Below are 142,174 nucleotides of genomic sequence, written 5' to 3' on the forward strand. Positions count from 1 at the left end.
TACCTGTTAAAAGTGCACCATATGCCATAAATTATTTAAGGGTGCCAAAATTAATTAAGCCTCACTGGTGTCAGTGGTGATATTTTCCATTTGTCCTAAGCGAATTAGTGCCATTTCTCTACCAACTTTGCTTAATAGAACTTAATATGTAGCTTTTATTTTATTTCAGTTAGTACTTATTACCAAAGTATCATTGTTCACTATTGTTCATCATATATCGCCAATTGTCAAGTATCATTGGCGTCAATAAAAGTTAGATCAATTTTTGCGCATTTTTCATATGGATTAGTACCATTTCTTCAAAGTATCAATAACGTCAATGATATTATGGCGATTTTTAGCGTTTTTCTTAAATAACCTAGTACCACCTGTCAATTTATTTTGCTTCATAGTACAAAGCCTAGTTTTTCTTTTCTGTTAGCACGTATTATCAAAATCAATTAAGCATCATGGACTTTTACGTTTCTCTTAAACAAAATTGTTTCATTTTACGTTAGTTTTTCATTTCAATTGGTACACATTTCCAAGGTTAATTCAGCTTCAATTGCGTTCAATAAAATATTGGAGCATTTTCACCGTTTCCTTGAAGGAATAAATAGCTTTTCTTACTTAATTTTGATATTTAGATCATAGCTATTTGTTTTAATTAAATTATCACATTATAACAAATTTAATCAATGATTATTGGCGTCAATAGTTGTTTGCAATTCTACTTTGCGTATCAGTACTATTTCTCCAATTTTTCTTCATAACATTTTATAACTTATTTTTTTGCCCCATTGAAGTTAATTTTAAATTATTTAGTTTCACTGATATATTTTTTAAAAGCAGGACTATAAGCAGAATATATATGTTATTTCAGAAAACGTTTGAAATACAAATTTGTTACATAATTGACCAATTCTATCGTAACAGTTTGTAAGACATAAAAAATGAAAAACAATTAAACATGAAATAAAGTGCAAAAAACTTCTTTTTAATGAGAAAAGCTAATAAATATCGCTAATAAAATCTTTAAAATATTAGAAAATAGAAAATTGCCTGCTGTCTCATTTTTATCAATGGTGACTTTTAAGCCTATGAAAAAATTTCATTTTTCGTTTGGCTAAGTCGAGCAAACTAATTAAAAATTTCGAATGAATCTTAGGATCGCAGCTGCAGTTCGAATATCGAGATAATAGGAAAAACAGAGTTCTATTAATTCTGAAATTCGATATAGTTCTAAGAGAAACTCACACGCAGATTAACTCTTCATTTTATTATTTTAGAAATACGTTTGGGACATTTTAAAGCTTTTTATAATATTATAGAATTTTTTTTTTGTTCTTTCCTTTTAAAGAGCAAAAAAAAAATGCTTTTTTTTAGAAATGCTCATCATAAATTTAATTTCGAAACTTATATTTTACAAATTGCGAAAATGAATTTTAAAATTACATATTTAAAAGAAAAGCTTTATTTCTTTTTTTTAATTAATAGATATGCATTGAAATATATTCGAAAGAAAATCCTTTTAGAGAAAACCCCCGACAAAACCTGTATTTCACTAACTCAATTGAAATAAGAAAAACTTTCATGAATTAAAACTTGTTAGAATGTTCTTTGCCGTAGAAAACCGTGACTCCCCCTAAATTTCTTACATTGAGAGCTTAACAATAATTTTAATGATAAAAATACGCACTAGGAACAAAAGTATTGTGAAATGTATTAAGTTCCTTTTTATTTCATCTTTTTAAATAACGCATTTTTTCTTCATTTTTTAATTTTTTATTTAAAAGTATTTATTTTCTGCAGTAGTTTACTAAGTAAACTTATTTTTATTTCATTTTATAACCGTCTCTGAACAGCCGACCAAATTTTTGAATCTCCGGTTCTATTGAGCAATGCTGTTTCCTTGAAATTTTGAACCCTGAAGAAGTTTGAGTTTTGATGTTTCATATTCTTAAAGTTAAAATTTCTCATTCTATAGACCTTTCCTGTAAAGAGATAAGGCTCCCTATTTCAATAAATGAATATATAAAAACTTTTTTTTTCTCGATTTCCATGCATATTTTTAGTAATTATTAATACATGTTGTTAGAACATTGATTTTATAAACTTTATTATTGGTCATTAACAGATTTCCCTAATATTTATTTCTTTAACAACAAATTACGAAATTATTCTTATAAGATTTTTACAACAATTTAATTTTCACACATAGTTGTGATTGAAAAATAATACAAATTCAAAAATAATCCTAATATTCGCAAATATATTTTAATGAAATAGTAGTTTAAATGTAGATTAACGAATAAAAAAAATTAAGTCAGTATTGATTAAAAAATAAGTTGAAACGATACTTATGAGGGAGCTAACACTACACTAACTAATGCCAACTGGTATAATTTGAGCATCGCAAATTAAAATGAAAAATTAAAATGCGCATGAATTAAATTACATTAAAACCATCGAGAATTTATGACTTAAAAATCATAAGAATATTACACACAAGTATTTTATTTAATTTTTAATTAGTCATTTATAATTTTAGCAAATCAGAATATAAGCTTATAGTTCGAAACTAGCACTAAATCGTTTAATACTATGAAACAAAAATGAGTTGAAAGGATATTAAAAATAATACCAGTTACACACTCTAAAAAAAAACTTTCCTTAAAAATCAGTACACAATGTTGATAAGAAATTTTTAATAATTAATAAATAATTAATCACTTCAAATTCAAAACATAACATAAATTTAATTAAATAACTTCAAACTAAAATTACTAACCAAATAAAGCTATAATTAAGAAAAATTTATGGGTTTTAAAACACCGTTTACATTAAGTGATAAATACAGAGTTCTTTCAATTATTTTTTGAAAAATTGTCTGAAATTAAATAATTTTTACATCAATCAAGAATAACTTTTTAAAATATTAGGAAAATAACTTGCAAATAAAAGGTATTTAGCAATTGAAAAATTAAGAAAGTCCTGCGGGGGTGATAAGGGATACTCCTCTGGCAACTCTCTCCAAGCTTCGTCTTCCTTCCTCACCCCAACTCCAATGAGGATTAGGACCACACGGAGGGGGGGGGACTTGGTTTTGGGCCGAGATAGCTGGAACATGCAAAATACATTTACACTTCTTGTTCTATCAGGGTGGTAAATTTAAACCTCACAGGTTTTTCTCAGAACTTGATATCCAGATCATGGAAATCTGTAAACTACATCCGCTTTTTCCCATTTTATTCCTATATTTGAATTCGCTTAATTATTAAGATAAGTGGGGAACGATAATTTTAAAAAAAAATTTCATAAAAGTACCATTTTTTCTTCAAATTTAAAAATAAACATTTAATTAAATTTGCCATAAATCTTACAATTATCAAAATTAGGCAAAAAATATTATTAAGTATTAATTATTGACTTAACAAATAGGTAAATAACACTAATTTGAAGCTCAAGAATGCTAACATAAATGGGGTAGAAGAAATAGAATCTTCCCCTTGTGTGTTTCTGACGAAAACAGCTTCTTATGTATTTATTGACATTTAAGCTAGCAACGTTAAAGCATTTGCTTTTCAAAAATATTGAAAACAATATTTAAGAACAAATAATGAAAATAAATCTTTGACTTTTTTAATATATAATTTTTAAAAAAAAAACATATTTTACCGGTATTTTTTATTTTTTAGCAATTACAATATTTCCAAAAAATTATCAGAATTTCTCTTTCTCCAAAATTAACAAATCAAGACCAATTTGAACTGATTCGTGTAAAAATCAGATGTAATAAGAATTATGTGAATCATGATTCGCTACTTTTTGGAGTCACCTATTTTATATTTTAAATTTTTGTTTAATTTTGTTCATTAAAATATATGTAATGGAACTTAATTCATTGATTTTAGGAATCGAATAGTTATCAGACTTTTAAAATAAATCTGAAAAGTTTTAAAAATTTAATACTAAAACAAGCAAAAAATTTGTTATCGAATGTTTATATAAAGCCAGAATAAAATCATCAACTCCAAAAGAAAGTGTTTAATTAATAGCGAGTTGATATTCAAGAAATTCTAATTAGATTTATATCGTGCTGAAGGAAATATACCATCTATACGAGTTAGACGAAATGAGCTTAAAACTTTGTTTTTATTTGTTTTTTTAATCAATTTACTTATTTATTTACTTGAACCTATACAAAGTGAGAATTTTTCTTTTTAAAAAATATTGATGAAAAAATTAAAGCTAAATAATCAAAACTACTTTTTACTACTTAAAAGCATTTTTTACAGTTTCCTTTAATTTCAGAAAAATAAAACTTAACAGAAAGTAATTCTGAAACATTTTTTTCAGCACTAAAATTAACAGAATTAAGATGTATGTAATTGTGTAAAATTAAACACTCGCAAAGTTAGTATTAACTTAGGTTTATGTTGTAAAATTTCTAATTCATTAGCTTTACATTCTTTCTATAGATAGATTTCTTCTTCATTATTTAATATTATTTTTAGAGGTCTCTAAACTTTATTTGACTAAGTGATTCAGGAAAGGTGGTAATATCCCACTAAAGGTGTGCAACTAATGACGTTTCCTTTTTCAATGAGTTTTCTAGGAACATGACTTTGAGCAATAATCCCCAGAATTTAAAGAGCAGAACAATGAAAGTTTGCTAAGCCTATCGAGTACTTAGGAATAAAAGACACACAATGTAGATTGACATTCATCATTTATAACTTTCTTGCAACTGATAACATAAAGGAACAAGAACGATATTAACAATAGGGGGTTTTCATAAATGAATTTAACTTTTAAAGTGAGCTTAGTTGTACAGGTTTGTAAGAAGGTTGCGTGTGGTGCATGTAGATCCTCCACACCTTCAACAACTGCTTTGAATATTCTATGAAAACCCATTTCAAAATATATTTCTTTTCCTCTTGTATTAAAATGTCTTTTGCGTCTTGAGTGCTTCGAAGGTGGGACAACAACAACTGAAAGCATGATTTTTTGTTGAAATTTTACAGTTGCATCTGATAAAATATACAAGAGATATGTCATTAACAGGTGTTACGATGTATGAATTTAACAGTTTCTGAATTCTAAATTGTTCAATAATCCATTGCGAAATTTTAACTCTGTAATGCGGGTGGCAAATTAGTATGTGGTTGGTATGAAGATCATTCATTATCCCTATTCTTGTTTCAAATATTATTTAAAAATTAAATTTAAAATATTTAGATGTTTTGTGAATTAAATATGGTATTTTCACGGATTTTATACTTCTGGGAAACTACTTAAGTTAAAATATACCTTTATTTAATTTAAAAGTCGAAGCAAAAAAAAAAAAAAAAAAAACGGGGGAGGGGAGTATTTTTACTCGAATGCGATTTTATGAAGAAGAAAAAAATGTATATTAATGAGTAAATAATGTTGAATAGGAATATTTATTATTCAGAAGAAACTGATCACACCGATGTAACGTAGTTGAATTTTTATTCCTTCTATAATTTACGAATTTTATGAAGTGACTTTAGAGTAATCACCACTCTCCTGTGAATCGTGAATAACGCGTAAGACCAATTGAATAAAAATCCAAAGTTGAAACCCATTCTTATTGATTCAACTTACTCTAATATATTTTAGGTATCTTCACTGACTCACACTCGGCGCTTTAATTACAAATTGCTATTTATTTATTTTAACTTTTTGAAATGGTTTGCTTTTCTCAACAATAAATTGTTTATATATAAATCCTTTTTTTTAAAAACTCTACATTTTTTTTCTTGGACAATTGTCTTTACAATTTTTCAGAAAAAAAGAAAGAAAAAAACATTTGTAGACCCATGTTTTTAAAGGTCTTAGTATCAAAGTGCAAAAAAACTTATGAACTTTTGCTACGATTGATTTAAATTCTTCTGTAAATTTAAATAATTGTTTTCTCATTCATTTAATATTTTTTAAGCACAACTTAAAAAATTTATTAGACTGAATGATAATAAGTGTGAAAGGCGGGAAATGCACGTTGTTTCCTTTTTAAATGGGTTGAGCAGACACGTGTTCTAATGATTCTTAGAATTCAGAAAACTCTTTTGATGAGGAACAATGAAAGCGTACACATTCTATCTAGGTACTGAAGAATAAATGACACACAATGCGGATTGATATTCATAATTTACTTCCTAAATTCCCTTCCTTTCAACTGATAAGGAACGCAACAACTGGAAGCCAGTGACCCGCTACTGTTGTGGGTGGTTATGATGAAAGAGTTTAACTTTTTGAGTGCAATTAGTTCTTCAAATTTGTGATATGCACACCTGTGGTGAATGTGGATTTGACATTTCTATTCTTGCTTTAATCTTGAATGATACGTGCTGTGAAAACAGAACAACTGAAAGTATTATTTACTTTACAAAGTTTATTTCAACATCTGATAACAAATTTGCCATTTTGAAGCAATGATTAATGAATTTGTGGGGAATTAATCTTAGACTATGTCAACCTTCATCTATCAAAAGGTACCTCGTGATGGATTCAAGTTAACATGTTTTAAATACTATTGATTTGGTATTTAATATTTGTAGTGGTAGTTACGCCACATTACTCCCCTTCCAGAATTGTATCTGGGATAGACGATGAACAGATATCGCTAGTTGATTAATGTTGTTTTATTTTATTTATTTGCTCATTATATATTTTTTTTTCAAGCATTTCGCTCGTTATTTTTTTCCCATCATTTTTTATAGCTTTTCACTATTAATATTTTATTTTCTACCATTTCGCTTATAATTATTTATTAACCGGGAGACATTATTTACTTCACCGGATTTCTTTTTTTTTTTTAAAGCAAATCAACTGTTTCATGTGGATTCATCCGTCAATGTTGACAATTTCTTATCACGTCCGTAGGTCACCAATGTGGGGAATTAATCTTAGACTATGTCAACCTTCATCTATCAAAAGGTACCTCGTGATGGATTCAAGTTAACATGTTTTAAATACTATTGATTTGGTATTTAATATTTGTAGTGGTAGTTACGCCACAAATTTAACAGATGCAGTTTTCTTAATTGTTCATTCCTATTGCTAACTTTAACTCTGAAATCGAGGTGGTATGCTTAAATGCGGGTAGTACATTTTAATCTTGTGCGATTCCTAACCTTGCATTAAATATTATTTAAGAGCTCAAATAATTAGAGAGATTAATTTTACAGAAGATGTCAACTTCATGGATTGTAAATGTGTGTGTTGGTTTTTATTTAACTTTTTTTTTTTCTAGTTAGGAAATTTTTACAGAGTAATATTAGAGTAAACACCACTGCAAGACGCAATTTATGCGCGATAGCGGAAAAAATGTAAATCTGAGGCCCATTGTTATATAGTACATCTTCTACAACACCTTTTTAATAGTTTCAGTGATTCACACGTCATTTTTTTCTTATTGACGTGGAATTTTTTTTTCTGCATTTAATTGTTTACACGAAATGAAGGAAAAATTTCCTTTTATTGCTAAACCTGGGCGTTTATGGTAACATCATGCATACTAAATGCTTATATTTTTAATTTCAGAAGACATAGAATATTCAAAATATTTCGCATATAATATTTTTTAAATTTTTTCTTTATTATTATTGTTGTTTCAGCCTGCTTGTTACGGAAGCAATAATCTGCTTCAAATACGTTTCTTTTTAATTTCAAAAGCGACAGTTGCAGGCTAAATCCAAGAGGGAAAAAATTACCATTTTAAAGCTCACAACAGAAGTAATAAAATGTTACAGAAACACAATATTTAGCCTTCATCAGTAATTCCAGTTGTTCATCCAGATTGCAAATCAATTTTTCGACGTTTTTAACATGCTCAATTCTAAATCTTTTTTTCTTTTAAATTTTCATCGTAATTATTTTTTATGCTCTTTAAACATTAGAATAATCCTTTTAAATTCTGAAACTTAATATTACATAGAAAAGAAATCGGGTAAAATTTCAGCTCTGCTTTTTAATGACATTTTTGGTAGACAAATATATGAATAAATAAAAATAATAATTTTGATGATAAAAATCAACATAGGTATTTAAACCATTTATTTGGCAATTTCTACATTCATATGGTAATGGTTTGCTAGAAATTTTGGGTTTAAAAATTATAGTTCTTATTACCACACATTTAGAAAAAAATGCAAAGCAAAAAAGTAAATTTAACCGAGTAAATAGTTTTTATGCCATGCCATATGGTTATCATGATAAAATTACTGAATGTTTTCACCTTCACTAAATTTTCTCCAAAATCATTACTAAAGTTCTTCGGTAAAAATTACCGAGAAATTTCCTATGCATTTTTCCGAGAGTGTTCCCAGAGCATAGAATTTCACTATATTCTATTAGTTTTAAAAGTATATTTTTTCTCACTCTATTTTTTTTTTCGAAATAAACGATTATAAACTATTTATTTAAAGTTATTTCGTTGAAAAAAGTTAGAAGCTGGTGGAAAACGTGCAGCTATTTAAATTAAATTAAAAAGAAATATATTGTATTAAATTCGATAAATATAAAAGAATGCATTATAAAACTCGAATTTAAATGACTAATCCTACCTCTATCAGCTAAATCGCAACTCTTGGGTCTCAAAACTTTCTTATCAATTAAGGGAAGAAATATTTTTGAAGTAGTTATACTTTGTTTGATAAAAAAAAATTTAAAAAAGAAAAAAATATATATTATAACTAACAATGATAATTGGAAATTTTTTACACCTTTCCGCAAACCTGCTTAGTGTTAATCCCTCAAAAGTGCCATTAAAAAAATTAACATATTTTTTGAATAAAATATTTAATAATGTAATACTAAGCAGAAAAATCATTTTTTTTTTTTTTTTACTTTCTTTTATTTTGCCTAAAACTATTGATAAAGATGTCATTTTCGTAAAATCTAATCGAAAACTGGTAAAAGGGTTCAAAAACTGAAAGAGAGAATAAAAAAAACTGCTTTTGTTGAAATATGATTTGGTTTCTGAAAAACTGCCAAATGCTTGATGATATATTTTAAATTTCAAGATGCTGAATATTCTATTTATTTCGAAATGCTGACAAGTTGGCCACCAGAGGGAGCAGTTTGGGGGAGAATTTTGGGGAGGGGTTTCAGGAGTGAGTCCCACCAGAGGATATATTTTGTCGTGTTATATATATTTTTGTGTTGAAAGTGTTTTACTTGAGTAAATTTTTTACCTACCATGAACTCGCTAAGGATACACGTAAATGCGAAAATAGCTCCTAAGCATCAACAGGTAAATAACTTGTTTTCATTTAATTTTATTAGTGAGAGGTAATTTTTTGAGTAAATTAATATTTAAAACAATGATATGTTTTAAAAAAACATTTTTTTTACCTTGAAAAAACAAATATGAAAAAATTATCTATACTTACTATTTCTCCATATTTTTTTTAAAAAGAAATCTAAATTGTCATGATTACTTTATCGTATTTTTAGGAAATTATTTAAATTTGAAATATTTCCTGAATTTCTTTTAAATATAGATTTTTATTAATTAGTTTAATAGTTTTCTTGATTGTTTCAATAAATATTACTAATAGATAGTAAAGAAAGTCTCATATAACAAGACATTTTGAAACATTTGTTATTTGTTAAGCATTCTAAGAAATTTTGGTATTAATTTATTAAGACTAAAATTTTCTTTATAAAAATTTATTAATCTATTTGTTAAAGATTTCTCCTCTAAAATCGGGACTTTTGTTATTCTCAAAATAGATCTAATAATTAGTTTATTCCTTGCTTGTGTATTTAAACAAGTATTATAGCTAAAAAGGGAGAGTAAACAACATTTACAGACAAAAATCTCTATCATCTTTTTCTATCTCTTCTTTTAAAAACATTGTCTGTTTGAATATTAAGAAATTATTGGAATTCTTTCAAATGCAGAAATCTATTTTTTAACTAATTAGAAAATTCACAAATGTTTTAAAACTTTCAGAAAAAGTTCTTTTTCTATTTTTAATCATAAGCAGAAATATTTAAAACACACAACATTTTTTTTTTATTTCAGTCCATTTAATATGAACGATAAATCAACTCTTTTTTTAATGAATATTTAATAATGATGCTAACTTTCTCTGCTTTTTGGATCTTAAAAAATATTTTAATTTTAAGATTAATGTAAGATTGATTAAGCAATGTAAGATTAATTTTTTTTAGCGTTTCATTCGTTAAAGAAACAACCTATGCTATAGAGTTAGTACCACAAATGTTTTAAGGAGAATTTTAATTTTGGGCTGAAGCAAATTCTTATTTCTCTATATTTTGAAATTTTTTTTTGATATTTACAAATGAAAAAATTACTTTCACGAATAAAATTTTATATAAAAGAGTAGGCAAATATTGGATTGGTCAACACCCAATCTATAATTAAGGAAACATTCCAATATTAATTATATGGCGTTAAATTTGAAGGAAATTAACAAACGTAAAAATAATAACATAAGTTAATATTTACAAAAAATATACACGTGCAGATCGATATTCAAACATAATTTATTCATTTACAATCACTTTTTTTTATACATTGACAGAATGCAATAATTTTTATGCAAAATGTTGAAATTTAAATATATTATGCTTTTTATACATATCACAGCATTTATTAAAAAAATACGAAATATTCTCACAAAAATATGATGGATACTATGTTTCTGTTACTAAGAGAGGGCATTCAATACAAACTTATTTTTAATTTACAGAAATTTGAAATAAAAAAATATATTAGCATGTGCCTGAATGTTTACAGTTTAAAAATTTGGGATCATCTAAACATAATTTTCAATATTTTAATAAGATACGAAATTTCTTGATATACTCTGTCTCATCTGAATTAATATTTACAATAAAACTAAATAACTTTTTTACAAACATGATTTACTACGTGATAAAAAGATTAAAATTTTACTCAGTTTGGAAGAAATTACTTTCATTTTTTTACAAATTAGTAAATGGTGGTATTTGACAAAAAGCAATATTTTTATTACATATTCATTATTCGAAATTTTTCTGGTGCTATTATTTTAAGTACATCACATTTTCAGTTTATTGTAAAATACGCAAAAAAATTTAAAAGGATTACACGCAAATAAAAATTTGGAGCCTTTTCACAAAATAATAATTGTTTTTCAAAACACAGGTTCTTCATTCTCATAACTTGAAACTATATACATTCCTTGTTTGTAAGCTGTTCTTGAAACTAGTACTTTTGAAGTTTAAAAAAGCTGTTTATAACCTTCTAGGATTCCGGAAATTTCGGCATAATAAATATTTTAATTAGTAGGCTTTTCACTGGTTAAAACAATATTTTTTCCTAAGCTTCTTTCTTGATTAAAGGCATAGAAGTTGTTGGTGCTTTTTGCGCTAATGAAAAAATATTAAAAATAATGTAATTTATGGTTCTAAAATGTATAGGAATTGAAACAATTTTTCAGAAGAAACGAAATTTGAACCCTTGCATTTTTTAAACATAGAAAGAATAATCAAAGGAAATCATATTTTAATCACTCTTTTTAAAATACACTATGAAAAAAAAGAGAAATTTTCATTCGTATGTAGAAACATTTCACCATCTGAAACATTTTTTCGAAGCCAACTATTTATAAGGGGGGGGGGTATATTTTTTATCTTAAGGCACCTTTCAACCATAATGATCTTGAAAAGGAAAGTTTTAATATTTTATAATATTATTATATTTTTGTTGTTGTTAAAATGCGCCAAACACAAGTAGAATTTCTCCTCACGATAAATTTTGAATTGAATTTCATGCAGGGCGACCCTGCAAAAAATTTCAGAAGGTACTGTCAACTGTTAAAATATTTAATGAACAATATGATAATCACTTGGATAGATCAAAGAGTTCGTGTTGAGTCTAAGAGGGCGGAATATGGCTGCTGATAAACACACAAGAAGAATTCATGTGGATGTTATTAAAACTCCGCTTGTGAGAATTGTCTTTTTAACTAAGGTTCATTTGTTTCATAGAAGAAAATTAATCTCTAGCAATGAAACAAATTTAAAATTAAAGGAAAATTTTTAAAAAGATGTGAAAGACTAAAAGAGATAAAAGTCATGTATGTAAAATATATATGAAGAGCTGATCATTACATTGTTTTTTTTTCTTCTTCTCTTTCATTAATAAAAACGATATTCAGTTTTTGTAAACAAATATTAGTTCTAGTTTCTCATCTTTAAAAATAATGTTGCATGAATTTCAAGGCTTTCTAAGACTTGAATATCGTGACAGAGTTTCATGAGAGGTAAACACTAATATAAATTATAAACCTATGATTCAGAGAGTCATTTATTTTACAACTTAATAAATATTGGTGATCTTTTTTATAGGACGTTACTAATGATGGGACCACTTTAGGAATCAAACTAGAGATTTCCAGTTCTCAACAGGTAAGTTGTCTTCAACTTATAACACTTTTTTCCCCTTCTAAACAGATTAAAAAGCTCCTCATTACAAGTGCCATCCTTCAAGAAACACTTTATGTGATTTTACATAAATAATGAAAATTTGTTTAAGCTAAATTAATCGAACTTCTTCCTTTTTATTTTATTTTTTATATCCGAGATGGGTTTTTTTATTGTCTTTATATTATATATTTGGAGTCATTGATGAGAAGGAAGTCGAAATTTATTCAATGTTTTAAAAATCTGACGAATCGATAATGCACTAGAATGCGATATTTGAAACATCAAATCCTGTTTGATTGCCAGTGAATATTGATTGGAATGTGTTACACGAATCTCAGAAATTATTATGAAATTTCATCGGGCAATCAAACTGGTTTTAATTTGTTAAAACCTTATTCAGTGTCCAGAAATAAGGAGAAGATGAAGATCTTTCGAAATTTTCAAATATATTTCTTGGGGAATATGATGTTTAAAGAATTATTTATTAATTCTAACCCTTTTCTAGAGAAAAATCTTAAAATTGCTATTTAATTTTTTTTAAATTTTTTTCCTTTTTATTTCATTTTTAATTTTTTTTACTTTGAAAGTGAATTTACATGAGTATAAATGAGAGAATCAATATGAGTATAAATGAGTATATTTATTATTCAAAAGATGCATCTCCAGTAAACAAATTTGCAAGTATTATTCTCTCATAAAATTAAATATGATTGAAAATAAATGAAAAATAATTTTAATTTTAAATTTTTTCTTGAAAAATATATTTGCGAAGTCAAATTATATTATTTTATATGAATAGCATTTCAGTTCCTTTTTTGATAATGTTTTTAAAGAGAGATATTTTTTTTCTATTTATTTCATCAGTCAAGTTCAACATCTTCATTGAATGATTCATCTCCTGAAATCGATTGTGTAAGCATTTCACTCGTGAAATTTTAGATCATAGCGTTTTATTGTTACTAATAATTATTATTATTGTTGTTATTATTAGTTATTAATTATTATAAGTTGTTATTATTACTACTTATTATTATTATTACGAATTATTATTAATCTGGTTCCATTAAATATTATTTTTATTATTCTATTAAGCACTATTATATTTGTTTTTATTATTCCTACTATTATTATTATTACGAATTATTATTAATCTGGTTCTATTAAATATTATTTTTATTATTCTATTAAGCACTATTATATTTGTTTTTATTATTCCTACTCTTTCCTCATTATATATAATAGTGCAACACCTACAGTGTCCGTTTAGTTTTCATTTTTTGGTTTAGATAATAGTGTAGTCCTATCATAGTGCAGCACCTACAGTGTCCATTTAGTTTTCAATTTTTTGGTTTATAAACTATGTCATCCGTAAATGGTTACAAAACCATATAGTTCTGTACTCACGTTTTTTTAACCGTACCAAATGCGAACGGTTTGGAAATCTTACCCATAAACTATATGGTTATTCGGATAAACAGACTGCTACCGGTAATTTTACATTAATTTTGGAATGAAAATCTTACAACGTATATATTTAGAACTTTTGCATCTTTTTACTTTTCTTAGATTACGTAAATAGATTAGTATTTAATTAATTAACTTTTTTGTACTTTTTATGCAAATTAACTAAGAGATACGAAACAAGTTTGTTTATGTGGAATATTAACTTTTCTTTCAAAAATTACTCTTCTCCTTAACTACTCCTTAGTTTATATAAACTACATTTTTTATCGAATGCTATGAGAAAAGACTTTTTTTTTCATAAACTAATCCTTTAAAGATTTCTAATTAGTTGCCTTTTTTCAGAAATCCGAAGTGCTTAAGGATTCATCTCGGAACGTTTCGAAGATTCAGGAAGCTTACGTAAGTATCAACTATTTGAAATATAATTATGTTATTCGATATGGTTGTTGTTAATAAGAGATTAATCCAGTAAGGGAGGTGGGGATGGATGGTGCTTTCTACACTAGGGAGAGCTGCAGGCTCTTTACTGTCTATACTTTCGGGTAAATTTCCTGGTGTATTTTGAGAGTATTTGGCTCACAACATAATCATTGTGCTTTGAGACATTTTTGCGTAGTATTTCTTGCATACATAGTACTTGTTACCTAATTTATTATTTGTGTTTGCAGAGAGTACTAAGTCTTAAACTCGAATTGTCTCTTGCTGTGTAGCTTAACATTTGAAGAATTAATATTTGAGGAAAAGAATCGTTTTAAAACACTTATTACCTTGTCACCACTATACTAACTTTAAAAATGTCAACCTAAATGATAATTTGCAAAATGAGCTTAGTCTCGCATCTGGAACAATATGCTAACACAAATGTATGACAAATGTAAGAACAGGAAGTAATAAACAAGTTAAAAGAGACCAAATTAGGGCTGCCAAAAAAGAAAGCGAGTTCATTCTAAATCTAGCAACCATGGCATATTTTTTAGTAGTATATCCGTAAATAACTAATAAAAATTTTCATGTTAAACTCTCCAGAATTACTTAATATTTTTAATATCTTATGAAAAAGAGTTGATTTGTGTTCAGAAATCATCTAAATCATTTATTTTTATTGAAAACAAAACTATCTGTTTGAAATTATAGTTTCACAGAATAAGCTGTAGTAAGCAGCTGCTAACTTTCTAACCGGAAGTCAAGCAAGTCAAGAGCTGGAGATACTTGTTGTTTACTATATTACTATAACTATATTGAAAACATTAACCGTAGGTTGGATGAAACTTCTAGTGTTTTGAAAGATATATATATATATATATATATATATATATATATATATATATAGTTTTTGATAGATTTCTGAATATTCCATATGTTGCAGTAAACATGACATAGCCATATCCGTGTAAAACTTAAACTCTTTCTTCAAAATTAAACGTTAATTCAAAAGAATAAAATAAATTTTGAATCAGATGTTGAGGTTAAGAGACCAACGCCATCTTGAAATTGAGGCTAAATTTTTAATTTTTGTTTTCTTGGCATTCTTTTGTGCTTAACATAGTACTTATTATTCGACCTTTCAAAAACGGTGTAAAATGAAAGGATTGCTTTATTGGATTAGAAGAAATAGCGCTTTATAATTTTCAAAACTTTTATAGAACTTTCCACAAAACTTTAAAACAATAAAAATATAAAATTTGTGGTGTTTAGTCTGTAGCTTAAAACTATACATTTGTCGGTTTTTAGATTTTTAGAAAATTGATTTTTTTTCACAGTTTAAACAGATTAAAAGCGGTTTGTTGCAGCTGAAAAACTCTTTTAACTTAAATTGTTCAAAGCAAAGATATTTATAAAAAATTTAAAAATATATAAGTGTTTATTATTTAACAATTTTTCAACAATTGTTTTACTGAATTTTTGTTTAGAATTTTTCCTCTCCATCTCTACCTCTTTGACAGTTGAGTTCGATCGACAGTAAAGAGGCCTGTTAAGAATATATTTCGATTTTTAATAGGCTATAAAAAATATTTTATTTTCAATATAGTATTTTAAACAGTATGAGTTTCACAAACTAAATTCATTTACTTAAAATTTTATCCGTTAAATGACATATATTTATTATCTTGAATTAACAATAACATTGAGTAATTTACTTTATTTTTTATTTTTATGTGCTTATTTAGGAAATTAATCGCATGGAAGTGGATCTTTATAACAGTACAGAAAATTACGTAAGTATTATTTATTTTATATTCTGAAAGACTGACTATTCACTTTATTTTATTTCCTAATTAATTATTAATACGAATATTAACGCATATTTTACAGATTCTAACAGAAATTCAAAAGAAAATGAGGAAATCAGACAAGTATTATGTAAGTATTGTTTCAAAAAACTTTTTTCACGAAATTTTAATATTTAAAATATATTGTCTTGTTTGAAAGTTTTGTTATTATTGTATATATTCCTATTCGGAAAGTGAAATCAAGAACTCAAAGTTTCGAAAATTTCACAACTAGCTAGAGTTCTCAAATCTTTACTTGTCCAGTGACAATGAAAGTTTTAGTCTTCCCGGGCCACTGCAACAACACTGTAAGATATTCGAGATGAAACTATGGCTATAGTTTCAGCACTTTGGATACATCATCCGTAAAATTTTTCTATCACAAGATCCATTTATATCGTAAATTTTACTGTAATATTTATTTTATTACAGTTATTCAGCTATTTTACGATGATTATGGGTGTTAGTAATTACGGATTATCAGATTTTCTTCCATAACCTGTTTCCGCAAAAATGAATGTTACGGTAAAAAGCAGCTTTAATCCAATACATTTTACCGTAATTTGATCCTGAATTTCTTACAGGGAAAACATATCGGCATGATTATCACTAAATAAAATACATACATTAGAAAAAAAAACTTCTTTTAATATCCTGTTTCCGATCAATTGAATGAACTATCAATCAGAAACTTTTTTATTTTTGAAAGTTAGGAAACTGAATCTTCCTACTGTTTTAAAATTTTATCTGGCACAAATACAATTATTTCTTAGTTTTCTTAAAAAAGAAAAAAGAAAAAACATTTTTTTTTAAATTGCTATTTTATTTATTTTGTATTAATTGGTCTATATTTATAAAAATGTTTATCTTTTTATAGGAAGTTTTGAAAGACCCGCTTTATTCAGAGCTGTGCAGAATACGAAATGATCGAGAGGTATCTTTAGTCAATAAATTTTAAAAACAATGCTGCTATTTAGCAAAATTTAGTTATTTTTCTACTTTTCATTTAAAAATGAATAAAATTATATTATTTTACTTTTCCCTATTTTTGGCAATATTGTCATACTTGAGTCACTATTACTGAGGGGCAGAGCGTACGCCTTCAAATGAGGTGACGCGGGTTCGAATCCCATCGATGGCTGTCAATACCAATTCCGCATCCAGCTTGCACCGACCACAGTGCTGACATGAAATATCCTCAGTGTTAGACGGAATGGGTTAGAATTTCTTTGCCGTCAGGCTAACTGTGAAAGCTTCTCGTAGTCTTCGGAGTGGAACATTAGTAGTCGTAAACCTAAAAAGTGGGTCGGCTGTTTGACGGCGGTTATAAAATAAAATTAAATATTGTTATACTTAATGTCTTTCTCTGGAATTAGCATGTAAAAATTCTAATAGAAACGTAAATAATATTTTAACGCGATTTAAATCTTCTATTAAGTTCTAAATATTTCAAAACTTTTCGAATGGATAGTTATGTTTTAGTTTTAACATTCAAAGTTTCTAAATAGAATAAAATCATAAGGCATTTTAAATCCTTTATTAAACTCTATGTAATTCAATATTAATATATTTTTAGAATAATATTGAACTGAATTAATTTGAATCTTTTATTCAACTCTAAATACTTCAATATTTTTCGAATTGAGCGAGATATTTTATTTTTTGTATGAACATTTTTTTATTATTTTTTGTTTTGAAAGTGCCGATTATCATCTGATAAATATTTTTTCTTTATTTAGAAACTAGTAATGGAACAAGAAGCTCTTTTAAAGAAGTTAACGGATACTGAGATGCCCACCAAGTCGGTAAGTTTAAAATATATTGTTGACATAATTTTCTCTTATTTATTTAATTGAAATGAGCCCCAAGTGCGAAGGTTCAAACGTATTTCTAATGATTTTTTCAATTATTCCCAACACATATTTAATCAAAGATTTTTAGACTATGTGATATATTTAGATGAATATCTAATATTCACTAATAATATATAGTGAATATTAGATATATTCACTATATATTATAGAGATTAGAATTTCCTGCATCATACGTAATCTATTTACTCATGAAAATTTTTCTTTTTTTAGGAAGAAGTTGAGGAAGAGGGAGATTTTAGGAAAGAGATGAAGAATGCAGAAAAGTCTGAAAAATCGGCAAGTAGTAAAATTTATTTATTTCCAGTTAGCTTTGAATTCTATAATTACTTATTTCATATTTTTCTTCACGTAAGCTATCTCATGTAAATGTATTATTTATTTATTTATTTCAGAAATTTGTTAAAACACCGGAAGTTTTAGTTCTGAATGGTGAATCATATGCTGAACAGGCACTAAAATCGGTAAGTTAAAAAAAAAGTCCCTCATATTTTATAGTGTAAAGAGGCATAAGATTTTTGTATATTTTTATAGTTCGGTTTTATAAGAATTGTCAAAAGAATATAAGAATTGTCAATTTATAAGAATTTCATAAGAATTGTCAATCCCATTATCAATTTTATAAGAATTGTCAATTTTCAAACTAAATTTAACATGATAACATTATTGACAATGAATTGGTCAACAAGTATTTAAAAAATTGTACCTCATATTGAAAACTTGATAAGTTTAATATAAGTCTAAAAGAGTAAAACAAAATGCACCTTTAGAGCCTAAAACTTAAGTTCAACAAGCTGTCTATTTATTAAACAAGGATACATTTTATTTAACTCTTTGATAGGTTGATTTTCCATCGGACGAAGTGATTTTAGATTTTATGGATGTTGGCATGGAAATCGAGGTAACCAGCAATGAGAAGGTGAGCATCATTTCTCTCTCTTTTTAAGCATTTTTTAAAGATCCTTTGTGCTTAAGATGTCTTGCTCGGAATGTTTAATTTTAAATAATGAACTAAAAGCTATTTCAGAACAATTACTATTTAAATATTTTAGCGTTTATTTTTTATCTGATCAAGTTTTAAGTGAAACTGATTATGTTTAGAAAATACAATTTAGCAATTAAGATGTGTATTTCAAATAATAATAATAGAAAAGACTTATCCATTTTGTTTATACATGCAAGATGTTTCTTGATCTTTATTACATACTTTAAGAACACCTGTCACAGCGTTAAAAACGCATTGGAGTGACAAATTTAAAAAAAAATGTGTTTTAATACTGATGATAAAATGTTAATATGTATATAAAAAAATATAAATATGTTAATAATATGTATTAACTTTTCTTTTTTTTAGAAATTTGCTGAAAAACCGGAAGTATTTGAGCTGACCAGCCGACCAAATGCTGAACAGTCGACCAAATCGGTAAATTATAAAAATTATTTCATATTTTTTAATGTAAGTGCATGAGATGATTATATAATTTTTTATAGTTACGTTTTGGTTTTGTAAGAATTGTCAAAAGATATCTGTATAGAACTGAATTTAAAATGGTAACATTACTGTACATAAATTTTAAGTGAATCTGATTGTGTTTGGAAAGTACAATTCAGCAATTAAGACATGCATTTCAAATAATAATAATAGAAAAGACTTATCCATTTTGTTTTTACATGCAAGATAGTCCTTGGTCTTTATTACATACTTTAAGAACACCCGTCACAGCGTTAAAGACGCATTGAAGTCACAAATTTTTAAAAAAAAAAAAAGTTTTTAAATACTGATAATGAAATGTAAATATGAATATAAAAAAATATAAATATGTTAATAATGTGTATTAAATTTATTTATTTTTTTTAGAAATTTGCTGAAAAACCGGAAGTATTTGAGCTGACCAGCCAACCAAATGCTGAAGAGTCGACCAAATTGGTAAGTTCAAAAAATTATTTCATATTTTATGATGCAAGTGCATGAGATGATTATATAATTTTCTATAGTTATGTTTTGGTTTTATAAGAATTGTCAAAAGATAACTGAATAGAACTGAATTTAAAATTATAACATTACTGTTCATAAATTTAAAGTGAATCTGATTGTGTTTGGAAAGTACTATTCAGCAAGTAAGACATGCATTTCAAATAATAATGATAGAAAAGATTTATCCATTTTGTTTTTACATGCAAGATAGTCCTTGATCTTTACTACATACTTTAAGAACATCTGTCACAGCGTTAAAGACGCATTGAAGTCACAAATTAAAAAAAAAAGTGCTTTAATACTGATGATAAAATGTAAATATGTACATAAAATAATATAAATATGTTAATAATGTGTATTAATTTCTTTTTTTAGAAATTTGCTGAAAAACCGGAAGTATTTGAGCTGACCAGCCAACCAAATGCTGAAGAGTCGACTAAATCGGTAAGTTAAAAAAATTATTTCATATTTTTTAATGTAAGTGCATGAGATGATTATATAATTTTTTATAGTTACGTTTTGGTTTTGTAAGAATTGTCAAAAGATATCTGTATAGAACTGAATTTAAAATGGTAACATTACTGTACATAAATTTTAAGTGAATCTGATTGTGTTTGGAAAGTACAATTCAGCAAGTAAGACATGCATTTCAAATAATAATAATAGAAAAGACTTATCCATTTTGTTTTTACATGCAAGATAGTCCTTGGTCTTTATTACATACTGTAAGAACACCCGTCACAGCGTTAAAGACGCATTGCAGTCACAAATTTAAAAAAAAAAAAGTTTTTTAATACTGATGATGAAATGTAAATATGTATATAAAAAATATAAATATGTTAATAATGTGTATTAAATTTATTTATTTTTTTTTAGAAATTTGCTGAAAAACCGGAAGTATTTGAGCTGACCAGCCAACCAAATGCTGAAGAGTCGACCAAATTGGTAAGTTCAAAAAATTATTTCATATTTTATAATGCAAGTGCATGAGATGATTATATAATTTTCTATAGTTATGTTTTGGTTTTATAAGAATTGTCAAAAGATAACTGAATAGAACTGAATTTAAAATGATAACATTACTGTACATAAATTTAAAGTGAATCTGATTGTGTTTGGAAAGTACAATTCAGCAAGTAAGACATGCATTTCAAATAATAATGATAGAAAAGACTTATCCATTTTGTTTTTACATGCAAGATAGTCCTTGATCTTTACTACATACTTTAAGAACATCTGTCACAGCGTTAAAGACGCATTGAAGTCACAAATTAAAAAAAAAAGTGCTTTAATACTGATGATAAAATGTAAATATGTACATAAAATAATATAAATATGTTAATAATGTGTATTAACTTCTTTTTTTAGAAATTTGCTGAAAAACCGGAAGTATTTGAGCTGACCAGCCAACCAAATGCTGAAGAGTCGACTAAATCGGTAAGTTAAAAAAATTATTTCATATTTTTTAATGTAAGTGCATGAGATGATTATATAATTTTTTATAGTTAGGTTTTGGTTTTGTAAGAATTGTCAAAAGATAACTGTATAGAACTGAATTTAAAATGATAACATTACTGACAATGAATTGGTTTAGTAGATTAGCAAATATTTCTAGTTAATATTAAAAAATCAATGATTAATAAAAAAAATTTAATACTTGTTATTAGCTCAACAAGTATTAAATTTTTTTTTACCTCATATTGAAAAACATATATTTTTTACTGATTTAAGTGAGATATAGATAATTTCATGCAGCAGTTTTTCACCATTGTATATGTTTAAGTGTATATGAATATATGTGTGTGCATAGTAAATTCTAAATCAATGTTTTATTTTATTGATGCTATGGTAATTACCTGTACCCATCATTAAGAAACAGTTTATTTTTAAAAAAATCATTCTTACACAACAACTTACACTCGATTTTCTTGTTTTTAAAAAAATTGATACTGATTTCTATCAAGTAATAAATAATTTTGTTAAGATGCTCTAGCAAACTTAATAAAAATAGGAAACAAATGTTTCGTATTTTCTGCTGCAGAGGATATTTTTAACAGGTCTTGTATACCTTCGCATCGCTTATTTTAAATCGGCAATCGGTACATTTTTTTTCTTAGCTACTTTTTAGTCTATGTTTTGTTGTAATGTTCAAGTTTTAAAGCGCTATATGTAACTAGGGTTTATATGAATTTCTAGGAGGTTTAGGGCCCATTATCAGGATTAAAATTACATAATACAAACACATGCCCGGAAATGTCATCATGTGCAGCTAGGGGCGATTTCTCTAATATGCGATGTTTCCTCGTATGCTTCTGAACAGATAATAATAGGGGTTGCGCCTTTCGCCGCACACCATAACCGTTTTCGGGAATGGGCTTTTATTCAGTTTTTATCCTGATAGCACTCCCGGAAGTTTGCTGAACATTTATGTGACTCCATGTTAATTGCAACGTTTTCAATTTTGTACACGTCGACAAAAGTAGGCTAAAAATATCATTAAAAAGTATACGTTTAGAAGCAAATCTAATTTCAAATTAGGAAACCCCACACCAAAATTAGTCAAGATGAAGTATTTGCTTAAATGGTAAAAAAAAAAATTAGTTCCCTGGTGTAATTCATTTAAAACTTCTTTCTTGAAAATATATTAAAATATTTTGCACATAAAAATTTAAGTATTTTTAAAAAATAAATATAATACTTTTTTAAATAAATATCTATACTTTTGATCTTATTTTTTAAAAACCAGTTTCAATAATACCTTGAAGATATTTGGAAAAAAAATGTTTTTCATTTAAAATTACTTTTTCTTTGAAAAAAATCTTGTATAATTCTCACTTAACACTTGTTTTTCTTTCAGGTTAGTAAACGTCAACGTAAAAGAAAGCGGGCAGATGAAAAAGAAAACGTAAGACATTATTTTTTAATTATTCAGTTAATTATTTTATGAAATCAACACCGCATTCAATTGTTTCAGTTATTCATTTTATTTAGTTACATTAACTTTAATTTTAAAATAGTTTTGTCTCTACTTGGCAGTTCCTAGGATAAATTAAAGTTTTCAAACAATGAAGAGGATTGTTTATAAATTTTCTTAGTTTTATGAGAATGACCAGACATTTATTTGTATTTGTAAGTGTCTTTTCGTACTAAATTAGCACAACTCGTTCTCGAAATAAATAGGCCTTTAGTACGAAATAGATGATGCTTTCCTTCTAAAAACAACTTTAACAACTTTTTTCTCGAGTATTTTTATAAGAGAACTTGTAAATTTATTACTCAGTTTTTATTACAGAAGTATTTTTTATTCCCAAATTAATGGAGAAAGTAAAATCGAAAGGATAATTATGCATACAAAATATTTAGTTATGTATAAATTATTTTTTCATTGTCATTAAATAGAAACTCATCAGGAAGTTTTCCATAAAGAGAGGGAAAAAAATCAGCAACGATAAAAACAATTTTTAAAAAAATCATAATTTTTACATATTCTTTTCTTAATTTTTATTTTTTTTTTCTAGATTATCTGAATTTAGTTCAATTATACGTTTTGTTTACTATAAAGCATATAAGCACACAATCAACTACAAAAACAACACCAAACAACACCGCATTTCTCTGTCTTAATAGTTAGGAAAATAAAATTTTGGTCTAATACTATTACTAAATCAATATTTATTGTTAATTGATTATTACGTTGAGATCACCCTTTTGAACTATTATGATTACTTTTAACAAATAAAAATTCAATAATTGAAAAAAATTGAAAGTTTTTAATTTTCTTGTTTACAGAAAGGAAAAGAAGAAAAAAAGAGTATACCAATTGTTATTTTTATTTATTTATTTATTTATTTATTTTTTTTTTTTTGTATGATCAGATTAAGGAAAATAATTCTCTACCTTGAGTGATTCTGAAAATAAATAATGGAATTTTTTTTTTTTTTTAGGATTTTGCATCATATTTTATCTCTATTTCCGAGCGGACTAAATCTCACAAAAGAAGTTGCCGAAAATGAGTAAGTTGGTGTTATGTTTCATGTATTAATACTATTCTTTTTTTTTTTTTCTTTTTTCATATTTTTTGTAATCAAGACATTTCATGTCAAACTATGAGCCATATAAGTACTAATTTATAAATTATAAACAAAATAAATTTTAAGACACATTTTACGTAAGAGCATTCTGAAAAAATTACAAAAAGTTAATTTTGAGTAGAATATATTTGAATAAAAAAAAGCTATTTTAGAATAAAATATATTCAGAGATATCAATTGTGATGGCAGAATTGGCATTACATATTTATTTTCTATCTTTTAAAATATCTTTCATTATTTAAGCTTTTTTTTTTATTAATAGAAGAATTACATTTAAAAATAAATCAAAAACTTAATCTTTTTAAACGAACATAAAATATTTATTTCTTCTCTTATAGATCAATGTAACGGATACTTTTTATTTCATTACTAATCCAAAACAAAAATCTATTTATAACTTTTTATTCTAATTTCTAACCGCAAAAATGTTTCAGTTGCATGGTTGTAATAATTCACATAAATTTGTTGGCGACTCGTGATCGCCAAAGTGTTCTTTTAAACCCATGTGGATATGCTAGTTGGCTTTGTTTTTGGCTATGATATATTTTGATAAATCGCCAAATTTTGGATCTCCTACCCATACTTTCTCTGTCCGTTGAGAATAAATATATTCACTTTTAATTTCAAATTTGTGGAGGCTGGGAGCCCTTTGGGGGGCCTCCCAGTCTCAATTTTCTAACCGTCAAAAATGTTGTTCTGGCTTTATGATCTCAATAGAGAGTATTATTATTTCATCCCTTTAAGGGATTTCTTATTTAGGATGAAGATGTGGCCACTATCGAAATCTTAAATTATGACTAATAAAACCTAAATTTACATTCAACGATTTGTACATTATTTCCTGGAAACTTAATTGTTTTATTCATTCAATATTGACCCAAATGAACATTCATGTATTACACTATACGATTGGCGGATTCTGACGGAGCAACAAAAAATTCCCTCACATCTATCAATAAAAAAAAATATGGTAGTGACTCTTAAGTGGCAATACACCATTTTTAAAATAAAAATTTAAAAAGTTATGAAATATAAAATAAGAAGTAAGAATGCTGCAAAATATTTTCTCTTAAGTCTTAAATTTAGTCAAACAGGTGAATGGTTGGGTGCCAATTGTGCAAGCATATTCCTCTTGCGCCAAACGTGTTGCTAGCCAGCTCACACGTATATATTTCTGCGTAATTAAGTGCGTATAATGTCAAGTATGAAGACAGCAAAATTTTTTCATCAAAGTTTTAAATAAATTATTGTTTTGCTCCCTTATTCTAAGTACAGTTCGTAAAATTAGTAACAGGACACCCAGAAAACCTTTGTTCCAGTAATTGAATTTTCACGAAAAACAATATAAATGGATTAAAAGGCTCACATTGGTAACTCTATTTAAATTGGTGATTAAATTGGAGAAGATAATGAAATAAAGCATAAAAACGCACTTTATCTTAATAAATATGCTTCTTTTCTGTTGAAATCTTTGGGTTTTAGAACCTACAAAAATATATAAGGGGGGGGGGGAGTTCAGCAATTTGAAAATATATGGTCTTCTCACTAGTTTGGCTAGGAAACTGATTGTTAACTTATCTTTTTGCTTATTTCACCATCTCTCTAGAATTAGTAATATGATTTTCAAATATTTTCCACACGAACGTAAAATTTGTTTAACCAAAGACATTTGTACTGAAAAAATTACGTCAAAAACTTTTTGAACTCTTTTATGACAAAGTCGAAAATTTGAAAAAAGTTAGTCGAATGGTGCTTGAGAACTAAAACTTAAAGTACGACCTCTTAACGACCGTGTAATATTAATGTTAAGGGGTCCAAAAATTTGACCTGTCATCTAACCAAATTCCTGAAATCAAAATTGGGCGGAAAAAAGGAATTTTTTTCAAATGAATTACATTTTTGGGACTGATACTCTTAACTTTAAATATCGTAATGCTAGTGAATTACATATTAATACTCGAAAATCTGAATAACACATTAAAAGCTGTATAATTTTCTTCCTCTTTTTTATTTGTACTGTTCAAACCATGTTCTGTTTAAATCTTGTTTGATGCACGGCGATCTCAGTATCTTTTTCTGAGTTTTTTAACAAGGAAAAATTTCTTATCTGTCAGCGCGAATTTTTCGCTCAAGACAAAAATTACTATTTAATTACAAAAATTACTTTTATTAATTCGCATTAATTTTCGAAAATAATTTAAAGGACTTTTCGAAATAGTTTAATTTATGAGCATCTATTCCAATCTGGGAATGGCGTTCATACCAAAACAGTATCTCGATTTATGAGATGGTCCTCCAATTGAAAGTTAAAGGGTGGGAAAAGGTTTCTGTTCAGAAACTTTGTGCCAGATAAGTTTCTGAAATTCTTTTTTACAAAACTCATGTGTATAAAATATTGTTGATCACGCAATATTTAAATATTTTTCTACATTATTTATTGCGCAAATAAATTAAAACTTGTTCCTAAAACCTCCCTAATTGTTGAAATAAACCTCTCTAAATGTTGAGGTGACAAGTTGTATTTAATTTTCATTTCTAATTTTTTATTTTTTTATTTTCAGATTTTGATTGAGATCTTTTATGCGAGATCAGTAACTGTCTGATCGAGATCATACTTACATCATAGACAAAAAAGTGGAAAAAGAAGGATTAAGATAGAAAAAGAAATTTCGATCTTTGGATTCAGTAAAAACACTAATATGAAAATTATGTTTTTTAGAATTATGTTTTTTAATTTCGTGGACAAGATCTTTAGTGAACATGTCACTGAATTATACACTATGCAGTTTATTTGTAAATGATTATATGTTATTATTATAATTAAAAGGATTTCATTATTTCACTTTTAATATTTTTCATGCTCATCCTATTCAATGTTCAATTTAATCACAATTAGAGTGAGATGAAAACGACGAAAATTACATGTCAATTTGAAGGAGTTTTGAAATTAATTTTAATAAAATTTTTTGTATTTTATTGCTTGCCTTGCGTGTGTCATACTTTTTTTTTCTTTTTTGTCTCACTTAGATTCAGATTTTTGTTAAAAATCCTTATAAATTTTATTTGAAATACTAAAAAATTGGCAAACGTAACAAATCTACAACTCTCTAAAAATGGCGTGTTTAGATTTTCATTTAAGATACTCTGTATAATTATAGTTATCAATTTAAGAATACAACCATCACCTTAGCATTTCATACAAGCATCTCCCTAGAATTTTAAATCTTATAAAACTTATCTATGATCCAAACTTACTATAATAAAAGGGGGAAAATTAAAATTATCTTTTGCTTTAGTTGGGCTATTATTTTTATCTTTAATAATATTGTACTACTAAATTAGAATCTTGTTGATTCATTGTTGATAGAATTAAAATTTGATGCAAACTTTGATAGTAATTTGAACCATATTATTGTATTTCCAAAAATTGAATGCGATATTTTGGTTCCACAGAAACAATATCAAATAAATTTTATTATATATATATTAATATAATAAAATTTGTTTGATATATTTATATATATATATATTTGTATATATTTGTATATATATATATATATATATATATATATATATATATATATATATATATATATATATATATATATATATATATATATATATATATATATATATATATATATATATATATATATATATATATATATATATATATATATATATATGTGTGAGTGAGAAAGAGCGTTTTGTTAAGAATAATAAATTAAGAAAAAGTTTACAGACAAGAAATAACATGAAAAGATTATTTCAAGCTTTTTATGTCACATCTTCACTTCCGAAAAAATGTAATTACCAACTAAAATTTTAAGAAAAAAAATCATCTGTTTGCAAAACTTTCCTTATGCTAGAAGCACAATTAAAATGAGAAGAATAAAAATTACAATCTTAACATACAATCAATATATAAAAAATAATACGGCAACTCTATTGTTACGTGTGTTACTTTTACACGACATATTTCAGCTTTAACATTCATGATAGAAAAACGAAATCCATAAAAAAACGAGTGATATTATAATCATAAAAAAGTGCTATTTTATGGTTATAATAGTTATTTTTTGAATGGGGATTGTAATCTCAATCATTGATTTTTTTCCTTTTCCGAAATTTAAGAATCAATTAAATCAGTTAAATTAAATTCATTGCAAGCAAAAATTAATCAGCTCCACGAAAAAAAAACTTTCAGGTATCAGAATTTTAAAAAAATATTCATTGCCGTCAAAAATTCAAAAACCAAAGTATTTCTGCACTGTTAAGTTTTAAGTTAACTTTTTCTCTCTCAAAAAAATAAATAAATAAATAAAAAATTTTTTATATATATATTAGCAATTTTGTTAACTTTTTTATTAATTGCATACTTTACACAATTATGAAACTAGAAGAAATACGTTCTCTTAGCAGACTGAATAAAAAATCTCTCAGGAAAAGTAAGTAAAAGCTCTTCAGATATCCAGAAAATACTTTCATGAAAGTTTTTTTTTTTTTCTGTTTGAACTAAATACTAAGAAGAGAAAAATCTAATAAGTGAAAAAAATTATTACAATTAATTGTTTTTGTCTCTTTAATTGATAGTTTTAATTTGGAGAATATATTATCTCCTCAGTATGAAAAACCCCTCATATGAGGATTTTCTTCGTGAGAGGATATCGGGCTAATAGAAACAATTTTTCACGAACAGATATTTTTTTCCTCTTTTAAATATAATTATATGTTATAAATGTTAATTATGTAAGCTTACGAAGTTTTTAGAAAGTGAAGAAGAGCAATTCATGACCTAAAAAGCTATAAAAAGCTATAAAAAGAAAAAACGAAAAGAATAAAGGATAAAAAAAGAAGGAAAGAAAAAAGAAAAAAGAAGAGGCACAAAACGAGCGAGCTTATTGGTGTATTAAAGAAATATGTGCGTTAACAATCCTCTTAGTGTAGTTGTGTCAATACTATTACGAAACAATATCAACACTAACTAAAATTATCAATATAATTATATAGTAAACATAGAAAATAATTAATTGAATAACATTTCAATAAATAATGTAATTTATGAAATTAATTTCTTATAAATTTTTAGTAAATACTAAGACATTAAAATAAATTTTAATTCAAATAAATGACATGCAATTCGCTAAATCTATTAGAAATGTGCTTTAGTATAATTCATCATATAAATCAAAAATCGTCAAATAAATTCGTAATATATAAATTCGTGAAAAAAAGCGCTTTCGACAAATTACTAAAATAGAGATCTATCGACAAAGACTACTTACTTCTGCCTAGCTAAATAGCATGAGATTACCGTAGCTGATGCTCTCTGGTTATTTCAGTTTCCGTTTTTAAAAGCGCTATATGTTGAGCCACCTCAGCTAGATTTGGCATGTGACAATTTTAGAGGCAATCATTGTTCGATTCGCCGTGCAAGAGAATTAGTAACGTAAACAAAACAAAACAAACGTTGCCACCAGCGGAAAAGAAATACAGCCAAAATTTGGGAGCCACGGAAGAGAATTATACACTATTTGGAAGAAAGTGACGGGACACGACACTATAACGACATAAACGCAGATTTATTAAAATTAATGGAAGGTAGGACCTACTTTGGCGGCGATCACAGTTGCAACCCTTCTGGGCATGCTTTCCACTAAATTAGCCATAGTAGCTAGAGGAATTTCCTTCCAAATGTTTAACAGGAAGTTCTATTGCTCTTGCTTGCTTTTGGGGAGTGGGGTGCAGGCCCTCAACCGACGATCTAATTCGTCCCATGTCAAATTGGGTTAAGATCAGGGCTCTGGGCCGGTCACTCCATGTGTTTAACGTTGTTGTTCACATACCAATCAAGAGTCCTCCTTGCAACATGGGATCTTGCGTTGTCGTCTTGATACAAGCAATCATCCATACCGTACGTTGCCCACAATTTAGGAAGGACATGATTGTCGAAAATGTCACCGTATTCATCGGCATTCATCATACCATCAACCTTCACTAGTGGGCCAGCCCCATACCTAGAGAAACAGGCCCATACCATCAATCCTCCTCCACCAAACTTTGCAGTTGTCCCTTTACTTTCTTCCAGATAGTGTATATATTAGATAATTAGATAGTAAACATAGAAAATAATTAATTAAATAGCATTTCAATAAATAATGTAATTTATGAAATTAATTTCTTATAAATTTATAGTTATCATTAATTTATATAACAAATCATCATAAAATCTATGAAAATAAAATCATAAACCAGTCAAAAGAGATACTTTTAATCTCTTGATAAGAGAAGATTAAGCCTAGCAGATAATCCCTTCCTCCCTGATTAATCCTTTCTTAAATAGATTTGTTACATGAAACTTTATAAATGGTTTACTTCACTTTACGAATAATAGAACTTAATGCTTCAACTTTATGAATATCCTTAAAAAAATTTATAAGATACCTAAGTACCTATTCTCTTTTTTATTATTATATTAATTATTTTTGATTAGTGGTAGGTAACTACAAGAGAACCTGAAATTCAAGTTTTTTTGTGTTTTAGAACCAAACAATAGACTAATGAATAAACCCCACTTCGTTTAAATAATGATAATAATAATACTTTAAAAATATCTACTCTTGATAAAATATTTAGCTCTTCAAAACACCAAATTGATTTAATGAATATCAAAACATTTTAAGAATTTGACTAAGAACTGATAACGAAACTAATTGGTGTTCATGCACAAGATGAACAAAAGAAGCTCTCGTGTACTTTTAAATTTGCAATCAGTTCTGTGAAGGAGGATATTGGGGGGGGGGAGTTCAGTTCATACGCATACTTTCTACGGACATAAACTTATTTCAACGTAAAATAATTCTTAATTCAAAAATATTCTGTTTTTTCTTAAGTATTTCTATTCAATTTGATGAATTTTACCGGGAAGTTAACTTGTCAAATAAATTAATGAATAAAATTCGTAAAAAAAATAAAGAAATCAAGAAAAAAATAAAATTCAGAAAAAAATAAAAAAATTTGCATGAAATTAATTAGTTTATTCACCCTTCTCCGAACTATATTCAGTGGAGCATCGTTTATACGACGATCACTTATACGACGTTTACATTTATACGACGTTTTAGTGTGGTCCCAAATCATTCCTATTCATTTTAATGTAAAAATATATCGTTTATACGACTCACAGAATCGATTATACGTCGATTTTTAGATTTTGTTCTTTATTTAATTTTTTATTTTTTCTTGTGTATTTTAAAAAAGGGCGGAATTTGCCAACATGAATGATGCAGAAAAGGGTGTCAACAAGAATGCTTGGATGACGACCGTAATTTTTACTAGATGACTGAAAAAACTAGACAATGTTATGAAGAGGAAAAAACGAAAAATTGCTCTATTCATCGACCAATGTCCTGCGCACCCATCGATACTAAATATTTTGGAAAATGTAAAAGCTCTCTTTTTTCCTGCAAATTGCACAAGTGCGCTTCAGCCATTAGATTTGGCCGAGATTAGAAATTTAAAATTGCATCATAGAAAGCAGTAACTTCAACTCGCTATTCAAAGCATTGTAGAGAATAATAGCAAGAAAATATAATTAAAGGTAACATACATTCAAATGGCTCACTGCAATTTTTCTCCTTTGGTTATTTGTTTGTTTTGATTTGTCTGATTTAGAAATTTATGTAAATTAACACGTTAAACATTAAAATTAATTGAAAACAGAGTTAGTTTCAGTTTTAGAAGTAAAAATTGATTATACGACGTTATCGTTTATTCGACGTTTTTCGGTGGTCCCTTCGGCGTCGTATAAACGATGCTCCACACTTTGAAAAATAAATATAAATAAGAAATGACTAAAATACACGAAGATAAATAAATAAAAATAAATAAATAAATAAAAGAATTGAAATTTGGGGAAATGGATTTGTTAACGACTTCCTTCCCTCATGCATTTTCAGAACCCACTTTCAAGATTTTTTAAACTAAGCAATTGCATTATTATAAATTATTACTATAAATTCTTATTCTTATTGTAAATATTATTTAAAAAACAAAAGTAAAATATGTAAATGTTTTGAATGAAATATGGTATTTGCACAGTTTTTGTATTTCTAGGAAACTTTTTAAGTTCGAATACACTTTTAGTTCACTTAAAAGTTTTATTAACAAAATAAAGAAAAAAATATTTTTAGTGAAATGCAATTTCATGAAGAAAAAAAATGAATATTAATGAGTAAATAAAAGTAATGTAATGCACATCGGACGCTTTGTAATTGCTATTTATTTATTTTAACGTTTCGCAATGCTTTGCTTTTCTCACGTTAAATTGTTCATATATTAATGCTTTTTTTTCTCCGAAATTTAAAAATTTAATGCAGTGGCTTTAGAGTGATCACCACTCTCCTATGAATAGTATTAGCTAGCGAGTAATAACGATTTATTAAAAATCCAAAGTTAAAACTCGATTCTGTCTGATTGAACTTTTTCTAATATATTTTGAGTAGCTTTACTGACTCACACAGGACACTTTCATGACTAACTACTATTTATTTATTTTAACATGTTGTGCTTTGCTCAACGTTAAATTGTTCACTTTTGAATGCTTTATTTCTTTATTTTTCCTGTTTGCTTTGTTACGGAAGCAACAGCATGCATATTTATAATTTTAAAAGAGATAATATCAAATCTCGGAGAAAAATATTAATTACCAACTTGAAGCCCATAGTTATCAAATATTGGAGAAACTATAGTTAGCAGTTGCTAGTAATTTTAATCATAAATATGTTTTTTCTTATTCTCATTATTCAAATAAAAATTTGATTTCAAGACATTGATTTTAATAAGCTATAATTAAAAAAAAATTACTAAATTTTAATACTTTGATATATTTTCTTTTTTCACAATTCTTTTCATTCTCAAACTTTAACTTTTATCTTTAAAATAAAAATATAAACATTGAATAAAACTTATTAAAAAACAAATATGGAGAAATTGGACACCGACGGCAGTTAAAATATTAAAAAACATAAATAACACGTTTGAACAATCGAAGTTAAAATCTTTAAATTGAAATTAAAATCTTGATTAAAAAATCAACAGTTTTATTGATTTGCTCTGGTACTTATCCCTTTAAAAGGAACGTTAGAACCTCCTTTCACACTATATCTATTATAGCTTCACAATACTTATGCAGTTTAAATAGTTATCAAGTGTACTAACATAATTCATTGTATCTACATTTCTATATTTGGAACCTATTAAAAATGCACCAATTACCATCATGCTAGTTGTGCCAATTGCCAAAATTAATTAAGCCTCACTGGTGTCAATGGCGATATTTTGCATTTCTCCTCAGCGAATTAGTTCTATTTCTCTATTAATTTTGCTTTATAGAACTTAGTATTTTATTTTATATTTTATAACCGTCGTTGAACAGCCGACCCTCAAACTCATTGCTCAGCATTATCACTATAGAATTGGTCGATTACGGAACTAAATTTGTATTTTTAAAGTGCAGAAAACTTCTTTTAAATGAGAGAAGTTAATAAATATCACTAATAAAGTATTCAAAATATTAGAAAATAGAAAATCGTCTGCTATCTTATTTTCATCAATGGTGAGTTCTAAGCCTATGAAAAAATTAAATTTTTCGTTTAGCTAAACCGAGCAAACTAATGAAAAATTTCTAACGAATCTTAGGATCGCAATCCGAATGTCAAGGATGAACAGAGTTATCTTATTAATTCAGAAATTCGATATAGTTCTAAAAGAAACTCACACGCAAGATTAACTCTTCATTTTATTATTTTAGAAATACGTTTGGAACATTTTAGAGCTTTTTATAATTTTATAGCATTTTTTTTTTTTGTTTTGTTCTTTCATTTAAGGAACAAAAAAGTACTTTTTCAGAAATGCTTATCACAAATTTAATTTCGCAACTTATATTTTACAAAAAGCAAAAATTAATTTTAAAATTACATATTTGAAAGAAAAGCTTTATCTATTTATTTTTTAATTAATGGAAATGCACTGAAATATATTCGAAAAAAAACTCCTTTTAGAGAAAACCGCCGACAAAGTCTGTATTTTCACTAACACAATTGAAAAAAGGAAACACTTTTGTGAATTAAAACTTGTTAGAATTTTCTTGCCCTAGAAAATTGCGACTCCCCCTAAATTTCATATATTCAAAGCATAACAATAATTTTAATGATAAAAAGACGCATTAGGAACAAAAATATTGTGAAATGTATTAAGGTCCTTTACTCTAAGAAAAATTGGTCCAACTTTGAACTGAATCTAATTATTGAACCATAATACTGTTCAAATTTTCGACAGCCTTAATTGAATTATTAATTGTGATCACATTTTCATACAATTTTTAATAAATTTATAAATTTATTCTTCTTTTTTTCAACAAAAATGAACTTGAAATTTGGATATGTATTAAAAGATCTCAAATTATATAATATTCTAGGGAAATGTTTGTCTGCTTAAATCGATAGCGACTATTACAAAGAGCATCCTGAATGAAAATTCGAATTGCGTCATTTTCCTATTTCTTATAGTCCTAATGAAAATTATCAGGATTTTCAATTCGAATTGGAATGATTCACTTAATAATCTATATGATACAAAAGCAAAAATGTTTATTAGACTTATTTACAAAAATCTTTCAAATTTACATAATTATCGTCATTTGTCATTACATAATTATCGTCACTATAACTGTGAATCGATGAATATTTAATAGTATGATAATGAATAATTTCAACATTTACATCAATAAAACATGTATTTAAAGATATACACAATACATTTCATTCAAGACGATATATTCATTCAAGTTCTTATGATGTGAAAAAAATAACTGAATGCATTAATTTGGGGGTTTTTTCTTCTTTTTCTCCATTTTTATTTCTTTTTTTTTTCTTTTCATGTTGATATTCTATTTTCCATTTTTTATATCCAATCTCTCAAACAGGATTTTTCTCAAAATCTGAAAATAAATAAATTAACAAAATTAATAATTTAAAAAAATTGCATGCACCTTTAAATACTGTTTTGGTGTTATCTCAGTTAGGTTTATTTCACCACTAGCTTTATTAATTGTGACAGAAATCAGCTTAGAAAATATTTAAATAAACATTTTTATTTACTAAAGCTTATGAAAAAGAATTTTAAGGACACAATTTTGATACACAGTTTCAACTTTTTCAGATAAATACAGTACATTAATCAAAAACGCTCGAAAAGCTGTTTTTCGAAGTTGCATGAAATGAATGCTTTTTTTGTTACTCATGACCGTTTGATCAAGTTTAGCCTATTTTTAGCAAGCGCCCTCTATGTTCGTTATGAAAATGGCGCAATATGAAGAAAAGCCACAGTTTTGAGAAAATGAAAAGCGTTTGTGGTCTCATTTTTAAATATTTTGAAATTTACTCCAAAGCTGCATTTTCTGTGTTCATAAAAATTTCCAAAAAATAAGAATAAGGCATTTATTTTGATAATCTTCATCTAGGTGAAAAAAAATTTCGCCAAAAATTGATGATTTTTAAAAATGTATAAGAACTTTTAAATATTTTTTATTATTTGTCCGTTATAAAGCAGAGATAATTCTTTACAGCAAGATGGTATATACAGTTTAAAATTATAGATTTGCTTCAAGTGTAAGGCACTTAAACTGCGGTTTTTTTTTTTTTTTTTTTTTTTTTTTTTTTTTACTTTCCTTTTCACCTTCTCTGTATTACAGAATATCTTTAAATATATTTTATTCAAAAATACTTTTTTTTAAAATGAACGAGAACACTCTTACGTAAAATGTGTCATTGGTTATCTTCTTATAAAACTATAATAATCAAATAAATAATTCTTAAAAACTAAAGTGGTGAGGTATTGCCTGGTTAAAAACTTTTTTAGTTTCAAAAATATGTAAGAAAAAAAAATAAAACAAAACAGTCAACATGTTTCAATTAGCACCGACATATTGAAGTGAACATATTGAAAATGAGCACCGACATATTGAAGTGAACATATTGAAAATGAGCACCGACTATTCTTTTTTCCTCATGTCGACTATTTTTCTTCTTCCTTTTTATACATTTTTGGAGTGCATGAATTTTTTAATCAGGTAAATTTATATTTAATCAATCGATTCCAACAACCATTTAAAGCTAAACATGAAATGTTTTGATTGCGAATGTGTGAAAAACTTAAAAATAATTCAAGTAATAGTCAAAAAAAAAAAAAAACTTACTCATTTTCGACAGCTTCTTTTATTGTTCTTCGTCCGCTCAGAGATGGAAACGTAAAAACCATCTGAGCACTCCTAAAAAAAAATTTCCGACTATTATTTTTAGGCATTTTAATAAAGCTGATCATATAAAATGTACAACGAAAAACTTGAGGCAGATAGTTTTACTACTGCATTATGTGTTCAGTACACAAAATAAAAAATGAACCTCCCTAAATAACTTTTTATTTTAAATATCGGATTTTCGCGTTCTGGGACTCAATCTTAATGGTTCGAGGGAGTGACCTTGATTAAACTAATTAATAGGATGATTTAAGTTATAAAATCAGACACAAAAAGACACTTTCTTCTGAATTCACATGCCTTTTTAATTTTAAAAATATGACTTTTTCAAAATTTGATTTATCAGGAGCTATTCAACTGACTTCGTTAAAAAGAAAAAATTTACTTTTGCTATTTAAAATTGTGTTTTTTAAAATGATATAAAAAATTGCATACCTTACAATTTAAAAAAAATTTCGACTGTTTTTAAATAAAATAATAAAAAATAATCAATATTTATTAAAAGTTATATTTTGCTTTAGAAAAATATATTTTATAATTGTGTACAAACATTCTTCAATCCACTTAAAATGTTCTCGAGACATTCTGAAATATCCAAAAAAAAGTAAAATTAACATTAAGGGGTTCAAGCTTTGGAGCTCTCTCCTGTCCAGACTATTGAAACCGCATTTCCCAGATAGCTGCTATCCCTTTCCTTAATCTGTCGTCAAAAAAGCATGTTAATTCAGAGAGGGTATATTTCTGTATCTGAAATCATCTTTTGCTGATTTGTAATTTAAAATATTTAATTATCGACATATTTAAATTAATAATTATAAATTAATTATATTAACTAATTTATCACATTAATTAACTGAATATAGTTATGATTATAAATAATATTAAAATTAATAATACATAGTAAATTAATTAGAATATATATTTAAAATCAACCTACTTTCGAACCACTTTGAACAAATGTGTTTCTGTATCTGATTTCGTAACTTAAAATATCCTCTTAACTAACTAATTAGCATATATAAAGTTATTCCCTTAAACCATTAAGATTGAGTCCTAGAACGTGAAGATCCGATCATTGAATCGAAAGTTTTTTAGAGCAGTCCACTTGCTTATTTATTTATTTATTTATTAATTTTTATTAATTAAATAATTTATTTATTTTGCTCATTGCACATTAATCCATAAAAAAGAAAAGATTTTACCCTCAATAGTTTTTCTAATGATCAAATTTCATGATCGAATTTAAAAGCAATCTCCGAAATTCTACAAGGTGATCTCAAATGTGACAGTTGAATTAATGCTAAATATTAATTAAATAACGGAATCAAATATTAACACATGCTTTGAAAAAAAAAATTGAAGAAGGTGAATTTTTAAAACTCAAATCCTAATAATCAAATAAAGTGTCGATGAACGAGAAATTATTCTAATTTTTTTCCATATATTTCATACATAAATAAATTTTAAAAAAAAGAAAATATGAAGATGTCGTAGAAAAATTGATATTTAGTTTTACACGCTTAGAAGATTTTACCGTCTAATTAATATTTTCTTTTTCCTAAGAAAATTTTCTGGAATTGGTTTTCAGTTCAGTTTTTAAATAAAGAATGTTTAAGTAAATATTACTTACATAATAATCCTCTCTAAAAGTAAAAATAATTTAGTAATAAAAATAATGTATTGAAGTTGCGAGTTTCTTTGCTTTACCTGGTAAAAATATGCGAGATAAAAATTAATAAATGTAAAATTGTTTGCCTATGTAAACCTTATACGATTTGCTAGAAAAGGTCTATTTTACATCAATAGGCTTATTTTACAGAAAACGGGCCCATCAGAGACCGATTTAGTAAAAAAAAAAACAGTCTCAAATTTTTTTTTAAATTCACTGTTTGAAAATTGCACTACAGTTATAATAGTGCTAAAAAATTATAAATTATTTTTAATTAAAATTAGAGTAACTAAACAAAAATAATGCTGTAAAATTATTTTCATTATTTATTTTACACAGAAAAGAAAAATAATAACTTACATTTTCCTTATCATTTTTTCTTTTCCTTTTTCTTCGTGGCTTATGATCCTGAAAGAAACATTTAAACATCTTGATAAAATCATCTTAATTTGATCTTACATCTTGTGGGACAATTAAAAATAAAATTTTATTTCTTAACGAACCAAAAATATTCCAATTGTAAAATACAGTTTTTGTTTTAATTGTTTTATTTGATGAGTAAAGCAAGTTTCGGAAAAATGAAAAGCTTTTTCTTTTCTTATTATCTTTTATTTTGCAATGTATTTTAATATTCATCTGTAAAACTCTTTAATATTTACACATACAATACATTTGTAGAGTATATTACTCATTCAAAACATATAAAATCTTGCAAAAATAAAATTCTTTAAATAAAGTTTAAAAATGTAGTAATAAAATAAAAATAAAACACTGTCCTCTTTATCAAATAATGTTTAAAAGCATGAATTTAAAAAAAAAACACACAATTCGTATGATTTTTAAAGGATGATTTCTAAGATAAACTCTTTGTTCTCTTAATATGTATATATTTATTGGAAAATGTAATTTTAAATGTAAGAAAATAAAAGAATTAAAGGGAATTACGACTTACAGATTCAGTAACTTTCTTTGCTTTCGTCAATTTCAGTATTAAAGCTTCTTCCTCTTCTACTAGTTTCTAAAATCATAATTAATAATTTTCAAGAGGAAAAAATAAATATTTATGAGATCAAATGAATTCTTGTTCATGAAAACAAAATAAAATAACGATAAATATTTGAAACCTAAAGCTTACTAGCATAATTTTAAAATTAAAATTAAAAAAATCAAGTGAAAAATTATTTGAGTTTTAAAAAATACCCGAAATTGCTTGATTTTTAATTAAAACTTTTTGGGAAATTAAAGCTGTTTTATTATAAGATGGCATCTCAGACATTAAATATTAATTATTAAAAAAATAAAATTTATAATTTGATCAACTGAATGAAACCATTATTTTTTTTTTTTTAAGTTTTTAATATTGCGTATCAGTTTGTTGTTTTTATCTGCAACAAAAGCCTTGAAAAATAAAAGAATTCTCAATGATAACACATATTTCTAAGCAAGTTGATAAATAACATGAAAGTAATTTTCTGGTTAAACATGAAGTTTTTTCTAAACTCAATAAAAAACAAAAAAAAATTTTTTTTTTTTTGAATTTCATTAATAGTTGTAAATTTTATCATTGTATATTAAATTGTTTCTATAAAAACGCATGAAAATATTTGTTTGATTATGTATTCAAAAAAATTAACTCAGAATTTTAAAATATTCAAATATCGAATAAGAATTTAATTTTTAGAATTTTAGTCTACAAGTATGTGTGTTATGGTCTCTAAAAGTTGAAATAAGTGCATCATTTGACCTACTATTAATGGGAGCTATTAATGAGAGCGACATTGAGTATAATAATAATTTTCTTAAAAATAAAGGAAGAAAAATAGTGAAAATATAAAAATAATAGTTTAAATGTCTAAAGAAGGTAAAAAAATAATATTCGAATTAATATCAGCATTTCTTTTTAGGTAAATGCTTTCAAGATATTCACCTTCAGTTCCTCTTCGACATGGCTAGCCTTTTCAAATATATTATCTTCCGAAGCCTTCTGTAAAAGATAAAGATGAGCAATTACTAACATACAATACAGTGAATACAGTGAATGAAATGAAAGATGCATCTGAACTTTCACAGCTAAAAAATTATTTTTAATATTAATTTTAATAGTCAAACACGAAATTATTAATAGAAAACACGAAATACTTACACATTCTTTTTCGAGATTCGTAATATTTGTTTCTTTTTTCGAAATCATCTGCAAAAAAAAAGAAGAAAAATTATTAAAAATACGTAATTAATAATCATCAAAGAATATTTGTATTTAATAAGAAATTAAAAACCATTCTTACATAATTCTCAGAACTTCTGAATAGATCAGCCTTTATACAGTCTATTTCCTGAAAAAAAAAATTTAAAAGAATGAAAAAGAAGCTAATTTTTCAATTTAAACAGAAAATATAATAACATTTTATCAGGCAGGATTCAATTCGTAGTTTAATCTTTCCATAAAAAATATGCAGTTGAAGAACAAAATTTATATATAGGAAACACAAATATAAAATTTAAAAAAAAAAAAGATGAAAACGATTTTTATAAACAACTAAAAATTAACGTGTATATTTCTCCAAATTTTTACCAAGATTAATTTTTTCGCATGATTATTTTTCTTTCATACATTTAATTGTTTAATAAAATGGAGAGATTAAAACAGAAGGGTTCATTTTAAAAAATAATAATAATTCAAACATATTTTTATTGTTACAATATTCTAAGTCGTAGAATTATAGACAGGCTTGCATTCACTTGCATGCAAATTTGATGGTTAATATTAAAATATTAAATTTACAAATAAATTAAAATACCAAGAAAAGATGCCCTAATACCCTCTTTCACGCAGTAGGAGTGGCCAGCCATGGTTTTACAAGTTAAAATTCAAAAAAGAAAAAGAATTCAAGAATATTAATAAAGAAAGAAAAAACAGACATCATATAATAGGCTTATGACAATGCCTGCTTGACATTTACGTTATTTAACATTTTTATAACAAGTAAAATAAAAAATAAACTCTGGTAAATATTGTGTGCCTTTTTTGTCGTATCACGTGCATTAATAACTTTACTAACTGTTGTAAAAATATTTGTAACATATAACGTAATAAATTGTAAATGAAGAACATACTTCAGCAATAAAATTCTGAGAAAAGATGTGGCTTTTAGATATAACTTTTGATTCGAAATTTTTTTGGCATTGTTGTGCCAAATACATTATAAGTAACTATTTTTTACAACAATGAATGAAAATCGGAACTTACGTTGGTCACGTGAGCAGTCATTTACTTTTACATATCATAAATTTTGCGTCATTTATTTTCGCGTCTTGAAATATCTTTTCGTCACATGCACTTCAGAAAGTTTATTGTAAAATTAAATGATTCACAACAATAAATATATAACTTCTTATTCAGAAATTTAAAACATTTTTTTAGAAGATGCAGGTAACCTATTTTCCCTTAACAATAAATCAATAATCAATGTTTTGTTTTAAATTTCAATCATACTATACTTACATAAACTTCGTTTATCTTCAAAATTTCCTTATACTCATCAGTTTTCTGCTAATAAAAAAATGCTATTAGTTGTTATTGATTTTGCGAAGAAAAAAAAATTAAAAGCACTCGATTAAAAACATTATTGTATTAATATTTACAAGTATGTACGTTATAATAAAATAGACTTTAAGAATTAATGAAAAAAAAGTCTAAGGATCATCTACTTAATTACAATTTAATAAAATAATTAAAATTAATCATAATTTATTCATAATTTACTCATCAGTTTTCTGCTAATAAAAAAATGCAATTAGTTATTATTGATTTTGCAAAGAAAAAAAATTAAAGGCACTCGATTAAAAACATTATTGTATTAATATTTACAAGTATGTACGTTATAATAAAATAGACTTAAGAATTTATGAAAAAAAAAGTATAAGGAAATGAAATTCATCTTCTTAATTACAATTTAATAAAAAAATTATAATTTATTATAATTTATTCATAATTTACTCATCAATTTTCAGCTAATAAAAAAATGCAATTAGTTATTATTGATTTTGCAAAGAAAAAATATTAAAAGTATTGTATTTATATTTACTTATTGTATTAATTATTGTATTAATATTACATTATTGTATTAATATTTACAAGTATGTATGATATAATTAAAAAGACATTCAGAATTCATGGAAAAAAATCTAAGGAAGTAGAATTCATCTTCTTAATTAGAATTTAATTATAATTTAATTGTAATTTAATTAAAAACAAAAGATCTTACCATAGACGCAGATTTTTCCTTCTCGTCTTTTGCTAAAAGCTTATCAATGAAAATAGCCAGAACCTGTTTTGAAAAAAGTAAAAACGATTAATTATGCAATGTTCATTATTTTAGCAATTCAAATATATCTTAATTTTAAAAAAAAAACTCTATTAATTACATTTCTCAAAAAATATTGCTTTCAATACATAAAATTGTAATTGTAAATTTTCAGTTTTTGGATTTCTACAGTACCAATAGTAGGTGTACTATTTAAAAGCTTCAATTAACATTATTGAGACTATTAATTATTGCTGAAATTAATTAAGCATCATTGACAATAATAATGAGGTAATTTTTTATGCTTTTTCCTCGATGAATCAATTTCTATTCTCCAATAATTTAGTTTTTTAACGACCCTAATTAACCTATTAATTTAACCTATTAATTAAATTAATCAGTATTATTTTATTTTATATCCGTCGTTGAACAACCGACGCAATTATCGGGTTTAGGACTACTAATGTTCAACTCCATAGCCTTGTAATTTCAAACCCAATCCAGAAGACAAAGAAACTCGTGAATCTAGTATTGGGAGAAAATCGCCATCGAAAAATTTTTGATGGTACTAAATCGCATTTGCGTTGCGTGGAAAGGAAACCACGAAAACCTCTCATGCTTATCCTGACGGCAAAGCGGATCCCTCTACCATTCAGGATCCGTCTACCATTAACGGTATCTTACGTCATCACTGTGATCGGTGCGAGCCGCGTGCAGAATTCCTATCAATAAGCCATCGCTGGGATTCGAGCTCGGTTTAACTCATTGGAAGGTGAACGCTCTATCCCCTGAGCTACCACGGCACAAGTTAATCAATTGCAGTTATCGAATATTATTAGTAAAGATACCAATATTTATGTAATTATTTTTGAATCGGTGTTCATTTTAAAGTTCGCAAAAATTCGCCCGAGTGTTACTGACGCCTTTAATATTTAACCTAAGATACCAGTTTTAATGACGCCTTTTATTTAAGAATTAAATATAGCCTTGGTATTGCCGTTATAAGTATTAGTGGTATAATGTTTAATATAGGCACTGTGGTATTAATTTTTTTATCATCCTCCAACACGGATACCATACTGTGCGCACCTAATACACAATCTTTAACTCTTAATTATATGTTGTATATTCTGGTGCGGTTTTATTCTATTAGATTTACTATGAGCTAGAAGTTTAACTCGCCAAAAGAAAGATTAACTATATACATATAATTTGAAATGTGATATTCAAAATTTATTTGTAATTTTAATTAAAATTATCGTTGAGCAAATGTGACAAAATTTATACTTTTAAAATATTTTGTCACTAAATAGTCACTAAAAAGATAATTGAATTGGACATTTTGTCACTAAAGAGAGAAATAAAAACCTGATAATAACAAAATTATTCTTACTTCCAAATCATCTTCAGGTACAGGAGACGAGTTATCAGGTGCTTCATTCTAATTTTTTAAAAAATAAATGAATAAATAATTTCTTAATTTCTATCATTTTGATAATTTAAACAGCAAATTAAATGTAAGTACATAATTTCCTTAAACGTTATATTACAATTTAATACTCATCCGGAGACTTTTTTTTTCAAACATAGCTCAAAATACGTGTTTAAAGAAATGGATTCAGCTCAAAATGCGTCTTTACGAAAATGGGCAATTCAAAATACGTATTAAGAAAATAAACTTAGCTTAAAAAATATATTTAAAAAAATGGTTGTTGAAAATGCGGTAAAGGGAAATAACTAATTAAGGAAATGTTTTTAACTCTTCAGTGACATGGACATAACATTTTATTGTTTTTCAAGCTTCTCTTACGAAAATTGCGCCTTTCTTTAAAAAAAATAAAAGCCTTATATTTTTAATTACTTGGCGCATTAAAAAAGAAATATTTTTTAAGAAACAAAAATCAACATAGTTTTTTTAGAAGGCTGTCACGAATCATACGCATTTAAATCAGTCGTACTAAATTTATGTGGTAAAAGTTTAGATTTTAAAAGACCATAATATCAGTTAGTGCAATGTTAGAAATTTCTTGGTAAAAATGGTTAACTAGCGATTTATTCAATTGTTGTTTCCCTATTCAACAAAAATGGTTAAATTACTGTAAAAAATAATATTCAAGCTGTTAAGCGTGAGAAAAAGCTTTATCGGTCGTTTTTTCCAGATATGATTAAATAACCAGAATTCCACCCGCTTCAAATGGGAGCCATTTTGCTCCGTAATACTGGATACATACTATAGATGAGAGGGCTAAACCAAAGCCTCCTAGAGTAGGAGGCTTTGGCTAAACGGTCCATCACATGACCGACTAAAAAGGGGTTCGAATCCCAGCGTTGATAGTACAATATTGCTCCCATTCCTACAGTACATAAATAGTTTCCAGTGTCCTCCACTCTTCAGTGATCATGCATTATACATATTGAACCATTCCCACATAAATAGCTCAACAGCAGAAGAGCTCCAATTTCCGTTCAAGTTTAATTTTAGAATCTATGCTGGTTGTAAATGGTTACAAAACCGTATAGTTTTGTATTCATAGATTTTTAACAGTAGCAGTCGTAAACAGTTTTAAACCGGTAACGGTAAAGAAATGTCTCTAACTATAAACTTTATAGTTAATCGGATGGACAGACTGCTGTCGGTTATTTTACCGTAATTTCAGAAGGAAAAATCTATCAGTAGGTTCTGAATAATACGAAGGGATCACCTGAAAAGTAATGTACTCATCCATTCCAAATATGAAATCTAAGAAAAATTTTTAAACGCTACCAATTTTACGATATTTAAATTAAATAATAAAATTTGAGTTTTTGAAAATAATTATATCGAAAAAGTTTTTTAAAAAGTCTGAAATCATATTCAATTAAAATTTTAATTAGATTCTTTACTCAATACTTACAATCTTCTCTCCTCCCGACGATTCATCAGTATCAGGAGTGAACTAATAAAGAAAAATAAAAATTAAATTACCAGAAATTGAAACGCTTATATCTTTTAAAAAATTTACTCAAGATACATGTGAAACTCAAACAATATTCAAATGAAACAACAGAATTTAACAACATTCTGCTTTTATATTGAGAAAAAAATTTGGAACCAAAATTATTATTTTAAACAATTGCATTAATTTCGATAATTAAAAAAATCAATACTCACTGAGATTTTTTCTTTCGACGAATCATCCGAAGAATACGATGGACTTGACTAAAAAGAATTTTAAAAAATAAAAAGGTATTTTTAAAAATTTTCACAAAATAAAAAATGAATAATATAGTATATATTTATTTATAAGTTACATTCCTGAAAAAATCAAAGTTATGACAAAATTTTTCATTGAAAGGAAGAGTGTTACAAACCAAAGATGCTTTTTACATATAGAAAAAGTGAGACCTGGTAAGCATAAATCAAAATAGTTTTTCCATAATAATTTAACGCTAATAGCAATTTATATCTCAGAAAACCCTGATTAACATCAACTTAAGCACATAATTCTAAAATCTCGGTCTAAGAAGAAATTAAAATTATTTACACAATAATGGGCTTAAATTAATGTTTAAGACGAGAAAAACAAAGATGTTTTTCAAATCTAACGAATCATTATTCAATAAAGCGTAATTAAAAGCAGCAGAACCAGGTTCTATATCAAAACATTTTTGTGTTTTTTCTTCTTTTTTCTCTTTTTTTCCGCTTGAACAAATATTTGCGCATCATTTCATGATGTGTGAAAGAGATTCTTAAAATGAAAAGCGGTGCTTACAAAACACCTTGCATTTTAAAGTAAAAATGAATGTTTTTTTAATCACTTGAAATGCATTTCTTTTAAATAATACCACTACGTAGACATAATCAAATTAACACAAAATTTGATCACTTTAGCATTTATCATTAAAATCTTTTAAGCATTATTTATTAATAAACCGAATTTCGTCCATTATTAAAAAGACGGTTGCTACAAAACATGTTATACGTAAAGAAACTTTGAAATGCTTATCAATAATAATAAATAAATAAAATTTTTGTATTTTCTTTTGAAGATAATCTGAACTTAAACTGTGAGAACTTGAACTTAAACTTGTTCATCATTTTATACTATAATAGATATTCTTAAAATATATAACAGAAGAGGTGATTTTAAAAAGGAAATTTTTTATTACTTGAAATGCACTTCGTTTTCATTGAATAGTGCTATTTAGACATAAGCACATTGACACAAAAACTGATTACGTTAACATTAATCATTAAAATATTTCACCAAAACGTAAGGAAAAATTTACATTCTTGTCAATAATAATATGACTAATAATAATAATTGAGTATCAAATATCTATTACTCACCTGCTGTTCATCACTTGATAGCAACTCGATTTCCGCAGCAATTCCGGTCGCATCATAATAGGGATCAATGGTTGGAATATCAATCTATCAAAGAGATAAATTACATTTTTTTTTCTTGTGCATAAAATAAATGACCTATACAGCCTTTGCCTTATTCTCTATAACAGTTCCTCCCAATCTTTTTGCCTATGCGAAACACTTATTAAAATATTCAAGTTTTAGGGAACATCAGGGTCCATGTAACATTATTTTATATTTTTTGCTTAAGTATTTTATTTTTTTCTTTAAAGAGACACTTATTTTTTTTTTCCATAAGAAAATGTAAGTTTTTTAAAATAGTCAATATTTTGCAATATTTTTTTATTAAAAAAAATACCTACTAATGCATATAAATAAAACTCAAATTTTATTTCGCATGCTTAAGCAATTGCTTGTCTTGAATATTTCAAAATGCAATGCTTTGTTTAATGAAAACAGACTGTCGGCTTATTTAAAGTTCATTAATAGAAAGGAAAAAAAAAGGAAAGGTCCATCTATATTTCGCTTCCACTAGTAGGCAGGACAAGAGAACTCTTTGCTCCGCCTTCTACAAAAATAATCCATTCCGACATTGCGTCAAAACCGCGCCTTCCTGCCGTTTAGCCAATAAACACTCATTTCTCGTAAGCAAAAATAAAGAGGGAAACTATTTTCCGATTCTTGTAGGAATTTTATTCTAAGAGAGAATTTTGTATTAATAGTTCGCAATCTCTCTTCCCTTTAGTCAAAAACATATAAAAGTAAGGAAGATGGAAGAAAGTGCTGCGTTTAAATAATTCATTTATTTCCTCCAAGCTGGAGGAAGAACTGTTCTTAGTAGCACAGATGTAAGTAAATATTTCAATTTACTTGAAAAACATCAGGTCTATTGTCATTTAAAATCAATCGATCAAAATTCTTTCACAAGCAATTAAAATGAGAATTACAATGCAGAGAAAGCTGAATATTTTAAAACTGTTTAACAAAAAATAAAATATAATTTTTAAAACTATTTTATTTAAGAAAAAAAACTCAACAATTTATTTACTTTTTTTATCACCCTGTTCATTAATTAAATTATAAAAGTGGCAAACCCTATAAAAACAACAACTACTGTCTGACGAACACCCCATGAGCGAGCCCCGACACTGAACTTGTTAATGATGGCTCTACAGTAAAGATTGGTATTTTTATTTTTAGGTAAGAACAGTACTGGTACATTAGACTTAAAAAAAGTTTTCATTTGGCGGATTGCTTTAGCTAATAATCAACTATTTCATGAAATCAGCAAGACTTTTACTCTTACTGGGTTATATCTGGTGATTGACAGAGAGTATTAGAATTCACAGTTTTGCATAAAAATTTGTTATCACTGACTATGTACTTTAAAATTTAAATCTTCCACGTTGAATTGCTGCAGTTTTCTAGCAAAACAACGATTTCAAAAAAACTCAGCTTGCGTTCTGACTCACACTCTTAAGGGATATGCGTAATCAGGATGACGATAAACTTTTAAAATACAAGACTTGCTGCTCATAGGATTTAATCGAAAGCTGGAGTGATTTGAATCGAAAAAATAAATAAATGAACGGGCCAATTCTTCAAAAAAATTGTCGAAAAATATTCTAATGCACAAATTCTATAGGGGAGAGTGGGGTCAGTTGTAACATTTTTTACTTAACTATTTTTAACTAACAAAAAATCCAATATATTATTAGTATTAATTGACAGACGAGTAAAGTAGACTATCCTCTACTAGAACAAAAATAAATACCTGATTTTAAATATTATTATATTAGTTATTAACAATTTTGGACAGTCGTGCACTTGTTACAATTGTCCCCACTTACGGGGTCAATTGTAACAGTTCATAAATTCAACTAAAATATAGTTAATTATACATATTATCATAGTTGTGAGATATTTTTTTATTGATCAAAAATAGTAGTGACATTTCAGGAGTAAAAATAATAATGAGCAGAGACCTAAAGGGTTAAACTTTTAACTTTAAGGGGTTAAAAATTTTAATTCATGCTGTGAAAGGTGACAAATAAAACAATGCACATGCAACATAATATAAATGATATAGGAAACTATTGGTGGTTCTTAAAGAGTTAAGTAATGGTTTGTAAACATAAGATTATTTATTTTCAGCTGTTACAATCGTCCCTTTACTTATTGTTACAATTGTCCCCAAGACGCCATTTCAGCTTCATTTGCTAAAAACAATGCTAGTTAATTAACAAAACGAACTTTTTTTAATTGAAATGTTAATTAAGCTGTCCACTTACATATTCGGTTACTAATTTTTATTTGTTTAAACAAAATTACTTTGCTACAATATAATATTCTAATACCAAAAAAAGTACTTGCGTGGCGTGAAAATATCTTTTGTGATGTAACTCTTTCAAAAGTACATAAAAAAGGTTGCCATAAGGGGTGTACATGTAGATTTATTTAATACACCTTGTGCGCCACCTAGGAACCAAATCTAGAACCCGACACTCGAAAGTTTTGCTCTGTTACAATCGTACCCTGTTACAATTGACCCCACTCTCCCCTACCACTAAAAAAAACCTTTTTTCCTGAAATATTTTTTTTTTAATCTTTAAGGATAGTATAAATCCATATATTTATATATTTTCGTGAATGAGAATGTATATATATGTATAAATCATTTACTAATTATTTTTTTATTTTGTTTTGAATCGGAAACTGATTTTATGCTTGTATAAGTAAACCCTCTAATTTTTTATGAATGAAAGATTTAACTAGTAGCTATTTCAGTAAAATTATTACTAATTTCTGATATAATACTTAAAATTATAATATTCAAGTTTTAATACTAACTTTAATTATAAAGTTAAAAGGAATAAAATATTTATTTTTACTAAAATAAATTGTTAAATATCTCTGTGATTTATTTTTGGGTCACATACTATTTTTACGTTTATTTAAATAGAAATATTTTTACTCTTGAGAAATTTTTAAATGACAAATTTTAGAAAAGTGTATTAAAGAAATCGTGCTTACAATATATAACAAGCTATTGAAAAAGTTAAAAATATTTTTAAAAAAATAATTATATTTAAAAAACAACGATAATAATTTGATAAAAACAAAATTCAATTCTAAGTTGCTACTTTATAACCAATTAATAATTGTTTTAATTTTATAAAAGCACCATTTATTAACAAATAATAAAAATATAATCTAATTACAATTTTATAATATTTAGCTATAAACAAATTATCACTATTCCTGAAATTGAATAAAATACATCATAGCCTCTTTTTAAATTATAAAGTTATTAACATACAATTGAGAATTCAAAAAATATAGTTTATCGTTAAAGATATAAATATTACCAAGCAATATGCTTTACTAAATAAAATTAAATTAAAAAATTTGAATTTTTTTAAGTAAAAACATTTATACATTAGAAGAAAAAAAATTTTCTTCTCCGAAACATGTTATTATGGAATATTTTAAAACTTCCCGAAATTCAAACAATAAATATTGAAAAAAAAAATCTACCAATCTAAATTTTTATTTAAAAATACTTTGTAACCGGATACAATTAACATTATGAACCCAAATTTTACAACGTTACTTAAAGAAATTTAATATTTAATGCTAATTACAGTTAAGTCTATAATCCAAAACTATATAATATAAGGTTTACTACTAATAAGGAGATATCCTTAAGTTAGTTAATCTTTTAAAGTATAAAGTAAGCAAATGACTTAATATATAATAAAAATGTGTTCTTTATAAACATTGAAAGTCCAATAAATATAAATAACAAAAAATATATGCTTTACAATTTACAAAATAGAGCTATGGAATATATTTTTTTGCATCTAATATAGTTTAGATTTCATGCTTATTTACATATGTGTGATTAAGAAACATTATAGAAACGTGCGATTAAAAAACGTTAAGCAACTGAGTAAAATAACAGGAAATATATATTTAAAGAGACGCGGGGAAAAAAATTGTATGAAAATTCTATAACTTACGTGACAAGCCATATTCAGCAAAGACACAGCTCAAAATATTCTGCACGGAGACAACTACCACCAGTACAAAATACTTGAAGAGTAATATCACATCTCTTCCCCCCCCCCACACACACACCCCTAAGTTCTCTTTAAAAAGGGATTGCACGCTTAGAACTCTGATGTTCTAAGGGCGGAAATGATAATAGCGCCCTCTTTCCTTTTTCCCATTTTAAAGATTACGCATTTTAATTTTAGTATTATTTAATCATGTTTTGTTACTTATGATTTAATAATGATCTATCTTAATACCTTTGGATTGCCATGTAAAAATTTAAAATTTGTAACCTTAACAGCAATATTTTAATTTTCAGTTCATTAAAATAAAAGTATTTTTTTCTTCTAAGAAATTTTTAAATCACATTTTTTTACCTCACAAATATGTTACAAAAGACAATCTGTAACAACTTATTCAGAAAAAGAAAAGTTTAAAAAAAACTCATCAAAACAGAATTTTAATTAATATTTCTAGGTTACAGAATAATGTTAAAAATATGTACTCATATTCATGCTACGTTATTTACACAAAATTAATATTTAGCACTAACTACTGATATCTCTATAATCGAAAACTATATATTATTGTGTTTACTACTAATTAGGAAATATCTTTAAAATAGTTGTTTCAATGAAATTGTTACTAATTTCTGATATAATACTTAAAATTATAATATTCAAGTTTTAATAATAACTTTAATTATAAAGTTAAAAAGGAATAAAATATTTATTTTTACTAAAATGAATTGTTAAATATCTCTTTGGTTTATTTTTGGGTCACATACAAATTTTACGCTTACTTAAATAGAAATATTTTTTACTCTTGAGAAATTTTTAAATCACAAATTTTAGAAAAGTGTATTAAAGAAATCGTGCTTACAATATATAACAAGCTATTGAAAAAATTAAAAATATCAAAACATATAATTATAATAATTATATTTAAAAAAAAAAGGACGATAATAATTTGATAAAATAAAAATCAATTCTTAAGTTGCCCCATAAGTGCAAAAATCATTAATATGTTTTAATTATTTATAACTAATCAATAATTGTTTTATTTTTATAAATACACCATTTATTAAAAAATAATAAAAATATAATATAATTACAATTTTACAACATTTAACTATAAACAAATTATCACTATTCCTGAAATTGAATAAAATACATCATAGCCCCTTTTTAAATTACAAAGTTATTAATATACAATTGAGAATTCAAAAATTTATTAATTTATTTTAATTAAGAAAAGTAACTAGATATAAGGATTACCAGGCAATATTTTTTGTTAAATAAAATTAAATTAAAAAATTTTAATCTTTTTAAATAAAAAAATTTATACATTAAACTAAAAATTTCATATATAATTTTTTTTTCTTCTCCGAAACATGTTATTATAGAATGTTTAAAACTTCCCGAAATTCAAACAATAAAATATTACAACTTGAAAAAAAAATCAACCAAACTAAATTTTTATTTAAAAATTCTTTGCAGCCTGATACAATTAAAATTATGAAACCAAATTTCTGCAACGTTACTTAAAGAAATTTAATATTTAATGCTAATTACAGTTAAGTCTATAATCCAAAACTATATAATATAGGGTTTACTACTAATAAAGAGATATCCTTAAATTAGTTAAACTTTTAAAGTATAAAGTTAGCAAGTGACTAACTATATAATGAAAACGTGTTCCTTATAAACATTGAAAGCCCAACAAAGATAAATAACAAAAAATAAATGCTTTAAAATTTAAAAAATAGAGCTATGGAATATATTTTTCCTACATCTAATATAGTTTAGATTTCATGCTTATTTGCATATGTGTGATTAAGAAACATTATAGAAACGTGCGATTAAAAAACGTTAAACAACTGAATAAAATAACAGGAAATATATATTTAAAGAGACGCGAAAGAAAAAATATATGAAAATTCAATAACTTACGTGACAAGCCATATTCAGCAAAGACACAGCTCAAAATATTCTGCACGGACACAACAAACACCAGTACAAAATACTTGAGGAGTAATATCACATTTCTCCCCCCCCCTCCACACACACCCCTAAGTTCTCTTTAAAAAGGGATTGCACGCTTAGAACTCTGATGTTCTAAGGGCGGAAATGATAATAGCGCCCTCTTTCCCTTTTCCCGTCTTAAAGATTACACATTTTAATTTTTGCATTATTTAATCATGTTTTGTTAATTATGATTTAATAATGATCTATTTTAATACCTTTGGGTTGTCATGTAAAAATTTAAAAATTTGTAACCTTAACAGCAATATTTTAATTTTCAGTTCATTAAAATAAAAGTATTTTTTTCTTCTAAGAAATTTTTAAATCACATTTTTTTACCTCACAAATATGTTACAAAAGACAATCTGTAACAACTTATTCAGAAAAAGAAAAGTTTAAAAAAAACTCATCAAAACAGAATTTTAATTAATATTTCTAGGTCACAGAATAATGTTAAAAATATGTACTCATATTCATGCTACGTTATTTACACAAAATTATTATTTAACACTAACTACTGATATCTCTATAATCGAAAACTATATATTATTGTGTTTACTACTAATTAGGAAATATCTTTAAAATAGTTGTTTCAATGAAATTGTTACTAATTTCTGATATAATACTTAAAATTATAATATTCAAGTTTTAATAATAATTTTAATTATAAAGTTAAAAAGGAATAAAATATTTATTTATACTAAAATGAATTGTTAAATATCTCTTTGGTTTATTTTTGGGTGACATAGAAATTTTACGTTTACTTAAATAGAAATATTTTTACTCTTGAGGAATTTTTAAATCACAAATTTTAGAAAAGTGTATTAAAGAAATCGTGCTTACAATATGTAACAAGCTATTGAAAAAATTAAAAATATCAAAACATATAATTATAATAATTATATTTAAAAAAAGGGCGATAATAATTTGATAAAATAAAAATCAATTCTTAAGTTGCCCCATAAGTGCAAAAATCATTAATATGTTTTAATTATTTATAACTAATCAATAATTGTTTTATTTTTATAAATACACCATTTATTAAAAAATAATAAAAATATAATCTAATTACAATTTTACAACATTTAGCTATAAACAAATTATCACTATTCCTGAAATTGAATAAAGTACATCATAGCCCCTTTTTAAATTACAAAGTTATTAACATACAATTGAGAATTCAAAAATTTATAGCTTATTGTTAAAGAAAAGTAACTAGATATAAGGATTACCAGGCAATATTTTTTGTTAAATAAAATTTAATTAAAAAATTTTAATCTTTTTAAATAAAAAAATTTATACATTAAACGAAAAATTTCATATATAATTTTTTTTTCTTCTCCGAAACATGTTATTATAGAATGTTTAAAACTTCCCGAAATTCAAACAATAAAATATTACAACTTGAAAAAAAATCAACCAAACTAAATTTTTATTTAAAAATTCTTTGCAGCCTGATACAATTAAAATTATGAAACCAAATTTCTGCAACGTTACTTAAAGAAATTTAATATTTAATGCTAATTACAGTTAAGTCTATAATCCAAAACTATATAATATAGGGTTTACTACTAATAAAGAGATATCCTTAAATTAGTTAAACTTTTAAAGTATAAAGTTAGCAAGTGACTAACTATATAATGAAAACGTGTTTCTTATAAACATTGAAAACCCAACAAAGATAATACTTTAAAATTTAAAAAATAGAGCTATGGAGTATATTTTTCCTACATCTAATATAGTTTAGATTTCATGCTTATTTGCATATGTGTGATTAAGAAACATTATAGAAACGTGCGATTAAAAAACGTTAAACAACTGAATAAAATAACAGGAAATATATATTTAAAGAGACGCGAAAGAAAAAATATATGAAAATTCAATAGCTTACGTGACAAGCCATATTCAGCAAAGACACAGCTCAAAATATTCTGCACGGACACAACAAACACCAGTACAAAATACTTGAGGAGTAATATCACATTTCTCCCCCCCCCTCCACACACACCCCTAAGTTCTCTTTAAAAAGGGATTGCACGCTTAGAACTCTGATGTTCTAAGGGCGGAAATGATAATAGCGCCCTCTTTCCCTTTTCCTGTCTTAAAGATTACACATTTTAATTTTTGCATTATTTAATCATGTTTTGTTAATTATGATTTAATAATGATCTATTTTTATACCTTTGGGTTGTCATGTAAAAATTTAAAAAATTGTAACCTTAACAGCAATATTTTAGTTTTCAGTTCATTAAAATAAAAGTATTTTTTTCTTCTAAGAAATTTTTAAATCACATTTTTTTACCTCACAAATATGTTACAAAAGACAATCTGTAACAACTTATTCAGAAAAGGAAAAGTTTAAAAAAAACTCATCAAAACAGAATTTTAATTAATATTTCTATGTTACAGAATAATGTTAAAAATATGTACCCATATTCATGCTACGTTATTTACACAAAGTTAATATTTAGCTCTAACTACTGATATCCCTATAATCGAAAACTATATAATATTGTGTTTACTACTAATTGGGAAATATCTTTAAAATAGTTAAGACTAAAAGTACAAATTAAGCACATAACTGCTGAAAATATAAAAATGTGATCATTATAAATACTGAGAGGATAATCGAAGCAAATGATGAAAAAATATGTGCTCAAAAGTTAACAAAATAAAGCTGAAAAATATTTCTTCGTACTTCTAATGTACTTTGAATTCTACACAAATTTACACATATACGAATAACGTTATTGCGCAAATAACCTAATAAAATGCGAGAAATATCTCTCTTATATCTTCTCTTTATCATGAGATTTAAGATTCTCTAATGTTATATTATATAAAATATATATATATCTTATATAATATAATATATATCTTCGAAAAAGAGATAGTAAGAAAATACGATGATTTGAATGACAATATAAAGCCATAGCTCAAGCCACCTGTAGCCGTATGTAGTAATGCTGTTATGAAAAATATTCCGACTCAGCGACGACACAAGCACCACCAACTAGCTCTAGAATACTTATCGCGGAATACCTTGTTTCCTCCCCCTCTACATCTAAATTCTCTTTAAAAAAAAAAAAAGGGGGTGCCACGATTAGAACACTGATGTTCCAAGAGAGAAATGTTATGATCATTGTTTTAAGCTCACCCATTTTTAAATTTCTATTATTTAATCGAGTTTTGTCACAAATGATATAATAATAATAATCTATTTTTATACCTTTAAATTGTCTTTTGGATAACTTTTACGCAAGAATAAAAATTGCTCAATTTATAACCTTTGATAAATTTTAATAATTCATTATATTTCAAGGTCGTTCAAATCAAGCGTAATAAGATTTCTTAAAAGTTCTGGACTTTTTCTACTCATATCAACAGAAATAATCAAATTGCACACATAAAAGAATACAAAAAATAATAATTTTTATTTAAAACTGCAATTGATTTGTATATATGAAACTAATTTTGCATTTGATAAAAAATTCTTTAAGTTAAAGAAAATTTAATGTCTTACCTAAGCAAATTGCAAACCCCCTTCTTACCTGTAAACTTACGTAATATTCGTAATTTAACGATATCTCAAAATCTTGGTGTAATCCTTAATCAATATGATGGCAATTTGATGCAAAAGAATGACTGTAATAATCATTTCAACTGATGGTAAAGAAAAAAACAGTTTCTTTTAATTGTTTTACAATTAATCATTGAGATAATAAACGAAATGGGTGTTAAAAACAGCAAATAGATCCCCTCCCCGCAATTTAATTCCGATTTGTTTTAATGAATATGAATACTTAGTACAGGTGAGGAAATAAATTAACTAAACTTGACGACTGGCCTATCGTAAATTTTTAATGCGAAAGAGAACCTTTAATGAAAACCTGGCAATAGAATTAAGGAATACACCCCATTTCATTTTATAGATGAGTATAATAATAATACTTTAAAAATATCTATTAATGATAAAATATTTAACTCTGTAAAACAACAAATTGATTTTATAACTTGCGAGGCAATCTCTGAATTTCAACAAGAACTGATAACGAAACTAGTCGATGTTCGCCCACAAAAAGAACAAAAGAATTAAGGTGTGCTTTTAAAGTTGCAACCAGTTCTCAGAAGAAATTTGTGAATGAGGATATTTGGGGGGGGGAGTGCTCAGTTCATATCATAATCTCTACGGACATTATTCAAAGTAAAATAATTTATATTTTAACTTATTTTAACATAAAATAATTCTTAAATCAAAAGCATTCGATTTTTTTCCCTAAATAATTTTTCTATTTTGATGAATTTTACTAGGAAGTAAACTAGCCAAATAAAAAAAAATAAAAAAAGGTCATGCTACATTGAAAAACTTAATAAATAAATTTCGTAAAAAAAATTTAAAAATCTAAATTTGAATTAAATGACTTCTTTTTTTCGTCCCTTCCTCTAACTAAATTCAACTACTTAAAAAAATAAATGTAATTGAAAAATGTCAAAAATATGTATAAATAAATAAAGAAATAAAACTAAAATTTGGAGAAATGGATTTGTTGACGAATTCATTTCCTCGTGCATTTTCAAAACCTACTTCCGAAACCACTTTCTCATTTTTAAGAGGAAACTGTTTTCTGCTATCAATGTAAAGTTTTCTTTTGCCCTAAATTGCCTTCTTATGAATCTAAAGAAGCATACCATTTCAAAAAAAATAAAATAAAATTCTCTTTGTTCATTTAGGGTGGTTATTTTTGAGTCTCATACTTCTCTATAAAATTTTTCTTTTTAAAAAAACTGTAAAAAAATATACCAAATAAATATTATGAGCAATATCTTGTGAAATCTAATAAAATTAAATTTTATTATCTTTCACGTGAAACTTTATGAAAGGTTTACTTCATATTATGAATGATCTAACTTAATGTTATGACTTTATGAATAGTCTTGAATGGCTTATTGAATGAAATAAATTTATAAAATACCAAAGTACCTTTTCGCGTTTATTTATTTTTTTTTTTTAATATATTCACCCATTTTTAGTAGAAAGTAACTACAGGAGAACGAAACATTCACATCATTTCGTGCTTTAGAACCTATTAATATAATTAGTGAATAAACCCCATTTCATTTAATTGATGATAATAATAATAATACTTTAAAAATATTTAACTCTGTAAAACAACAAATTGGTTTAAAGACTTGCAAGGATATCTCCGAATTTGAACAAGAACTGATAACGAAACTGGTAGGTGTTCACGCACAAAGTGGACAAAAGAAGCAAGGTGTGGTTTTAAAGTTGCAATCAGTTCTCAGAAAAAATTTGTGAATGAGGATATTTGGGAGGGGGGAGGGGAGTATTCAGTTCATATCATAATCTCTGCGAACATTATTCAACACAAAATAATTTTTATTTCAACTTATTTTAACATAAAATAATTCTTACATCCAAAAGTATTCGATTTTTTTTTTCCTAAATATTTCTTTCATTTTGATGACTTTTACTAGGAAGTAAACTAGCCAAATAAAAAAAAGGTCTTACTACATTGAAATAAATGAAAAATTAATCAACAAATTTCTTAAAAATTTTTAAAAAATCTAAATGTGAATGAAATAAATTCGTTTATTCACCCCTTCTTCTAACTATATTCAACTATTTCGAAAAATTAATGTAATTAAAAAATGTCAAAAATATGTAAAAATAAATAAATAAAGTAAAATGAAAATAATTTAAATTTGGGGAAATGGATTTGTTGACGAATTCATTTCCTCATGCATTTTCAAAACCTACTTTTATTTTTTTAAATACCTTTTATGGTCACTTGACTGGTTTGATTGAATACGATGAAATTGTAATTAAATAAATTGCTATTTAAACATACTGTAAAACTGCTTATTGAAGTTGTATTTTTCCACTCGGTTATAAAATGTACTGTAACATTGGATGGTAAGGAAACTGAACTGATTAATTATAACTCAACAAGAAACTGTTGGTGTTTTTATAAAATTATGCTTCGTTATCTTGATAATTATTTCTCTGAGACAGTAATATTTAATCTTAAATTCAAAATATTTGCGAAATTTTACTTTTTAATTGTATTTAATGCTTAGTATAGCGTTTAGATTAAATTAACTCAGTTTTATGATAGATAAACAATTATAATTAAAACTGCATCATAAAATATAAATGACTTTTAAAGTTACATAAAAATAAATCAATGTTAGTTAAAAATATAATGTAGGTCAAAATATTATTTGATCCCTTCCGAAAAATCTATAACTCAAAACTGTTTTTATACCCGTTTAGTTGATCAATTTATCAAAATCAGATTTTCCATTTCAGTTTTAACTTAAACTTTCATGACTTGCGTATTCCTTTCAAATACATTCAGATTTTATTAATTTTTACTTCTTTCTTTCTTTCTTTTTCTTTTCTTATCCTTAACTTGAGAAATACCAAATTAATGAGCTATTTTAGATTGGAATTTTTTTAAATTTATTGCTTTCAATATTGATTTTTTCCCCGATCAATTCAAATCAATCTTTTTCGCGCTCAATTTGCAACCAACTCAGAGTTATTCACTGTATTAAGCAAAGATAATTCTATTTAAGAGAAAGACATACTGTACACTATTGTGTTAGGTTTTATAAACTCTTTCTTATCAAATGTAACAGCGCCAAACAAGTCTTAACTACAAAACAAATCACTCTGTACCTTTTTTACATTCTAAATGATGTGTGAGTGAATTAAGTCAAAATCCCCTTTCGTTTACTTTAATGTAAAGCTGGCAGCAAGGTTTGATTAATTTTTGAGTCTAGACCAACTAATGAACAGGAAGTCCCTATTGAAGTAACCGCCTATTGTATCATTGTCTTAACTGAAAAACGGAAATTCCGTTGTAGCTGGTAAAACTTTTCTCAAAAATAAACGAAAATTTTTCACTGCAGTACCTCTACTTTATGAAATTAGGCGGGGTCAAAAAACAAATGTTTGTTTAAGCGGGGAAGTTTAGCATTAGTTCCATAAAAAATTATTTGGTTCCATTTAATTTTATTCATAGAAGCCGGTTATTCGATTATCCGATATACAAATCGGTGGGGACGACTACCACTTTACCATTAATTTCATCACTCTTTTTTTTAAAACTTAGTAACAGGTGATTTTAAATTATTTACTTTTATAAAAACACATTTTAAAAATCCTATACACCGAATAAATTCGTGGTTTCAGATAAATTTAGAAATAATTATTTGCAACATCTATACTTCGTATATATGCGAAAAATAATTAATAGCTGTTGCCAACAGAAATTTGAAAATACGGCTTGATTTAGGTACTATTAATGAAAAAATACGGTGTATTCGGTAGCATTCTTAACTTATATATCGAAATCTCGTCAAAAAATATAGTAAGAAATGCATACAATGGAAATAAAAAATTTGTATTCAAGCGAGGAAAAGCAAAAACACTAGCGAGATTATTATAATCACTAATGAATAAGGCATCATCAAAATTAAAACGTCAAAAGTAGTTTGATGACCTAATTAGACTTGTGAATATTCCATATAATTCAATTCTTGTCTGTTTCCTTTGATAATTAAAGGAATTCAGATTTTTTTGTTAAGCTTTTGTTAGTCGTAATTTGTTAGATTTCAATTTTTGTCCGCTAAAATATTAAGATGAGATAATAGATTAAACCATATTTTTGTTCAAATTGAACCATTGTATCGAATGATTAAATAAGATGATTAAATTTACACGAAAATGTGGTTTAAATTGGCAATTTATTATAGTTGTAGCAAATTCGAATGATTACGGCTTATTACGCGGACAAAATTTTAACTGCGCAATATTTTATATCTTATACTAATTATTCCCTACGAATTTCTAAAAAAAATACAAATTGCTTAATTTTAAATTTATTTTCTTGGAAAATTGTTTTAACCATTTTTCAGGAAAAAAAGAACAAAAAAAAAAAAAACATTTAGAGTTCCGCGTTTTTTTAGGATCTTAGTAACAAAATGGATAAAGGCTTACAAATTATCCCTACGGTTGCTTTAAATTCTTCGATAGACCTAATATAAATTATTTGTTTCTTCTTTATTTAATATTTTTGAACACATTTTAAAAAATTTATTCGACTGAATTTTAATAAGTGCAAAAACGTGTGAAAGGCGGGAAATGCACGTTCTTTCCTTTTTAAATGGGTTTGGCAGACACGTGTTCTCTTGTAATGATTCTTAGAATTCAGAAAACTCTTTTTATGAGGAACAATGAAAGTGTACACATTCGATCTAGGTACTGAAGAATAAATAACACACAATGCGGATAGATATTCATAATTTACTTCCTAAATACCCTTCCTCACAACTGATAACGAACGCAGCAGCTGGAAACCAAAGATCCGCCACTGTTGTGGGTGGTTATGATGAATGAGTTTAACTTTTTGAGTGAAATTAGTACTTTAAATTTGTGAGATGCGCACCTGTGGTGAATGTGGATTTGACACTTCGATTATTGCTTTAATCTTGAATGATACGTGCTGGGAAAACAGAACAACTGAAAGAATCATTTACTTTACAAAGTTTACTGCAACATCTGATAACAGATTTGCCATTTTCAAGCAAGGTGGTATTTTTAAATGCCAAGGTGGTATTTTTAAATGCGGGTAGTACATTTTAATCTTGTGTAGTTCTCATCCTTGCATTAAATATTATTCAAAAGCTCAAATAATTAGAGAGATTAATTTTACAGAAGATGCAAACTTCATGGAATGTAAAATGTGTGCGTTGGTTTTTATTTCACTTTTTTTTCTAGTTAGGAAATTTTACAGGAAATTAGAGTAATCACCACTGCCAGACGGAATTTATGCGCGATAGCGGAAAAAATGTAAATCTGAGACCCATTGTTATATATTAAATCTTCTATAATATCTTTTTAATAGTTTCAGTGATTCATATACCGGCCAATAGGAGAAAAAAAAAACTCCACATCAATAAGGAAATTATTGATGTGGAATTTTTTTTTTTCTGCATTAAATTGTTTACACGTAACATAGAAAAAAAATCCTTTCATTATCACAACTGGGTATTCATGGTAATATCATGCATACTAAATGCCTATATTTTTAATTTCAAAGGACATATAATATTCAAAATATTTCATATATAATATTTTTTTAAAAATATTTGTTTTCTTACTATTGTTTCAGCCTGCTTGTTACGGACACAATAGCAAGCTTAAAATACGTTTTTTTTTAAATCTTAAAAGAGGTATTTGCGGTCTAAATCTGCGGAGATCTAAAACTAAGGAGAAAAAAAATAATTAATTACTATTTTAAAGCTCATAACATAAGTAAACAAATTTTACAGAAACGCAATACTTAGTCTTTACTAGTAATTCCAATTATTCATCCCGATTACAATTCTTTTTTGTGAAGTTTTAACCTAGTCAATTCTAAAACTTTTTTAAAAACAAATTTTAATCCTAATTATTTTTTATGCTCTTTAACCATTAGAATAATCCTTTTAAATTCTGAAACTTAATATTACGTGGAAAAAAATCAGGTAAAATTACCGCACTATTTTGTAGTGGCATTTATGGTGGACATATGTATGAATAAATGAAAAGAATAATTTCGATGAGGAAAATCAACAAATGTATTTAAACCATTAATTAGGGTATTTCTCCATTTACATAGTAATGGTTTTGCTAGAAATTTTGGTTTTATAAATAAAAGTTCTGATTACCACACATTTAGTAGAAAATGCAAAACAGAAAAGTAAATTTAACCGAATAAATAGTTTAATACCATGCCGTAGGGTATCATAATAAAATTACTGAATGTTATCACATTTACTAAATTTTATCATGTATTATGAAAGAATATTTTATTGTTAATTTTGCCAAAATCATTAAAGTGCGTCGTTAAAAATTACTGAGAAATTTCATATGAATTTTCCCGAGAGTGTTCCCATAGAGCAAAAGTTTTGGCCGTATTTTTTCTCGCTCTACTTTCTTTCGAAATTAACAATTATAAAGTTTATTTAAAATTATTTCGTTAAAGAAAGTTAGAAGCTGGCAGAAAGTGTGCAGCTATTTTAGTTAAGCTAAAAAAAATTAGACAGTATTACATTTGATAAATACAGTCAATTCGCTATAACTCGAATATTACAATAACTCGATTTTTTTATGAGGCCCCGACCCTTTTATCTTCAATTTCATGTTAATTATTCTCGATTACTCGAGTTTTACTCCCTTTAACTCGATTTTTTTTTTTTGGATCTCTTAAAGCAAGAAAAAAAACCTAGGAGCTGATATCTTGCCCCTTTCTTTGCAACACACGCACAATGTCTTTCGCACTCTTCATGGAGAAGCTAAAGCTGTCCCTTTTGAAGTATGTGAACAGTGGTTAAATGAAACGTTACCAAATTTACTTCAAGGATACAGTAAAAATGATGTTTTCAATATTGATGAAATGGGTTTATTTTTTAAATGTCTTCCAAATAAGACTATGATGTTTAAGGATGAAAACTGCTCAGGGGGTAAAATGAGCAAGGAACGTTTGACTGTCCTAGTTGGAGGAAATGCGTCTGGGACAGAGAAATTGCCCTTACTTGTTATCGGAAAAAAACGAAATCCCCGATGTTTCAAGAATGTAAAAACGTTTCCTTTGGATTACAAGTCTAACAAAAAGTTTTGGATGACATCAGTTTTATTTGAAGACTATGTAAGAAAATTGGATCGGAAATTCTTCGCTAAAAAAAGAAAGTGATACTCTTTATGAATAAATGCACAGCATATAGTGATCTACCTAATTTGAAAGCAGTAAACTTGCAGTTTCTCCCGCCAAACACAACAGCAAAGTTGCAGCCGATGGACCAGGGTATCATAAAGTGCTTCAAACAGTCTTATCGTAAATGGCTTGTCAGAAAAATGATCTTAAATATTGTAAGCAATTAAAAGATTTGTAATTAATAAGCATTAATTAAATAATCCGACAATATTTTGAAAGTCCAAAACCGAAACTAACGGTAAGACGAACTTCCGATACGTTGAAGTTTTTCGTCAGTCCTATCAGATTCGAGTTATCGCGAATTCACTGTATAAAAGATTGCTTTATTAAACTCGAATTTAAATGACTAATTCTACCTATATCAGCTAACTCGCAACTCTTGGGTATAAAAAATTTCTGATCAATGAAGGGAAGAAATCTTTTTAAAGTAGTTACACTTCGTTTGAAAAAGAAATTTAAAAAAATATTAATATTGTAATTAACAATGATAATTGAAAATTTTTCGCTCATTTCCGTGCTTAGTGTTAATCCTTCAAAATTGCCATTAAAAGAATTAACATATTTTCTTAATAAAATAATTTATACTAAACTGAAAAAAAAAATTTTTTTTAACTGTTTTTTATTTTTTTTTATTCATTTATTTTTTATTTTATTATTATTATTATTATTAATTTTTTTTTGTCTAAAACAATTGATGAAAACGTCATTTTCGTTAAATCGAATCGAAAGCTGGTAAAAAGGTTCAAAAACTGAAAGAGGGAATTAAAAAACCGGTATTGTTGAAATATGGTTTGGTTTGTGAAAAATTGCCAGATGTTTGATGATATATTTTAAATTTCAAAATGCTGAATATTCTTTTTATTTCGAAATGCTGACAAGTTAGCCACCAGAGGGGGCAGTTTGGGGGAGAGGTGGGTGAAAGGGGGTATTTGTTCAGTAATCAGTCCCACCAGAGGATATATTTTATCGTGTTCGTTATTAGACTTCTCATTTACATTAGTTTTTTTCCTAACCATTTTTTTCATAATTAAAACACGCGTTAATTGTGAGATGGCTCCTAGGCATCAACAGGTACATAACATGTTTTTATTTCACTTTATTAGCAAAAAATAATTTTGTTGTGCTAATTATGTATTTAAAACACTATTTCTTCTAAAATAAAATGCTTTTACGTTGAAAAAATAATTATGAAAAAATTATTAACGCTAGCTATTTCGCCATTTCTTTTTCTTTCTTGCTCCTCTTTTTTTCTTTTTCTTTTTTTTTAATAGAATCAGAATTGTCATGATTTCTTGTTCATATTTCTAGGAAACATAGGTTTTTATTAATTAGTTTATAATAGTTTCAGTAAGTATTACTGATAAATAGTAAGGAAAGCTTTAAATATAAAAGACATTTTAAATCATTTTTTATTAAGCATTCTAAAAAATTTTAGTTTTAATTTATTAAGAAATCTATTTGTTAAAGATTTCTCTAAAATCAGGACTTTTGCGTGAAAGTTGCTCTTAAAAATACACATAATGATTAGTTTATTCTTTACTTGTGCATTTAAACAAATTAATTACAGCAGAAAAGGGAAAGTAAACTTCGTTTATAGACAAAAATCTATGTTATCTTATTTTATCTCTTCATCTTAAATCATTGCCTTTTTAAATATTGAGAAATTATTGGCATTTTTTTTCTTCAAAAAATTCAGAAATTTATTTTTTTAACTCATTAGAAAATTTTCAAATGTTTTAATATTTTCAGAAAATAATTCGATTACTATTTTTAATTACAAGCAGGGAAATTTAATACACACAAAATTTTTTTATTTATTTCAGTCCATTTAATATCAACGATAAATCAAAAAACTGCATTTAACTTCAATTAATAGCTAATTATTTTTTAAATTATATATAATATCTAGAATGAATAAATCATATTCTATTATTTTTAGTTATAAATTAAAAATATTCAATAATCACGACAAACTTTATTTATTCCAGTCCATTTAATATGAACAAAAAATCGAACATATTGCATTGAACTTTACTTTATGGTTATTTAGTTATTTATTTTCCACTAGTATCTAAAATGGATAGGTCATATTCTATTACTTTTAGTTATGAATTTAAAAGTTTTATAAGCGCAACAAAAAATTTCTTTCCACTCTAATTAATAAGAACAATAAAAGAAAAAATTGCATTTAATTTTAGTTTATGGTTAAATAAATATTGAAATTGTATCTTTTAAGTAGTATCGAGAATATATAAAATTTATTGAAGAATTATTGTTTTATTTATTGAAGTCCTTTTAATGTGAACAATATATAGATAATTGTAGTACATTTAATTGTAGTTTAAGGCTATTAAATTATTTTAATTTAATAGCCTTAAACTACAATTAAATGTACTACAATTATCTATATATTGTACTGTTATAGATTTACATTACTTTTTCTCCAGGAACTTTGCATTAGATATTTATTCTAATCAGCACTATATTTTAACTCATGCATCATTTCCCGTAACAAGAAAGTAAAATATAGTTATCGTTATTCTGGAATTTTAGAGAATTTTTTAGCATCATTGAGATCGCTTTTCATCCATTCAAACAATAATTACAGTCAGCTTTCAATAAAATCCGATTATCAAATTTTCAATTTTCTTTCTCAATGCATAAATTTTATTTATTCACTATTTTTATTCGTTTACTAAAGACAAATATTTGCATGCGCAATAGGACCAATATCATGGATTTATCCCAAAAACATTTCGTTTGAAAAGCTAGCGCAATTTCAGAAATATATTCGCTCTAATTTTTTCAAACAATTCTTATTTTGTCAATTTTATGCAATATTATAGTCAAATTTTTCATTTACTTTTTCACTGTTAAAGTTTTTTTTATTCATTTTTTTTGTTTGTTTACTAACAAAAAATATTTGCATGCGCAATAGGATCATTGTAGTGACTTTTTCGCAAAAAAAAAAAGTTTTAAAGGCGAGCTTAATTTTAGTAACGCATTAAAAATATTTAGTGCTTTAAATTTCTATTTAAAATATTAAATAAACTATTTCAGGGAAAATTATTCAGGGACGCTTAATATATTCAGTGTTCAACGCATCGTGGGTTATAAATCCTCAGAGTCGGGCAAACGAAAGAGAATGCAGCAATGAACGTTTAAAACAATTAGTGTTAAGTATCAAAGCGTCAAGAGATCATATTTAAAATTAAATGTAAAGTTTAAAAAGAAGTGAAAGACTAAAAGAGATAAAAGTCATGTCCGTAAAATATATATGAAGAGCTGATCATTGCATTGTTGTTGTTTCCTTTTGTTTTGTTTTTTCATAAATTAAAACAATATTCAGCTCTTGTAAACAAATATTAGTTATCGTTTTCCATCTTTAAAAATATTGTTGCATTAATTTCAAAGCTATCTAAGACTTGAATATCGTGACAGAGTTTTTATGACAGGTAAGCACTGATATAGATTATAAGTCTGTGATTCAGAGAGTCATTTATTTTACAACATTAATAAATATTGATACTCTTTTTTATAGGAAGTTACTTATGATGCAACAACTTTTGCCATCAAACTAGAGATTTCCAGTTCTCAACAGGTAAGTTGCTTTCAACTTATCTTTTTTCCCCCTTCTAAACATTAAAAAGTTCCTCCTTGCAAGGGATATCCTTCAAGAACATGTGATTTAACATAAATAATGAAAATTTGTTTAAATTAAATTAATCGAACTTCTTTCTTTTTATTGTTTTTATATCCGAGATGGGTTTTCTTATTGTCTTTATATTATATATTTGGAGTCATTGATAACAAGGGAGTCGAAATTCCTTCCATGCTTTAAGAATCTAACGAATCGATATAGTAGAATGCAATATTTGGAACATCAAGTCATGTTTGATTGTCGATGAATATTGATTGGAATGGGAAACACGAATCTCAGAAATTATCAACAAATTTCATCAGGCAATCAAACTGGTTTTAATTTGTTAATACTTATTCAATGTCCAGAAATAAAGAGATGATGAAGATCTTTTGTAATTTTCAATATATTTCTTGGGGAATATAAAGTTTAAAAAATTATTTATTAATTCTAACCCTTTTCTAGAGAAAAATCTTAAAAATGTTATTTCATTTCTTAAAATTATTTCCTTTTTATTATTTTTAAATTTTTCTAATTTTGAATTCTAAAAAGTGAATTTATATGAGTATAAATGAGTGAATCAATATGAGTAAAAATGAGTGTCTTTATTATTTGGAAGATGCATCTCCAGTAAACAAATTTGCGAGTATAATTCTTTCATGGAATTAAATACGATTTAAAATAAATGAAAAATAATTTAATTTTATATTTTTTCTTGAAAAATATATTTGCGAAGTCAAATTATATTATTTTATATGAATAACATTTCAGTTCATTTTGTGATAATGTTTTTAACGAGAGATATTTTCTTTCTATTTATTTCATCAGTCGAGTTCAACATCTACATCGAATGATTCATCTCCTGAAATTGATTGTGTAAGCATTTTACTCGTAAAATTTTAGATCATAGCATTTTAAAGTGCTTAGTTATTCATTATTATAAATTATTATTATTACTAATTATTATTATTATTACCAATTATTATTAATCTGATTCTATCAATTATTATTTTTATTATTCTATAAAGCACTATTAGATTTATTTCTATTATTCCTACTCTTTCCTCATTTTATTCTAATAGCGCAGCACCTACAGTATCCGCTTTGTTTTCATTTTTTGGTTCGGAAACTATGCCAGTAGTAAATGGTCACAAAACCATATGATTCTGTACTCATGTTTTTTTAACCGTACCAGTTGCAAACGGTTTCAAAATAGCTAAGGTAAAAAATGTTCCTACCTATAAACAATATGGGTATTCAGATGAACAGACTGCTACCGGTTATTTTACCGTATTTTCAGAAAGAAAATTCTTACAGCGTATATCTTTAGCACTTTCGTATCTTTTAACATTTCTTAGATTACGTAAATATGATCTTATTCAATTAATTAAATCTTTCGCACTTTTTATACAAATTAACTAAGAGATACGAAACAAGTTTGCTTACGTGGAGTATTAACTTTTCTTTCAAAAATGACTCTTCTCCTTAACTACTCCTTAGTTTATATAAACTACATTTTTTATCGATTAATTTGAGAAAATACTTTTTTTTTTCATAAACTAACCCTTTAAAGATTTCTAATTAGTTGCCTTTTTTCAGAAGTCCGAAGTGTTTAATGATTCATCTCGGAACGTTTCGAAGATTCAAGAAGCTTATGTAAGTATCAACTTTTTGAAATATAAATATGTAATTATGTTGTGGTGGTTGTTGTTAATAAGTGATTAATCCAGTAAAGGAGGTGGGGATGGATGGTGCTTTCTACACTAGGGAGAGCTGCAGGCTCTTTACTGCCTATACTTTCGGGTAAATTTCCTGGTGTATTTTGAGAGCATTTGGCTCACAACATAATCATTGTGCTGTGAGACTTTCTTGCGTAGTATTTCTTGCATACATAGTACTTGTTACATAATTTATAATTTGTGTTTACAGAGAGTACTAAGTCTTAAACTTGAATTGCCTCTTGCTGTGTACCTTAACATTTGAAGAATTATCATTTGAAAAAAAGAATCGTTTTAAAGCATTTATTACCTTGTCACCACTATACCAACTTTAAAAATTTCAGCATAAATGATAATTTGCAAAATGAGCTTAGTCTCGCATCTGGAACGATATGCTAACACAAATGTAAGATAGTACGCGTTTTGCAACGCGAACAGGCAGTGATAAAACACAGGCAGTTAAGAAACAGGCAGTTAAAAAAAAGCGAACAGGTAGTTAGAAAAGATCAAATCAGGACTGCCGTAAAAAAAGCGAGTTCATTCCAAATCTAGCAACCATGGCATATTTTTTAATAGTATATCCGTAAATAACTAATAAAAATTTTCATATTTAACTCTCCAGAATTACTTAATATTTTTAATAACTTATGAAAAAAAGTTGATTTGTGTTCAGAAATCATATAATTCATTTCTTTTTATTGAAAACAAAATTATCTATTTGAAATTATAGTCTCACAGAATAAGCTGTAGTAAGCAGCTGCTAACTTTCTAACCGGAAGTCAAGCAAGTCAAGAGCTGGAGATACTTGTTATTTACTATATTACTATAACTATATTGAAAACATTAACCATAGGTTGGATGAAACTTCTGGTGTTTTGAAATATATATATATATATATATATATATATATATATATATATATATATATATATATATATATATATATATATATATATATATATATATATATATATATATATATATATATATATATAGTTTTTGATAGATTTCTGAATATTCCATATGTTGCAGTCTTGCCAAGGTTGCAGTAAACATGACCATATCCGTGTAAAACTTAAACTCTTTCTTCAAAATTAAACGTTAATTCAAAAGAATAAAATAAATTTTGAATCAGATGTTGAGGTTAAGAGACCAACGCCATCTTGAAATTTAGGCTAAATTTTTAATTTTTGTTTTCTTGGCATTCTTTTGTGCTTAACATAGTACTTATTATTCGACCTTTCAAAAACGGTGTAAAATGAAAGGATTGCTTTATTGGATTAGAAGAAATAGCGCTTTATAATTTTCAAAACTTTTATAGAACTTTCCACAAAACTTTAAAACAATAAAAATATACAATTTGTGGTTTTTAGTCTGTAATTTAAAACTATACAATTGTCAGTATTTAGATTTTTAGAAATTTAATTTTTTTTCTTAGTTTAAACAGATTAGAAGCGGTTCTGTTGCAGCTAAAAAATACTTTTAACCTAGATTGCCCAAAACAAAGATATTTATCAAAAATTTAAAAATATATAAGTGTCTATTATTTAGCAAGTTTTTAAAAATTGTTTTATTGAATTTATGATTAGAATTTTTCCCCTCCGTCTCTACCCCTTTGACAGTTGAGTTCGATCGACTGTAAAGAGGCCTGTTAAGAATATATTTCATAGGCTGTAAAAAAAAAATTTCAATATAGTATTTTGATCAGTATGGGTTTCAATTGCATTTTTAAATAACTTTTTATTTGATACAAACTAAATTCATTTATTTTAAATTTTATCCGTTAAAATAATATATATTTATTATCTTGTATTAACAATAACATTGATTAATTTACTCTATTTCTCATTTTTATGTGTTTATTTAGGAAATTAATCGGATGGAAGAAGATCTGTATAACAGTACAGAAAATTACGTAAGTATTATTTATTTTATATTCTGAAAGACTGACTACTCACCGTTATTTTATTTTCTAACTAATTATTAATACGAATATTAACACATATTTTACAGATTCTAACAGAAATTCAAAAGAAAATGAGGAAATCGGACAAGTATTATGTAAGTATTGTTTCAAAAAACTTTTTTCACGAAATTTTAATATTTAAAATATATTGTCTTGTTTGAAAGTTTTGTTATTATTGTATATATTCCTATTTGGAAAGTGAAATCAAGAACTCAAAGTTTCGAACATTTCACAACTAGCTAGAGTTCTCAAATCTTTACTTGTCCAGTGACAATGAAAGTTTTAGTCTTCCCGTACCACTGCAACAACACTGTAAGATATTTGAGATGAAACTATGGCTATAGTTTCAGCACTTTGGATACATCATCCGTAAAATTTTTCTATCACAAGATTCATTTATATCGTAAATTTTACTGTAATTTTTATTTTATTACAGTTATTCAGTTATTTTACGATGATTATGGCTGTTAGTAATTACGGGTTATCAGATTTTCTTCCATAACCTGTTTTCACAAAAATGAATGTTACGTTAAAAAGCACCTTTAATCCAATACATTTTACCGTAATTTGATCCTGAATTTCTTACAGGGAAAACATATCGGCATGATTATCACTAAATAAAATACATACATTATAAAAAAAAACTTCTTTTAATATCATGTTTCCGATCAATTGAATGAACTATCAATCAGAAACTTTTTTATTTTTGAAAGTTAGGAAACTGAATCTTCCTACTGTTTTAAAATTTTATCTGGCACAAATACAATTATTTTTTAATTTTCTTAAAAAAGAAAAAAAAAACTTTTTTTTAAAATTGTTATTTTATTTATTTTCTATTTATTGATCTATATTTATATAAATGTTTATCTTTTTATAGGAAGTTTTGAAAGACCCGCTTTATTCAGAGCTGTGCAGAATACGAAATGATCGAGAGGTATCTTTAGTCAATAAATTTTAAAAACAATGCTGCTATTTAGCAAAATTTAGTTATTTTTCTACTTTTCATTTAAAAATGAATAAAATTATATTATTTTACTTTTCCCTATTTTTGGCAATATTGTCATACTTGAGCCACTATTACTGAGGGGCAGAGCGTACGCCTTCAAATGAGGTGACACGGGTTCGAATCCCATCGATGTCTGTCAATACAAATTCCGCATCCAACTTGCACCGACCACAGTATTGACATGAAATAGCCTCAGTGGTAGACGGATCATGGGTTAGAATTTCTTTGCCGTCAGGCTAACTGTGGAAGCTTCTCGTAGTCTTCGGAGTGGAACATTAGTAGTCGTAAACCTAAAAAGTGGGTCGGCTGCTTAAAGACGGTTATAAAATAAAATATTGTTATACTTACTGTCTTTCTCTGGAATTAGCTTGTAAAAATTCTAATAGAAACATAAATAATATTTTAACGCGATTTAAATCTTCTATTAAGTTCTAAACATTTCAAAACTTTTCGAATGGATAGTTATGTTTTAGTTTTAATATTCAAAGTTTCTAAATAGAACAAAATCATAAAGCATTTTAAATCCTTTATTTAACTCTATGCAATTCAATATTAATATATTTTTAGAATAATATTGAATTGAATTAATTTGAATCTTTTATTCAACTCTAAATATTTCAATATTTCTTGAATTGAGCGAGATATTTTAATTTTTGTATGAACATTTTCTTTATTATTTTTCATTTTGAAAGTGCTGATTATCATCTAATAAATATTTTTTCTTTATTTAGAAACTTGTAACGGAACAAGGAACTCTTTTAAAGAAGTTAACGGATACTGAGATGCCCACCAAGTCGGTAAGTTTAAAATATATTATGAGCCCCAAGTGCGAAGGTTCAAACGTATTTCTAATGATTTTTTCAATTATTCCGAACACATATTTAATCAATGATTTTTAAAAGCTGTGATATTCAGAAGGAAAAAAAATCCCTCAGATTTAATAATGTAAAAAGGCATGAGATTTTTGTATACTTTTTATAGTTTGGCTTTACAGGAATTGTCAAGAGATTAGTTTTTAAACTAATTTTAACATGATGACATTACTGACAATGAATTGGTCAACAAGCATTAAAAAAAAACTGTACCTCATATTGAAAACTTGATAAGTTTAATATAAGTCTAAAGAACAAAAACAAAATGCACCTTTAGAGACTAAAACTTTGGTTCAACAAGCTGTCTATTTATTTATTAAACAAGAATACATTTTATTTAACTCTTTGATAGGTTGATTTTCTTTCGGACGAAGTGCTTTTTAATTTCATGGATGTTGGCATGGAAATCGAGGTAACCAGCAATGAGAAGGTGAGCATCATTTCTCTCTCTTTTTAAGGATTTTTTAAAGTTCCTTTGTGCTTAAGATATCTTGCTCGGAATGTTTAATTTTAAATAATGAACTAAACGTGGTTTCAGAACAATTACTATTTAAAGATATTACCGATTACTCTTTATCTGATCTGTCCTTGATCTTTATTACATACTTTAAGAACACCTGTCACAGCGTTAAAGACGCATTGGAGTCACAAATTTAAAAAAAAAAGAAATTTAATACTGATGATAAAATGTAAATATGTATATAAAAAATATAAATATGTTAATAATATGTTTTAACTTCCTTTCTTTTTTAGAAATTTGCTGAACAACCGGAAGTATTTGAGCTGACCAGCCAACCAAATGCTGAACAGTCGACCAAATCGGTAAGTTAAAAAAATTATTTAATATTTTTTAATATAAGTGCATGAGATGATTATATAATTTTTTATATAGTAATATTTTGGTTCTGTAAGAATTGTCAAAAGATATCTGAAATGAATTTAAAATGGTAACATTACTGTACATAAATTTTAAGTGAATCTGATTGTGTTTGGAAATTTCAATTCAGCAATTAAGACATGCATTTCAAATAATAATAATAGAAAAGACTTATCAAATATTTTTTTACATGCAAGATAGTCCTTGATCTTTATTACATACTTTAAGAACACCTGTCACAGCGTTAAAAACGCATTGGAGTCACAAATTTAAAAAAAAAATGTTTTAATACTGATGATAAAATGTAAATATGTATATAAAAAAATATAAATAAGTTAATAATATGTTTTAACTTTCTTTTTTTTTTTTTAGAAATTTGCTGAACAACCGGAAGTATTTGAGCTGACCAGCCAACCAAATGCTGAACAGTCGACCAAATCGGTAAGTTCAAAAAATTATTTAATATTTTTTAATATAAGTGCATGAGATGATTATATAATTTTTTATATAGTAATATTTTGGTTCTGTAAGAATTGTCAAAAGATATCTGAAATGAATTTAAAATGGTAACATTACTGTACATAAATTTTAAGTGAATCTGATTGTGTTTGGAAATTACAATTCAGCAATTAAGACATGCATTTCAAATAATAATAATAGAAAAGACTTATCCATTTTGTTTTTACATGCAAGATAGTCCTTGATCTTTATTACATACTTTAAGATACACCTGTCACAGCGTTAAAGACGCATTGGAGTCACAAATTTAAAAAAAAAATGTTTTAATACTGATGATAAAATTTAAATATGTATATAAAAAATATAAATAAGTTAATAATATGTTTTAACTTCCTTTTTTTTTAGAAATTTGCTGAACAACCGGAAGTATTTGAGCTGACCAGCCAACCAAATGCTGAACAGTCGACCAAATCGGTAAGTTAAAAAAAAATTTTTCATATTTTTTAATATAAGTGCATGAGATGATTATATAATTTTTTATATAGTAATATTTCGGTTCTGTAAGAATTGTCAAAAGATATCTGAAATGAATTTAAAATGGTAACATTACTGTACATAAATTTTAAGTGAATCTGATTGTGTTTGGAAATTACAATTCAGCAATTAAGACATGCATTTCAAATAATAATAATAGAAAAGACTTATCCATTTTGTTTTTACATGCAAGATAGTCCTTGATCTTTATTACATACTTTAAGATACACCTGTCACAGCGTTAAAGACGCATTGGAGTCACAAATTTAAAAAAAAAATGTTTTAATACTGATGATAAAATTTAAATATGTATATAAAAAAATATAAATAAGTTAATAATATGTTTTAACTTCCTTTTTTTTTAGAAATTTGCTGAACAACCGGAAGTATTTGAGCTGACCAGCCAACCAAATGCTGAACAGTCGACCAAATCGGTAAGTTAAAAAAATTATTTAATATTTTTTAATATAAGTGCATGAGATGATTATATAATTTTTTATATAGTAATATTTTGGTTCTGTAAGAATTGTCAAAAGATATCTGAAATGAATTTAAAATGGTAACATTACTGTACATAAATTTTAAGTGAATCTGATTGTGTTTGGAAATTACAATTCAGCAATTAAGACATGCATTTCAAATAATAATAATAGAATAGACATTACTGTACATAAATTTTAAGTGAATCTGATTGTGTTTGGAAATTACAATTCAGCAATTAAGACATGCATTTCAAATAATAATAATAGAAAAGACTTATCCATTTTGTTTTTACATGCAAGATAGTCCTTGATCTTTATTACATACTTTAAGATACACCTGTCACAGCGTTAAAGACGCATTGGAGTCACAAATTTAAAAAAAAAATGTTTTAATACTGATGATAAAATTTAAATATGTATATAAAAAAATATAAATAAGTTAATAATATGTTTTAACTTCCTTTTTTTTTAGAAATTTGCTGAACAACCGGAAGTATTTGAGCTGACCAGCCAACCAAATGCTGAACAGTCGACCAAATCGGTAAGTTAAAAAAAAAATTTTCATATTTTTTAATATAAGTGCATGAGATGATTATATAATTTTTTATATAGTAATATTTCGGTTCTGTAAGAATTGTCAAAAGATATCTGAAATGAATTTAAAATGGTAACATTACTGTACATAAATTTTAAGTGAATCTGATTGTGTTTGGAAATTACAATTCAGCAATTAAGACATGCATTTGAAATAATAATAATAGAAAAGACTTATCCATTTTGATTTTACATGCAAGATAGTCCTTGATCTTTATTACATACTTTAAGATACACTTGTCACAGCGTTAAAGACGCATTGGAGTCACAAATTTAAAAAAAAAATGTTTTAATACTGATGATAAAATGTAAATAATTGTGTTTGGAAATTACAATTCAGCAATTAAGACATGCATTTCAAATAATAATAATTAAAAAAGAATTATCCATTTTGTTTTTGCATGCAAGATAGTCCTTAATCTTTATTACATACTTTAAGATTCACTTGTCACAGCGTTAAAGACGCATTGGAGTCACAAATTTAAAAAAAAAAAATGTTTTAATACTGATGATAAAATGTAAATATGTATATAAAAAAATATAAATAAGTTAATAATATGTTTTAACTTCCTTTTTTTTTTAGAAATTTGCTGAAAAACCGGAAGTATTTGAGCTAACTAGTCGACCAAACGCCGAACAGTTGACCAAATCGGTAAGTTCAAAAAATTATTTCATATTTTTTAATGTAAGTGCATGACATGATTATATAATTTTTTATAGTTACGATTATGTTTTGGTTTTGTAAGAATTGTCAAAAGATAACAGTATAGAACTGAATTTAAAATGATAACATTACTGACAATGAATTGGTTTAGTAGATTAGCAAATATATTTATAGCGTGATAAATATTGAAAAATCAATGATTAATAAAAAAAATTTTAATACTTGTTTTTAGCTCAACAAGTATTAAAAATTTTTTTACCTCATATTGAAAAACATATATTTTTCAATGATTTAAATGAAATATAGATAATTTCAAGCAACAGTGTTTCACCACTGTATATATTTAAGTGTATATGAATATATGTGTGTGCATAGTAAATTCAAAATCTATATTTCATTTTATTGATGCTATGGTAATTACCTATACCTATCATTAAGCAACAGTTTATTTTTAAAAAAAATCATTCTTGCACAACATATACACTCGATTTTCTTGTTTTTGATAATTTAATACTGACTTTCTATCAAATAATAAATAATTTTGTTAAGAAACTCAAGCAAACTTTTTTCTTAATAATAAAAGGAAACAAATGTTTCGTTTTTTCAGTTGCAGCAGATTTATTTAAAACATCTTGTATTCCTTCGCATCGCTTATTTTAAATCGGCAATCGGTACATTTTTTTTCTTACACACATCGGTACAGACTACATTTTAGTCTATGTTTTGTCGTAATGTTCAAGTTTTAAAGCATTATATGTAACAAGTGTTTATATGAATTTCTAGGAGGTTTAGGGCCCATTATCAGGATTAAAATTACATAATACAAACACATGCCCGGAAATGTCATCATGTGCAGCTAGGGGCGATTTCTCTAATATGTGACGTTTCCTCGTATGCTTCTGAACAGATAATAATAGGGGTTGCGCCTTTCGCCGTACACCATCATCGTTTTCGGGAATGGGCTTTTATTCAGTTTTTATCCTGATAGCACTCCCGGAAGTTTGCTGAACATTTATGTGACTCCATGTTAATTGCAACGTTTTCAATTTTGTACACGTCGACAAAAGTAGGCTAAAAATATCATTAAAAAGTATACGTTTCGAAGCAAATCTAATTTCAAATTAGGAAACCCAACACCAAAATTAGTCAAGATGAAGTATTTGCTTAAATGGTAAAAAAAAATTAGTTCCCTAGAGTAATTCATTTAAAACTTCTTTCTTGAAAATATATTAAAATATTTTACACATAAAAATTTAAATACTTTTAAAAAATAATTATAATACTTTTTAAAATAAATATCTATACTTTTGATCTTACTTTTTAAAAACCAGTTTCAATAATACCTTGAAGATATTTGGAAAAAAAAATGTTTTTCATTTAAAATTACTTTTTCTTTGAAAAAAATCTTGTATAATTCTCACTTAACACTTGTTTTTCTTTCAGGTTAGTAAACGTCAACGTAAAAGAAAGCGGGCAGATGAAAAAGAAAACGTAAGACATTATTTTTTAATTATTCAGTTAATTATTTTATGAAATCAACATCGCATTCAATTGTTTCAGTTATTCATTTTATTTAGTTACATTAACTTTAATTTTAAAATAGTTTTGTCTCTACTTGACAGTTCCTAGGATAAATTAAAGTTTTCAAGCAATAAAGAGGATTGTTTATAAATTTTCTTAGTTTTATGAGAATGACCAGACATTCATTTGTACTTAGAAGTGTCCTTTCGTACTAAATTAGCACAACTCGTTCTCGAAATAAATTGGCATACAGTACGAAATAGATGATGCTTTCCTTCTAAAAACAACTTTAACAACTTTTTTCTAGAATAGTTTTATAAGGGAATTTGTAAATTTATTACTCATTTTTTATTACCAAATTAATGGAGAAAGTAAAATCGGAAGGAAAATTATGCATACAAAATATTTAGTTATGCATAAATTTGTTATTCAATGTTATTAACTAAAAACTCAACGGGAAGTTTTCCATAAGGAGAGGGAAAAAATCCGCAACGATATAAGCAATTTTAAAAAAAATCATAATTTTTATATATTCTTTTCTCAATTTTCATTTTTATTTTTCAATCACCGCATTTCTCTCTCTATATAGTTCTGAAAATAAAATCTTATTCTAATACTATTACTAAATTAATATCTATTGCTAAATGATTATTACGTTGAGATCTACCTTTTGAACTACTATGATTACTTTTGACAAATAAAAATTCAATAATTGAAAAAAAAATTAAAGTTTTTAATTTTCTTGTTTACAGAAAAGAAAAGAAAAAAAGTATACCAATGTTTTTTTTTTTTTTTTTTTTTTTTTTGTATGATCAAATTGAAGAAAATAATTCTTTACTTTGAGTAATTCTGAAGATAAATAATGGATTTTTTTTTCTAGGATTTTGAATCATATTTTGTCTCTATTTCCGAGCGGACTAAATTTCACAAGAGAAGTTGCCGAAAATGAGTAAGTTGATTTTTTGCTTAATGTATTAATACTATTCTTTTTTTTTCTTTCTGTTTTCATATTTTTTGTAATCAAGACATTTCATGTCAAACTGTTAGCCATATAAGTACTAATTAATAAATTATAACTACTAATTAATAAATTATAAGTACTAATTAATAAATTATAACTACTAATTAATAAATTATAAGTACTAATTAATAAATTATAACACATTTTACGTAAGAGCATTCTTAAAAATTACAAAATGTTAATTTTGAGAAGAATATATTTGAATAAAAAAAAAGCTATTTTAGAGTAAAATATATTCAGAGATATCTAGTAATGAAAAAAATATGGTAGTGAGTCTTAAGTGACAATACACCATTTTTAAAATAAAAATTTAAAAATTTATGAAACATAAATAATGCTGCAAAATATTTTCTCTTAAGTCTTAAATTTAGTCATACAGGTGAATGGTTGGGTGCCAATTGTACAAGCATATTCCTCTTGCGCCAAACGCGTTGCTAGTCAGCTCACAGGTACAGATTTCTGCGTAATTAAGTGTGTATAATGTCAAGTACGAAGACAGCAAAATGTTTTCATCAAAGTTTTAAATAAATTACTGTTTTGCTCCCTTATTCTATGCACAATTCGTAAAATTAGTTACAGGACACCCAGAAAACCTTTGTTCCAGTGATTGAATTTTCGCGAAAAACAATGTAAATGGATTAAAAGGTTCACATTGGTTACTCGAATTAAATTTGGTGAATAATTTGGTGAAGAAAATGAAATGTAACACAAAAAAGTACTTTATCTTAATAAATAGGCTTCTTTTTTGTTGAAATCTTTGGATTTTAGAACCGACAAAGATAAGGGGGGGAGAGATCAGCAATTTAAAATTTTATGGTCTTCTCACTAGTTTGCTAGGAGACTGATTGTTAACGTATCGTTTTGCTTATTTCACCATCTCTCTAGAATTAGTAATATGATTTTCGAATATTTTCCACACGAACGTCAAACTTGTTTAACCAAAGACAATTGTACTGAAAAAATTAGGTCAAAAACTTTTTGAACTCTTTAATGACAAAGTCGAAAATATGAAAGAAGTTGGTCGAATGGTCCTTGAGAACTAAAACTTAAAGTACGCCCTGTTAATGAAGGTGAAATTCTGAAAATGTAATATTAATGTTAAGGGGTCCAAAAATTTGACCTGTCATCTAACCAAATTCCTGAAATCAAAATTGGACGAAAAAAAGGCATTTTATTCAAATGAATTACATTTTTGGGACTACCACTCTTAACTTTAAAATTTGCATTAATTTTCGAAAATAATTTAAAGGACTTTTCGAAATAGCTTAATTTATGTGCATCTATTCCAATCTGGGAATGGTGTCCATACCGAAACAATATCTCGACTTATGAGATGGTCCTCCAATTGAAAGTTAAAGGGTGGGAAAAGGTTTCTGTTCAGAAACTTTGTGCCAGATAAGTTTCTGAAATTCTTTTTTACAAAACTCACGTGTATAAAATATTGTTGATCACACAAGATTTTAATATTTTTCTACATTATTCATTGCACAAATAAATTAAAACTTGTTCCTAAAACCTCGCTAATTGTTGAAATAAACCTCTCTAAAAATTGAGGTGACAAGTTGTATTTAATTTTTATTTCTAATTTTTTATTTGTTTATTTTCAGATTTTGATTGCAAGATCAGCAACTTGCAAGATCAGCAACAAAATACTTACATCATAGACAAAAAAATGGGAAAAGAAGGATTAAGATAGAAAAAAAAATTTCGAATTTTGGATTCAGTGAAAAAAAAAAATTTTTTTTTTAATTATGTGACAAGAGCTTTTGTGAAAATATTGCTCAATTATACACTAAGCATTTTATCTGTAAAGGATTATATGTTATTATTATTATTAAAATGATTTCACTATTTCATTTTTAATATTTTCATGCTCATCCTATTCAATGTTCATTTAATCACAGTTACAATGGGAAGAAAACGACAAAAATTATATGTAAATTTGAAAGAGTTTTGAATTTTATTTTAATAAAATTTTTTGTATTTTATTGTTTGTGTAAAGTGTGTCATACTTTTTTTTCTTTTTTATCTCACTTAGATTCTGATTTTTATTAAAAATCCTTATAAATGTTTTGGAAATACTAAAAAATTGGCAAAGGTAAAAATCTATAATTCTCTAAATATGGTATGTTTAGATTTTCATTTAAGATACTCTGTATAATTATAGTTATCAATTTAAGAATACAAACAACACCTTAGCATTTCATACAAGCATCTCCCTAGAATTTTAAATCTTATAAAACTTATCCATGATCCAAACTTATTATAATTAAGGGGGGGAATTAAAATTATCTTTTGCTTTAGTTAGGCTATTATTTTTAACTCTACTAATATTGTACTACTAAATTAGAATCTTGTTGATTCATTCTTGATAGAATTAAAATTTGATGCAATCTTTGATAGTAATTTGAACCACATTATTGTATTTCCGAAAATTGAATGCGATATTTTAGTTCACCTTAACAGAAACAGTATCAAATAAATTTTATTGATAAGAAGAATAAAAATTAAAATCTTAACATACAATCAATGTATAAAAAATAATAGGGCAAATCTATTGTTACGTGTGTTACTTTTACTCGACATATTGTCCAGAGGAAGGATAAAAACAGGGAAAAAGAGCCTATAGTTATTTAAAAATTATTAGGGAGAGAACAATTATCAAAGTGACAAAAAGTCGAGGTGCTCCTCAGCAAAAGCTACGTAAAAATATTCATTGCCATCAAAAATTCAAAAAACTAAATATTTCTGCACGGTTAAGTTTTAAGTTAACTTTTTCTCTCTCAAAAAAATAAATACATAAATAAAAAGTAGTGCATATATATATCAGCAATTTTGTTAACTTTTTTTTTATTACATACTTTACGCAATTATGAAACTAGAAGAAATACGTTCTCTTAGCAGATTGAATAAAAAATCCCTCAGGAAAAGTAAGTAAAAGCTCTTCAGATATCTAGAAAATCCTTTCATAAAATTTTTTTCTCTTTGAAGTAAATACTAAGAAGAGAAAAATCAAATGAGTGAAAAAAATTATTAGAATTAATTGATTTTGTCTCTTTAATTGATAGTTTTAATTAACGTTTAATTAGAGAATATATTATCTCTTCAGTAAGAAAAATCCTACATATGAGGATTTTCTTCATGAGAGAACATCGGGCAGATAAAAACAATCTATCACAAACAGATATTTTTTTCCTCTTTTAAATATGAATATATATTATAAATGTTAATTCTGTAAGCTTACGAAGTTTTTAGAAAGTGAAGCATTGCAATTCATGACTTAGAAAGCTACAAAAAGAAAAAAAGAGGAGAATAAATGATGAAAAAAGAAGGAAAGAAAAAAAAATAAAGCAGCACAAACTGAGTGAGCTTATTGGTGTATTAAAGAAATATGTGCGTTAACAATCCTCTTAGTGTAGTTGTGTCAATACTATTGCAAAACAATATAAACACTAACTAAAATTATCAATATAATTCGATAGTAAACATATAAAATAATTAATTAAATAGCATTTCAATAAATAATGTAATTTATGAAATTAATTTCTTATAAATTTATAGTTTTCATTAATTTATATAACAAATCATCATAAAATCAATGAAAATAAAATTATAAGCCAGTCAAAAGAGATACTTTTAATCTCTTGATAAGAGAAGATTAAGCCTTGCAGATAATCCCTTCCTCCCTGATTAATCCTCTCTTAAATAGATTTTTACATGAAACGTTATGAATGGTTTACTTTACTTTACGAATAATAGAACTTAATACTTTAACTTTAGGAATAGCCTTGAAATAAATTTGCAAAATTCCTAAGTACCTATTCTCTTTTTTATTATTGTATTAATTATTTTTGATTAGTGGTAGGAAAATGCAGAAGAACCTGAAATTCACGTTATTTTGTGTTTTGGAACCAAACAATAGACTAATGAATAAACCGCACTTTGTTTAAATGTTGATAATAATAATAATACTTTAAAAATATCGACTCATGATAAAATATTTAGCTCTTTAAAACACCAAATTGATTTAATGAATATCAAACCATTCTAAGAATTTGACTAAGAACTGATAACGAAGCTAATAGGTGTTCACGCACAAAATTAACAAAGGAAACGCATGTGAACTTTTATAGGGAGGACATTTGGGGGGGGGGGTAGTCCAGTTCATACGCATACTTTCTACGGACATGAACTTATTTCAACGCAAAATAATTCTTACTTCAAATTTATTCTGTTTCTTTCCTAAGTATTTCTATTTATTTTGATGAATTTTACTATGAAGTAAACTAGCCAAATAAAATTAATAAGCAAATTTTACTAGGAAGTAAACTAGCCAAATAAAATTAATGAGTAAAATTCGTAAAAAAATTAAAAAATCTAAATTTATGAAATTAATTAGTTTATTCACTCTTCTCCGAACTATATTCTACTAGTTTGAAATATAAGTATAATTGCAAAATTACAACAATACCTAAAGATAAATAAATAAAAATAAAAAAATAAAAAAAAGGAATTGAAATTTGGGGGAAAAGGTTTGCTAAGGACTTCCTTCCCTCGGGCATTTTCGGAACCTACTTTCAAAAATTTTTAAACTGAACAATTGCATTATTATAAATTTTTATTATAAATTCCTATTCTTATTATGAATATAATTGAAAAATGAAATGTAAAATATCTAGATGTTTTGAATCAAATATGTTATTTGCATGGATTTTGTATTTCTAGGAAACTAGTTTAGTTAGAATACATTTTTATTTCACTTAGAAGTTAAATTAACAAAAAAAGATTAAATGTTTTAAGTCAAATGCGATTTTTAGAAAAAAAATAATATTAATGAGTAAATAAATATACAGGAATCATAGTTCACATTGGACACGCTTTCATTTGTTATTGTTTATTTTAACGTTTTGCAATGTTTTGCTTTTACAAATTTTTTACAAGTGGTTTTTGAGTAATAGTGATTTTTGAGTAATCACCACTCACCTATAAATTATAGATAGCAAGTAATATCGATTAAATAAAAGTCCAAAACCCCATTCTTGCTGATTAATCTTATTCATATATATTTTATGTAGCTTCACTGATTCACATTGGACACTCTAATTTCTAATTGCTTTTTATTTATTTTAAAACTTTGCAATGTCTTTTTTTTCTCAACGTTAAATTGTTTACATATTAATGCTTATTTTTCAGAAATTTACACATTTTTATGCCGTGGCTTTAGAGTAATCACCACTCTCCTATGAATAGTAGAAAGCAAATAATATTGATCAAATAAAAATCCAAAACCTCATTCTTGCTGATTAATCTTAATACAATATATTTTATGTAGCCTCACTGATTCACATTGGACACTCTAATTTCTAATTGCTTTTTATTTATTTTGAAGCTTTGCGATGTCTTATTTTTCTTAACGTTAAGTTGTTTACATATTAATGCTTTTTTTTCCAGAAATTTACAAATTTTTATGCCGTGGCTTTAGAGTAATCACCACTCTCCTATGAATAGTAGAAAGCAAATAATATCGATTAAATAAAAATCCAAAACCTCATTCTTGCTGATTAATCTTAATACAATATATTTTATGTAGCCTTACTGATTCACACTGGACACTCTAATTTCTAATTGCTTTTTATTTATTTTAAAGCTTTGCGATGTCTTATTTTTCTCAGCGTTAAATTGTTTACATATTAATGCTTTTTTTCCAGACATTTACAAATTTTCATGAAGTGGTTTTTGATTAATCACCACTCACCTATAAATTATAGATAGCAAGTAATATCAATTAAATAAAAGTCCAAAACCCCATTCTTGCTGATTAATCTTAATACAATATATTTTATGTAGCTTTACTGATTCACACTGGACACTCTAATTTCTAATTGCTTTTCATTTATTTTAAAGCTTTGCGATGTCTTATTTTTCTCAACGTTAAATTGTTTACATATTAATGCTTTTTTTTTTTTCAGAAATTTACAAATTTTTATGCCGTGGCTTTAGAGTAATCACTACTCTCCTTTGAATAGTAGAAAGCAAATAATATCGATCAAATAAAAATCCAAAGCCTCATTCTTGGTGATTAACCTTAATACAATATATTTTATGTAGCCTCACTGATTCACACTGGACACTCTAATTTCTAATTGCTTTTTATTTATTTTAAAGCTTTGCAATGTCTTACTTTTCTCAACGTTAATTTGTTTACATATTAATGCTTCTTTTTCTGCAGTTTACGAATTTTTATGCAGTGGCTTTTGAGTAATCACCACTCTCCTATGAATAGTAGAAATCAAATAATATCGATCAAATAAAAATCCAAAACCCCATTCTTGCTGATTAATCTTATTCCTATATATTTTATGTAGCTTCACTGATTCACACTGGACACTCTAATTTCTAATTGCTTTTTATTTAATTTAAAGCTTTGCATTGCTTATTTTTCTCAACGTTAAATTGTTTACATATTAATGCTTATTTTTCAGAAATTTACACATTTTTATGCCGTGGCTTTAGAGTAATCACCACTCTCCTATGAATAGTAGAAGGCATATAATATCGATCAAATGAAAGTCCAAAACCTCATTCTTGCTGATTAATCTTAATACAATATATTTTATGTAGCTTCACTGTTTCACACTGGACACTCTAATTTCCAATTGCTTTTTACTTATTTTAAAGCTTTGCAATGTCTTACTTTTCTCAACGTTAAATTGTTTACATATTAGTACTTTTTTTTCTTCAGAAATTTACAAATGTTTATGCCGTGAATTTAGAGTAATCACCACTCTCCTATGAATAGCAGAAAGCAAATAATATCGATCAAATAAAAATCCGAAACCTCATTCTTGCTGATTAATCTTAATACAATATATTTTATGTAACTTCACTGATTCACTCTGGGCACTCTAATTTCTAATTGCTTTTTATTTATTTTAAAGACTTGCAATGTCTTATTTTTCTCAACGTTAAATTGTTCACATATTAATGCTCTTTTTAGAAATTTACGAATTTTTATGCCGTGACTTTAGAGTAATCACCACTCTCCTATGAATAGTAGAAAGCAAATAATATCGATCAAATAAAAATCCAAACCCTCATTCTTGCTGATTAATCTTAATACAATATATTTTATGTAGCTTCACTGTTTCACACTGGACACTCTAATTTCCAATTGCTTTTTACTTATTTTAAAGCTTTGCAATGTCTTACTTTTCTCAACGTTAAATTGTTTACATATTAGTACTTTTTTTTAGAAATTTACGAATTTTTATGACGTGACTTTAGAGTAATCACCACTCTCCTATGAATAGTAGAAAGCAAATAATATCGATCAAATAAAAATCCAAACCCTCATTCTTGCTGATTAATCTTAATCCAATATATTTTATGTAGCTTCACTGATTCACACTGGACACTCTAATTTTTAATTGCTTTTTATTTATTTTAAAGCTTTGCAATGTCTTACTTTTCTCAACGTTAATTTGTTTACATATTAATGCTTCTTTTTCTGCAGTTTACGAATTTTTATGCAGTGGCTTTTGAGTAATCACCACTCTCCTATGAATAGTAGAAATCAAATAATATCGATCAAATAAAAATCCACAACCTCATTCTTGCTGATTAATCTTAATACGATATATTTTAAGTAGCTTCACTGATTCACACTGGACACTCTAATTTCTAATTGCTTTTTATTTATTTGAAAGCTTTGCAATGTCTTATTTTTCTCAATGTTAAATTGTTTACATATTAATGCTTTTTTTCAGAAATTTACAAATATTTATGCCGTGGCTTTAGAGTAATCACCACTCTCCTATGAACAGTAGAAGGCAAATAATATCGATCAAATAAAAATCCGAAACCTCATTTTTGCTGATTAATCTTAATACAATATATTTTATGTAGCTTCACTGATTCACACTGGGCACTCTAATTTCTAATTGCTTTTTATTTATTTTAAAGCTTTGCAATGTCTTATTTTTCTCAACGTTAAATTGTTTACATGATAATGCTTTTTTTTTCCAGAAATTTACAAATTTTTATGCCGTGGCTTTAGAGTAATCACCATTCTCCTATGAATAGTAGAAAGCAAATAATATCGATCAAATAAAAATCCAAACCCTCATTCATGCTGATTAATCTTAATCCAATATATTTTATGTAGCTTCACTGATTCACACTGGACACTCTAATTTTTAATTGCTTTTTATTTATTTTAAAGCTTTGCAATGTCTTACTTTTCTCAACGTTAATTTGTTTACATATTAATGCTTCTTTTTCTGCAGTTTACGAATTTTTATGCAGTGGCTTTTGAGTAATCACCACTCTCCTATGAATAGTAGAAATCAAATAATATCGATCAAATAAAAATCCACAACCTCATTCTTGCTGATTAATCTTAATACGATATATTTTAAGTAGCTTCACTGATTCACATTGGACACTCTAATTTCTAATTGCTTTTTATTTATTTGAAAGCTTTGCAATGTCTTATTTTTCTCAATGTTAAATTGTTTACATATTAATGCTTTTTTTCAGAAATTTACAAATTTTTATGCCGTGGCTTTAGAGTAATCACCACTCTCCTATGAACAGTAGAAGGCAAATAATATCGATCAAATAAAAATCCGAAACCTCATTTTTGCTGATTAATCTTAATACAATATATTTTATGTAGCTTCACTGATTCACACTGGGCACTCTAATTTCTAATTGCTTTTTATTTATTTTAAAGCTTTGCAATGTCTTATTTTTCTCAACGTTAAATTGTTTACATGATAATGCTTTTTTTTTCCAGAAATTTACAAATTTTTATGCCGTGGCTTTAGAGTAATCACCATTCTCCTATGAATAGTAGATAGCGCGTTATATTGATTAAATAAAAATTCATAGTGGAAACCCCATTCTTGCTGATTAAACTTTCTCTAATATATTTTCAGTAGCTTTACTGACTCACTCAGGACACTTTCATTATTAACTACTATTTACTTATTTTAACGTTTTAAAATATTTTGCTTTTCTCAACGTTAAATTGTTCACTTTTAAATGCTTTATTCATTCATTATGCATGCATATTTATAATTTTAAAAAAGATAATTGCATATCAAATCTCGTAGAAAAATATTAATTACCAACTTGAAGGCCTTAGTTATCAAATATTGAAGAAATTACAGTTAGCAGTAACTAGTAATTTTAATAATAAATATGTTTATTCTTATTGACATTATTCAAACAAAAATTTGATTTGATTTTAATCAGCTCTAACATAACGCTTTTTTTTAAATAAATTTTTAAAATTTTTCTTCCTTTTTCTTTTCTTTTTTTAAACACAATTCTTTTAATTCTCCAACTTCAATTTTTATCTTTGAAATGAAAATGTAAACATCGATTAAAAATTATTTTAAAAAAAAGTATAGAGAAATCTGCTAAAATATTAAGAAACACAAATGACGCGTTTGAGCAATCGAGGTTAAGACCTTTAAGTTGAAAATAAACTTTGATTAAAAAAAGAACATTTCTAGCGATTTCCTCTGTTACTTAACCCTTTAAAAGGAAACCCGTTAAAAACCTCTTTTCACACTACCTATAATAAAGCTTCATAATATTTTTGCAGTTTTAATAGTTATGAAGTATACTAATATTATTCATTATATCTATATTGCTATATTTGGTACCTGTTAAAAGTGCACCATATGCCATAAATTATTTAAGGGTGCCAAAATTAATTAAGCCTCACTGGTGTCAGTGGTGATATTTTCCATTTGTCCTAAGGGAATTAGTGCCATTTCTCTACCAACTTTGCTTAATAGAACTTAATATGTAGCTTTTATTTTATTTCAGTTAGTACTTATTACCAAAGTATCATTGTTCACTATTGTTCATCATATATCGCCAATTGTCAAGTATCATTGGCGTCAATAAAAGTTAGATCAATTTTTGCGCATTTTTCATATGGATTAGTACCATTTCTTCAAAGTATCAATAACGTCAATGATATTATGGCGATTTTTAGCGTTTTTCTTAAATAACCTAGTACCACCTGTCAATTTATTTTGCTTCATAGTACAAAGCCTATTTTTTCTTTTCTGTTAGCACGTATTATCAAAATCAATTAAGCATCATGGACTTACATAAAAGTTTAATTTTTTACGTTTCTCTTAAACGAAATTGTTTCATTTTACGTTAGTTTTTCATTTCAATTGGTATACATTTCCAAGGCTAATTCAGCTTCAATTGCGTTCAATAAAATATTGGAGCATTTTCACCGTTTCCTTGAAGGAATAAATAGCTTTTCTTACTTAATTTTGATATTTAGAACATAGCTATTTGTTTTAATTAAATTATCACATTATAACAAATTTAATCAATGATTATTGGCGTCAATAGTTGTTTACAATTCTACTTTGCGTATCAGTACTATTTCTCCAATTTTTCTTCATATCATTTTATAACTTATTTTTTTGCCCCATTGAAGTTAATTTTAAATTATTTAGTTTCACTGATATATTTTTTAAAAGCAGGACTATAAGCAGAATATATATGTTATTTCAGAAAACGTTTGAAATACAAATTTGTTACGTAATTGACCAATTCTATCGTAACAGTTTGTAAGATATAAAAAATAAAAAACAATTAAACATGAAATAAAGTGCAAAAAACTTCTTTTTAATGAGAAAAGCTAATAAATATCGCTAATAAAATCTTTGAAATATTAGAAAATAGAAAATTGCCTGCTGTCTCATTTTTATCAATGGTGACTTTTAAGCCTATGAAAAAATTTCATTTTTCGTTTGGCTAAGTCGAGCAAACTAATTAAAAATTTCGAATGAATCTTAGGATCGCAGCTGCAGTTCGAATATCGAGATAATAGGAAAAACAGAGTTCTATTAATTCTGAAATTCGATATAGTTCTAAGAGAAACTCACACGCAGATTAACTCTTCATTTTATTATTTTAGAAATACGTTTGGGACATTTTAAAGCTTATTATAATATTATAGATTTTTTTTTTTTGTTCTTTCCTTTTAAAGAGCAAAAAAAAAAAATGCTTTTTTTTAGAAATGCTCATCATAAATTTAATTTCGAAACTTATATTTTACAAATTGCGAAAATGAATTTTAAAATTACATATTTAAAAGAAAAGCTTTATTTCTTTTTTTTAATTAATAGATATGCATTGAAATATATTCGAAAGAAAATCCTTTTAGAGAAAACCCCCGACAAAACCTGTATTTCACTAACTCAATTGAAATAAGAAAAACTTTCGTGAATTAAAACTTGTTAGAATTTTCTTTGCCGTAGAAAACCGTGACTCCCCCTAAATTTCTTATATTGAGAGCTTAACAATAATTTTAATGATAAAAATACGCACTAGGAAAAAAAGTATTGTGAAATGTATTAAGTTCCTTTTTATTTCATCTTTTTAAATAACGCATTTTTTCTTCATTTTTTAATTTTTTATTTTATTTAAAAGTATTTATTTTCTGCAGTAGTTCACTAAGTAAACTTATTTTCATTTCATTTTATAACCGTCTCTGAACAGCCGACCAAATTTTTGAATCTCCGGTTCTATTGAGCAATGCTGTTTCCTTGAAATTTTGAACCCTGAAGAAGTTTGAGTTTTGATGTTTCATATTCTTAAAGTTAAAAAGGCTCCGGCAAAATTTCTCATTCTATAGACCTTTCCTGTAAAGAGATAAGGCTCCCGATTTCAATAAATGAATATATAAAAACTTTTTTTTTCTCGATTTCCATGCATATTTTTAGTAATTATTAATACATGTTGTTAGAACATTGATTTTATAAACTTTATTATTGGTCATTAACAGATTTCCCTAATATTTACTTCTTTAACAACAAATTACGAAATTATTCTCGTAAGATTTTTACAACAATTTAATTTTCACACATAATTGTGATTGAAAAATAATACAAATTCAAAAATAATCCTAATATTCGCAAATATATTTTAATGAAATAGTAGTTTAAATGCAGATTAACGAATTAAAAAAATTAAGTTGGTATTGATTAAAAAATAAGTTGAAACGATACTTATGAGGGAGCTAACACTACACTAACTAATGCCAACTGGTATAATTTGAGCATCGCAAATTAAAATGAAAAATTAAAATGCGCATGAATTAAATTACATTAAAACCATCGAGAAATTATTACTTAAAAATCATAAGAATATTACACACAAGTATCTTATTTAATTTTTAATTAGTCATTTATAATTTTAGCAAATCAGAATATAAGCTTATAGTTCGAAACTAGCACTTAATCGTTTAATACTATGAAACAAAAATGAGTTGAAAGGATATTAAAAATAATACCAGTTACACACTCTAAAAAAAACTTTCCTTAAAAATCAATACACAATGTTGATAAGAAATTTTTAATAATTAATAAATAATTAATCACTTCAAATTCAAAACATAACATAAATTTAATTAAATAACTTCAAACTAAAATTACTAACCAAATAAAGGTATAATTAAGAAGCATTTATGGGTTTTAAAACACCGTTTACATTAAGTGATAAATACAGAGTTCTTTCATTTATTTTTTGATAAATTGTCTGAAATTAAATAATTCTTACATCAATCAAGAATAACTTTTTAAAATATTAGGAAAATAACTTGTAAATAAAAGGTATTTAGCAATTAAAAAAATAAAAAAATCCTGCGGGGGTGATAAGGGATACTCCTCTGGCAACTCTCTCCAAGCTTCGTCCTCCTTCCTCACCCCAATTCCAATTTCGACGACAGTTGAAGATTGATTGAGGATTAGGACCACACGGACGGGGGGGGGGGACTTGGTTTTGGGCCGAGATAGCTGGAACATGCAAAAGACATTTACACTTCTTGTTCTATCAGGGTGGTAAATTTAAACCTCACAGGTTTTTCTCAGAACTTGATATCCAGATCATGGAAATCTGCAAACTACATCCGCCATTTCCGTTTTATTCCTATATTTGAATTCGCTTAATTATTAGGATAGGTGGGGAACGATAATTTTAAAAAAAATTTCCTAAAAGTGCCATTTTTTCTTCAAATTTAAAAATAAACATTTAATTAAATTTGCCGTAAATCTTACAATTATCAAAATTAGGCAAAAAATATTATTAAGTGTTAATTATTGACTTAACAAATAGGTAAATAACACTAATTTGAAGCTCAAGAATGCTAACATAAATGGGGTAGAAGAAATAGAATCTTTCCCTTGTGTGCTTCACATTCACATTTCACGAAAACAGCTTCTTATGTATTTATTGACATTTAAGCTAGCAACGTTAAAGCATTTACTTTTCAAAAATGTTGAAAACAATATTTAAGAACAAATAATGAAAATAAATCTTTGACTTTTTTAATATATAATTTTTAAAAAAAACATATTTTACCGGTATTTTTTATTTTTTAGCAATTACAATATTTCCAAAAAATTATCAGAATTTCTCTTTCTCCAAAATTAACAAATCAAGACCAATTTGAACTGATTCGTGTAAAAATCAGATGTAATAAGAATTATGTGAATCATGATTCGCTACTTACTGGAGACACCTATTTTATATTTTGGATTTTTGTTTAATTTTGTTCATTAAAATATATGTAATGGAACTTAATTCATTGATTTTAGGAATCGAATAGTTATCAGACTTTTAAAATAAATCTGAAAAGTTTTAAAAATTTAATACTAAAACAAGCAAAAAATTTGTTATCGAATGTTTATATAAAGCCAGAATAAAATCATCAACTCCAAAAGAAAGTTTTTAATTAATATGGAGTTCATATTCAAGAAATTCTAATTAGATTTATATCGTGCTGAAGGAAATATACCATCTATACGAGTCAGACGAAATGAGCTTAAAATTTTGTTTTTATATGTTTTTTTAGTCAACTTACTTATTTATTTATTTGATCCTATACAAAGTGAGAATTTTTTCTTTTTAAAAAACATTCATGAAAAAATTGAAGCTAAATAATCAAAACTACTTTTTACTACTTAAAAGCATTTTTTACAGTTTCCTTTAATTTTAGAAAAATAAAACTTAACAGAAAGTAATTCTGAAACATTTTTTTCTGCACTAAAATTAACATAATTAAGATGTATGTAATTGTGTAAAATTAAACACTCGCAAAGTTAGTATTAAATTAGATTTATGTTGTAAAATTTCTAATACAGTAGCTTTAAATTCTTTTTATAGATAGATTTTTTCTTCCTTATTTAATATTATTTTTAGAGGTCTCTAAACTTTATTTGACTAAGTGACTCATGAAAGGTTGGTATACTAAAGGTGTGCAACTAATGATGTTTCCTTTTTCAATGAGTTTTCTAGGAACATGACTTTGAGCAATAATCCCCAGAATTTAAAGAGCAGAACAATGAAAGTTTGCTAAGCCTATCGAGTACTTAGGAATAAAAGACACACAATGTAGATTGACATTCATCATTTATAACTTTCTTGCAACTGATAACGAAGACGACATAAAGGAACAAGAACGATATTAACAATAGGGGGGTTTTATAAATGAATTTAACTTTTAAAGTGAGCTTAGTTGTACAGGTTTGTAAGAAGGTTACGTGTGGTGCATGTAGATCTTCCACACCTTCAACAACTGCTTTGAGTATTGTTTGAAAACCCATTTCAAAATATATTTCTTTTTCTCTTGTATTAAAATGTCTTTTGCGTCTTGAGTGCTTCGATAGTGGGACAAAAACAACTGAAAGCATGATTTTTTGCTGAAATTTTACAGTTGCATCTGATAAAATATGCAAGAGATATGTCATTAACAGGTGTTATGAATTTAACAGTTTCTGAATTCTAAATTGTTCAATAATCCATTGCAACATTTTAACTCTGTAATGCGGGTGGCTAATTAGCATGTGGTTGGTATGAAGATCATTCATTATCCCTTTTCTCGTTTCAAATATTATTTAAAAATTAAATTTAAAATATTAAATGTTTTGTGAATTAAATATGGTATTTGCACGGATTTTATACTTCTGGGAAACTACTTAAGCTAGAATACACTTTTATTTAATTTAAAAGTAGAAGCAAGAAAAAAAAACGGGGGGGGGGGGCTATTTTTTCTCGAATGCGATTTTATTAAGAAGAAAAAAATGCATATTAATGAGTAAATAATGTTGAATAGCAATATTTATTATTCAGAAGAAACTGATCACACCGATGTAGCGTAGTTGTATTTTTTAATCCTTCTACAATTTACGAATTTTATGAATGACTTTAGAGTAATCACCACTCTCCTGTGAATCGTGGATAACGCGTAAGACCAATTAAATAAAAATCCAAAGTTGAAACCCATTCTTATTGATTCAACTTACTCTAATATATTTTAGGTATCTTCACTGACTCACACTCGGCGCTTTAATTACTAATTGCTATTTATTTATTTTAACTTTTTGAAATGGTTTGCTCTTCTCAACAATAAATTGTTTATATATAAATCCTTTTTTTTTTTTAAACTCTACATTTTATTTTCTTGGACAATTGTCTTTACAATTTTTCAGAAAAAAAGAAAGAAAAAAACATCTGTAGACCCATGTTTTTAAAGGTCTTAGCATGAAAATTCAAAAAAGCTTATGAATTTTTACTACGATTGATTTAAATTCTTCTGTAAATTTAAATAATTGTTTTCTCATTCATTTAATATTTTTTAAGCACAACTTAAAAAATTTATTAGACTGAATGATAATAAGTGTGAAAGGCGGGAAATGCACGTTGTTTCCTTTTTAAATGGGTTGAGCAGACACGTGTTCTCTTGTAATGATTCTTAGAATTCAGAAAACTCTTTTGATGAGGAACAATGAAAGCGTACACATTCTATCTAGGTACTGAAGAATAAATGACACACAATGCGGATTGATATTCATAATTTACTTCCTAAATTCCCTTCCTTTCAACTGATAAGGAACGCAACAACTGAAAGCCAGAGACCCGCTACTGTTGTGGGTGGTTATGATGAATGAGTTTAACTTTTTGAGTGCAATTAGTTCTTCTAATTTGTGAGATGCACACCTGTAGTGAATGTGGATTTGACACTTCTATTCTTGATTTAATCTTGAATGATACGTGCTGTGAAAACAGAACAACTGAAAGTATTATTTACTTTACAAAGTGTATTGCAACATCTGATAACAAATTTGCCATTTTGAAGCAATGATTAATGAATTTAACAGATGCAGTTTTCTTAATTGTTCATTCCTATTGCTAACTTTAACTCTGAAATCGAGGTGGTATACTTAAATGCGGATAGTACATTTTAATCTTGTGCGATTCCTAACCTTGCATTAAATATTATTTAAGAGCTCAAATAATTAGAGAGATTAATTTTACAGAAGATGCCAACTTCATGGATTGTAAATGTGTGTGTTGCTTTTTATTTCACTTTTTTTTCTAGTTAGGAAATTTTTACAGAGTGATATTAGAGTAAATTTATGCGCGATAGCGGAAAAAATGTAAATCTGAGACCCATTGTTATATATTATCTACAACACCTTTTTAATAGTTTCAGTGATTCACACGTCATTTTTTTCTTATTGATGAGGAATTTTTTTTTCTGCATTTAATTGTTTACACGAAATTTAGAAGAAAAATTATTTTTATTGCTAAACCTGGGCATTTATGGTAACATCATGCAGATCAGAAATTAATAATTCAGAATTAATTTCAGAAGACATAGAATATTCAAAATATTTCACATATAATATTTTCAAATTTTTTTATTATTATTATTGTTGTTTCAGCCTGCTTGTTACGGAAACAATAATCTGCTTCAAATACGTCTCTTTTTAATTTCAAAAGCGACAGTTGCGGGCTAAATCCAAGAGGGAAAGAATTACCATTTTAAAGCTCACAACATTAGTAATAAAATGTTACAGAAACACAATATTTAGCCTTCATCAGTAATTCCAATTGTTCATCCAGATTGCAAATCAATTTTTCGACGTTTTAACATGCTCAATTCTAAATCGTTTTTTTTTTTTTTAAATTTTCATCATAATTATTTTTTATGCTCTTTAAACATTAGGATAATCCTTATAAATTCTGAAACTTAATATTACATAGTAAAGAAATCGGGTAAAATTACAGCTCTGCTTTTTAATGACATTTTTGATAGACAAATATATGAATAAATAAAAATAATAATTTTGATGATAAAAATCAACATAGGTATTTAAACCATTTATTTGGCAATTTCTACATTCATATGGTAATGTTTTGCTAGAAATTTTGGGTTCAAAAATTATAGTTCTTATTACCACACATTTAGTAAAAAATGCAAAGCATAAAAGTAAATTTAACCGAGTAAATAGTTTTTATGTCATGCCGTATGGTTATCATGATAAAATTACTGAATGTTTTCACCTTCACTAAATTTTCTCCAAAATCATTACTAAAGTTCTTCGGTAAAAATTACCGAGAAATTTCCTATGCATTTTTCCGAGAGTGTTCCCAGAGCATAGAATTTCACTATATTCTGTTAGTTTTAAAAGTATATTTTTTCTCACTCTATTTTTTTTTTCGAAATTAACGATTATAAACTATTTATTTAAAGTTATTTCGTTGAAAAAAGTTAGAAGCTGGTGGAAAACGTGCAGCTATTTAAATTAAATTAAAAAGAAATATATTGTATTAAATTCGATAAATATAAAAGAATGCATTATAAAACTCGAATTTAAATGACTAATCCTACCTCTATCAGCTAAATCGCAACTCTTGGGTCTCAAAACTTTCTTATCAATTAAGGGAAGAAATATTTTTGAAGTAGTTATACTTTGTTTGATAAAAAAAAATTTAAAAAAGAAAAAAATATATATTATAACTAACAATGATAATTGGAAATTTTTTACACCTTTCCGCAAACCTGCTTAGTGTTAATCCCTCAAAAGTGCCATTAAAAAAATTAACATATTTTTTGAATAAAATATTTAATAATGTAATACTAAGCAGAAAAATCATTTTTTTTTTTTTTTTACTTTCTTTTATTTTGCCTAAAACTATTGATAAAGATGTCATTTTCGTAAAATCTAATCGAAAACTGGTAAAAGGGTTCAAAAACTGAAAGAGAGAATAAAAAAAACTGCTTTTGTTGAAATATGATTTGGTTTCTGAAAAACTGCCAAATGCTTGATGATATATTTTAAATTTCAAGATGCTGAATATTCTATTTATTTCGAAATGCTGACAAGTTGGCCACCAGAGGGAGCAGTTTGGGGGAGAATTTTGGGGAGGGGTTTCAGGAGTGAGTCCCACCAGAGGATATATTTTGTCGTGTTATATATATTTTTGTGTTGAAAGTGTTTTACTTGAGTAAATTTTTTACCTACCATGAACTCGCTAAGGATACACGTAAATGCGAAAATAGCTCCTAAGCATCAACAGGTAAATAACTTGTTTTCATTTAATTTTATTAGTGAGAGGTAATTTTTTGAGTAAATTAATATTTAAAACAATGATATGTTTTAAAAAAACATTTTTTTTACCTTGAAAAAACAAATATGAAAAAATTATCTATACTTACTATTTCTCCATATTTTTTTTAAAAAGAAATCTAAATTGTCATGATTACTTTATCGTATTTTTAGGAAATTATTTAAATTTGAAATATTTCCTGAATTTCTTTTAAATATAGATTTTTATTAATTAGTTTAATAGTTTTCTTGATTGTTTCAATAAATATTACTAATAGATAGTAAAGAAAGTCTCATATAACAAGACATTTTGAAACATTTGTTATTTGTTAAGCATTCTAAGAAATTTTGGTATTAATTTATTAAGACTAAAATTTTCTTTATAAAAATTTATTAATCTATTTGTTAAAGATTTCTCCTCTAAAATCGGGACTTTTGTTATTCTCAAAATAGATCTAATAATTAGTTTATTCCTTGCTTGTGTATTTAAACAAGTATTACAGCTAAAAAGGGAGAGTAAACAACATTTACAGACAAAAATCTCTATCATCTTTTTCTATCTCTTCTTTTAAAAACATTGTCTGTTTGAATATTAAGAAATTATTGGAATTCTTTCAAATGCAGAAATCTATTTTTTAACTAATTAGAAAATTCACAAATGTTTTAAAACTTTCAGAAAAAGTTCTTTTTCTATTTTTAATCATAAGCAGAAATATTTAAAACACACAACATTTTTTTTTTATTTCAGTCCATTTAATATGAACGATAAATCAACTCTTTTTTTAATGAATATTTAATAATGATGCTAACTTTCTCTGCTTTTTGGATCTTAAAAAATATTTTAATTTTAAGATTAATGTAAGATTGATTAAGCAATGTAAGATTAATTTTTTTTAGCGTTTCATTCGTTAAAGAAACAACCTATGCTATAGAGTTAGTACCACAAATGTTTTAAGGAGAATTTTAATTTTGGGCTGAAGCAAATTCTTATTTCTCTATATTTTGAAATTTTTTTTTGATATTTACAAATGAAAAAATTACTTTCACGAATAAAATTTTATATAAAAAAGTAGGCAAATATTGGATTGGTCAACACCCAATCTATAATTAAGGAAACATTCCAATATTAATTATATGGCGTTAAATTTGAAGGAAATTAACAAACGTAAAAATAATAACATAAGTTAATATTTACAAAAAATATACACGTGCAGATCGATATTCAAACATAATTTATTCATTTACAATCACTTTTTTTTATACATTGACAGAATGCAATAATTTTTATGCAAAATGTTGAAATTTAAATATATTATGCTTTTTATACATATCACAGCATTTATTAAAAAAATACGAAATATTCTCACAAAAATATGATGGATACTATGTTTTTGTTACTAAGAGAGGGCATTCAATACAAACTTATTTTTAATTTACAGAAATTTGAAATAAAAAAATATATTAGCATGTGCCTGAATGTTTACAGTTTAAAAATTTGGGATCATCTAACATAATTTTCAATATTTTAATAAGATACTAAATTTCTTGATATACTCTGTCTCATCTGAATTAAAATTTGCAATATAACTAAATTACTTTTTTACCAACATGATTTACTACGTGATAAAAAAATTAAAATTTTACTCAGTTTGGAAGAAATTACTTTCATTTTTTTACAAATTAGTAAATGGTGGTATTTGACAAAAGGCAATATTTTTATTACATATTCATTATTATATTCATTATTCGAAATTTTTCTGGTGCTATTATTTTAAGTACATCACATTTTCAGTTTATTGTAAAGTACACAAAAAAATTTAAAAGGATTACACGCAAATAAAAATTTGAAGCCTTTTCACAAAATAATAATTGTTTTTCAAAACACAGGTTCTTCATTCTCATAACTTGAAACTATATGCATTCCTTGCTTGTAAGCTGTTCTTGAAACTAGTACTTTTGAAGTTTAAAAAAGCTGTTTATAGCCTTCTAGGATTCCGGTAATTTCGGTAGAATAAATATTTTAATTAGTAGGCTTTTCACTGGTTAAAACAATATTTTTTCCTAAGCTTCTTTCTTGATTAAAAGCATAGAAGTTGTTGGTGCTTTTTGCGCTAATGAAAAAAGATTAAAAATAATGTAATTTATGGTACTAAAATGTATAGGAATTGAAACAATTTTTCAGAAGAAACAAAATTTGAACCCTTGCATTTTTTAAACATAGAAAGAATAATCAAAGCAAATCATATTTTAATTACTCTTTTTAAAATACATTATGAAAAAAAAGAGAAATTTTCATTCGTATGTAGAAACATTTCACCATCTGAAACATTTTTTCGAAACCAATTATCTTAAGGCAACTTTCACCCATAATGATCTTGAAAAGGAAAGTTTTAATATTTTATAATATTATTATATTTTTGTTGTTGTTAAAATGCGCCAAACACAAGTAGAATTTCTCCTCACGATAAATTTTGAATTGAATTTCATGCAGGGCGACCCTGCAAAAAATTTCAGAAGGTACTGTCAACTGTTAAAATATTTAATGAACAATATGATAATCACTTGGATAGATCAAAGAGTTCGTGTTGAGTCTAAGAGGGCGGAATATGGCTGCTGATAAACACACAAGAAGTATTCATGTGGATGTTATTAAAACTCCGCTTGTGAGGATTGTCTTTTTAACTAAGGTTCATTTGTTTCATAGAAGAAAATTAATCTCTAGCAATGAAACAAATTTAAAATTAAAGGAAAATTTTTAAAAAGATGTGAAAGACTAAAAGAGATAAAAGTCATGTATGTAAAATATATATGAAGAGCTGATCATTACATTGTTTTTTTTCTTCTTCTCTTTCATTAATAAAAACGATATTCAGTTTTTGTAAACAAATATTAGTTCTCGTTTCTCATCTTTAAAAATAATGTTGCATGAATTTCAAGGCTTTTTAAGACTTGAATATCGGGACAAAGTTTTATGAGAGGTAAACACTAATATAAATTATAAACCTATGATTCAGAGAGTCATTTATTTTACAACTTAATAAATATTGGTAATCTTTTTTATAGGACGTTACTAATGATGGGACCACTTTAGGAATCAAACTAGAGATTTCCAGTTCTCAACAGGTAAGTTGTCTTCAACTTATAACACTTTTTTTCCCCTTCTAAACACATTAAAAAGTTCCTCATTACAAGTGTTATCCTTCAAGAAACATTTTATGTGATTTTACATAAATAATGAAAATTTGTTTAAGCTAAATTAATCGAACTTCTTCCTTTTTATTTTATTTTTTATATCCGAGATGGGTTTTTTTATTGTCTTTATATTATATATTTGGAGTCATTGATGAGAAGGAAGTCGAAATTTATTCAATGTTTTAAAAATCTGACGAATCGATAATGCACTAGAATGCGATATTTGAAACATCAAATCCTGTTTGATTGCCAGTGAATATTGATTGGAATGTGTTACACGAATCTCAGAAATTATTATGAAATTTCATCGGGCAATCAAACTGGTTTTAATTTGTTAAAACCTTATTCAGTGTCCAGAAATAAGGAGAAGATGAAGATCTTTCGAAATTTTCAAATATATTTCTTGGGGAATATGAAGTTTAAGGAATTATTTATTAATTCTAACCCTTTTCTAGAGAAAAATCTTAAAATTGCTATTTAATTTTTTTAAATTTTTTTCCTTTTTATTTTATTTTTAATTTTTTTTCTTTTAAAGTGAATTTACATGAGTATAAATGAGAGAATCAATAGGAGCATAAATGAGTGTATTTATTATTTAAAAGATGCATCTCCAGTAAACAAATTTGCGAGTATTATTCTCTCATAAAATTAAATATGATTTAAAATAAATGAAAAATAATTTTAATTTTAAAGTTTTTCTTGAAAAATATATTTGCGAAGTCAAATTATATTATTTTATATGAATAACATTTCAGTTCATTTTTTGATAATGTTTTTAACGAGAGATATTTTTTTTTCTATTTATTTCATCAGTCGAGTTCAACATCTACATTGAATGATTCATCTCCTGAAATCGATTGTGTAAGCATTTTACTCGTGAAATTTTAGATAATAGCACTTTATTGTTATTATTAATTATTATTTTTGTTGTTATTATTAGTTATTAATTATTATAAGGTATTATTATTACTACTTATTATTATTATTACGAATTATTATTAATCTGGCTCTATCAAATATTATTTTTATTATTCTATTAAGCACTATTATATTTGGTTTTATTATTCCTACTCTTTCCTCATTATATATAATAGTGCAACACCTACAGTGTCCGTTTAGTTTTCATTTTTTGGTTTAGATAATAGTGTAGTCCTATAATAGTGCAGCACCTACAGTGTCCATTTAGTTTTCAATTTTTTGGTTTATAAACTATGTCATCCGCAAATGGTTACAAAACCATATAGTTCTGTACTCACGTTTTTTTAACCGTACCAAATGCGAACGGTTTGGAAATCGCAAAGGTAAAAAATGTTCTTACCCATTAACTATATGGTTATTCAGATGAACAGACTGTTACCGGTTATTTTACAGTAATTTTGGAATGAAAATTCTTACAACGTATATATTTAGCACTTTTGCATTTTTTTTTCTTTTCTTAGATTACGTAAATAGATTAGTATTTAATTAATTAACTTTTTCGCACTTTTTATGCAAATTAACTAAGAGATACGAAACAAGTTTGTTCACGTGGGATATTAACTTTTCTTTCAAAAATTACTCTCCTCCTTAACTACTCCTTAGTTTATATAAACTACATTTTTTATCGAATGCTATGAGAAAAGACTTTTTTTTTCATAAACTAACCCTTTAAAGATTTCTAATTAGTTGCCTTTTTTCAGAAATCCGAAGTGTTTAAGGATTCATCTCGGAACGTTTCGAAGATTCAGGAAGCTTACGTAAGTATCAACTATTTGAAATATAATTATGTTATTCGATATGGTTGTTGTTAATAAGAGATTAATCCAGTAAGGGAGGTGGGGATGGATGGTGCTTTCTACACTAGGGAGAGCTGCAGGCTCTTTACTGCCTATACTTTCGGGTAAAGTACCTGGTGTATTTTGAGAGCATTTGGCTCACAACATAATCATTGTGCTTTGAGACATTCTTGCGTAGTATTTCTTGCATACATAGTACTTGTTACCTAATTTATTATTTGTGTTTGCAGAGAGTACTTAAACTCGAATTGTCTCTTGCTGTGTAGCTTAACATTTGATGAATTAATATTTGAGGAAAAGAATCGTTTTAAAACACTTATTACCTTGTCACCACTATACCAACTTTAAAAATTTCAACCTAAATGATAATTGGCAAAATGAGCTTAGTCTCGCATCTGGAACAATATGCTAACCCAAATGTATGACAAAGGTAAGAACAGGAAGTAATAAACAAGTTAAAAGAGACCAAATCAGGACTGCCAAAAAAGAAAGCGAGTTCATTCTAAATCTAGCAACCATGGCATATTTTTTAATAGTATATCCGTAAATAACTAATAAAAATTTTCATGTTAAACTCTCCAGAAATACTTAATATTTTTAATCTGATCTTATCTTATGAAAAAAAGTTGATTTGTGTTCAGAAATCATCTAAATCATTTATTTTTATTGAAAACAAAACTATCTGTTTGAAATTATAGTTTCACAGAATAAGCTGTAGTAAGCAGCTGCTAACTTTCTAACCAGAAGTCAAACAAGTCAAGAACTGGAGATACTTGTTGTTTACTATATTATTATAACTATATTGAAAACATTAACCGTAGGTTGGAAGAAACTTCTAGTGTTTTGAAAGATATATATATATATATATATATATATATATATATATATATATATATATATATATATATATATATATATATATATATATATATATATATATATATATATATATATATATATATATATATATATATAGCTTTTGATAGATTTCCGAATATTCCATATTTTGCAGTAAACATGACATAGCCATATCCGTGTAAAACTTAAACTCTTTCTTCAAAATTAAACGTTAATTCAAAGGAATAAAATAAATATTGAATCAGTTGTTGAGGTTAAGAGACCAACGCCATCTTGAAAGTTAGGCTAAATTTTTAATTTTTGTTTTCTTGGCATTCTTTTGTGCTTGACATAGTACTTATTATTCGACCTTTCAAAAACGGTGTAAAATGAAAGGATTGCTTTATTGGATTAGAAGAAATAGCGCTTTATAATTTTCAAAACTTTTATAGAACTTTCCACAAAACTTTAAAACAATAAAAATGTAAAATTTGTGATGTTTAGTCTGCAGTTTAAAACTATACAAATGTCGGTTTTTAGATTTTTAGAAAATTAATTTTTTTCACAGTTTAAACAGATTAAAAGCGGTTTGTTGCAGCTGAAAAATTCTTTTAACTTAAATTGTTCAAAGCAAAGATATTTATAAAAAATTTAAAAATATATAAGTGTTTATTATTTAACAATTTTTCAACAATTGTTTTACTGAATTTTTGTTTAGAATTTTAACTCTCCGTCTCTACCTCTTTGACAATTGAGTTTGATCGACAGTAAAGAGGCCTGTTAAGAATATATTTCGATTTTTAATAGGCTATAAAAAAAAAATTTCTATATAGTATTTTAAACAGTATGAGTTTCACAAACTAAATTCATTTACTTAAAATTTTATCCGTTAAATGATATATATTTATTATCTTGAATTAACAATAGCATTGAGTAATTTACTTTATTTTTTATTTTTATGTGCTTATTTAGGAAATTAATCGCATGGAAGTGGATCTTTATAACAGTACAGAAAATTACGTAAGTATTATTTATTTTATATTCTGAAAGACTGACTATTCACTTTATTTTATTTCCTAATTAATTATTAATACGAATATTAACACATATTTTACAGATTCTAACAGAAATTCAAAAGAAAATGAGGAAATCAGACAAGTATTATGTAAGTATTGTTTCAAAAAACTTTTTTCACGAAATTTTAATATTTAAAATATATTGTCTTGCTTGAAAGTTTTGTTATTATTGTATATATTCCTATTCGGAAAGTGAAATCAAGAACTCAAGGTTTCGAACATTTCACAACTAGCTAGAATTCTCAAATCTTTACTTGTCCAGTGACAATGAAAGTTTTAGTCTTCACGGGCCACTGCAACAACACTGAAAGATATTCGAGATGAAACTATGGCTATAGTTTCAGCACTTTGGATATATCATCCGTAAAATTTTTCTATCACAAGATCCATTTGTATCGTAAATTTTACTGTAATATTTATTTTATTGCAGTTATTCAGCTATTTTACGATGATTATGGCTGTTAGTAATTACGGATTATCAGATTTTTTTCCGTAACCTGTTTCCGCAAAAATGAATGCCATTGTAAAAATCACCGGTAATCTAATTATCGATACATTTTACCGTAATTTGATCCTGAATTTCTTACAGGGAAAACATATCGGCATGATTATCACTAAATAAAATACATACATTAGAGAAAAAACTTCTTTTAATATCCTGTTTCCGATCAATTGAATGAACTATCAATCAGAAACTTTTTTTATTTTTGAAAGTTAGGAAACTGAATCTTCCTACTGTTTTAAAATTTTATCTGGCACAAATACAATTATTTTTTAGTTTTCTTAAAAAAGAAAAAAAAAAACATTTTTTTTTAATTGCTATTTTATTTATTTTTTATTAATTGGTCTATATTTATAAAAATGTTTATCTTTTTATAGGAAGTTTTGAAAGATCCGCTTTATTCAGAGCTGTGCAGAATACGAAATGATCGAGAGGTACCTTTAGTCAATAAATTTTAAAAACAATGCTGCTATTTAGCAAAATTTAGTTATTTTTCTACTTTTCATTTAAAAATGAATAAAATTAGATTATTTTACTCTTCCCTATTTTTGGCAATATTGTCATACTTGAGCCACTATTACTGAGGGGCTGAGAGTTCGCCTTCAAATGAGGTGACACGGGTTCGAATCCCATCGATGGTTGTCAATACCAATTCCACATCCAGCTTGCACCGACCACAGTGCTGACATGAAATATCCTCAGTGTTAGACGGAATGGGTTAGAATTTCTTTGCCGTGAGGCTAACTGTGGAAGCTTCTCGTAGTCTTCGGTGTGGAACATTAGTAGTCGTAAACCTAAAAAGTGGGTCGGCTGTTTGACGGCGATTATGAAATAAAATTAAATATTGTTATACTTACTGTCTTTCTCTGGAATTAGCATGTAAAAATTCTAATAGAAACGTAAATAATATTTTAACGCGGTTTAAATCTTCTATTAAGTTCTAAATATTTCAAAACTTTTCGAATGGATGGGTATGTTTTAGTTTTAATATTAAAAGTTTCTAATTAGCATAAAATCATAAAGCCTTTTAAATCGTTTATCAAATTCTAAGTAATTCAATATTAATATATTTTTAGAATAATATTGAATTGACTTAATTTGTATCTTTTATTCAACTCTAAATATTTCAATATTTCTTGAATTGAGTGAGATATTTTAATTTTTGTATGAACATTTTTTTTAAATTATTTTTTATTTTGAAAGTGCTGATTATTATCTGATAAATATTTTTTCCTTATTTAGAAACTAGTACCGAAACAAGAAGCTCTTTTAAAGAAGTTAACGGATACTGAGATGCCCACCAAGTCTGTAAGTTTAAAATATATTGTTGACATAATTTTCTCTTATTTATTTAATTGAAAAGAGCCCCAAGCGCGAAGGTACAAACGTAGTTCTAATGATTTTTCCAATTATTCCGAACACATATTTAATCAAAGATTTTTAAACGCTGAGATATTTAGAAGAAAAAAAAATCTCTCAGATTTAATAATGTAAAAAGGCATGAGATTTTGGTATACTTTTTATAGTTTGGTTTCATAAGAATTGTCAAGAGATTAGTTTTTAAACTAATTTTAACATGATAACATTACTGACAATGAATTGGTCAACAAGCATTAAAAAAAACTGTACCTCATATTGAAAACTTGATAAGTTTAATATAAGTCTAAAAAAGTAAAACAAAATGCACCTTTAGAGCCTAAAACTTTGGTTCAACAAGCTGTCTATTTATTAAACAAGAATACATTTTATTTAACTCTTTGATAGGTTGATTTTCCATCGGACGAAGTGCTTTTTAATTTCATGGATGTTGGCATGGAAATCGAGGTAAACAGCAATGAGAAGGTGAGCATCATTTCTCTCTCTTTTTAAGCATTTGTTGAAGTTCCTCTGTGCTTAAGACGTCTTGCACGGAATTTTTAATTTTGAATAATGAACTAAACATGGTTTCGAAATTTTAGCGATTATTCTTTATCTGGTCAAATTTTAAATGAATCTGATTATATTTGGAAAGTACAATTCAGCAATTAAAATGTGTATTTTAAATAATAATAATAGAAAAGACTTATCCATTTTGTTTTTACATGCAAGATAGTCCTTGATCTTTATTACATACTTTAAGAATACCAGTCACAGCATTAAAAACGCATTGGAGTCACAAATTTTAAAAAAAATGCGTTCTAATTCTGATGATAAAATGTTAATATGTATATAAAAAAATATAAATATGTTAATAATATGTATTAACTTTTCTTTTTTTTAGAAATTTGCTGAAAAACCGGAAGTATGTGAGCTGACCAGCCGACCAAATGCTGAACAGTCGACCAAATCGGTAAGTTAAAAAAATTATTTCATATTTTTTAATGTAAGTGCATGAGATGATTATATAATTTTTCATAGTTATGTTTTGGTTTTGTAAGAATTGTCAAAAGATATCTGTATAGAACTGAATTTAAAATGGTAACATTACTGTACATAAATTTTAAGTAAATCTGATTGTGTTTGGAAAGTACAATTCAGCAATCAAGACACGCATTTCAAATACTAATAATAGAAAAGACTTATCCATTTTGTTTTTACATGCAAGATAGTCCTTGATCTTTTTTACATACTTTAAGAACAGCTGTCACAGCTTTAAAGACGCATTGGAGTCACAAATTTTTTAAAAAAAGTGTTTTAATAATGATGATAAAATGTTAATATGTATATAAAAAAAATATAAATATGTTAATAATATGTATAAACTTTTTTTTTTTTTAGAAATTTGCTGAAAAACTGGAAGTACTTGAGCGGACCAGCCAACCAAATGCTGAACAGTCGACCAAATCGGTAAGTTAAAAAAATTATTTCATATTTTTTTTATGTACGTGCATGAGATGATTATATAATTTTTTATAGTTATATTTTGGTTTTGTAAGAATTGTCAAAAGATAATTGTATAGAACTGAATTTAAAATGATAACATTACTGCGCATAAATTTTAAGTGAATCTGATTATGTTTGGAAAGTACAATTCAGCAATTAAGACATGCATTTCAAATAATAATAATAGAAAGACTTATCCATTTTGTTTTTGCATGCAAGATAATCCTTGATCGTTATTACATACTTTAAGAACACCTGTCACAGTGTTAAAGACGCATTGAAGTCACAAATTTAAAAAAAAAAGTGTTTTAATACTGATGATAAAATGTAAATATGTATATAAAAAAATATAAATATGTTACTAATGCGTATTAACTTTTCTTTTTTTTTTTAGAAATTTGCTGAAAAACCGGAAGTATTTGAGCTGACCAGCCAACCAAATGCTGAAGAGTCGACTAAATCGGTAAGTTAAAAAAATTATTTCATATTTTTGATGTAAGTGCATGAGATAATTATATAATTTTTTATAGTTATATTTTGGTTTTGTAAGAATTGTCAAACGATAACTGTATAGAACTGAATTTAAAATGATAACATTACTGTACATAAATTTAAAGAGAATCTGATTGTGTTTGGAAAGTACAATTCAGCAATTAACACATGCATTTCAAATAATAATGATAGAGAAGACTTATCCATTTTGTTTTTACATGCAAGATAGTCCTTGATCTTTACTACATAGTTTAAGAACATCTGTCACAGCTTTAAAGACGCATTGAAGTCATAAATTAAAAAAAAGTGCTTTAATACTGATGATAAAATGTAAATATGTACATAAAATAATATAAATATGTTAATAATGTGCATTAACTTTTTTTTTTAGAAATTTGCTGAAAAACGGGAAGTATTTGAGCTGACCAGCCAACCAAATGCTGAAGAGTCGACTAAATCGGTAAGTTAAAAAAATTATTTCATATTTTTTAATGTAAGTGCATGAGATAATTATATAATTTTTTATAGTTAGGTTTTGGTTTTGTAAGAATTGTCAAAAGATAACTGTATAGAACTGAATTTAAAATGATAACATTACTGTACATAAATTTAAAGAGAATCTGATTGTGTTTGGAAAGTACAATTCAGCAATTAAGACATGCATTTCAAATAATAATGATAGAAAAGACTTATCCATTTTGTTTTTACATGCAAGATAGTCCTTGATCTTTATTACATACTTTAAGAACATCTGTCACAGCTTTAAAGACGCATTGAAGTCACAAATTTAAAAAAAATGTGCTTTAATACTGATGATAAAATGTAAATATGTACATAAAATAATATAAATATGTTAATAATGTGTATTAACTTTTTTTTTTTTAGAAATTTGCTGAAAAACCGGAAGTTTTTGAGCTGAACAGCCAACCAAATGCTGAAGAGTCGACTAAATCGGTAAGTTAAAAAAATTATTTCATATTTCTTAATGTAAGTGCATGAGATGATTATATAATTTTTTATAGTTAGGTTTTGGTTTTGTAAGAATTGTCAAAAGATAACTGTATAGAACTGAATTTAAAATGATAACATTACTGTACATAAATTTAAAGAGAATCTGATTGTGTTTGGAAAGTACAATTCAGCAATTAAGACATGCATTTCAAATAATAATGATAGAAAAGACTTATCCATTTTGTTTTTACATGCAAGATAGTCCTTGATCTTTACTACATAGTTTAAGAACATCTGTCACAGCGTTAAAGACGCATTGAAGTCACAAATTAAAAAAAAAGTGCTTTAATACTGATGATAAAATGTAAATATGTACATAAAATAATATAAATATGTTAATAATGTGTATTAACTTTTTTTTTTAGAAATTTGCTGAAAAACCGGAAGTATTTGAGCTGACCAGCCAACCAAATGCTGAAGAGTCGACTAAATCGGTAAGTTAAAAAAATTATTTCATATTTTTGATGTAAGTGCATGAGATGATTATATAATTTTTTATAGTTATATTTTGGTTTTGTAAGAATTGTCAAACGATAACTGTATAGAACTGAATTTAAAATGATAACATTACTGTACATAAATTTAAAGAGAATCTGATTGTGTTTGGAAAGTACAATTCAGCAATTAACACATGCATTTCAAATAATAATGATAGAAAAGACTTATCCATTTTGTTTTTACATGCAAGATAGTCCTTGATCTTTATTACATACTTTAAGAACATCTGTCACAGCGTTAAAGACGCATTGAAGTCACAAATTTAAAAAAAATGTGCTTTAATACTGATGATAAAATGTAAATATGTACATAAAATAATATAAATATGTTAATAATGTGTATTAACCTTTTTTTTTTTAGAAATTTGCTGAAAAACGGGAAGTATTTGAGCTGACCAGCCAACCAAATGCTGAAGAGTCGACTAAATCGGTAAGTTAAAAAAATTATTTCATATTTTTTAATGTAAGTGCATGAGATGATTATATAATTTTTTATAGTTAGGTTTTGGTTTTGTAAGAATTGTCAAAAGATAACTGTATAGAACTGAATTTAAAATGATAACATTACTGTACATAAATTTAAAGAGAATCTGATTGTGTTTGGAAAGTACAATTCAGCAATTAAGACATGCATTTCAAATAATAATGATAGAAAAGACTTATCCATTTTGTTTTTACATGCAAGATAGTCCTTGATCTTTATTACATACTTTAAGAACATCTGTCACAGCGTTAAAGACGCATTGAAGTCACAAATTTAAAAAAAATGTGCTTTAATACTGATGATAAAATGTAAATATGTACATAAAATAATATAAATATGTTAATAATGTGTATTAACTTTTTTTTTTTAGAAATTTGCTGAAAAACCGGAAGTATTTGAGCTGACCAGCCAACCAAATGCTGAAGAGTCGACTAAATCGGTAAGTTAAAAAAATTATTTCATATTTTTTAATGTAAGTGCATGAGATGATTATATAATTTTTTATAGTTAGGTTTTGGTTTTGTAAGAATTGTCAAAAGATAACTGTATAGAACTGAATTTAAAATGATAACATTACTGACAGAAGAATTGGTTTAGTAGATTAGCAAATATTCCTAGTTAATATTAAAAAATCAATGATTAATAAAAAAAATTTAATGCTTGTTATTAGCTCAACAAGTATTAATTTTTTTTTTTACCTCATATTGAAAAAGATATATTTTTAACTGATTTAAGTGAGATATAGATAATTTCATGCAGCAGTTTTTCACCATTGTATATGTTTAGGTGTATATGAATACATGTGTGTGCATAGTAAATTCAAAATCAATGTTTTATTTTATTGATGCTATGGTAATTACCTGTAACCATCATTAAGAAACTTTTAAAAAAATCATTCTTACACAACAACTTACACTCGATTTTCTTGTTTTTGATAAATTAATACTGATTTCTATCAAGTAATAAATAATTTTGTTAAGATGCTCTAGCAAACTTAATAAAAATAGGAAACAAATGTTTCGTTTTTTCTGCTGCAGAGGATATTTTTAACAGGTCTTGTATACCTTCGCATCGCTTATTTTAAATCGGCAATCGGTACATTTTTTTTTCCTTATCTACTTTTTAGTCTATGTTTTGTTGTAATGTTCAAGTTTTAAAGCGCTATATGTAACAAGGGTTTATATGAATTTCTAGGAGGTTTAGGGCCCATTATCAGGATTAAAATTACATAATACAAACACATGCCCGGAAATGTCATCATGTGCTGCTAGGGGCGGTTTCTCTAATAAGTACTGTTTCATCGTATGCTCCTGAACAGATAATTATAGGGGATGAGCCTCTAGCAGCATACCATGACCTTTTTCAGGAATGGACTTTTATTCAGTTTTTACCCTGATAACACTCCCGGAAGTTTGCTGAACATTGATGTTACCCCATGTTAATTGTAACGTTTTCAATTTTGTACACGTCGACAAAAGTAGGCTGAAAATGTCATTAAAAATTTTGGTTTAAAAGCAAATCAAGTTTCAAATTAGGAAACCCCACACCAAAATCAGTAAAGATGAAGTATTTGTTTAAATGGTACAAAAAATTAGTTCCCTAGTGTAATTCATTTAAAACTTCTTTCTTGAAAATATATTAAAATATTTTACACATAAAAATTGAAATAATTTCAAAAAATAATTATAATACCTTTTTAAATAAATATATATACTTTTGATCCTATTTTTTAAAAACCAGTTTCAATAATACCTTGAAAATATTTGGAAAAAAAAGTGCTTTATATTTAAAATTACTTATTCTTTAAAAAAAATCTTGTGTAATTGCAACTTAACATTTGTTTTTCTTTCAGGCTAGTAAACGTCAACGTAAACGAAAACGGGCAGATGAAGAAGAAAACGTAAGACATTATTTTTTAATCAATTAGTTAATTATTTTATTAAATCAACGACACATTCAATTGCCCCAGTTATTTAGCTTGTTTCGTTATATTAACTTTAATTTTAAAATAGTTTTGCCTGTACTTGACAGTTCCGGGAATAAATTAAAGTTTTCAAACAATGAAGAGGATTGTTTATAAATTTTCTTAGTTTTATGAGAATGACCAGACATTTATTTGTATTTGAAAGTGTCTTTTAGTACTAAATTAGCACAACTCGTTCTCGAAATAAATAGGCCTTTAGTACGAAATAGATGATGCTTTCCTTCTAAAAACAACTTTAACAACTTTTTTCTTGAGTATTTTTATAAGAGAACTTGTAAATTTATTACTCAGATTTTATTACAGAAGTATTTTTTATTCCCAAATTAATGGATAAAGTAAAATCGAAAGGATAATTATGCATACAAAATATTTAGTTATGTATAAATTATTTTTTCACTGTCATTAAATAGAAACTCATCAGGAAGTTTTCCATAAAGAAAGGGAAAAAAATCAGCAATGATAAAAACAATTTTTAAAAAAATCATAATTTTTACATATTCTTTTCTTAATTTTTATTTTTTTTTTCTAGATTATCTGAATTTAGTTCAATTATACGTTTTGTTTACTATAAAGCATAAGCACATAATCAACTACAAAAACAACACCAAACAACACCGCATTTCTCTGTCTTAATAGTTAGGAAAATAAAATTTTGGTCTAATACTATTACTAAATCAATATTTATTGTTAATTGATTATTACGTTAAGATCACCCTTTTGAACTATTATGATTACTTTTAACAAATAAAAATTCAATAATTGAAAAAAATTGAAAGTTTTTAATTTTCTTGTTTACAGAAAGGAAAAGAAGAAAAAAAGAGTATACCAATTGTTATTTTTATTTATTTATTTATTTTTTTTTTTGTATGATCAGATTAAGGAAAATAATTCTCTACTTTGAGTGATTCTGAAAATAAATAATGGAATTTTTTTATTTTTTTATTTTTTTTAAGGATTTTGCATCGTATTTTATCTCTATTTCCGAGCGGACTAAATCTCACAAAAGAAGTTGCCGAAAATGAGTAAGTTGGTTTTATGTTTCATGTATTAATACTATTCTTTTTTTTTTCTTTTTTCATATTTTTTGTAATCAAGACATTTCATGTCAAACTATGAGCCATATAAGTACTAATTGATAAATTATAAACAAAATAAATTTTAAGACACATTTTACGCAAGAGCATTCTGAAAAAATTACAAAAAGTTAATTTTGAGTAGAATATATTTGAATAAAAAAAAAGCTATTTTAGAATAAAATTTATTCAGAGATATCTATCAATAAAAAAAAGTATGGTAGTGAGTCTTAAGTGACAATACACCATTTTTAAAATAAAAATTTAAAAATTTATGAAACATAAATAATGCTGCAAAATATTTTCTCTTAAGTCTTAAATTTAGTCAAACAGGTGAATGGTTGGGTGCCAATTGTGCAAGCATATTCCTCTTGCGCCAAACGTGTTGCTGAACAGCTCACAGGTACAGATTTCTGCGTAATTAAGTGTGTATAATGTCAAGTACGAAGACAGCAAAATGTTTTCATCAAAGCTTTAAATAAATTACTGCTTTGCTCCCTTATTCTATGTACAATTCGTAAAATTAGTAACAGGACACCCAGAAAACCCTTGTTCCAGTGATTGAATTTTCGCGAAAAACAATGTAAATGGATTAAAAGATTCACATTGGTTACTCGAATTAAATTTCGTGAATAATTTGGTGAAGAAAATGAAATGTAACACAAAAAAGCACTTTATCTTAATCAATAGGCTTCTTTTTTGTTAAAATCTTTGGATTTTAGAACCTACAAAAATATATAAGAGGGGGGGGGGGAGTTCAGCAATTTGAAAATATATGGTCTTCTCACTAGTTTGGCTAGGAGACTGATTGTTAACTTATCTTTTTGCTTATTTCACCATCTCTCTAGAATTAGCAATATGATTTTCAAATATTTTCCACACGAACGTCAAACTTGTTCAACCAAAGACAATTGTACTGAAAAAATTACGTCAAAAACTTTTTGAACTCTTTTATGACAAAGTCGAAAATTTGAAAAAAGTTAGTCGAATGGTGCTTGAGAACTAAAACTTAAAGTACGACCTCTTAACGACCGTGTAATATTAATGTTAAGGGGTCCAAAAAGTTGACCTGTCATCTAACCGAATTCCTGAAATCAAAATTGGGCGGGAAAAAAGGCATTTTTATTCAAATGAATTACATTTTTGGGACTGATACTCTTAACTTTAAATATCGTAATGCTAGTGAATTACATATTAATACTCGAAAATCTGAATAACACATTAAAAGCTGTATAATTTTCTTCCTCTTTTTTATTTGTACTGTTCAAACCATGTTCTGTTTAAATCTTGTTTGATGCACGGCGTTCTCAGTATCTTTTTCTGAGTTTTTTAACAAGGAAAAATTTCTTATCTGTCAGCGCGAATTTTTCGCTCAAGACAAAAATTACTATTTAATTACAAAAATTACTTTTATTAATTCGCATTAATTTTCGAAAATAATTTAAAGGACTTTTCGAAATAATTTAATTTATGAGCATCTATTCCAATCTGGGAATGGCGTTCATACCAAAACAGTATCTCGATTTATGAGATGGTCCTCCAATTGAAAGTTAAAGGGTGGGAAAAGGTTTCTGTTCAGAAACTTTGTGCCAGATAAGTTTCTGAAATTCTTTTTTACAAAACTTATGTGTATAAAATATTGTTGATCACGCAAGATTTAAATATTTTTCTACATTATTTATTGCGCAAATAAATTAAAACTTGTTCCTAAAACCTCTCTAATTGCTGAAATAAACCTCTCTAAATGTTGAGGTGACAAGTTGTATTTAATTTTCATTTCTAATTTTTTATTTGTTTATTTTCAGATTTTGATTGAGATCTTTTATGCGAGATCAGTAACTGTCTGATCGAGATCATACTTACATCATAGACAAAAAAATGGAAAAAGAAGGATTAAGATAGAAAAAGAAATTTCGATCTTTGGATTCAGTAAAAACACTATTATGTTTTTTAATTTCGTGGACAAGATCTTTAGTGAACATGTCACTGAATTATACACTATGCAGTTTATTTGTAAATGATTATATGTTATTATTATAATTAAAATGACTTCATTATTTCACTTTTAATATTTTTCATGCTCATCCTATTCAATGTTCAATTTAATCACAATTAGAGTGAGATGAAAACGACGAAAATTATATGTCAATTTGAAGGAGTTTTGAAATTAATTTTAATAAAATTTTTTGTATTTTATTGCTTGCCTTGCTTGTGTCATACTTTTTTTTTCTTTTTTGTCTCACTTAGATTCAGATTTTTGTTAAAAATCATTATAAATTTTATTTGAAATACTAAAAAATTGGCAAACGTAACAAATCTACAACTCTCTAAAAATGGCGTGTTTAGATTTTCATTTAAGATACTCTGTATAATTATAGTTATCAATTTAAGAATACAAACATCACCATAGTATTTCATACAAGTATCACCCTAGAATTTTAAATCTTATGAAACTTATCTATGATCCAAACTTACTATAATTAAAGTGGGAAAATTAAAATTATCTTTTGCTTTAGTTGGGCTATTATTTTTAACTCTAATAATATTGTACTGCTAAATTAGAATCTTGTTGATTCATTGTTGATAGAATTAAAAATTGATGCAATCTTTGACAGTAATTTGAACCATATTATTGTACTTCCGAAAATTGAATGCGATATTTCAGTTCACCTTAACAGAAACAGTATCAAATAAATTTTATTATATATATATTTATATAATAAAATTTACTTGATATTGTTTATTAAGCAGAATTGTGAACCTAGCTGTAAAATATCTACCTAGTTGGAGGCGCGATATAGACTGACTCTTGCGTCTAAAACCCAAGCAAACAATATATATATATATATATATATATATATATATATATATATATATATATATATATATATATATATATATATATATATATATATATATATATATATATATATAGAGAGAGAGAGAGAGAGAGAGAGAGAGAGAGAGAGAGAGAGAGAGAGAGAGAGAGAGAGAGATTGCCCAGAGGAAGGATAAAAACAGAGAAGAATTATTCCAGTGACAAAAAGTCGAGGTGCTCCTCAACAAAAGTTAGGTAAAAATTTGCCAAATAAATCCGTAAAATATTTCGTTTTAAGGTATAAGAGAAATCTTAATAATTATAATTAGTCTACTAAATAGGTCAAAACAAAAAGTCTTTCTCTCGAGTCAATAAAGGAAATATAGCTAAAGTGTTAATTAATAGATAACTTGAAGTCAAAAATAGATTAAAAGATTGGATTTGAATACTAAAGTGTGAGAAAGAGCGTTTTGTTAAGAATAATAAATTAAGAAAAAGTTTACAGAAAGGAAATAACATGAAAAGATTAATTCAAGCATTTTATGTCACATCTTCACTTCCGAAAAAATGTAATTACCAACTAAAATTTTAAGAAAAAAAATTATCTGTTTGCAAAACTTTTCTTATGCTAGAAGCACAATTAAATTGAGTGAATAAAAATTACAATCTTAACATACAATCAATATATAAAAAATAATAGGGCAACTCTATTGTTACGTGTGTTACTTTTACACGACATATTTCAGCTTTAACACTCATGATAGAGAAACGAAAACCATAAAAAAACGAGTGATATTATAATCATAAAAACGTGTTATTTTATAGTTATAATAGATATTTTTTTAATGAGGATTGTAATCTCAATCATTGATTTTTTCCCTTTCCGAAATTTTAGAATCAATTAAATCAGTTAAATTAAATCCATTGCAAGCAAAAATTAATCAGCTTCACGAAAAAAAAAACTTTCAGGTATCAGAATTTTTAAAAAATATTCATTGCCGTCAAAAATTCAAAAATCAAAGTATTTCTGCAGGGTTAAATTTTAAGTTAACTTTTTCTCTCTCAAAAAAATAAATAAATAAATAAAAAATAGTATATATATATATATATATATATATATATATTATATATATATATATATATATATATATATATATATATATATATATATATATATATATTATATATATATATATATATATATATATATATATATATATATATATATTATATATATATATATATATATATATATATATATATATATATATATATATATATATATATATATATATATATATATATATATATATATATATATATATATATATATATATATATATATATATATATATATATATATATATATATATATATATATATATATATATATTAGCTATTTTGTTAACTTTTTTTTTCATTACATACTTCACACAATTATGAAACTAGAAGAAATGCGTTTTCTTAGCAAATTGAATAAAAAATCCCTCAGGAAAAGTAAGTAAAAGCTCTTCAGTTATCTAGAAAAATCCTTTCATAAAAATAAAAAACTTTTCTCTTTGAAAAAAATACTAGGAAGAGAAAAATCTAATGCGTGAAAAAAATTATTAGAATTAATTTTTTTTGTCTCTATAATTGATAGTTTTAATAAACATTTAATTAGAGAATATATTATCTCTTCAGTAGAAAAAACCCTTCATATGAGGATTTTCTTCATGAGAGGATATCGGGCAGATAAAAACAATCTTTCACGAACAGATATTTTTTTCCTCTTTTAAATATAATTATATATTATAAATGTTAATTCTGTAAGCTTACGAAGGTTTTAGAAAGTGAAAAATAGCAATTCATGACTTAAAAAGCTACAAAAAGAAAAAAAAAAGAAAATAATAAAGGATAAAAAAAGAGGGAAAGGAAAAAAAAATGAAACGGCACAAAACCAGCGAGCTTATGGTGTATTAAAGAAATATATGCGTTAACAATCCTCTTAGTGTAATTGCGTCAATACTATTACAAAACAATATCAACACCAACTGAAATTATCAATATAATTTGATAGTAAACATAGAAAATAATTAATTAAATAGCATTTCAATAAATAATGTAATTTATGAAATTAATTTCTTATAAATTTATTGTTATCATTAATTTATGCAACAAATCATCATAAAATCAATGAAAATAAAATCATAAGCCAGTCAAAAGAGATACTTTTAATCTCTTGATAAGAGAAGATTAAGCCTTGCAGATAATCCCTTCCTCCCTGATTAATCCTCTCTTAAATAGATTTTTACATGAAGCTTTATGAATGGTTTACTTTACTTTACGAATAATAGAACTTAATGTTTTAACTTTATGAATATCCTTGAAATAAATTTATAAAATACCTAAGCACCTATTCTCTTTTTTATTATTATATTAATTATTTTTGATTAGTGGCAGGTAACTGCAGGAGAACCAGAAATTCAAGTTGTTTTGTGTTTTAGAACCAAACAATAGACTTAATGAATAAACCCCACTTCGTTTAAATAATGATAATAATAATACTTTAAAAATATATACTCATGATAAAATATTTAGCTCTTCAAAACACCAAATTGATTTAATGAATAGCAAAACATTGTAAGAATTTGAATAAGAACTGATAACGAAGCTAATAGGTGTTCATGCACAAAATGAACAAAGGAAGTGCGTGTGAACTTTTAAATTTGCAACCAGTTTAAATTTGCAAACAATTTTTAAATTTGTGAAGGAGGATATTTGAGGTGGGGGGGGGGGGTAGTCCAGTTCATACGCATACTTTCTACGGACATAAACTTATTTCAACGTAAAATAATTCTTACTTCAAAAATATTCTGTTTCTTTCCTAAATATTTCTATTTATTTTGATGAATTTTACTATGATGCAAACTAGCCAAATAAAATTAATAAACAAATTTTACTAGGAAGTAAACTAGCCAAATAAAATCCATCTGTTAATCAAAGACTTGAAAACCAACATTTTTCTGCAACTTTCATGTGACGCAATTTCTCACTGGACACGGCAACTTCAAGGCATATTTAAAAAGATTTGGCTTAACTTCCAGTGATCTGTGTGATTGCAATATTGGAGGAACATAAGACGTTGAGCATTTTATTGTAAAATGCTCACAGTTTGAGAAAAATAGAAAAAACTTAATAATTGCCTTAAGGTCACACAATATTAACTTTCCTCCCCCTCTTCGCACTTTTGTGGGAAGCAAAACCGCTTTCAAACTTTTCTGCGAATTCATTGATTCAGTTTTTAATGCAAATTTATAAATCACTTTGTTTTGCGTACTATTTTAAATTTTTCGTTTTTCTCATCCTTTTTGTAAATGTTTTTATTTATTTTTTATTATTATTTTTCGTTTCTAAATTTTACATGAGTATGTATTTCTGTTTAAATATCCTGCATTGTTTGCTACCATACTTACGTCTGTAAACCTCGTGTTGTGCTTTTTAAGTGGTGCACGAGGAACCATTTTGTTCTTGAATTAAAAAAAAAGAAAAAAATAATAAGTAAAATTCGCAAAAAAATTGAAAAATCTAAATTTATGAAATTAATTAGTTTATTCTCCCTTCTCCGAACTATGCTCTACTATTTTGAAAAATAAATATAATTATAAAATGACAACAATACGTAAAGATAAATAAATAAAAATAAATAAATAAAAAAAAGGAATTGAAATTTGGGGGAAAAGGTTTGTTAAGGACTTCCTTCCCTCATGCATTTTCAGAACCTACTTTCAAAATTTTTTAAACTGAGCAATTGCATTATTATAAATTCTTATTATAAATTGTTATTCTTACTATAAATATAATTGAAAAATTAAATGTAAAAGATCAAGATGTTTTGAATCAAATATGTTATTTGCATGGATTTTGTATTTCTGGGAAACTATTTAAGTTAGAATACATCTTTATTTCATTTAATAGTTAGATTAAAAAAAGAAGAAAAAATATTTTAAGTTAAATGCGATTTTAGGAAGAAAAAAATATTAATGAGTAAATAAATATATTATAGTTCACATTGGACACGCTTTCATTTGTAATTGCTATTTATTTATTTTAACGTTTTGCAATTTTTGCTTTTACAAATTTTTTGCAAAATTTTTTACAAATTTTCATGAAGTGGTTTTTGAGTAATTACCACTCGCCTATAAATTATAGATAGCAAATAATATCGATTATCGAATATCGATTATCGAATATCGATTATCGAATATCGATTATCGAATATCGAATATCGAATATCGAATATCGAATATCGATTATCGAATATCGATTATCGATTATCGAATATCGATTATCGAATATCGATTATCGAATATCGAATATCGAATATCGAATATCGAATATCGATTATCGAATATCGATTATCGAATATCGATTATCGAATATCGAATATCAAATATCGATTATCGAATATCGATTATCGAATATCGATTATTGAATATCGATTATTGAATATCGATTATTGAATATCGATTATCGAATATCGATTATCGAATATCAAATATCGAATATCGATTATCGATTATCGAATATCGATTATCGAATATCGAATATCGATTATCGATTATCGAATATCGATTATCGATTATCGAATATCGATTATCGAATATCGATTATCGAAATATATTGGAATAATCCAATATATTTTATGTAGCTTAACTAATTCACACTGGTCACTCTAATTTCCAATTGCTTTATATTTATTTTAAAGATTTGCAATGTCTTATTTTTCTCAACGTTAAATTGTTTACATATTAATGTTTCTTTTTCCGCAATTTACAAATTTTTATGCTGTGGCTTTAGAGTAATCACCACTCTCCTATGAATAGAAGAAAGTAAATAATATCGATCAAATAAAAATCCAAAACCTCATTCTTGCTGATTAATCTTAATCCAATATATTTTATTTAGCTTCACTGATTCACACTGGACATTCTAATTTCTAATTGCTTTTTATTTATTTTAAAGCTTTGCAATGTCCTATTTTTCTCAACGTTAAATTGTTTACATATTAACGCTTCTTTTTCCGGAATTTACAAATTTTTATGCTGTGGCTTTAGAGTAATCACCACTCTCCTATGAATAGTAGAAAGCAAATAATATCGATCAATTAAAAATCCAAAACCTCATTCTTGCTGATTAATCTTAATCCAATATATTTTATGTAGCTTCACTGATTCACACTGGACATTCTAATTGCTTTTTATTTATTTTAAAGCTTTGCAATGTCTTATTTTTCTGAACGTTAAATTGTTTACATATTAATGGTTCTTTTTCCGCAATTTACAAATTTTTATGATGTGGCTTTAGAGTAATCACCACTCTCCTATGAATAGTAGAAAGCAAATGATATCGATCAAATTAAAATCAAAACCTCATTCTTGCTGATTAATCTTAATCCAATATATTTTATGTAGCTTCACTGATTCACACTGGACACTCTAATTTGTAATTGCTTTTTATTTATTTTAAAGCTTCGCAATGTCTTATTTTTCTCAATGTTAAATTGTTTACATATTAATGCTTCTTTCTCCATAAAAATCCAAAACCTCATTCGTGCTGATTAATCTTAATTAAATATATTTTATGTAGCTTCACTGATTCACACTGGACATTCTAATTTCTAATTGCTTTTTATTTATTTTAAAGCTTTGGAATGTCTTATTTTTCTCAACGTTAAATTGCTTACATATTAATGCTTCTTTTTCCGGAATTTACAAATTTTTATGCTGTGGCTTTAGAGTAATCACCACTCTCCTATGAATAGTAGAAAACAAATAATATCGATCAAATAAAAATCCAAAACCTCATTCTTGCTAATTAATCTTAATCCAATATATTTTATGTAGCTTCACTGATTCACACTGGACACTCTAATTTGTAATTGCTTTTTATTTATTTTAAAGCTCTCCAATGTCTTAGTTTTCTCAACGTTAAATTGTTTACATATTAATGCTTCTTTTTCCGCAATTAACAAATTTTTATGCTGTGGCCTTAGAGTAATCACCACTCTCCTATGAATAGAAGAAAGCAAATAATATCGATCAAATAAAAATCGAAAACCTCATCCTTGCTGATTAATCTTAATCCAATATATTTTATTTAGCTTCACTGATTCACACTGGACACTCTAATTTCTAATTGCTTTTTATTTATTTTAAAGCTTTGCAATGTCTCATTTTTCTCAACGTTAAATTGTTTTCATATTAATGCTTCTTTTTCCATAAAAATCCAAAACCTCATTCGTCCTGATTAATCTTAATCCAATATATTTTATGTAGCTTCACTGATTCACACTGGACACTCTAATTTCTAATTGCTTTTTATTTATTTTAAAGCTTTGCAATGTCTCATTTTTCTCAACGTTAAATTGTTTTCATATTAATGCTTCTTTTTCCATAAAAATCCAAAACCTCATTCGTCCTGATTAATCTTAATCCAATATATTTTATGTAGCCTCACTGATTCACACTGGACACTCTAATTTCTAATTGCTTTTTATTTATTTTAAAGCTTTGCAATGTCTTATTTTTCTCAACGTTAAATTGTTCACATATTAATACTTCTTTTTCAGCAATTTACAAATTTTTTTGCTGTGGCTTTAGAGTAATCACCACTTTCCTATGAATAGTAGATAGCGCGTTATATTGATTAAATAAAAATCCATAGTGGAAACCCCATTCTTGCTGATTAAACTTACTCTAATATATTTTGAGCAGCTTTACTGACTCACTCAGGACACTTTCTTTATTAACTACTATTTACTTACTTTAACGTTTTAAAATGTTTTGCTTTTCTCAACGTTAAATTGTTCACTTTTAAATGCTTTATTTATTCATTATGCATGCATATTTATAATTTTAAAAAAGATAATTGCATATCAAATCTCGTAGAAAAATATTAATTACCAACTTGAAGGCCTTAGTTATCAAATATTGGAGAAATTACAGTTAGCAGTTACTCGTATTTTTAATAATAAATATGTTTATTCTTATTCTTATTATTCAAACAAAAATTTGATTTCAAGACATTTATTTTAATCAGCTCTAATAAAAGACTTTTTTTTTTACTAAATTTTTAAACTTTTTTTCTCTTTTTTCTTTCTTTTTTTAAACACAATTCTTTTAATTCTGAAACGTTAATTTTTATCTTTGAAATGAAAATATAAGCATTGAATAAAAATTATTTTTAAAAAAATATCAAGAATCAGCTAAAATATTAAGAAACATAAATGACACCTTTGAGCAATCGAAGTTAAAACCTTTAAGTTGAAAATAAACTTTGATTAAAAAAAAAACATTTTTAGCGATTTCCTCTGGTACTTAACCCTTTAAAAGAAAACCCGTTAAAAACCTCTTTTCACACTATCTATAATAAAGCTTCATAATATTTTTGCAGTTTTAATAGTCATCAAGTGTACTAATATTATTCATTATATCTATATTGCTATATTTGGTACCTGTTAAAACTGCACCAATTACCATAATGCTAGATGTGCCAAAATTTGTTCCGTAATTGACCAATTCTATCGTGACAATGCTGAGCAATGAGTTTGTAAGACATAAAAAATAAAAAACAATTAAGCATAAAATTCAGTGCAAAAAACTTCTTTTTAATGAGAAAAGTTAATAAATATCGCTAATAAAATCATTAAAATATTAGAAAATTGAAAATCGCCTGCTGTCTCATTTTTATCAATGGTGACTCCTAAGCATATATGGCAGTACTTTTACTTTCGTTACTTGTACCGCCGGAACAAGTAAAAAGTACTTACTTTTACTTGTACTTCGTTACTTTTTAAATTTAGTACTTTTACTTGTACTTTCGTTACTTTTTTAAGGAAAAAGTACAAGTATATGTAACGGAAATGTCCAATGAAATCGTTACTTTTTTCTAAAACTCGGTAAGCTTTCTAAAAAAAAAAAAAAGATTAAATTAAAAATAAATGCTTATGTTTTTTTTAATTTATAAAATTAATGTGCAATATATATGTATTCACTGCTAACTTCGTGTTTAAATACCTTGACCTTTGAAAATTGTCACTCCTGAAGGGGAAAAGACGGCTCTTTTGAACTGCGAAAGGTTTCGCGATGTGAAATCGCAGTACGATTTATTGGTTGCTGCAGGACTGGTACTTTGCATCAAATTTAATTGGTCGGAAGAATAAGCTAGGGAGGAGGCTACAAAAAAAATTGGAAAGAATTGTCCAAGCTGAACACCCTGCTATAACTAATAACGTAACAGGAAAAAAAAACCAGGGAATTCAAATTTTCTAAAGCTGAAAACATCATGCCAATCACCAGCGACAGAAGAATTTATGGCATACATGAGCTCAAATGTCGAAACGGAAAGCATATCAATTTTGAATCGATATCCGATCGCAAAAAAATTATATGTGAAGTATAATACTACAGTACCTTCTAGTGCTCCCGTGGAGCGCTTATTCAGCGTGGCTAAGCACGTTCTGAAAAATTCTCGCAGCAGACTCAGTGACACCACTTTCGAAATGCAATTATTTTGCAAAATGAATAAAAATATTAATTAGCAAGCCATTTTCATTCATTTTCGAGTTTTATGCATTTATTTAATACATTTTAAATAAAAAATGTTGGACTTTGTTATTACGTTTTTCAATTTTCGTTTGAACTCACTAATAATGCATTTTTGTCTTAATGCATTTTTTACTAAATACGTTTTTACCTAGTACATTTTTTACTAAAATTATGTTTATGCCCGACATTGTCAAACAAAGCCCAGTCAAATCTCTAAGAACTTCAGAACTATTTGTGCTATTGAAAACTATTATAATTACTATTTCAACTCTTGAAAACTCGAAGGTATTAATTTAGCCGCTGATACTAAAATTCGTTTACAAATTTTAATTATTCCGTTAGGCAGAAATGTTCGGAAAATGATTTTCTCGCATGACTTCAGCATTAGTCATTGTTACAAATAAAATTGTAGACTGTTCTGTTTCAACTTATACTGCACATGCAATTATTTTTTACTAGCTCAAAGATCACAAAGCTATATGAAATCCCATGTTTGCTTTGTTTATGTTTGTGCTTTTAAAACGCGTTTCTATAGAGTAAAACAATTTTAAATCAATGGTAATTTGAATAAATAAAAATAATAAACTAAAAATTAAAATCAATAGTTAAAATTTCTTTTTCGTGCAAATCCAAAAAAATTTGATAATAAAATTATATTTGATTTTAAAATTATACTATACGATTATATTATAAAATTATATTATAATATTCGTCCGAATTTCAAAATAAATTAATGTCCACAACTTTCAAAATTAAAAATAATTAAATAAATAACAACAATTTTGCAAGAACATTAAAGAGCATAAGAATAATATTCAATAAAATTATAGGTTACTTTGAATCTTCGATTTCCTAGAAATGCACTTTTAAATAGTTACTTTTTTTGTTTAGTACTTGTACTTTTGCTTGTACTCTTTACTCGTTACTTTTTAAAATAAGAACTGTTTTACTCATTCCTTTTTTTAAAAATACTTGTACTTTTACTCGTTACTTTTTAAAAGTAACGTTGGAATATATGATCATAAACCAATAAAATTGGGTCTGCTGTTCAACGACGGTTATAAAATAAACCTTATGTTTCACACAGCTATCGCTATTGTATTTCTGCGATCTTGAAGGGGAAAAAAATCTCAGTAGATTTTAATAAAAAACTCCTCATGGGGAATATGAAATGGATTGGCTCTGAATCCCCTTTTGTACGCGAAAAAGGAGGAAGTGTTAAGGCGTGCGGCATTCTGATTGTCCACAAAGTGTTATGACATTCTGTTTGGCCATGTCACAAGAAATGAAATCTTAAAGAATAACAAACAGTTGTGAAAAAAATATACCCCAGAGGGTTTTGTTTACTTATATTATAATACAATACATTCAAATTTACAATACAATATAATACCATCAATACTATACACTATTTACATTACATATGCGTTTCCTTTGTTTGTTTGTTTGTTTTTTGCTGATAAATCCAATGGTGTTTCTGGATTAAATGGATACTGTCTTTTCCTACAGTGTTTCACAACTACTCGTAAATCCACTGCCTTCAAAGATTCCGAAAAATTGCTTAAAAAGTATCAAATGTATCCCATTCTTTATCCTCCTTTGGTGCAATGAGTGAAAAATTCCACGTTAAAACACACGCCTAGGGGCTCTTGAGATTCAACCAACACTTGAGGCATATCAAAGACTATTGATTCAACCAACACTTGAGGCATATTCAACACTTCTGATTCAACCAACACTTGAGGCATATCCAACACTTCTGTTTCATCATAAGGCACTTGGACTTCATTCAACACTTGAAGTTCCTCATCCCCTTGAGGTTTGTCATTCCCTTGAGTTATATCCAACACTTGGGTTTCATAATTCACTTGGGTACTGGGCACTTGTAAAACTTTAAACTCTTCAGGAAGCATTAGCTCAACAGACTTCGCTGTGGATACCAGCGTGATCGGCTTGCACGTAACAATTCTGTAACACCCGTGGTAGAGGTGGTGGATGCTCGACTCAAGCCTTACGTAGCCTCGCAAAGACTTCAACAGGCTGAGAAACAGCAAGCAATCAATGCGAGGCTACGCAACGCTTAAGCTTAGCATTCACCCCCTCCCCCACAGACGCAACAGTGTTGCAACGCACAAGCCGAGCTTCTTCACCGGGCGCTACAGTCACCGTAACTTACAGTTACAGACCAGGCTTCAACCGCAATCGATGCGAGACTACGTAACGTTTAGCTTAGCATATACCCCACCCCCACGGATGCTACCGCATTGAAACGTAAAAGCCAAGCTTCACCCCTGGAAGCTACAGCCTGTGAAGCCTCATACCGACTGCGGTTGAAGCTCAGCATATAACTGTAAGTGAAGGAGCTGTGGAGCCCGGAGTTGATGATCGGCTTGTAAGTAACAATTCTGTAACACCCGTGGTAGAGGTGGTGGATGCTCGACTCAAGCCTTACGTAGCCTCGCAAAGACTTCAACAGGCTGAGAAACAGCAAGCAATCAATGCGAGGCTACGCAACGCTTGAGCTTAGCATTCACCCCCTCCCCCACAGACGCAACAGCGTTGCAACGCACAAGCCGAGCTTCTTCACCGGGCGCTACAGTCACCGTAACTTACAGTTACAGACCAGGCTTCAACCGCAATCGATGCGAGACTACGTAACGTTTAGCTTAGCATACACCCCACCCCCACGGATGCAACCGCATTGCAACGTAAAAGCCAAGCTTCAGCTATGGAAGCAACAGCAAGCGTAGCCTCGTATCGACTACTGTCGAAGCTCGGCCTGTAACTGTAAGTGAAGGGGACTGTGGAGCCCGGAGTTGATGATCGGCTTGTACGTTACAATTCTGTAACACCCGTGGTAGAGGTGGTGGATGCTCGACTCAAGCATTACGTAGCCTCGCAAAGACTTCAATAGGCTGAGCAAACAGCAAGCAATCAATGCGAAGCTACGCAACGTTTGAGCTTAGCATTCACCCCCTCCCCCACAGACGCAACAGCGTTGCAACGTACAAGCCGAGCTTCTTCTCCGGGCGCTACAGTCACCGTAACTTACAGTTACAGACCAGGCATCAACCGCAATCGATGCGAGACTACGTAACGTTTAGCTGAGCATACACCCCACCCCCACGGATGCTACCGCATTGCAACGTAAAAGCCAAGCTTCAGCTATGGAAGCAACAGCCAGCGTAGCCTCGTATCGACTACTGTCGAAGCTCGGCCTGTAACTGTAAGTGAAGGGGGCTGTGGAGCCCGGAGTTGATGATCGGCTTGTACGTTACAATTCTGTAACACCCATGGTAGAGGTGGTGAATGCTCGACTCAAGCATTACGTAGCCTCGCAAAGACTTCAACAGGCTGAGCAAACAGCAAGCAATCAATGCGAGGCTACGCAACTTTTGAGCTTAGGATTCACCCCCTCCCCCACAGACGCAACAGCGTTGCAACGTACAAGCCGAGCTTCTTCTCCGGGCACTACAGTCACCGTAACTTACAGTTACAGACCAGGCTTCAACCGCAATCGTTGCGAGATTACGTAATGTTTAGCTGAGCATACTCCCCCCCTCGGATGCTACAGCATTGCAACGTAAAAGCCAAGCTTCAGCTATGGAAGCAACAGCCAGCGTAGCCTCGTATTTACTACCGTTGAAGCTCGGCCTGTAACTGTAAGTGAAGGGGACTGTGGAGCCCGGAGTTGATGATCGGCTTGTGCGTTACAATTCTGTAACACCCGTGGTAGAGGTGGTGGATGCTCGACTCAAGCGTTACGTAGCCTCGCAAAGACTTCAACAGGCTGAGCAAACAGCAAGCAATCAATGCGAGGCTACGCAACTTTTGAGCTTAGCATTCACCCCCTCCCCCACAGACGCAACAGCGTTGCAACGCACAAGCCGAGCTTCTTCTCCGGGCGCTACAGTCACCGTAACTTACAGTTACAGACCAGGCTTCAACCGCAATCGATGCGAGACTACGTAACGTTTAGCTTAGCATACACCCCACCCCCACGGATGCAACCGCATTGCAACGTAAAAGCCAAGCTTCAGCTATGGAAGCAACAGCCAGCGTAGCCTCGTATCGACTACTGTCGAAGCTCGGCCTGTAACTGTAAGTGAAGGGGGCTGTGGAGCTCGGAGTTGATGATCGGCTTGTACGTTACAATTCTGTAACACCCGTGGTAGAGGTGGTGGATGCTCGACTCAAGCATTACGTAGCCTCGCAAAGACTTCAACAGGCTGAGCAAACAGCAAGCAATCAATGCGAGGCTACGCAACGTTTGAGCTTAGCATTCACCCCCTCCCCCACAGACGCAACAGCGTTGCAACGTACAAGCCGAGCTTCTTCTCCGGGCGCTACAGTCACCGTAACTTACAGTTACAGACCAGGCATCAACCGCAATCGATGGGAGACTACGTAACGTTTAGCTGAGCATACACCCCCCCCAAGGAAGCTACAGCATTGCAACGTAAAAGCCAAACTTCAGCTATGGAAGCAACAGCCAGCGTAGCCTCGTATCGACTACAGTTGAAGCTCGGCCTGTAACTGTAAGTGAAGGGGGCTGTGGAGCCCGGAGTTGATGATCGGCTTGTGCGTTACAATTCTGTAACACCCGCGGTAGAGGCGGTGGATGCTCGACTCAAGCATTACGTAGCCTCGCAAAGACTTCAACAGGCTGAGCAAACAGCAAGCAATCAATGCGAGGCTACACAACTTTTGAGCTTAGCATTCACCCCCTCCCCCCACAGACGCAACAGCGTTGCAACGTACAAGCCGAGCTTCTTCTCCGGGCGCTACAGTCACCGTAACTTACAGTTACAGACCAGGCATCAACCGCAATCGATGCGAGACTACGTAACGTTTAGCTGAGCATACACCCCACCCCCACGGATGCTACCGCATTGCAACGTAAAAGCCAAGCTTCAGCTATGGAAGCAACAGCCAGCGTAGCCTCGTATCGACTACTGTCGAAGCTCGGCCTGTAACTGTAAGTGAAGGGGGCTGTGGAGCTCGGAGTTGATGATCGGCTTGTACGTTACAATTCTGTAACACCCGTGGTAGAGGTGGTGGATGCTCGACTCAAGCATTACGTAGCCTCGCAAAGACTTCAACAGGCTGAGCAAACAGCAAGCAATCAATGCGAGGCTACGCAACGTTTGAGCTTAGCATTCACCCCCTCCCCCACAGACGCAACAGCGTTGCAACGTACAAGCCGAGCTTCTTCTCCGGGCGCTACTGTCACCGTAACTTACAGTTACAGACCAGGCATCAACCGCAATCGATGGGAGACTACGTAACGTTTAGCTGAGCATACACCCCCCCCCCCCACGGAAGCTACAGCATTGCAACGTAAAAGCCAAACTTCAGCTATGGAAGCAACAGCCAGCGTAGCCTCGTATCGACTACAGTTGAAGCTCGGCCTGTAACTGTAAGTGAAGGGGACTGTGGAGCCCGGAGTTGATGATCGGCTTGTACGTTACAATTCTGTAACACCCGTGGTAGAGGTGGTGGATGCTCGACTCAAGCATTACGTAGCCTCGCAAAGACTTCAACAGGCTGAGCAAACAGCAAGCAATCAATGCGAGGCTACGCAACGTTTGAGCTTAGCATTCACCCCCTCCCCCACAGACGCAACAGCGTTGCAACGCACAAGCCGAGCTTCTTCTCCGGGCGCTACAGTCACCGTAACTTACAGTTACAGACCAGGCTTCAACCGCAATCGATGCGAGACTACGTAACGTTTAGCTTAGCATACACCCCCCCCCACGGAAGCTACAGCATTGCAACGTAAAAGCCGAGCTTCAGCTATGGAAGCAACAGCCAGCGTAGCCTCGTATCGACTACAGTTGAAGCTCGGCCTGTAACTGTAAGTGAAGGGAGCTGTGGAGCCCGGAGTTGATGATCGGCTTGTACGTTACAATTCTGTAGCACCCGTGGTAGAGGCGGTGGATGCTCGACTCAAGCATTACGTAGCCTCGCAAAGACTTCAACAGGCTGAGCAAACAGCAAGCAATCAATGCGAGGCTACGCAACTTTTGAGCTTAGCATTCACCCCCTCCCCCACAGACGCAACAGCGTTGCAACGTACAAGCCGAGCTTCTTCTCCGGGCGCTACAGTCACCGTAACTTACAGTTACAGACCAGGCATCAACCGCAATCGATGCGAGACTACGTAACGTTTAGCTGAGCATACACCCCACCCCCACGGATGCTACCGCATTGCAACGTAAAAGCCAAGCTTCAGCTATGGAAGCAACAGTCAGCGTAGCCTCGTATCGACTACTGTGGAGCCCGGAGTTGATGATCGGCTTGTACATTACAATTCTGTAACACCCGTGGTAGAGGTGGTGAATGCTCGACTCAAGCATTACGTAGCCTCGCAAAGACTTCAACAGGCTGAGCAAACAGCAAGCAATCAATGCGAGGCTACGCAACTTTTGAGCTTAGGATTCACCCCCTCCCCCACAGACGCAACAGCGTTGCAACGTACAAGCCGAGCTTCTTCTCCGGGCACTACAGTCACCGTAACTTACAGTTACCGACCAGGCTTCAACCGCAATCGATGCGAGATTACGTAACGTTTAGCTTAGCATACACCCCCCCCCACGGAAGCTACAGCATTGCAACGTAAAAGCCGAGCTTCAGCTATGGAAGCAACAGCCAGCGTAGCCTCGTATCGACTACAGTTGAAGCTCGGCCTGTAACTGTAAGTGAAGGGAGCTGTGGAGCCCGGAGTTGATGATCGGCTTGTACGTTACAATTCTGTAGCACCCGTGGTAGAGGCGGTGGATGCTCGACTCAAGCATTACGTAGCCTCGCAAAGACTTCAACAGGCTGAGCAAACAGCAAGCAATCAATGCGAGGCTACGCAACTTTTGAGCTTAGCATTCACCCCCTCCCCCACAGACGCAACAGCGTTGCAACGTACAAGCCGAGCTTCTTCTCCGGGCGCTACAGTCACCGTAACTTACAGTTACAGACCAGGCATCAACCGCAATCGATGCGAGACTACGTAACGTTTAGCTGAGCATACACCCCACCCCCACGGATGCTACCGCATTGCAACGTAAAAGCCAAGCTTCAGCTATGGAAGCAACAGTCAGCGTAGCCTCGTATCGACTACTGTGGAGCCCGGAGTTGATGATCGGCTTGTACATTACAATTCTGTAACACCCGTGGTAGAGGTGGTGAATGCTCGACTCAAGCATTACGTAGCCTCGCAAAGACTTCAACAGGCTGAGCAAACAGCAAGCAATCAATGCGAGGCTACGCAACTTTTGAGCTTAGGATTCACCCCCTCCCCCACAGACGCAACAGCGTTGCAACGTACAAGCCGAGCTTCTTCTCCGGGCACTACAGTCACCGTAACTTACAGTTACCGACCAGGCTTCAACCGCAATCGATGCGAGATTACGTAACGTTTAGCTTAGCATACACCCCACCCCTACGGATGCTACCGCATTGCAACGTAGAAGCCGAACATCTACTCCGGGTGCTACAGTCACCGTAACTTGCAGTTACAGACCGAGCTTCAACCGCAATCAACGCGAGGCTACGTAAAGTTTGAGCTGAGCATCCACCACCTCTACCTCAACCCTCCACCTCATCCTCCCTTGACAGAAACTTTCCCTTCGATTTGAAAACGCCTACTTCGATGGATTCCCCATTGAACAGTTGACTTGCTACTTGTGACTGCGACATTATCCTCGTCCTGGCTCATTTTCTTTAACCCATTTTGTCATGGAAACGAAATTGGTTTCATCTATGCAGCTAAAATTCCAAAAATAAATTAAAGAATGTGTTTAGTTCATCGTTACATAAAGCTCGGCTGCTATTTTTTTTTCTTATTATTTTAAAAATCTAAAATGTTTCATTCGTGTTTTTTTTTCCTACCAGCTGCTGTCTGCAGCTTATTTTGAAAGGCGATATTTTCAAACAAATAATTTTGCTTCCAATAAAATAAATAATATAATTTCTGAGTTCAAATCTGCTCCATTTCATAACATATTAATAATATTGAGTTATTCTGATATATTTGAAGCGTGCAATTGTTTTAGATACTTATAGAGAGATTGTTTAAAAAGGCAATATGGTTGCTATATTTAGAAAAAAACTCAATCTTTTTTCAGTTCAAATTTGGCTTAATACTATGAGGGTCTCCTTCTCTGAAAGAGTGGTCCCAATTGTTAAGTAATCAAGTGGAGGATAATTTTAAAAGTCAAATTGTTGGATAGAATATTATTTAATATTCTGAATAACATTATTGAATTTGATATTATGTATTATTGAATATAATAGTATGTATTATTAATATAATATTATGTAGTATTGAATGCAATATTATGTATTATTGATTATAATAATATTTTATGTAATATTATGTATTATTGAATATAATATTTTATGTAATGTTATTGAATATTTCATTAGTTCTTGTATTAGCAGTAATTAAATTATTGCGCATCATGCTGGCTGTTCATACCAAAACATTTTCATAGCTTATTTATCAAGCATATAATAATTCGTTAATGTGTGTACTTCTCTATTTGGTTAAAGCTTAAACAGAAAATAAGCATAAGATGCTCGTATATAGCTTATCATGCTTATGCTATATAGACTAGCTTTTTAGCACTTCAAGCAGGTTAGCATTGTGAAGCATATAATCTTGCAGATATAATATTGTAGTCATAACAATACATAGCAGAAACTAGCTCATTCCTGTTGTTACTATTGCTATTTCTAGCACGACACTTTTGACTTGGGAATCCTTGAATTTTATTATTATTAATAATTACCCAATTTATGATCTGTTATGTTATCTGATTTTAAATTTTTATTCTATTATTTTAAACTCTGTTTACTATGCAATTTAAACTTCATTACCTGGTCCCTTGATTACCCGATGTCTGCCATATTTTGAAGATAACTGTACTTCGTGTAACTATTTGTGACATGTCATTTAAATCGACTATGATATTGATATGTGATCTTGATTCAATATAAAACGATGGAGTGTTTGGGAAATTTTAATCATGCCCACTATACAACAGAGTTGTTGGGGAAATATGAAAATGATCCCATTATAAAACACTCTTTTTATGCTGGAACATTAATTTGTGACACCTACTTTTTTGCTAAAGAGTTTGTTGTAAGATAATTAATTAGATTTGAAATTTTAAGCCTATTTCATTTGTGAAAACCTTATTTTTGCTTTCTTTTATTTTAATCAAGCGACTCAGGGGATAGAACACAGGTGATAGGATGAATCATTTAGCCTGGATACCGGACATAGATTCCCTCCGTCAAAAAATTTGGTGGGTTAATTTGACTACTTTTTAATCATTTTTAAGAGGTACTTATTAAATACTTATTTCCAATTCTGTTTTCATGGTACGAATAAAACTAGTCAATTTATATCAGTAACTGCAAATACTGTATTGTAAAAATTTGCATTTCTTATTTAATTTTATTTCTTTTTAAATCAATGTTGTTTGGTCAAAGCCATGCAAAAATGCAGGATACATTTAATGAAATACTGAGCGATAGAATTGCACGTTTTTCAGAAATGTTATGTATAATGATATCGACCCTACTAGCCCGTAACTAGGAATTGGGCATATAAAAATCAATGACTGGTTAGTTCAATTGCCTTATATATAAGTTTTTTTTTAATATGAAATATTATAACTTTCGGCCCGTGATCGAACTAATTTATAAGTGAACTAATTATAGGACATACTGGCTATAATTAAGCAAAATGAGAACTTTTTTCAGCTAAAAGCACTTAATTGATTATGAAGAGTCTTAATTTGCACTGCGAAATAAGTTAAAGAAAAAATCTTTCAAGTAAGGAATATAGTGCAATTTAAAAATGTGTTCTAATACTGGGACACCAAGGCCGTAGAGGTTAAGTTTTCTTTATTCTATTAAATGACTTTTATTAATAAGCTGTGAAGAAAAGACGCTTAATTTACAAAAAAGGAAAACGAAAATAAATAAAAATATCATTAAAATAATACTACTTACAATTTTCATGCGAACTTCAATGTTGCCTTTAGTCAAGAATTTTTTTGAGAAGAAATGACAAAGCATTTAATCAATCGAAGTAACAATTGCTTATGGCATATTGTTAAAATAAAAGTTTACATTGTTAAAGCATACGAAAAATGTTACAGCTTGTTTCGATATTTTATGTAAAAATAAATTTTGTCGTGTTAGCAACAATGTGCATAATTGTTTTTTACATTGTTTATTTAATAGTTAATTTAATATAAAAATGGTTTGGGTTAGTCGATTAAAGACAAGATAAAAAAAAAAAAAGGTATGGAAACGGTCAAATACCGCGAGAATACATCGACATAAAAATCGAAAAATACACTCGTAATATCGTATCAAATGAGGAATTCAATTACAGAGCTTATCCTTTAAATCTCCTCCCTCCCCGGGGGGTGGTTGAGTGGAGTCCACTTCAATATCTTAAAAAAAAGCCCCTGTTTTTTTTTGTCTTTTTTTTTTTTTATCGTAGATTAAAATTTTCCGAAAAAGGACGAACCCCGATTTGACTTGCAAAATGTTCTTAGATATCATTATTGTTTTATTTTGCATTATGAGAGGTGTTAAAGACCCACCCATTTTTGTGTTTATTACTGTCAATGTTCAACTCTGCAGTCTTCTGATTTTGAATCCAGCCACGAAGACAAGTGAACTTCTAGATCAAGCATTGGGACTAACTTGCTTTTCTTATTGCCAATTTCCTCTGGCTTTTTTTAAAAAAACTCGTCTTTGCATAGCATGCAGAGGAAAGCCACGAGAAAGTCCCACTGTTAGACCGATGGCAAAAGCATTCTAACCCCAAGTCTCCGTACGACCACTGAGAATATTTAAAGTTCATTCAAACTGAATTTAAAAAAAAAAACACAAAAGCAATAAATTCGGAGATGAGAACGAGACACTAACTGCCGAAATTTTTGCAAGTAAATACATTCCACCAATCAGGTTTACAATCGCATCTCTAATTTTGCTTAGGCGAATTTTTCGCATATTGTGTACACGATCTCTTTTGACAGCTTTGTGGTCGGTGCCAGCAGGGAGCGAAACCAGCTAAGGATACTTTTCTGCTCGGTTTTCGGTGCAAACCGGATGCATTATACAGAAGCATCACCAAAAGATCAAAATTTTCGACGAGTTCCGGGTACCCGAACTTATTTATATTTCATGCCGCTATAAATTACTAAACTTATTTAGTTTTATAAAAAAAAAAGCTATTAAATTATAAATACCTTTGAAACGACTAAGACGTTCATTCTAGTAGCTGTCGATTACATCAGAACCAATATAATATGACATCCTAACTAAACGTGAAGAACTTAAAGTTGCAATTCAATAGTTTAAAATTTTTTTAAAAGTCTATAGTTCGTGATTCGAATTAATTTTCAATAAACTATAGATTCCATATCCACATCACCTTACCTGCACGAGTTTCAGTTACTGCAGCTGATTGTGTGGAGGGGATATTTCCAAACAGATAAATTTGCTTCCAATAAAAAAAATATTTAAAAAGAACTCGCTTTTTTGGAAATGCCGATTTGGCTTTGATTGACTTAATTATTAATATTTGTTTTTCTTGTGTTCTTACATACGTAAAAGTTAGTATTTAGTTAGAGTATAGCTAGAAAAAGTACATTTTTCAAATTTTTATTTAGATTTAAGTTTCGAAATTTGTATATTGTTGATAAGGTAATCAGTGTTTTTAAAGCTTAGATTTTATTCTAATTTTTAAAGTTTTATTACTTCTCAAACACCTGTTGTTGCACCAAACAAGTTGAGCTAAATAGTCTCAAAATACAGCGGATAATAACTCTGAAATATAGGTGGTAAAGAGAAAATGCAGCGCTCTCTAGTAAAGAAAACACCAACTTTTCTGGTATAAAATTGCATTGACGAGAAAGGATATTTCATGAAGAACTTACTGTTTTCTTTCACAAATAAATCTTTATTTATTAATAATATAAGGTGTTCCTTCCCAAAAAAGTCGTCCCAGTCTTTAAGTAATGAAATGGACAAAAAGTTTAGAAGTCGAAATGTTAGATTGAATATAATCTAATATTACATTAAATCTAATATTATTCGCAATCAAGTTATTTGTAGCACGTAAGGACCTCTTACTAGCACATTATGCCGTTCCTATTTAAAATGTCTTCATAGCCTATTAAATTAAGAAGTATTAACACGACGCAATTATTCATTGAAGTACCTATCCACTCATGTTTGGAAAATCGTGTCCAACAAATTAGCAATTCATACTGACGAATAGAGCGTTATGCTATATCCGCCTAAGCTGCTTACAAAACATATTACGGTGGCAAGCATTAAAAAGCATACAATAGCACGTTAATGTGTCTCCATGCCTTGGAAGAAGCGTTAACAGCAAATTAGCATAAGATACTTGTATGTACCCGGATGCTACTTAACGGGGGTTGGACGGAGTTGGACAAGTTTTGATACGATACTTGTATATAACTTATCGTGCTATTGCTATGGTAACTCGATATGCAGAATTTGATGCTAGCTAGCAATGTGCAGTATATAATAGCTTGAATACCTTGCTGACATAGCAAGGTACAGCAAGAAACGAGCCTGTTATAGTTGCTGATACTAGCATGAATTTTGACTTGGGAATCCTAAAATTTTATTATTAATTATCCAATTTATGATCTGTTTTCTTATCTGATATCAAATTTTTTTCTATTATTTTAAACTCTGTTTACTATGTAATTAGTATTTCATTACCTCAGATCCGATGTCTGCCATATGACGAAGACAACTGTACTTAGTGGAACTATTTGCAATTGTTACTATGATATGTGATTTTAGCCCACTATAAGACAACGGAGTGTTTGTAAAATTTTTATGAAGCCCATTATAAGACAGTGTTGTTGAGGCAACATAAATGAGGTCGATGGTCGTATTATAAAACACTCGTTCTGTTGGAGCATTGATTTGTGATATCTACTATTTTGTTTTAGACTTCGTTGTAAAATAATTAATTGGATGTGCACTTTTGGGCCAATTGTCATGGCAAAAAGTTATGCATTTTTTGGATTTTAGATTAACACCACGGTGGTGGCCTAGCTGGGTCGTTTGACTGGGGACCCGGACTTGGGAGGTTCAGGAAATTCGGTGAGTTCACTAGATGGAAATGATTAAATGCGTATGTCTTTACTTTCATACTTCCCGAGTAAGTATAAAAGTTAAACTATATATGTAACTGCAAATGTTGTATTGCAGAAATTTAAATTTCTTAATTTTTTAGGAAATCCACATTGTTTGGATAAGGCCATGTATAAATTCAAGATACGTTTAATGCAAAGCTGAGCGATACAATTGCAAGTTTTTCAGAAATGTTATATATACTGATATTGACATTTACGCTCCATAACTATGAATTGGGTACGAAGGAAATCAATGACGGGTTAGATACACTGATGTATACAAGTTTCTTTAATATTAAATGTTATAACACTCGGCTAACGATCGATTGATCTAATTGTTGGACACACAAGCTATAATTAAACAAAATGACAGCTTTTTTTCTTTTCAGTTAAAAGTACTGAATTAGTCATCAAGAGACTTAATTTGTACTACATAACAATTTTTAGATGCAAGAAACTACATATAATAATATTTTGAAAATAACAAGTAGATAAAAGCCGTTTTACTTATTTTGTATGTTGCCATCAATTGAGCGGGTCTCTATTTTTGAACAACGTTATTAGTAGAACGCTAGATTTCGCAGTTAAGAAATATATATATAAAATTAAGGAATATACTCGTAGAATAATATAAAAATGAACTAAGTCCTAATACCTTGACCTCAAGATCGAAAGAGTGAAGTTGTTATATTACATTTAAATATTTTTAATAGTATGCTGTGAAGAAAAATCATGTAATTACAACAACAAAAAACTAACATAATTAAAACTATCAGTAAAAGGAAATCACTTACAATTTTCTTGCGAACTTCATGTCGATTACAAGAAATCCGATGACTAAATGAAAGAGCCGTTAAGATTTAAAAACAAATATTGTCTATATCATTATTAAAATACATGGTTACATTGTTAAAGTATACGAATACTGATACAACTTATTTTGACATTTTAAACAAAAACGAATTCTGGTTGAAAAAAAGAAGCAACAATGCTTGTTCGTGTTCTTTCACTGTTTAAATAATAGTTAATTTAGCAATAAAATGTGTTGAGGTAATTGAGTAAAGACAAGGTACAAAAAAAAATATGGAAACAATAAAATACCACAAGAAATACACATCGACTCAAAAATTTAAAAATACACTCGTTAAAATCATTTAAAATGAGGAATTCAAATGCACAGAACGCTTCCCAATCTCTACCCCGGAGGTAGTGTGGGGTCAACTTCAGAATCTTAAAATTATACCCCTGTTTTTTATTGCAGATTTGAATTTGCTAGAAAAAAACAGAGGTGACTTGCAAAATAAGTAAAAGAATACAAAATATTTAATTCTACGAGTATAATAACAGAACTTTCTTTGAAAGAAACGCGCAAGGCAGCAGAAATTTTCAAAAGAAAGAATAATTGAAGCAATAAAGAAAAAAGAAAAACAATGGAAATAAAAAATATGGCCACCGAAGCCGACATCTTCAGGGGGTACCAGCTCCGGAAGTCATAGAACAAAACCTTTTCTGTTTAATTTTTTTAACTCTAAACAATTGAGAAAAACAGGGCGAAATTAAAGTCTTAACTGAGCAGCCCCAGTTAAGCATTATATTAATCTGTTTCGCAATACTTAACCTTCCCTATCATTTTTTTCTTCTACTGCGCATTTTAATAGAGGGCGTTGTTTTCTTTTATTTCAAATGTGTCTTTTACATTGAGTGTGTTTCAGAAAATTGCTGTTTGACCAATTTAATGTGAGTTTTCGGTTTTTCATTTTTGTATTATATTTTCAAGATTATGTACGAAATTTCTCTTCTGATTAGATTTTATGTATTGCTTGTATTTTTCCAGGACTTTTGCAAAGCCTTCGGGGTGTTATTTCCATAAATGACAGTACTTTTACTTTCGTTACTTGTACCGCCGGTACAACTAAAAAGTACGTACTTTTACTTGTACTTCGTTACTTTTTAAATTTAGTACTTTTACTTGTACTTTCGGTACTCTTTTAGGGAAAAAGTGCAAGTATTTGTAACGGAAATGTCGAATGAAATCGTTACTTTTTTCTAAAACTCGGTAAGCTTTCTAAAAATAAGAAAAAAATAAAAAATAAATATTTTTTTAAAAAATGCTTATGTTTTTTTAATTTTCAAAATTAATGCGCAATATATATGCATTCACAGCTAACTTCGTGTTCAAATACCTTGATCTTTTAAAATTGTCATTCCTGAAAGGGAAAAGACGGCTCTTTTGAACAGCGAAAGGTTTCGCGATGTGAAATCGCAGGACGATTTATTGCTTGCTGCAGGTCTGGTACTTTGCGTCAAATTTAATCTGTTTGAAGAAAAAGCTAGGGAGGAGGCTACAAAAAAAATTGGAAAGAATTGTCCAAGCTGAACACCCTGCTATAACTAATAAAGTAACAGAAAAAAACCCAGGGAATCTTAATTTTCTAAAGCTGAAAACATCATGCCAATCACCAACGACAGAAGAATTTATGGCATACATGAGCTCAAATGTCGAAACGGAAAGCATATCAATTTTGAATCCATATCCAATCGTAAAAGAATTATACGTGAAATATAATACTGCAGTACCTTCTAGTGCTCCCGTGGAGCGCTTATTCAGCGTGGCTAAGCACGTTCTGAGAAATTCTCGCAGCAGACTCAGTGACACCACTTTCGAAATGCAATTATTTTGTAAAATGAATAAAAATATTAATTAGCAAGTTATTTTCAGTCATTTTCGAGTTTTATGCATTTATTCCATACATTTTAAATAAAAAATGTTGGATTTTGTTATTACATTTTTCAATTTTCTTTTTGAACTCACTAATAATGCATTTTTGTCTTAATACATTTTTTACTAAATACATTTTTACCTAGTACATTTTTTACTAAAATTATGTTTATGCCCGACCTTGTCAAACAAAACCCAGTCAAATCTCTAAGAACTTCAGAACTATTTGTGCTATTGAAAACTATTATAATTACTATTTTAACTCTTGAAAACTCGAAGGTATTAATTTAGCCGCTGATACTAAAATTCGTTAACAAATTTTAATTATTCCGTTAGGCAGAAATGTTCGGAAAATGATTTTCTCGCATGACTTCAGCATTAGCCATTGTTACAAATAAAATTGTAGACTATTCTGTTTCAACTTATACTGCACATGCAATTATTTTTTACTAGCTCAAGATCACAAAGCTATATGAAACACCGTGTTTGCTTTGTTTATGTTTGTGCTTTTAAAACGCGTTTCTATAGAGTAAAGCAATTTCAAATCAATGGTAATTTAAATAAATAAATATACTAAACTAAAAATTAAAATCAATAGATAGAATTTCTTTTTCGTGCAAATCCATAAAAAGTTTGATATTAAAATTATATTTGATTTTAAAATTATATTATACGATTATATTATAAAATTATATTATAATATTCTTCCGAATTTAAAAATAAATTAATGTCCATAGCTTTCAAAATTAAAAATAATTAAATAAATAACAACAATTTTGCAAAAACATTAAAGAACGTAAGAATATTATTCAGTAAAATTTTAGGTTACTTTGAATTTTCGATTTCCTGGAAATGTACTTTTAAATCATTACTTTTTTTGTTTAGTACTTCTACTTTTACTTGTACTTTTTACTCGTTCCTTTTTAAAATAAGAACTTTTTACTTTTTACTCGTTACTTTTTTTAAAATTACTTGTACTTTTACTCGTTACTTTTTAAAAGTAACGTTGCCATGTATGCTCCTAAGCCTATGAAAAAATTTAATTTTTCGTTTGGCTAAATCGAGCAAACTAATTAAAAATTTCGAATGAGTCTTAGGATCGCAGCTGCAGTTCGAATATCAAGATAATAGGAGGAACAGAGTTCTATTAATTCTGAAAATCGATATAGTACTAACAGAAACTCACACGCAGATTAACTCTTCATTTTAATATTTTAGAAATACGTTTGGAACATTTCAAAGCTTTTGATTATTTTATATAATTTTTTTTTCTGTTCACTCATTTTAAAGAACAAAAAAAAAAAAATCTTTTTTAGAAATGCTTATTATAAATTTAATTTCGTATTTTAACTATATTTTATATATCATAACTTAAATTTTACAAATAGCAAAATTGAATTTTGAAATTACATATTTAAAAGAAAGGCTTTATTTCTTAAAAAATCCTTTTAGAGAAAACAGTACCCGTATTTTCACTAACTCAGTTGAAAAAAGAAAAATTATTGTGAAATTTATTAAGTTCCTTTACTCTAAAAAAATTTCGTTCAACTTTGAACTGAATCTAATTATTAAACCAAAATACTGTGCAAATTTTTGACAGCCTTAATTGAATTCTTAATTGCGACCATATTTTCGCGCAATTTTTTATTAATTTA

At 27.5% G+C, this 142,174-nt stretch overlaps 4 protein-coding genes and 3 long non-coding RNA genes across 11 annotated transcripts; 6 read left to right on the plus strand and 1 right to left on the minus strand.

The window, feature by feature from the left end:
- The first annotated feature begins 8,987 nt into the window (after positions 1-8,987).
- Positions 8,988-18,421, plus strand: LOC147814570 (uncharacterized). Its single transcript, XM_087156488.1, has 9 exons — positions 8,988-9,259; positions 12,370-12,429; positions 13,312-13,359; positions 14,254-14,310; positions 16,080-16,127; positions 16,225-16,272; positions 17,059-17,115; positions 17,921-17,986; positions 18,266-18,421. Exons 1-9 carry the CDS (start codon positions 9,206-9,208, stop codon positions 18,419-18,421), a joined length of 594 nt encoding a protein of 197 aa, XP_087012614.1. The 5' UTR covers positions 8,988-9,205.
- Positions 18,422-18,446: 25 nt separating this feature from the next.
- On the plus strand, positions 18,447-19,475 carry LOC147814571 (uncharacterized). Its single transcript, XR_015430696.1, has 3 exons — positions 18,447-18,516; positions 18,894-18,971; positions 19,407-19,475. It is a non-coding gene; the product is annotated as an uncharacterized LOC147814571 (long non-coding RNA).
- A 3,408-nt stretch (positions 19,476-22,883) lies between these two features.
- Positions 22,884-27,051, plus strand: LOC147814572 (uncharacterized). The gene is made up of 3 exons (XR_015430697.1): positions 22,884-22,932; positions 23,972-24,040; positions 26,680-27,051. It is a non-coding gene; the product is annotated as an uncharacterized LOC147814572 (long non-coding RNA).
- Positions 27,052-34,815: 7,764 nt separating this feature from the next.
- On the minus strand, positions 34,816-52,914 carry LOC147814573 (uncharacterized). Of its 5 annotated transcripts, none has more exons than XM_087155604.1 (14): positions 52,764-52,914; positions 46,738-46,821; positions 45,559-45,606; positions 45,302-45,343; positions 43,801-43,848; positions 42,369-42,431; positions 41,606-41,653; positions 40,389-40,436; positions 40,247-40,294; positions 40,031-40,087; positions 39,056-39,121; positions 38,464-38,511; positions 36,375-36,446; positions 34,816-35,117 (listed from the first exon to the last, which is right to left on the minus strand). In XM_087155604.1, the coding sequence occupies exons 1-13, from the start codon at positions 52,773-52,775 to the stop codon at positions 36,375-36,377; spliced, it is 684 nt and encodes a 227-aa protein (XP_087011730.1). In that variant the 5' UTR covers positions 52,776-52,914; the 3' UTR covers positions 34,816-35,117. The 5 variants fall into 5 exon arrangements, with proteins under 5 accessions (XP_087011730.1, XP_087011731.1, XP_087011729.1 ...); XM_087155605.1 differs by lacking the exon at positions 52,764-52,914 and adding an exon at positions 50,778-50,879 and having other exon boundaries at positions 41,606-41,650; XM_087155603.1 differs by lacking the exon at positions 52,764-52,914 and adding an exon at positions 50,778-50,879.
- An 11,663-nt stretch (positions 52,915-64,577) lies between these two features.
- Positions 64,578-110,090, plus strand: LOC147814574 (uncharacterized). Its single transcript, XM_087156489.1, has 16 exons — positions 64,578-64,690; positions 67,161-67,220; positions 68,088-68,135; positions 68,859-68,915; positions 70,845-70,892; positions 70,991-71,038; positions 71,821-71,877; positions 72,681-72,746; positions 106,554-106,631; positions 107,050-107,118; positions 107,547-107,615; positions 108,046-108,114; positions 108,535-108,603; positions 109,029-109,097; positions 109,520-109,588; positions 110,013-110,090. The coding sequence occupies exons 1-16, from the start codon at positions 64,670-64,672 to the stop codon at positions 110,088-110,090; spliced, it is 975 nt and encodes a 324-aa protein (XP_087012615.1). The 5' UTR covers positions 64,578-64,669.
- On the plus strand, positions 74,983-80,892 carry LOC147814575 (uncharacterized). The gene is made up of 7 exons (XM_087155184.1): positions 74,983-75,000; positions 75,057-75,125; positions 75,646-75,714; positions 76,351-76,419; positions 77,875-77,922; positions 78,833-78,901; positions 80,581-80,892. The coding sequence occupies exons 1-6, from the start codon at positions 74,983-74,985 to the stop codon at positions 78,899-78,901; spliced, it is 342 nt and encodes a 113-aa protein (XP_087011310.1). The 3' UTR covers positions 80,581-80,892.
- Positions 110,091-110,503: 413 nt separating the features above from the next.
- LOC147814576 (uncharacterized) lies at positions 110,504-115,342 on the plus strand. Its single transcript, XR_015430699.1, has 4 exons — positions 110,504-110,574; positions 111,988-112,035; positions 113,073-113,141; positions 114,998-115,342. It is a non-coding gene; the product is annotated as an uncharacterized LOC147814576 (long non-coding RNA).
- Positions 115,343-142,174: the final 26,832 nt, after the last annotated feature.

The sequence above is a fragment of the Parasteatoda tepidariorum genome, chromosome 2, assembly GCF_982258835.1.
Source record: "Parasteatoda tepidariorum strain Cologne lab strain chromosome 2, Ptep-v5.0, whole genome shotgun sequence".
NCBI lineage: Eukaryota > Metazoa > Arthropoda > Arachnida > Araneae > Theridiidae > Parasteatoda > Parasteatoda tepidariorum.

Excerpts from the sequence above, each read along its gene's own strand:
- LOC147814573 (XM_087155604.1), bottom strand. Across the intron at positions 41,654-42,368 it reads AGGAAAAATCTGCGTCTATG|CAGAAAACTGATGAGTATAA; the intron begins GTAAGATCTTTT and ends TTTTTTTATTAG. Across the intron at positions 40,295-40,388 it reads TCAGAAGTTCTGAGAATTAT|ATGATTTCGAAAAAAGAAAC; the intron begins GTAAGAATGGTT and ends TTTTTTTTGCAG.
- LOC147814574 (XM_087156489.1), top strand. The coding sequence starts at position 64,670 with ATGGCTCCTAGGCATCAACAG. Across the intron at positions 70,893-70,990 it reads ATAACAGTACAGAAAATTAC|ATTCTAACAGAAATTCAAAA; the intron begins GTAAGTATTATT and ends CATATTTTACAG. Across the intron at positions 108,604-109,028 it reads CTGAAGAGTCGACTAAATCG|AAATTTGCTGAAAAACCGGA; the intron begins GTAAGTTAAAAA and ends TTTTTTTTTTAG.
- LOC147814575 (XM_087155184.1), top strand. Across the intron at positions 76,420-77,874 it reads CCGAACAGTTGACCAAATCG|GTTAGTAAACGTCAACGTAA; the intron begins GTAAGTTCAAAA and ends TTTTTCTTTCAG. Across the intron at positions 77,923-78,832 it reads GGGCAGATGAAAAAGAAAAC|GATTTTGAATCATATTTTGT; the intron begins GTAAGACATTAT and ends TTTTTTTTCTAG.
- LOC147814570 (XM_087156488.1), top strand. The coding sequence starts at position 9,206 with ATGAACTCGCTAAGGATACACGTAAATGCGAAAATAGCTCCTAAGCAT. Across the intron at positions 13,360-14,253 it reads CATCTCCTGAAATCGATTGT|AAATCCGAAGTGCTTAAGGA; the intron begins GTAAGCATTTCA and ends GCCTTTTTTCAG. Across the intron at positions 16,128-16,224 it reads ATAACAGTACAGAAAATTAC|ATTCTAACAGAAATTCAAAA; the intron begins GTAAGTATTATT and ends CATATTTTACAG.